The sequence below is a fragment of the Lemur catta genome, chromosome 4, assembly GCF_020740605.2.
Source record: "Lemur catta isolate mLemCat1 chromosome 4, mLemCat1.pri, whole genome shotgun sequence".
Lineage (NCBI taxonomy): Eukaryota > Metazoa > Chordata > Mammalia > Primates > Lemuridae > Lemur > Lemur catta.
This window is the reverse complement of record NC_059131.1, coordinates 49,540,435-49,682,092: the sequence shown is the minus strand read 5'-3', so window position 1 is coordinate 49,682,092 and position 141,658 is coordinate 49,540,435. Positions and strand designations below refer to the sequence as shown.

Here is a 141,658-nt window from a genome sequence, read left to right as displayed (position 1 = left end):
GTTATTCTAATTTGCAAATCCCTAATGACATATTTCCTTGAGCATCTTTTCATATGTTTATTTGCCATCTGTATGCCTTCAGTGAAGTGTCTGTTCAGATCTTTGCCCAGTTTTAATTGAACTGTTTGTTTTCTTATTGTTAAAGTGTTCTTTGTGTATTTTGGATACCAGTTCTTTGTCAGATATACATTTTGCAAATATTTTCTCCTAGTCTGTGGCTTGTATTTTCATTCACTTAACAATGTCTTTTGCAGAAATGTTTTAATTTTAATGAAGTCAAACTTATTAATATTTTTCTTTCATGGATTGTATTTTTGGTGTTATATTTAAAAAGTCATCACCAATCCAAGGTCACCTAGATTTTTCTCCTGTATCATCTTCTAGGATTTTTATAGTTTTGCATTTTACATTTAGGTCTATGATCCATTTTGAGTTTATTTTTGTGAAGACGTAAGGTCTGTGTCTAGATTCATTTGTGTGTGTGTGTGTGTGTGTGTGTGTGTGTGTGTGTGTGTCCATTTGTTCTAGCACCATTTGTTGAAAAGACTATCTTTTCTCTATGGGACTGTCTTTGCTCTTTTGTCAAAGATTAATTGAACTATATTTCTGTGGGCCTATTTCTGGGCTATCTACTCTGTTCCATTGATCTATTTGTTTATTCTTTTTTTAATACCATGTTATCTTAATCATAGTAGCTTTATAGTAAGTCCTGAAGTTGGGTAGCATCAGTCCTCTGACTTTGTTTTCTCCTTCAATTTTGTGTTAGCTATTCTTGGTCTTTTCTCTTTCCACGTAAACTTTAGAATCACTTTGCCAGTATCCACAAAATAGCTCGCTGGGATTTTGATTATGATTATATTGAATGTATAGATCAAGTTGAAAAGAACTGATATCTGAACAATATTGAGACTTGCTATCCACGAACATGGAATATCTCTCCATTTATTTAGATCTTCATTGATTTCTTTCACAAGCATTTTGTAGTTTTCCTCATGTAGATTTTGTACATGTTTCATTAGACTTATACCAGAGTATTTCTTATTTGGGGGTGCTAATGTAAATGGTGTTGTGTCTTTAATTTCAAATTCCAAAACATTCAACATTTTAACATTCCAAACATGAATCAGTTTACTTCCTGAACTTCTAAAGTTATTTTTCCCATTGATTGTAAACTCTCAGCTCCTTCCCTGACCAGGCCTCCCCTCCAACCTCATTTTCTCCTATGTGCTCCCTCACTCAGGACGCCGTCACTGCACTGGCCTTTCTGACCTGAGACCACCACTCCAAGCTCAATTACTAGTTTTATAGACCAAAAAAGGTTAAACGTCAGTGATGACGTGGGGCTCTACCTACTATGTCTCACTCCTTGTTACCCTCCAAGTCTCAGCTGAAACGTCACCTCCATAGAGAGGCCTTCTCTGACCACTCCATCCCAACCAGGCACATCACTCTGTTTCTTTCCTCCAGCATTTATCACCATCTAAACTCATCTCGTTTATGCATCTGCCTCCTTGTTTCTTACCTGTATTCCTTCCTCTACCATATGAACCTCCTGATACTAGGGACATGGTCTTGGTCGACAAGGCCCTCAGAGACCAGATGGGCTGGGGGGCCCAGACACTTTACCACCCCTCCACCCCAAACTTGACCACTGTCATATATCCAACCAGCTCTCCGCCAGGAATGGAGCCTGATTTACCTGACATAGAACAATAGGGAAGCATGATATTTCTGCCCCTAAGTATTGAGGACTAAATTCAAAACCTCCATGATCATGTGGTTGAATAGTACCAGGGATTGTTCAGAAAAAGATGCTGTTGGAGGCAGAGGGGACTGGGTGAGGACCAGCTCTGCCCCAGAAACACCCATTTGCTTCCTTGGCTACCACCTCCTCCAGCCTGCCCCCTGCTCAACAACAGAAGAGCTTTCCTACACCCACCGTGCTACTCCAGCTCCTACTCAGATCCATACCTCTGGTGGCTCCCTATTTGCCATAGGAAAGAGTCAACCCCTTTCCCATGCCTCCGGGGCCAGCACCTGCTCTGTCCTGCCACTCCAGCTCCTCCTGGAGTCCTTCCTCTCTCCTTAGTCCAGTGAACCCTGCCCATCCTCTGGAGCTCAGATTAAGCCCCACCTCCTCTGGGAATGTTCCCCGTCAGCCTACAATACAGGCTCCTGTGCACCTCCTGTCAGAGTCCTGGTTAGCTTGCTTGGCTCACAGGGTTTCTTTGAGGATTTTCAGGGCCTGTGTCAGAGCTCAGGCTCGGAAAGAATAGGGACTGAGTCCAGAGACTGAGCACCAGCTTGTGAGTGTGACTTGCTGGAAGGGAAAAGAGGGGAGACAAAGGGGCCTCCTAGCCAGAGAGGACCTTTGTGGACCGAGTCTCCTCCTTGGTGGGAGTTAGGCCCCCAGGGGCACACCGGCTCAGAGAAGGGGAGCGTGGTACCCTCGAGGGGGAATCCGTGCAGCACTTCCTCCTCCCCTCCCTCCCCTCCCCCCGGGGTGGAGACAGCCGGGTTGACTCAAGTGGCAGGAAAAATGTCCCCCCCTCCAAGCTGCTGCACATCTGTGCCCAGACAAAGCCAGCTATTAATCCTTGCCTTTGTATGAGTGTTTGGGTGTTGAATTCCACTTGGATCTGCTGGCTTTTGGAAGGGGAGATTGGAGGGGATTTAGTGGAAACAAAAGGAACCCACTGAGGGGAATGGCTTGTGGAGGGGGGGGTTGGGGGGCTGTGAAGGGGAGCTAAGAAACCCAAGTGCATTCACTCTTAGCCTGGCAAGGGCTCCTGGGAGCCCATCTTCAGCCGGAGCTGAACAGGGCTCCCGCATTCCCAGGGTCTGAGTCACAAAAAGGGGCCACTCCCCAGGAGAAAAACACCTACTCTGCAGGGCCTGGCAGGGTCCTGCCTTTGGCTCCAGATGCTGCCTGGGGCAAAGCCTGACAGGGCCTGGGCACTGCCCCTTTCAGCCAGGGAGAGCCCATTGCCCGGGGGAGTCCAAGGGTGGGAGACAGCAGGAAATAGGGACTAGGAAGAAGTCCCGTGCCCTGGGGACTGAGTCCAGACCAGAAAGAGAGCCTCAAAACCACCAGGAGTCCCCAGCTGAGTCCAACTTGGCAATAAGGCCAGAAGGCCTGAGGCAGGATACATGCTCAAGGACTGATTTTGGGCTCTCAGGAAGAGTTCTTGGGTACTTGGTCCCAGGCAAGAGCTCCATGTCCAGGGTATAATCACACAAGTTCTATCTCTGGCTCAAGCACCAGACACTTGGAATAGCCTAGGACAGGGTCACTGTGTGTGTGTGTGTGTGTGTGTGTGTGTGTGTGTGTGTGTGTCCCAAGCAAGCAACTCTGAGGAGAAGACCTGCCAGTTGGGCAGGTGTTATTTGATTAACGTACTTAGCAGAAGCTCTGGTCTAGTTACCAGATTGCTAGGAGAGCAGCCTGGGGTGTGAACTGAAACACCCTGATCTGCCCCTCCTACTTTGTTAATTTCATTTAAAAAATGAGACTCCCCATCTGTAGGGGCTGGACTCTAAGACTCACAGAGTTGTCAAGTCACACCAAGTACAAATGATTTTAACTCTATGTGGGTGTGGAGATACACACACACCCAAAGCTTCCTCCCCCTTTCCCCACGTTATCTGACATGTGTGGTTTTATCATTCATTCATTCACTAAATAGTTGGCTGAACTATTGCCCTGCAGGGCCCCGGTCTAGTTTAGCTGCTGGGCAGCAAAAGCAAAATGTGGTTGCCTACTGACACTTGTGTGTTCAACTAAGCTTCTGGGCTTATTTAACTGTTTTTTTTTTTTTCTTTTCCTTTTGTTTTTTGAGACAGAGTCTTGCTCTGTTGCCTGGGCTAGAGTGCTGCAGCGTCTGCCTAGCTCACAGCAACCTCAAACTACTGGGCTCAAGCGATCCTCCTGTCTCAGCCTCCCGAGTAGCTGGGACTGCAGGCATGTGCCACCACCACCAGCTAATTTTTTCCTATGTTTAGTTAATTTTTTTTCTATTTTCATTATAGTAGAGACGAGGGTCTTGCTCTTGCCCAGACTGGTCTCAAACTCCTGACCTCAAGCAATCCTCCCTCCTCAGCCTCCCAGAATGTTAGAATTATAGGCGTGAGCCACTGCCCCTGGCCAACTCTTTTCTAATCGGTGTTAGCACATCCAGGGATGTTTTATTCTCTCTCTACCTTAATTAACTCTAGAAATAAAGGAGTATACTAGAGGCCTTCATTCATTCACCCCCTCACTGATTCAGGCGAGGGGGAGGCAAGGCTGGCCCTAACGTTCTTCTTGGTCTTTCGGAGAAGGAATTTGGGAATCAAACTGCTGCTGTGAAGGAGGAAGCCTCCCAACGTTGCTTCTGAGGACCTGGCTCCAGAGAGCCCCACTCTGGAGGTGGGAGAGAATAGGCGGGTCAGTTCCTGCCCCTGGGACTATGGCCTCCTCTGAGTCAGGGCTACGCACACCTCCTCTGGCTCCCAGATGGGCTTTTCAGAAGACCATAAAGCCACTTCTGTTCCCAAGATTGTCAGGGGGCCTCTGCACTGTTGCTGAGACTCCTGCCTGGGCCTGAGTGACTCTGCACCTGGCGGAGACCTTGCTCAGCACTGAAGAGCCAGTGACCTCGGTGGGCAGCTTCCCCTCTGGGCTGACAGTGAAAGGCTTGGCGGCACGGAGGTGATCGCGGGCACTGAGAGGATCAGTGAGTGTAGTGGTTTAGAATCGCCAACTTTGCAAAGCGCAGGGGGCTACGAGCAGTGGCAAGTTCAGAGGAGTGGGCAGCTCTGACCCATCACCAGGTGGGCTGTGACAAATGGCATTACTGTGGGAGGAAGGGCCAGGAGGTGCAACAGGATGTTGATGGGATGGTGTGACTGGGCAAATGGGGAAGGGGTCGGGGTTAGAAGCCCTAGCCAAGTGGCCTCCCAGGTAACAGGTGCAGGCACAGAGTCCAGGAAGGCCCTTCTGGAATCCGTGGCTCTGGGGCTTGGCTGCTCTCTCCACCTTCCCTCCCAGCATGGCCCCTGGTGGGCTTGGTGAGGGTCCAAACCATCACTGCTCACGGGCTCTCCATGTCCATCTGCCCACCCCTTGGGCAGGGAAGGGTATGGCTTCCCACATCAAAAATGATCAGAGTAGCATTTATTGAGTGTTACGTGCTGGGCAATGTGCTAAGTCCTTTACATCGCACTGTCTCTGTAAAGCCTCATAACTATCCATGAGGTCAGTACTATTATTAGTCCCATTTTATAGCTGTGGACACAGAGGCTTAGAGAGGTTAAGAGCCTGACCCAAAGTCACATGGCTGGAGCCAGGACTTCAGAGGCCAGGCTCTTCTCTACTCAGACGGAGATCTCTCAGACCCCTGGATCGTCTTTTTTTTCCCCAGTTCCACTTCCCTCAGCCTTTCCCAGACTAATTATATAGAAAAGGCCTGAAAGAGGAGGAAGAATCCAGTTTGAGCCTGAATTTTGGCTACTTGGTCAAAGGTGAGACACAGAAATCCAGAGGGTGGATGGTCAGGGGATTATGTGGGAATTTCATTGCTCCAAGAAGAAAACAGATTAGCAAACTCTGCTCTGGAAAGTAAGTAAAATTTTTTAATTAAAAATATATTTTTTTTCTTTTTGACAAAACAAATACAGTATACCTTTGGTAGGGAAAAACTAGAAAATACAGAGAAGCAAAAGTAAAAATATAAAACACCTTTGTACTACACACAGGTAATTAAGCCAAAATCTTACATATATTTTTGCAAACTCTTTCCCAAACACACACACACGTACTTTTCATAGTCTTTATTCTTTTTAAAAGGAAAAATATTATTATTTGGAAACTGCTTTGTTTCACTCAATAATTTATCTGAGCAGCTTCTCATGTGAGGATATATTTATCCACTGTGTCATATTCAATGGCTGTGTGGCATCCTATTTTATGGCTGCATTGTAATTTATTGAACTATTCTCCTAATGCTAGATATTTAGGAATTTCCAATTTTTTGTTCCTGCTCTGATTAACAACTCTAGTTAAATCTCAGTACATCCTTATTTATTCAGAGAACCTTAATGTGAAATTGATGGGTCAAAAGGTGTGTGTGCGTGTTGCTAAACTGCCCTCGGGACAGACTAGCCATTTAGTCTCATAAACAGTGTTTGAGACTCTCGCCCCCAACCCCCAACACACACACAAACACTGTTGTTATTCCTGAGAATATTCTTTCATTGGAAAAAAAAGGTTGACAATTTGATACATGAAATGCTATCTCATTATTGTTTTATTTAGCATTTCTTTAATTATTAATTGGGGTCAACAGGTTTTCATGTGCCTATTAGCCATTTTTATTTTGTCTTTGTGAATTGCCCATTCATGTCCTTTGTCCATTTTTCTATTGGATATTCTTTTTAACACAGTTGTCTTATTTCAGGTGAGTAGTTCTTAGCCCTGGAATATTAGAATCACCTGAGAGACTTAAAAAAAAAAATCCTTAGAAAGAAAGAAGACAGGAAGAAAGATAGAAAGAAAGAAAAGAGAGAAAGAGTCCCATTCCAGGGTAAATAGTTGTTGGGGGCTGGGCATCAGTATTTTTTTAAGTGTTCTTGAGCTTCTAACTTGCAGACATGGTTGAGAACCACTGTTATAAATTAAATTTCTCCCACTGCCTGGCTCCAAATGCTTTCATTGCAGAATCTGTTCTCCTTTCTTTGACACCCAGTGTTTTCGTGTGAAACTCGGGCAGCAGGACTGTGAAGCAACACAACACCCTCCTCCCCAATTCTGTTAATCCTTTGGAGGAGGCCAGAGTTTCAGGAAAGAGGGTAAGACAGATGCTGCGGTCAGGCCCCCTGCCAGGTGGATTGGGAAAAAAATGAAAAGAGAGCTTGCTCAGGCAATGAGACCTTCCCCTTAGGTCGTGTGAGCTTTCAGTGGAGGGGAGAGAACTGGGGTCCCAGGGAACATTCGCCTCTCTGTTGCCCCCGCCTTCAGCTACACAGCATTCTTGCCCTCTCTGGGTCTTCCTGGCTGAAGATGAGCATTTTATCTGAGGCAGCTCATCTCCTTTCAGACGTCTGCGTGAGGAGGAGGAGTCTGGGCCCAAGGAAGTAAGTCCTTCAGCAGAGAACCTGCCAGGGTGTGGGAGGGATCCCTGGGTGGTGCTTCTAGTTCTCTGGAGGGGGTTCTGACATTCTCAAACTTGTTTGAATTCACTGCCATTAAAACGCAAAGGTCTGTTCTTCTGCCTTTACCCCTCTGTTCCACCCTAGGGCAGGGCGAGGGGTCCTCCTGGGGGACAGGCCAGGATGAATTCAGTCAGGAAGGTCCCTAGGATCCCGCAGGCTGGCTCAGTGTCCCTTCAGATCGGGGACTGCAGAGGTCTTGCAGAGGTCCACTGGCATGGAGGGATGTGGTCTGTGGCCCGAATCCTAGTCCACTTGGTGCCAGTGCATGAGCCTGAGCCTCAGTTTCTTTTCTGTAAAGTGGAGCGATTATGTGATGCTGATATTTAAAGTTGCTGAGAGGACTAAAAATGCAGTGAATGCCAGGGTGCCCTGTGGTGGCCCCTCCACGCCCTCTCCTTCTCCATCCTCTTCCTCCCCAGTCATGTCCCATTTATTCTGTAGCTGAGGGGTCAGGAGGCAGCCCTGCCTAACTGGTTTCCCAGCCTGCAGCCCCGAGTAGAGCCTGCACCAGAAGCTGTGCCCCTCTGCCCACACATAGCCTCCGCCACCCAGCCTCCCTGCCTCAACCCCCACCCTCTCCCCAGGAGCCCACGCTCCCACACCAGTTCCCTGCCCAGACTTAACTTCAGAAAGTCTATTGTAAATTTAGTTTTTTTGTTTTTTTTTTTTTGAGACAGTCTTGCTCTGTTGCCTGGGCTAGAGTGCCGTGGCGTCAGCCTAGCTCACAGCAACCTCAAACTCCTGGGCTCAAGCAATCCTTCTGCCTCAGCCTCCCGAGTAGCTAGGACGACACGCATGTGCCACCATGCCCAGCTAATTTTTTTTCTATATATTTTAAGTTGTCCAGCTAATTTCTTTCTGTTTTTTTAGTAGAGACGGGGTCTCGCTGTTGCTCAGGCTGGTCTCGAACTCCTGACCTCGAGTGATCCTCCTGCCTCGGCCTCGCAGAGTGCTAGGATTACAGGCGTGAGCCATTGCGCCTGGCCTGTACATTTACTTTTTATTGAGCATGTACTTTGTACCAGGGACCCCATGCTTTGTCTTCATTACCTCATTAGTTGCTCACAGAAACCTTTTGTTATCCCCTTTTAGAGAGGAGGAAAGTAGGACCAGTTCAGCCCAACTTGCCCAAAGCCACAGGGCCTTTGGGAGTAGAACTGGGACTCTGACCACACCCTGCTTTACTGCTGGAGTTTTGTATCATATACAAGGAGGCCCGTCCAGAAGGTGTCCAGCCCTGGATACATGGATACAATGGCTGGACACTTTCTGGACAGCCCTTGTACACTGACCCTCCCTAGGTGCCTGCCAACAAGAGGCACCTCCCCTGGGCCCCCACCGCCCTTGCTCCTCACCCTAGCCCCTCTTCCACCTGCCTCACACTGACTTTTCTGGGTTCCTCTTATTGCGTTTGACCTTGAGTCCCCCCAGGGCAGAAAATGCGTCTTCGTATCTTTTTATTTTTTATTTCTTTTGAGACAGAGCCTCACTCTGTTGCCTGGGCTAGTTGCCATGGCATCAGCCTAGCTCACAGCAAACTCCAACTCCTGGGCTCAAGAGATCCTCCTTCTTCACCCTCCCAAGTAGCTGGGACAACAGGCACGCGCCACCACACCTGGCTAATTTTTTCTATTTTTAGTTGCCCAGCTAATTTCTTTCTATTTTTAGTAGAGACAGGGTCTCACTCTTGCTCAGGCTGGTCTCGAACTCATGACCTCAAGTGATCCTCTCGCCTTGGCCTCCCAGAGTGCCAGGATTACAAGTGTGAGCCACCGCACCCAGCCTATCTTGATATCTTACTCATCTTTGAGTTAGGCACAATGCTTAGAACATTGTAGGTTCTTAAATTATTATTTTTTAATTCAAAAGAAACACATGCTCATTCTAGAAAAAAATGGAAAACAAACAAAAACAAAGCAGAAAACAAATATCACCTATGAACCCACCTCCTAAAGAAAATCACTGTTAGTATTTTGGCAAATTTCCTTCTAGTCCTTTTTAAAAAATATATTTTTCTTTAAATAATATGCGTTTTGCATAAAGTAGGCATCAGGCAATGTCATTTTCTATGCTGCTTTTCACCTCGTATCATGAGCAATTCTCCATGTCCTTAGAAATTCTTTGAAAATGGGATTTTTTGGTGGCTGCTGATTGTGCTCTCATGTGACTGGGCTCTTTTTAAACCATCCCATACTGTTGTTCATTTAAGGCTCTCTGATTATTCCCATAAGAGAAACTCTCAAAGTGGAACTGTTGGGACAAAGAGAAGGGGTATCTCCAAGGCTCTTGACACAGCACAACTGGCCCTGAAAAGACCCCTGCTCTATCAAACCCTCTCCCAGCCTCCCCACCCAGGGGCACCCACAGGCCAGCCAGAAAGCCCCACCCTCTGGGGCCTCCCTCTCATTCCCTTGGGTTAAGGGCAGGCAGTGTGGCTCAAAAGTGGTTGGCGGCAAAATGGACTTCCAATAGTTCTTAACCCACCAGGGCCACTAGGTTAGCTTTCTCTGTCACAAGGTTAACAGCAGAGACTTGGGCCTCAGGAGATGGGACACATTACAGAGTTGTGTATGTGTCAAATTTTGTTGTAAATTTATTATGTAAAACTACTAAGGAATATTCTGGGAAAAACACAAAAAGTCCTGGCCACATCTTTTTAATTTTTCCACATTTGTCTAGGTCAGAAAAGTAGTCTCTTCCTATGAAATAGCAATAACCTTTAATGCACTATAGGTCGGTATTTGCAAGCGTATCCCAAACCTTCCAGGACTGATTTTCACTCAGCCTATAAACGCCATCCATAAAGCAGTGGCCCTGGGTTCCCCAGCAGACACTGGATACCTGAGCCACACCGGGTGCTGTAAGCCCAGGCCCCTCGGAGGTCATCAACAATAGAGTCAGAGTGCTTTTCCAGTTCCACTGTAAACAACTTGGAGTTTAATCTAAACAGATGCTAAGTGGATCAATTCTTTGAGGAAATTTGTGTCAATTTCCAAGTCACTCTTGGTCATCATCCAGGAAAGAATTTCTATTAAAGAACCGCAGGGCTGCCTGTAGGAGCAATTCTGCCAGTCTTACCAATCAGTACTCAGCAGGACACCCCGCCATTTGTGGGAACAAAGGATCCCTGGCCCCAAGGAGCTCAGTGGACTCTCCCATCCAGGAGCTGGAGGCGGCCGTGGGGGGCTCCCTAGCAGAGGTTCTCCAGCTGCCCTGGGCTCGCCTGGAGGGGCTCAGAAACACGGCTTGTGGGTGCAGAGGTTCTGATCCAGTGCGTCTGGGTGGCTACAGAGTTTCCGTTTCTAACATTTCCCGGGAGATGTGGCTGCCGGTCCCAGGACCGCACTTTGAAGAGCGCTGGCCCAGGAGGTCGGAGGGAGTGACCGCCAGGGACAGCGCCCCCGGGAGCTGGCGCCGGGCCCAGACGGAGGGTGGCGGCGGGGGCGCGCGCCGCCGGGCGGAGGGGCGGTCTGCACGGCGGTGCCCGGGCGGGCGCGGGCCCTGGGGAGCGCGGCGGGGAAGCAGCCGCAGGCCCGAAGCTCGGGCGCCCGGGGCGGTTGGCGGCGCGGGGCTGGGGGGCAAGGCCGCCGCGCGCTCCGACGCCCGAGCCGGTCCGGGCTGCCCGGGGAGCGGCCGGGTGGACTTGGCAGAAGGAAGGGGCGGAAGCCCCCTCAGATCACACGGGCGCCAGCGGCACCGCCACCACCCCACATAGGCCCGCAGACCCAGCTGGTCATCCCCATCGGGTCCCCAGTCCTCGTGTGCCCCCCGCCCCCCCGGGACAGAGGGAGAGCCGGGAACCCACCCGCCGGGACAAAGGCGCGAGGAAGGGACCGTCAGCCGAGGCCTGCCACCCTCTTCCTTCCGGAGTGTCTGGGTTGACTAGGTCCCTGCCTCTCAAACCCTGCCTCCTCCCCAGCTTCCTGCCACTGGAACACAGGGCTCTTGTCCTTGTTCACAAAAGGCTTCAAGTGCACACACTACGCTGCTCCCCGCACACTCAGAGAGCACTGGCCACCGGTTCGATCCCCAGCGCGCCCCTCACAGCTGGTGGCCTTGAACAGCGCCCTGCGCCTCCCTGGCCTCCGGTTCTCCTTCTGTAAAGCAACTGGGTTGGATGGGGATGGCTCTGAGGCTCCTTCCAGCTCAATTGTCCACCTTGAAGGTGGAAGTGACAGAGAGCTGGGGTTAAAGACAGCCTGGGGTTATGAGGTGGGTGGGGGAGAGGAAGACAAGAGGCAGGAGGGGGGGGTCATTGAGGACCCCTTTGCCAGCCTAGCCTCCCAGTCCTGGCCCCCAAGAGCAAGCTGGCAGAGCCCAGAGCACTATACCGCGGAAGGCCCCCATGGGAATCCCCTCACTTTCTGGGTGTGTGGGTTGCAGAAATATGTTTGCCAGAGAACGAGGGAAGGAACAGGAAGGAACGTGCAGGCCTGACTGGAAAATCCAGCTGGGCAGGAGACAGCCCTGGCTGTACCTCACACTGGAGGCTGAAGCTTTGCTTGGCTCTGCACCCATGTCACGTGAGGCTGCTGGACCCCAGGAAGCCCGGTCCAGGGAAGTGACTGCCATTGGGCTGGGACCTCCTGAGCAGAAAGTCTAGTAGCTTTTAGCTTTGGGGCCTTACACATATGCTGCCAAGACTGTATGCCAATGACATTATTTGCAACTTAAAGCCACTTTCTTGTAGATTTAGTGCATTCAAAGATGCTGGTTCTTAATTAGCAAGCTTGGCGGCAGCTTCCAACACGTTAACCCAAAGGCCTTCGTGTCCTCTGCAGCCCACCCCTCCCCCCCTCAGCAGAAAGGGAAGCTCCACAAAATGTCCAGATGGTTCAGAGAAGTATTTAAGACTGTATATTGCAAGTGGCAGAAATGCCCCTCCAAGTAATTTAAAGACATGGGTGTGTGTGTGTGTGTGTGTGTGTGTGTGTGTAAGTAATAATTTTTTTTTTCCTTTTTGCTCAGAGAATCTAGGTAAATAACTAGCAGGAAGAACAGGAATGTGGTTGGGCCCTGAATACTGTAGGACTCTCCAGTAGCAACTACTAAGCTTAACAACATAAGGGCTCACGGCAAGTTTTCTACAGTTTTAGTTCAAGGCTGACCAATCCTGTAGTCAAGAAGTCGGGCGCTGTGATTGGAGGAGTCTGAGCCAGACGCCCACTTCTGAACCAATCATCGGGGCCCAGGGGCTGGTCCATGTTCCGTTTACCATGTGGCTTCCACACCTACTGGGTTCTGGGAAGTGGAGGTGGGCAGACAGTTCCAGGGGTCTCAACACGAATACAGGGTACCTCAGTGTGGAGGACGAACGTGCAAACCACACAGAACGTTGGAGAAAGGGCTGGCCCTGAAGGGCTGGCCACTTGGGAATTTGACCTGTTCAACAGAAGTGTCCGTCGCCGTGTGTATCGTGGTGCAGGCTGCACACCGTGGCTCTGGGGGTGCCACCTGACCTCCCTTGGAATCACCTGGTGTGGCTCCTGATGAGCAGGTCTCCACATGGCCTGAGTCCTGGCACCTGTGGAGATTCCCTCTGTCAATGAGAGGGAGGCCTCTCCTGCAGATCGGTAAGCAGGCGGCTGGTGAGTGAAAGTGGGACCCCTGTGAGTGATGCAGAATAAGGAATGAGAGTGGGTGTCAACCTTGAGACCTGGGATCCTTCTCCACTTCCGGGACAATAAGCCACCTGTCCTGGGCTGGGGATCTGGAAGGAGGATTGGCGGCTCCCTGGCCCCAGGAGCCCTCCCTCAGACACACACATCTGAGCTTCAGGGCTTCCCACATTCCCACCGTCCCCTGCTTGACTCCTCCTCTGTCACCCCTGCCTGGAGTGACCTCTCGCCTGTCTGGATACCTCTGACTCTTCTTTGGCTCTCAGCCCCCACAGCAGGTGGTATGTAAAGCATGGGGTGATCTTGGGCAAGTTGTGCAACCTCAGTGTTATCACCTGTAGAATGGAGATAGCAGTAGTAGATACTTATGGTGGTTGTGAAGCTCAGATGAGATAACAGAGCTTAAGAGGTCCTATAAGCATAGGGACCTGGAGCCAGATCTTCTGGGTTTAAATCTCATCTGCCATGTGCTTTTGGGCAAGTTACTTACCCTTTGTGCCTCAGTTTTATCATCTGTAAAGGGAGACGAGAATAATGAGGATAACCTAATTCATAGGATTGCTGGGAGATTATATGAGCTAATTCATGGAAAGCACCTTGAATAGTGCCTGGCACTTACTAAGTGCTAGGTTAAGAGCTAGCTATTATTATTGTTGTTGTTCTTATAGAGCTTAACATTATGCTGTGTGTACAGGAAGCCCTCAAGAAATAACTCGGCCAAGAGTGGTGGCTCTTGCCTGTAATCCTAGCACTTCGGGAGAATGAGGCAGGAGGATTGCCTGGGGCCAAGTGTTCGAGACCAGCCTGAACAAGAGCAAGACCCTGTCTGTACAAAAAAATAGAAAAATTAGCCAGGCCTGGTGATGCCTGCCTGTAGTCCCAGCTACTCAGGCAACTGCGGCAGGAGGATTGCCTGAGCCCAGGAGTTTAAGGTTGCAGTGAGCTATGATGATGCCACTGTACTCTAGCCAGGGTGACAGAGCGAGACCCTGTCTCCAAAAAAAAAGAAAGAATAACTCAACAAAACAAAACAAAACTCTGACCTGCCACCTCACATTGGCCTTGTCTCCTCAGTTAGCCTAAACTTCTGGGTGAGGTGGGGGCACAGCAAGAGTTTGACACTACTTTGTTGGTTCATATATCCCAAAAGCTGCCAGGTGTTCTCTCTGTATTTTTCTTACCCTCCTTTTTGGGTTGGAGGAAGGATGTCACAAACTCTCTTGGGAAACCAATGAAAGCTCCAGACCCTATCCCCAGAAAGGTGTTCAGAAGCAAATATTGATAATACATTACACACAGTTTCAGTGGGTTCCGGGACCCCCTGATGACCAGGGTGAGAAGCCCTGCTTTAGATGACGCCCTGTGCCACATCTCCCGTGGTGGTTTTACCCAAATAAAACACAAGCTAGCCCCCTCCTTCACTCATCAGCGGGTGGCACCCCAGCTTCCACCCTGGCTCCCAGAATTGCCCGCTTCCTCTCCTGGGCCCTTGGGCTCGGTGCCCACTCTAAGCTGCAGCCCTTGGCCAGAGTTGACTGCAGCACCTGTTTAGCATTTGAGGGCTAAACAAGAAAACAGCAAAAAAAAAAAAAAAAAAAAGAGTATACTCAACTTTGAAACAATCAGACAAAAGAAATCATCCTCCAAGCCAAGTGCCCTAATTCACAGGGCCATATCTGCTGGGTGGGACTAAATGGTATTTATGGCCAAGCAGCCCTGGGCTAACCCTGAGTTGACTGACCCAGGAGTTGCCCAGAGTCTGGTGGAAATGGCAGGGCCAGGCCTAAGGGCTGGAAGCTCAGACAACTTGCAGGAGGAGACTTTATTGTTGTTTGCAGATGATGGGGTTTTTTTCCCCACTTAATATTAAGTATAGTTTCAGTACGTGTTTCTGGGAAGATGATAACCTCAAACAGTATCTGTTTACCTGGGGTCAGTTATGGGCTTGGAATTGGGCTCTTTGCTGTGGGGCCCTTTCATTCATTCACTCACTCATTCAAGCTTTATTAGGTGCCTTCTTTATACAAGAAGCTGTTCTAGGCACAGCAGTGACCAAGGCACCAACAGTCCCTGTCCTCATGATGTTTACAGTCTTGGCAGGAGAGATCGCGCAGAACACAAAATAAACAATAAATGTATGTTGGATGGTAATATGTGCTAGGAAGCAAAATACGGCAGGCAGCAGTCTAGAGAGGGCTGAGGGGCACAATGTCAGCTAGTGGCCAGGAGAGGCTGCTTTTAGCAGAAGCCTGATGAGGGAGGGAGGGAGAGAGCTGAGCAGAGGTCTGGAGAAGGTCCCAGTGAGGAAGGAGGGCCATCTACCAGGGGCCAGTCCTGGTTGGGTTGGGACAGCCAGCAGGAGTGATGGCCCGCAGGGCTGGTCCCCTCTGCTGAGGATCTGGACGACAAGGTTGCTGTACACGGCCACACTTACAGGCTTTTATGCTATTAGAGGAAGTATGGGGAACAGACGGACAAGCTAGATGACGCCAGGAGGAGACAATCAGATACAGCCAGTGTGGGACATTCTACAAGACAACTGGCCTGATCTCTTCAAAAAAATCAATGTAATGAAAAATAAAAGGATGGAAGACTATTCTAGATTAAAACAAACACACAACCAAACAAATGGGCTGTGTACTCCTGGAGCAGACTCTGGGTTGAACAGGCAAGCTATAAAAGTCTTTTTAGGGACACTTGGAGGAATTCAGATGTACACTCCGTTTCAAATGGTATTTGGAAATTATTGTCAACTTTCTTAGGTGTGATAATGCTCCTGAGGTTAGATAGAAAAATAATCCTTTATTTTGGATATGATGTTGGTGTGTGTGGGTGATATGATGATGTCCATAATTTATTCTGAAAAATTTCAGCAAAATAAACAAGTAAATGAAACCTAAGCTATTTGAAGTTTGGGATGGCTCAAAGGAGGAGAATAAGATGCCAAAGGAACACAGCGCACTTTCCTGGGCTTGGCCAGACACCAAATGCTTGGCAAACCCCAGGGTGTGCACGTCCTGTGTATTCAGGAAGGGAACGTGCACCAGCACCTGGTGTGTGGTAGGTGCCTGATAGACGTTGAGAGGATGAATGGGTGGAGAGTTTTTGTTGAGATTCACTCCCCAGAATGGACTCTGGCTAAGCACCCCCTCTCTACATGTTTACATCCCACCCACCTTCAAGGCCATCACAAGAAAATTTAAAACAATGGGCCGAACATAAGACAATTAAAAATGTGTGCAGATTGTCAAGGGTCACCTTCTATGGAAGTGCCTGGGAAAGCTCTCTGAGGGCTCCCTGGTGAATCTTGGCAGCATGGCCACCTCCCCAACCTGAGCCCCTTCCACACCTCCTGGCAGGGCCCCCTCGTGGAGCCTGTCTATTTCTGCAGCCTCATCGTTCAGGTCAAGGGTAGGTTGCTCATAATCACTTAATCATGAACAGCTGGCTTGGTGGTCCCTAATTATTTCTTCATTTAATCAGGTGCTGCATCTTAACCTTATACGCTAAAAAGCTCTCAAGTCAGGCAAGACACATTGTAGGTACTCAATAAGAACGTGGTGTCCTAAATAAAGCCTAACATTTATCGACCACTTACTATTTGCAAGCATCATGCTAAGTGTTTAACATGAGTGGCATGGTCTGAATGTTTGTGTCCCCCCCAAATTTATACGTTGAAACCTAACCCCCAATGTGCTGGTGTTAAGAGTTGGAGCATCTGAAGGTGGTTAGGTCAGGAGGGTGGAGCCCTCATGAATGGGATTAGACCTGAGAGCACCTGTTTGCCTCTTCTTCCCCACGAGGATGCAGAAAGAAGGCTCTGTCTTCAAAGCAGAGAGTGCGTCTTCACCAGGCACTGAATCTGCTGGCACCCTGATCTCGGATTTTGCAGATTCCAGAACTGTGAGCAATATGTTTCTGTTGTTTATAAATTACCAGCTCTAATGTAATTTGGTTATAGCAGCCCAAATGGACTAAGACAATGAGTTATCTCTTTAACTCTCCTAAGAAAGCTGTTTTGGTATTTTTTTGCTTTAATTCCTATCCACATTTTACACCCTAGTCTGTGGTCTCACGACTAGGAAGTGGCAGTACCAGGATTCAAACTCTGGCTGCCTCTTTCTGTGTCTGTTCCAAGAGCAATGTGCAGCCCACCTCTTCTGTGGCCCTGGAAGGCTCAGGGTTCCTCTTGTCCTGGGGCTGGTGCGTGCTTGAGGACAGCAACCTAGGAAAGCGTTGAGCTGCCAGGGCCCGAGAGCTGCCTCACACACAAAACACACTCCGGGTATGTCTTCTATTCCCCACCAAGCCCCATGTTGAAATGATTATCTGAAATAATAGCTCATGCTCTTTCTTTCATAATCCTCTAAAAGCACACAAGACAATTAAAACTCAGGCAGATTGACAAGTGTCACCTTTTATGGAAGTGCCTGGGAGGTCAGCCTGGCAGAGGTACATACTGTGGTGGCAGACACTCCCCTTCAGCGGGAAACTGGTCATGACTTCCAGCACCCTTGGCTTTCCTGTCTGCCCAGCGGGTCCCGCAAGCATCTGCAGCTGGGCTGGATCACCTTTTCTCCTTTGCTCCGCTCTCCGTGCAGGGTTGCCCATCCATTTCCCTGTCGGTGGAGGCTGGTATTAGGTAAATACCAGCTGTCACTGGTGGGCTCTGGCCAGACTTTCTACCCCTGAGTACCTCCTTTGAACAGGTGTCTGGTGACACAGGGCCCATGTGGTCCTGTCTGCCTCACAGATGTTAGCTTCCAGCCACAAGACCAAAAAAAAAAAAAAAAAAAAAACCTGGGGTGGGAAAGAAGTGTCCAGATTTCACTGAAAACGAGGCTTTCTGAGGGCTGCTGACTAAGGAGTTTTCTTTCCAAACATCTGAAACAGCAAACAGATTGTAAATTAAGAGGGAGTTACAAGATAGTAGCTGAAGGGAAGCAGCTCGGCCCTGCCTTCTGGGTCGTAGCTGCTGCGCTGCCAGGACACTGGTAGCCAAGAAAGGTGATTAAATACGGTGGGGGAGAAGGACTCGGGGTGCTGAGACAAATAGGCTAATGGGAAGAGTTCGGGCCTCTCCTCTGAGCCAAGGGAGAACATTTTATTCTGACAAGAGGTCTGCACCGTTTTCTGGAGCCCGTGAATTAATGATTCCCACCCAGATCAAAGTTCAGGCTCCCGAGGCAACTCGGCAAAAATAAAGTGAAACCAGTTGCAGCCTCGCTCAAACGGACGCTTCCCAGCACCAGAGTGTGGAGCGAGGGGTTGCACACTCCTTAGGACACCCGCTTCTCTTCTCCCCGCAGTAAAAATTCTGCTTTCAGTAAAATGTCTCCATTCAGCTGAGGGACTCTTTTGTAGCTGCGGCTTGAATTTGTAATGAAAGGAGAGCCCGGAGTGGCTTGCTCTGGCAGTAAGCCTGCTGGATTTGGGGGTCTTCGGGCTGGAGGGGGGGCCTGGCCCCAGAGCCACAGAGTAGGAGCAACTCCCTGCCCTGCCAGCCCTGCCTCCAGCCCACGGCGAAGTCTTGCTCTGGGTAACAGGGAGAAAGAAAGGGTGAGGCAGACGGCATGCTGAAAGCTGAGGGTGACTGGCAGGTTTCCCAAGGGGCCTGCCTTCAGGTGCCCCTGTGGTGTCATTAGAGTGCAATGACTGTTATGATGTCTGGTGACAGCCCCTTTCAGGGGGGCTCAAGCTTTGTCTGAGGACCCAAGAATGTGGTCATCTGAGCCACACTCGGGCCTTGCTCAGGAACTCAGAGGCATCTTTACTGATTTCCTGTAATCACCCACTCAGGGCCCGTTGGAGGAGTGGTCAGGATGGATTCCAGGTTTGGGAGTCTGTCCCACAGGAGCCGTGCACGGACCAGGGCGCCCGGTGGAGTGGCTGCAGGGCTGTACTGCACCAGCCGGGTCACCCTGTATCCAGCTGGTTGCACAAGGCAGAATTGAAGCAAAAACCAACAAAAACAAATAGCATTTGGCAAAATGGAAACCCTGTGGGGTTGGTCTTTGGGGAGGTGGGGGGTTGCTTTAGAGCTCTAAGAGTTGAGTCAGTGATTGATAGAATATGATATTTTGGGGAAAAATTCAGATAAGGCTGAAGGTGAAGTGCACAATATTTGCTGGTACAGGCAAAGCACAGATTCTGGAAGGGTCCCTGTCCATTTCACTGAGGGGTTCATGCATAAACAATTTAGGAAGCAACCAAGATGAAAGTCTGCCTGTGTGTCAGGCACTGTCCCAGGGACCCCGGGAACAAACGTGAGCCAGACACAGTCCCTGCTGTCGGGAGCTCACAGTCTGGGGGAGGAAGACGAGCAAATCAGTTACTGGAAGCAAGGTGATGGGTGGCATAACAGCCCTCTCCTGCTGAGAGGTGGACACTCTGGGGGAGGAGTGTTCAGGCTCTGATCATCCGGACCTGGGATCAAGACTCTTCTGCTTCCCGGCTCCGTGACCTTGGGGAAGTTATGTAATGTCCCAGTTTTGGTTTCCTCATCAGTAAAGCAGGGATTAAGTATGGTTCACGTACCTCTTAGATTCATTTTGAGGATTAAGACAGAGAACGTATGTAAAGCCTAGTATCTGGCCCTCAGTAGCACACTTTATAGACATAAACTAGTTTTATTCTGAGTGTTAGGTGACTGGAGAGGTTTGCAAAGCACTCTGGGAGACTGGAGAGCCAGCTCTGTCGCGTGTGAGTGGCCCAGACAGGCTCCTAGAGGAAATGAGACTGGCTAGCTGATCAGAAAGGGTTTTCCTGGGAGAGAACCAACTGGGCCACCCCCCAGCGGGTGTTTGGCAGCCAGCAAGGAGTTGGCCAGCCAGGTGGGAGCCCCTGTGCAGACAGGAGGCAGATCTGGGTGTTGGGCAACATGCCAAGGAGTTAAGATTTTGTCCAGAGGGCAAAGGGGTGCCATAAAGGATTTTTTTTCTACCAGGAAAAGAGCATTCTGTTGGCATAGTGGAAGATTAGATTGGAAGGATGAAAGGAGCAGGAAGGTCAGTGTGGAGGCAGTTACGATGATTGTGTAAGAGACACTGAAGGCCTGGAGAGCGAGGCAGAGGATATTTAAGAGGTGTTATTGACAGGACTCCAGACCAGTAGGATTAGGTGCGAGGAGGGAGCAGTGAATAAGGAGTGTGTGCAAACAGAGAAGGGCCTGCCAAGGCCAGGGGGCACGGTGGCGTGGGGGATGGGAGGCCAGGGGGCACACGGATTTGTACCAAATAGTGCACGTGCTTAATTTCAGGAGTCTCAGGACATCTAGGTGGGGTTGGCCAGGGGGCCATCAGAAGTGTGGTGTGGAACTCAGGGGAGAAGCAAGGATGAGGTTTGGGATCAAGAACGTTTCTTAGCTGATTCTGCAGAGGAAATGCTGGGTTGAAGACAAGAGAGAGCAGCCCCTTTTCTGAGAAAGACATGGTGCAGATGACACGAGGTCTCCGCATTCACACGCCTTGACCCTTCTGATCTTTCTTGACCCTAGTAACTGACCCTCAGGAAAGAGACGGTCAGATGGGAGAGGGGCGTGAGCTCTGGTCAAAGGACCAGCTGGAGGGGGAGAGAAAAAAGAGCTCAAGTCACACTTCACAAGGTAATTCAGGGTTTAAATAGGGTGGCCATTATTTTGTTTCCTAAACCCTGGTTTTTGAAAACAGAAGCAAAGGAGTAGTTCTTTAAAGAGGTAAATTTAAGGCCAGGCGCGGTGGCTCACGCCTGTAATCCTAGCCCTCTGGGAGGCCGAGGTGGGTGGATCGCTCGAGGTCAGTGGTTCAAGATCAGCCTCAGCAAGAGTGAGACCCCGTCTCTACTAAAAAAATAGAAATTATCTGGCCAACAAAAAAATATATATAGAAAAAATTAGCCAGGCATGGTGGCGCATGCCTGTAGTCCCAGCTACTCGGGAGGCTGAGGCAGTAGGATCGCTTAAGCCCAGGAGTTTGAGGTTGCTGTGAGCTAGGCTGACGCCACGGCACTCACTCTAGCCTGGGCAACAGAGTGAGACTCTGTCTCAAAAAAAAAGAGGCAAATTTAAAATAAAATCATGTAAAGTGATATGGAATAGTATCCTCAGAGATAGTCCAGGCTGAAAAGATAACTGAAATGATGGATAATTGAAACAAAACAGATACCTTGAGGGCATCTTTAATATTCTGGAGGTCAGGCTAACTTTTTGACTTCCTGTGGGGAAGACAGCCATACTCTCCCATCATCAGCCTTTACCTGCCTCCTCAATGACAGGATATTGACCTGGATGAATGATGAGAAAAAATTGTTTACGATGTGCCAGTGATGATGTGGATTCTCCTCATTTAATCTCCCATCCTGAGAAGGTGTAATTTTATCTTCTACTTGCATCACCCTTATGCTTTTTTGGAGAACTAGTGACAGAAATTTTTCTTTTTCTTCTTTCTTCTTTCTCTCTCTCTCTTTTTCTTCTGAGATAGGGTCTCGCAGTGTTGCCCAGGCTGGTCTCGAATGCCTGGGCTCAAGTGATTGTCCTGCCTCGGCGTCCCGGTAGCTGGGATTATAGGCATACTGCTGTGCCCAGTAGTCACAGAAATTTTCAAACTGCATGAGGTTTTGGAGATCGTCTGTAGAAATGCTCAGATGGCCCAGGAGATGCCACAGGCGTAGTATGACTAGATTTGACAAGGCTTCACTTGCTCCTACGATCTGTGGGCAAGATGAAGAAATGTGGGCATCTTCGTGTTGAGAAGCCATATCCAGGGTCTTCCTGGGACCCTGGACAGGGAGTTGCAGAGATTTTTATTGGTCAACATTTATGTCAGTGATTTGGATTACGAAGGATATTTATTAACCTGTGCATGACAAAGCTGAGGAAGTCTCTGTGCTAAATGGTGCAATGAAGATTTGATGAGACAGACAGGCTGAAGCAATGGTCTAAAGTGGACAGAACAAAGTTGGAAAAGGATAAATGCGAAACTCTGCTTTTAGGTTCTAAATACTCAGTGACACCAGTAGATGATAAAAAAAAAAAATGGCAGTTTGGGGGATAGGGGAGGAAGGCTGTTCACACAATGAGCTATGGCAATGCTGTTGCCGTCAACAGTAATGCAATTTTAGGCCACGTTAAAAGAAGTGTCTGAAACAAACATTAGCCCCATGGCAGTGATGAGGTGACATCTGGTCCAGTCTGGGGAGCACATTTTAAGAGGAACTTTGGCAAATGGATGATGTCCAGAGAAAATGCAGTGTGTAAGAAAGGCCTGGAAACCATGTCATCACGGGAGGCTTGGTGGGAGGAGGAACATGATAGTGATCTTCAGATATTCATGGAAAAGAGACAGGAGTTACCCCATGTGCTTGAGAGGGGATAACTTGAAGCAGTAGGAGGTTTTGGGAAACCAGGTTTCCACTCAGAGTTTTAACAGTCTGTGCTGCCAACCAAGCACACGTATGTGCACGTTGTGGGCTGGGGGACACTGCCTTGTAGGGTCTTGAGCCTGCATGGTGTCCCTGCAAATGTTCAGGCACAGGCTGAAGGCCACCTCTTCAGAGCGGAGATGCAGGAGTGTGTGAACAAAAAGGCCAAGAGTCAGGGAAACTGCCCCTGGTTATAGATGTATAAGGTTGTGCAAGCCAATTTCCTTATTTTCAATTTCTTCAGCTGTGAGAATTGAATCATCTTTGGCTGCCAACTTTTGGTAGCAATGGAACCTTATCAAATAAAATCTTCTGCAATTGCCCTTCCTAAATATATAAGTCTAATGTGTTACTATGGGACATCCCTTGCTGCAGGGCTCCTGGGAGTAGTTTAGAAAGCACTGGAACAGCTTATCTTCCAGCCCAAAAAGTCTATGATTCTCTAAGTTTTCTTCTTACCTTAGGTTTTGATACTACAGATCCCAACCCTTCCATTTTGTGGATGAAATACCTGAGACTTAGAAAAGGGATTCATCCAAAATCTTATAGCTGGTTATTGGCAGAGCTGTGGTAACACACAACTCCTAGTCTAATTTGGTGCTGCTCTCTGCCTCTACCCATGATTTGTCTTAGCATTTGTTCCCCCAAGGTCCCAGTAAATCCTACACTGCTCTCTGTAGATTCTTTTCCCTCTTGGAAAAGCACCAGGAAGGCAACAGATCTAGTCTGAGGCACTGCAGCCTGAGACAATGATCCTGGAGTCATTTCTCTATGTATTACTTTATCTCAATGAAATATGTTTCTATGGGCTGAGAAGTGAAAAATAGGTGTGGCCCAGACTTCTGGTTGCTTTACATTATCTGTTCTTTCTCTCTTCCTTACAACTAGAAACCCTTACTTTTAGATGGCCACTCAGAATAAAGGTATTTCCCAGTCTCTTTTGCAGCTAGACAGGATGCTGCAGCTAAGTTCTGGCTAATAGACTGTAATTGGAAATACTGTACATGCCTTTTGGAAAGTGTCCTTAACGGGAGGGAGAATCCCTTCCTCACCTTTCTTACCACAATGGCTGGAATGTAGGCTTGATGGCCATAACCTAACAGCTACCTTGGACACCATGAGGTAGAAAACATGTGTTGAAAACTAGAATGACAAGACAGTTAAGAACGTCTGTCTCTGACCTTATGAAGCCCTCTTACTAGCCCTAGACTGGTTTCTACCAGTGTTTTACAGGAGAGAAATAAACTTCTATTGTTTAAGCCACCATGACCATTTTCATCAACTCTGTCATTGGTTGTAAGACAGCATTATTTAACACATTGCTAAGAAAAAGAAACCACTGCCAATTAAACAGACAACCCATCCAATTGTATGACACATTCCAATTTCAGTGAAGTTAAAATGTGACAAAAGAATGAGTCTTATTACATGAAATGCAGTATTTTGGGTTTTTGTTACTCACAGCCATGCCTAATCCTGATTCAAGAAACATGAAGGAATGAAAAGATGATGAATTCTAAATAAAGAACACAGAAGGAAGAACAAGTTTCTCTATAAAAAAATGACTCATAAAAATAGTAGTGATGTGACTCAACTTAGGAAAGTTTTCTCCTATACTTCCCAGTCTGGCTTGGATTAACTGGGGAGTTATGTATGGCTGCTGGGACTTAGCCACCATGTGGCATGACACTCTGGGGATGAGTGAGCTGGTTTTAAGGTGTAAAGGACACAAAGCTGATTGTTAAACCAGTGTATGATTTGGCCCATTGGGGCTCCTACTCCTTAGTTTCTTCCCCTCCCAACTCTGCAGGGTCTTCCTGGCTAACTGAGAAAGGCGGGTGGGAAGCTGCTGCCAGAGCAGTTGATAACCAAGACCAGCTTGCAGGTGACGGGCTTGCCTTTAGCTGAGATCCCAGGGAGATTCTCAGGGTTCTTCCCATCAGCCACAGCGATAGCTTTCCGGTAATAATTCGAGCATGGTCTGGTGCAAAGCTGACAATATTTGGTCCTCAATACTGGAGCACTGCCTTTAACCTATGACAATACAATATTACTGTACCTGTTGTGATTAAAACATCAAAGACCAATATGACAAACAAAAGGGAAGTCTGGTTTACCTAAAAGTGGTTGTAAGATGAAACATCCATTCTGAGTCATTAAAACAAGGCCACTCCCATGAAGAAGGCCCACTTGATCATTTTAAAATAAAAAATTTCTGCAATATTATTTAAAGTGATCCTTTCTTCTGTGACTGCTGCCTGAATCTGCTGGGCCCCCAGGAGCCTTCCGAGTGCTCACTGATGCTATGCTCTGACTGCCACTTACTGACCAGTCATGTGACAGTGTCTTACATCCAATATTATATCAACCCCCGGAGGTAGGATCATTCCCATTTTTATAGATAATTCAGGCTCAGAAGTTGATTAACTTTCTTATAATAACACAGCTAATAAGCAGGCTCTGAACTTGTGTTGGTACATTTAGTTGTAATGTTCTACAGAAGCAGCCCTTTAAGCAATTACTGAAACATGCAAAGTTCTGCTGAGGAATATTTTGAGTTATCTTCTTCCATTCAAAAGGGTCATTGGGCACTGGGAATTTGTGACTATTTTGAAGGAAAGACTCCTCTGAAAAAGACCAAAAAAGGAAAAAAAAAAAAAAAAAGTTAGGAAAATGGCAGGGCATGGACTGGATAAGCATCTGGTCACTCCAGGCCATATTTCTATTACACTCAGGCAAGCGTTCTAGTAGCCCACCTCTGTCAATGGAGGTGCAAAGGAGTTCCATGAACAGCCCCTAGTAGAGGAGGTAGACTATCGTCAGGCTGCCTGCCTATTCCTTAAGAAGTATGTTGTGATTTTTGTTGAAGCGGTATCTAATAATATGTAAAATTACTTTTTAGAAATTTTCTGCTCACCTTCATCTAATGCTTATATTTCCTTGGAAAGAAAGAAATTCCCTACAAATCCCTATTTAACCTTGCTGATATTCTGATGAAGATATATTATAATGAATCATGGGAATTTCTTTTATGATCTCATGTTCTATATAAAGACAGCTCAGCCACTAAAAGGTACTGATCCAGTTCTTCTGGATCAGATTCTAATTCTTCCTGGTTTCAACAAAATAATAGAAGCCCTACCAAATGATATCCTAATACTGAATAAAACTTCACATCCGAACTCATTACATTTTTCCTTAGATAAAAAGACACCAGGCTAAATTTCTTTTAAATTATTTTATTTTTGTGTAAGCTAAAAGGAAATTTACACACTGAAATCTCAAAAGACCTTAGGCATGCACATTAACCTTGTTAGAGGTTCTTCTACATATCTCTCTTTTTTCCATAGGAATTTCCCCAAACATTTAAAACCCATAGTTTTCACTGTATATACAGCCTAAACCATAGCAATCTATGATTATGTCATTTTACACTGTGCAAAATCCTCAAAAAATAGTGGTACGATAAAACAAAAAAATCAGTAACAAGTAAATTTCATTTGTAAGACATTCATATAATTTGGTCCTTCTCTAAATCAAACTGATTTAAAACAGACACAATCTCTTTAAACCCCTCCAATCAAGTTCTGACAATGATCCATACCCTATAACAAAAGAGCAATCGATGAAGTACCTTGCTAAAGGTCAAACAGCAATATGCCAGATTGAAAAGATTAAAAAAGAGCCCAAAAATGTTAACAAAAGCCAGATCTGAAACAAACCCATCACACACAAAATTTAAAAAATTAAACAAGGATGCTGGAACTTATTTATGATAGCAAAAGTAATTCAACATATGGTATGAAAAACTAAGAGGACATTCAATGCAATCTGAAAAGACTGAAGGGGATTTCACAGACAGTGGAGATTTGAGTTTTTTTCTTTTTTTATTTCAAAAGTTTTGTAAGAAGGACACCACCAGTGTATTTCACAAAGACATAAATGTATACACCCCAGCAACACAAAAAGAATAAATCTTCAAAAATGTTCACCCCCGATTATTTACATTTTTCTAATATAAATTTAGGACTTCAGTATGTAAATAAATATACATTACTATGTATACCTTTCTAGTGCGGCTTACCAACACATCAGCTGAATTTGATTTTTTTTTTTTAATTAGAGCAGGTATGCTTTTGATGGTAGGGAAGGGATGGAGGAAAGGAAAAGCAATTGAAACTGTCCAGTTCATATCAGTCATCAGTCTGCTTTTTCTTGGGAGCTTGTGGAAGGTGTTAACGTGGCTGGGAACATCAACACCTTGGCATGCATGAACGTTAAGTCAGGAAGGCTAGCGATCACCTTGATGGCTTCTTCACTCAAGTGCTCTTCTCTTTTCGGTTTCCTATTGACAAAAAAGAGGAGTGTGTTAATGTGACTTTGATGTGGATCAAATAGGAGAAAAGCCACTCTCGAGGTGGGCAGCAATCTGTGGGGATTTGAGTATTTTTTCCTCTGCTAGTTCTTGAATCTTGTAATACTTCTGTGTAGTATGCTCTCTATGCCAAATGCCAAATCTCTTACGAAGAGCAACACATGGCCTATTTATGTATGTTTATTAAAGCTAGGAGTGTAAAGACAGATATTCACAGGTACACCTGTGTAACTCATGCACTTCCCTAGCCTTAAGGCTAGAAGCATCTACCCAGGCATAATTTTAAAATGTTACCAAGCAGAAATATAATGCCAAAGCCCTAACAACACTCCACCCAACTGGATTTCCCCCCTTCCCCTTGTGAAACTACCAAAATTACCTCAACATAAAACAAAATATGTCTGGGGGGGAGGCTTTGTAAGTCATTTTAACCTCAGGCTTTCTTTATCCCCAACGGGGAATTCCAGGAGAGAAAGTGCAAAAACACCCGTCTTAGCCCCACTGGGATGCAGACAGCAGGTCCAAAAGCAGCAGCTCTAGGGCTGGTTGCTGGTGTTGAGCATGTACATGGGCAGGAAGGAACTCTGGAGAAGGAAATCTCTAAATTCTATGGGTCTTGCAGATGAAATGTATTTTAATACATTGGCTCCCAATATGAGCAGTAAGTAGTTTGGTGCCTACCACAGACAGGAAAAATTCCTGGTGACCCAGGTTTTCTCAGCAGGTGAGCTGTAGAAAATGCCAAATGAGCCTCAAATGTGGCTCAAATTGAGCACAGGACTACAATCCAAACTGAATTTTTTTCCAGGATGTTAAATATATTGAAGGAATAGTTATAGTCATATAGACTATTAATTTTAGACCAAAGATAATTTAAAATTGTTCACTATGAAAAGCCAATTCTCTTTTATAGTAAAGAATAGTTGGTACTCTGTTAGATGTCATACCAAGTTATTTCTTCCACCTTAAATGTTTCCTTTGCCCTTGGGATGAGGAGCAGGAACCTCAGCAGTAAGAAAGGAAGGATAGATGCAGGCTTTTATATTATACCTAGACTTCTCTGTTGTTACCACTTTTGAATCCAAGCTGAAATCAAAAGATTTTATGGAATGAATGAAAAATCCAACAGACTTTTAGAACCAAAGTTCTTCAACAGGGAAACAGCTTTAGACCTATCAGCAGATCAGCCAACACTGAATTCAATTCTAAGATTTATCAGAAGAATGAAATAGAAAGCCAAATTGTTTTCTGATTAAAACCTACATTTTTAATTGCACTTAAATGGTGGCAGAACTACTAGGTGGATGTTTGATGGGAAATTGGATATCTATATCATTCCAAAGTAAAACCAGATAAATGACTTTCCAGTCTTGAAGTGAAAAACTGGAACTGTATAATGGAAAAAGTTGGCCTCTCACCAATGGCCAGTCTTAGCTTCACTAACGGAATCAGCCGGATGTTATGGATCTTCTGATGCGATATTAACATCTATGATATATTTTAGCTAAAATGCTTACCCTGAATTCAGCAAGCCTTTAGATATAATTTCTAGTTTACAGGAAATTAGAGAAATAGAGAACATTGTAGATACTACTTGAAGGAGGCAAACAAATCCATAACGTTTTAGGACATTCTACAGGACAACTAGACTGGTCTTTTTTTAGAAAGTTAGTGTCATTAAACCCAGAAAACAAAAGGTTTGGTGGAGATATGTTAGGTTAAAAGGTACTTAGGAGCCTTAACAGCTACATATAATGTAGTCTTGGACTGAATATTGGTTTGTACAAAGCCAAGAGAAAGGACATTGTTGGAGAAATCTGAATACAGCCTGGGTAGTAGATGAAATGAAAACTTCCTGAAATTGACCGATGGAGATCACTGACTACAAGAGTAGGCTCAATTCAGTATGGACTATAAAATCTCATTTTTGGTTTAAAAAAAAAACCATACATGTATATTTGCATAGGAGAAGATCTAAAAGAATATGCGCTAAGGAATTATAGTGATCTGAATGGTAAGAATGTGATACTTCCATTTAAAATCTTGTATTTTCTAATTCTGTACAATATACCTTACTGCTTCTGCAATGATAAAAGTTTATTTAAAACAATAACAAAATTGCACCTAAATGGACTTCCTCTGCCTTGGAGTGCAGTTTAGGTATGGGAAAAGAGAGCAAGGAAGGAGTTTTTATCCAAAAAACAGTGAAGATTATTCTAGGGTTTTTACCAACTGCCTTATTTCAGAGGCACCTACCTAGGGTCAATATGAAGTTGTATTTTAAAATAAAAATGAGTTTACATAGTTTACAGTTTGTGCATTTATCTGTACTCATTGTGCTTTGATGTGAGCTAGTCTTCTTAGAATATAAAGAAGTAAGCACTTGAGAATTTAAAGTAAAAAGTTATATCATGATCTTTTCTCAAAGACAAAGGCAGTGACCTAATTTTGATCTACATTCTAAGAAAGATTTTCCCTTTTTGTCAATGCAATACAATGGAGAGTCCAGAAATTAACATTTGTTTGTTAATTTTTGTTTTTGACGAGCATGCCAAAACCTTTCAATGGGAGAAAGAATGGTCTTTTCAACAAACAGTGCTGGGACAACTGGATATCTACCTGCAAAAGAATGAGTGTAGACCCCTACCTCATACCATGTAGAAAATTAATTCAAAATGGATCAGAACCTTAATGTGTAAGAGTTTAAACTATCCAACTCTTAGAAGAAAATGTAGGTATAAATCTTTGTGACCCTGAAGGAGGCAATGGTCACCTAAATTACATGTAACAAAAGAAAAAATAGATCTATATAAATAAGATTTCATCAAAATTAAAAGCTTTTGTGCTTCAAAGAATACTATCAAGAAAGTGAAAAGACAACCTGCAGAATAGGAGAAAATACTTGCAAATTATATATTTGATAAAGGTCTAGTATCTAGAATAAAGAAATCTTACAACTCAGCAATAAAAGACAAATTATCCAATTAAAAAATAGGCAAAAGATATGAATAGACATTTCTCCAAAGAAGATATACAAATGGTCACTAAGCACATGAAAAGATGCTCAAGATTATTAGCTATCAGAAAAATTCACTGTCATTTTTTGTATTTCCCTACCCACTGGGATGGCTGTTAACCAAAAAGACAGTAACAAGTGTTGGTAAGAATAGGGAAAAATTGGAATGCTCATACATCATTGATGGGAATGTAAAATGGTGCCATCGCTTTGGAAAAGTTTGGCAGTTCCTCTAAAAGTTAAACATAGAGTTACCATACGACCCAGCAATTCCCCTCCCAAGAGAATTGAGAACATTTATCCACATAAAAACTTGTACACAAATGTTCATAGCAACATTAGTCAAAAGTCAAAATGACCCAAATTATACAATGATTAATGGATAAGCAAAATGTGTTATTTCCACAAAATGAAATATTATGTAGCCAAAAAAAGGAATTAAATACTGGTACATGCTACAACATGGACGAACTTGAAAACATAACACTCAGTGAAAGACGCCAGACACAAAAGGCTGCAGGATTGTAGGATTCCATTCATATGGAATAACCCAAATAGGCAAATCCATGGAGACAGAAAACAGATTAGTGGTTGCCAGGGAAAGGAAGGGATAGGAGGTTGACTACTAATGGGGTATAGGGTTTCTCTCTGTGGTGATAAAAATGTTCTGGAATTAGTGATGATGGTTGTACAATCTTGTAAATATACTAAAAACTAGTGAATTGTACTCCTGAAGGGTAAATTTTATGACACAGGAATCATCTCAATAGAAAGGCCAAAAAAAAAAGTCTATTCCTTTTGGCACTAGTTCTTTGGCCTTTAATAAACTTCAGTTAGAGGTCTGTCGCTACTAACCAGCTGCCCACCCACTGATTTAGATTGGGAAGTTAATTTTTCTTCATATTAGTAAAGGTAAGCAAGAAGATGAAACTATTTTAAAACTAAGAACTTGCATTTCTTTAAAAAACTCAAAGTGAGAAGTCACTTTCACAACCTGTGTCTTGGAAGAGAATCCTGTAAGTTCCCTTACATATTCAAAGGCACTTAGAAAACAGTACTGATTGTTGTTTGTTCCACCTCAAATTTCCTCCATCTTGACCACCGTTTCTTAACCCCTTCTTACCCTACAGTCCATCACAATGCTAGGCTATTTCACTCTATCTTTTGCATATTGTCAATAGCTGAGAACATTTTGCTGAGCTTTACTTTCTGCAGTTTGCTCAAAACAAAAAAATGAAACAAAACCTAAAAACAACCAAAACATTAGAAATGCTTTCTGAAGTTGTACATGGCACCCACTTGTCTCTTTTCTGTACAGTTGAGCATCACTCACTGGGACATTTCACAGTATTTTAAGACTTTAAATACTAATTGTAAGACTCATGGATATTTGCACTTTTTACCATTTTCAAATAACACTCATTTCCCAAAACAAAGTACAAAGTTGGCAACTTGTTCTCCTTTCCATTTATTTTGTTTTAAATATGATGATGGACAGATACAAGAGAGTAACTTAATATAGCTATGACATTGGCTCCAGGATATACATTATAGTTTTAGTTCATTCCCTAATAGTATAGAACAAGGGAAAAAATGAAAATAACTTCTTAAAGCAATAGAGGTTGGAAGAGTTCCCTAGTGCACAGCATGTTTCAAGGATGAGTTAAAAAATTAGGACAGCAGGCAAATTAACAATGTGGTTTAGAGCTCCTCCTAATGGCACAAAGTGAATTCTCATCATTGGGACTTTAAGCCTCTACTACAGTTCTTCGGTTAGGTCAGTGAAACTGTAGGGGAGAAAAGGTGAGGAAACAGTATGGTTGTCCCAGAAAGGATTGTCCTAAAAATAGCAGGGGAAAGCCCAAACAATAAAAGCATCAGTTTTCTTTTTTTTTAAAGTCAAATATGCATTAGCTTTTAGTTAACATATGTAGAAAAAAATAGATGACAAATATGTAGGAGAAGAGTTTCAATTTATTTGGAAAGAAAAAAATAGAAAGCAAGAAAAAATCCACAACAGCTACATTTACAAGTAGGTTCATTTAATAGGCAGCTTTGGTAGTGGCAGGTAGCATACTACAATCGCACAGGGCAATGAGAACAATGGACAGAATCTGTGGACCAATAAGGATGTGCACGCTACAAATCCATTCTAGGGAAAAGTTAACAATTATAAAATGAATAATAGATTTTCATAATTATAAATACTGATAATACCTGTTGAATGATATAAGCACACAAAGTTTAAAAGACAATGTGATTATTCAAGCTAAAGTTTTAAGACAGATAAAAATTCATTAACAGGCCGAGCATGATGGCTCATGCCTATAATCCTAGCACTCTGGGAGGGAGAAGCAGGAGGATTGCTTGAGCCCTGGAGTTGAGACTAGCCTGAGCAAAAGAGAAACCCATCTCTACCACAAACAAAGGAGAAAAAAAAAACAAACAAAAAAACCCAGCTGGGTGTTGCAGGATGCGCCTGTAGTCCCAGCTATCCAGGAAGCTGAGGCAGAAGGATCCCTTAGAGCCCAGGAGTTGGAGGTTGCAGTGAGCTACAGTGGTGCCACTACACTCTCCCCAGGGCAGCAGAGTGAGCCTCTGTCTCAACAAAAACGAACAAGGCAACTGAACACCCCTCTTCACAACCCCCTACCCCTTAAAATAATTTATTTAAAATAAATTATTTATAGGAGAAAAGTATTTTTTAAATGGATATTTTTCTATAGAAGAAGTGATTTTAAAGATCTGAAATTAACATGATTAACATGTTACTTATTGAGGAGAAAGAGCTATAATATTTCTCTCAAAGTGGGTAATAGGTAATATTTCCACTTTAAAATGCTGATGAATCATGGATTTGGGACAGCAGAGTTGGCATGCCAATCAGCCAGTATTTGCTCTTGCACTAGTGACTTCCTGGTTCATAATGATTACCTTTCTGTTAGGAACTAGTGAGTATTATGGTTAACATGTCAAAGCAATGGATTATACCGGTGCTTAATTATGTAAATCTAAATGTTTTCCTGCCCGAGTGGCTTCCTCCTCTCTAGTTCCAACACTGGGAGATAATAACTGCTTTTCTTTAAGCCATTCCTCTGAAAAGGCTCCTAGAAAGCTTGGTAAAGCAAGGCTTCACGTCCCAAATCAGAGGTCCACATCAGCAAAAATTCCCAAAGTAATGCCTATTTCCTACTCAGTTGTAGCCTGGAAGCACAAAGATTAGCCTGGGTAACTCCAGGAGTATGAAACTGGGTTCCCAAAGATGATCTCAGTAATTATGAAAAGAAAGGGGGAGAATTTCTGCAATGGCTTTATGATCACAGATCACAATATTTAATCAGAATTATTCTCTACAAAGTAGGGGGGGAAAAAAAGAAAACCACATCTGTCAGCCCTTTCCAGTCTCTTATGAAATAGCTCTGCTCTGATAAAGTTCATAATTAAACATAATTTGGCACTATTTTCTGGGCTTAGGCATCTACTGGCTTTTATAAATAAATACAAAGTGAATTTTAATACAATATATTGAAATACTGCCAACTTATGTGCTTTTTCCCTTTGGGCTGTTTTAACTTGGAATTCAAAATTACAGTGTAATTAACACTAGCTGTTTACCTGGTAGATGTGCTTGTCTTCTCTACTGTGGACATGAGTCTTGCAAATGCATCAGTCACTTTGAGGCTTGAGGTGGAGATTTCCAGCTTAGAAGTTGTTAACTCATACAACTCTGGATCCACACCTTATAGTATAAAACAATAGTCAGTGATGGCAAGCTACAAAAATGGGCTACCCAATTAGCCACAATCCAAGATGCAAAAGGCAATGTTCTATAAACATCTGAGTCTTTTTTTTTTTTTTAGACTAGTCAAGTGCAGTAGTGAGAAGCGGGGAAAGTAGTAGAACAAGGAGTTCAATCTGTAACTGACTGTGAACAATCAGCTGAGGTAACTCACTAGCTTTGGACCAGCCAACATCTGAGTCTTTTACAAGCACAATATAGCCTTAGAACACTGTAAATATTGCATTTATTTTTTAATTATAAGCTCTACTTCTTAGAGTTTTTATAAAACAGGAAAATACTTTTAAAATTCTACTTTGGAATAAACATATCCTTAATTAATCTACCATTTATGTAGCAGATGCTACCCAAATACTTCTAAAATTTATGTCTGCTATAGAAAACTCCAATTTTGGATTAATTTGTGATATAAAAGTTATCAATGTTTTACAATTAGAATGCACATGATTTACATATAATATCCCTAATTTTTAAACTGATTAACCTCATTTTTTTAACTTTCCCTCTTCCCCCACCTCCCTGACCATTTTTTCTCCATTATTTTCTTCCACAGCAAAAGATGTGGAAGCTAATATAAAGTCTCAAATGTGGTACATGATTTGGTTAGTTTAAACACATTATGACTATCTAAGGACATGAACTATTACTCAAAGCATCAAATTATTACTAATCATAAACATATATCATGTTGTTCTTTCTTCAGGTAAGAGGTGGGGAGGGTAAAATATTTTCAGAAAAAGTAAATAAAAACACTACATTTAGACAAAGTAAAAATTCTTGTCTCCAGGGTTAATTATATTTCTATAGTCCCGCATCTGAATAATCTGGTAGCCAATAGTTCAAATATCTTGTTAGAGTAAGATACTAAGATTTTTAAAAAGTTTCTAATCCTATACTCGCCTTGAGAAAATTACTAGAAAAAAGTTCATGAGCTTTAGGATATAATAGCAAAGGACTATAAGGAAGAATGTCTTATAGCTTCTTTACTTTTTATTTATTTCTTTTAAAAGAAAAGCTCTGCAAAATCAGCAGATAGTTTATATGGAAATGAGTATAATTACATTAACAAGTTTCCTCCTCTCAGGGTATTTCAAGGTTAATAAGAAAAATCAGAAACTGACTTCCATTGCCAATTTTGCATATGTAAACCATAGATCTCAGATGTTTACAGAAATCAAACAAGCAAAAGCGGCTTCCACAGTTACGAAGTCCAACAAGGGAGGAAGGCTATAGAAAATGTATGTTGACTCTCCCAAGTTCTTAATATTTCATTAAGGTACAGTTTTAAAATATACTTAAAAAGGACTTTTCTTTGTAGTTCTATAACAAAAATGTGAGTTACAATTAAAATGTAAAAAATTGTAGATGTTTGTAAAGGGACCAAACAAGCCCAAGGTACTTCCCTCCTCCACTGTTAAAGATTAGATTCCAAGCAACCACAACATTTAAGTTGATGTCTAATGTATAAGGCAGAATAAACAACTGTATTCTGACTGGCAACAGGAAAGTGCTAGTAAAAACTTAGTTGGGTTTATAAAATTCTGGCCACTTGGCTGTCAAACAGTAAAGTGGCAGATTAAAAACAACAACAACAACAAAAAAAAAAATCACATTCCCCTAGCCCCAAACAACTACCACTACACCAAAAAACCCCAAAACTATGGTTAAATTTTTCAAAAACAAGACAACTACTTACTATACACTAATAATTGGAGAGTAATTTTTTTAATGGAAGATTTGTTTTTTTTTTTACAGGACCTTAATGAGGCATAGTTCAGTTACATAATTAAAGCTAGCCAACCAAGTTCTATGCCAACCTCCTAAGTCTCACACACAAAATAATTAAATAACCGCAAGCTAAGACAAAATGACTTTCCCAGAAACAAGTCAGAAAAAGTGCAAGCAAGTGGTGAAATGGAATACTAAGGAAGGTGTTGATACCTGTAGCTTGATGGTAAGTTTTAACAAAACCCAATAGCAATAAAAAGAAGCCAAAGCAAATATATAGTAATCAAATTTATATAGCAGCTAGAGCATATTAATGAAAATATTGAACAAAAATATTTAAAAGGTTCCAAAGTAATGAGAACTGCATTTGATCATGCTGATTTCACTTCCATTACAGCTCTAAGCTTCTGAAACCGCTTGCTCTTCTTGCAGCTGTGTACACTGAGCCTGATTATCAGGTCATTTCTGTACTTCTTTATATAGCCAGGTTATTTGTGCTCCTATGGATGGTTTTTAAATGAGTTTGAAATGTAACCAAAAATTAAATTTAAACCATATTTTTAGGCATCCAAAAGAAAAACAGTGACCTCATTTAAATTATAATACAGTTTATGACAAAACAAAGCTGAGCACAAACTTAAAATGGGAGCTTGATAATTAATTCTCGGGAATACAGTAATAAGGAAAAGTGATATATATGTGTTTGGTTATCTGTCCCCATACCCAATTAAGTATTATAAAATGGCAGACAACTAATTAGCTCACCTAGGTCATTCCATAGAGCAAATGTATTTAGAAGTAGTTTAAGTATTAATAAATAGTAAAATATAATTTTGACATCAAAACCAGACACGGATTGGCCTTTCATAGGCTTGCAAAATCTTGAAAACAATGAAAATGATAACCAGGGGCTTAGATTTGAGCAATCTAGTCATTCTATACCAAATGACCTTGGAACTTCCCTGCAGCAGAATCAGATCTCAAGAAAGGCATCCTGGGTCCCAGGCTCACCCTTAGCTGACTCTGTTAGTCTCCCCCATCCATATCCCACCCCGGCTCCTAAATTGTTGGAAGTGGGTGGCAGGGTTATCTAGTAGAATAGAACAAAACCAGCAAATTCTAAGGAATCAGGCTGGTTGTGAAACTCGCCATTGATGGGGACAGAAAGGGATCCTCACTGTGCATTCTGGGCAATAGCATCTATATAGCACCTCAACAGCTGTCTGGTGACCAATGGGGATGATTACCAGATCACAAGTTGGGATGACAGGGAATCATTAAAATCATATTAAATAAAATGTAAACATAAAAATGCCATTATAATTTTAATCTTTTATTTAGTTAGAAAATGACAAAGCACATTAGTCCTTTGGTCAGTGAACTGAACTTTCGCAGGACTGAACATTAATTTAACAGGCACTCCAGTAACTTTTAATGTCTAGCTTTTAGTATCTCACAGCAATTATTTTCTACCATTAACTTTTGTAACATTTTTTTTCCATGGAAAACTAACAGTATACTTTTTATTTAAGAGCTACATAAAAACAGTAATAGTTCTAAGTGGGACTATATAACTAAGTGCTAGACTCCAACATTTTGGAACCTAATTATACCAACATTTTGGAACCTAATTATATATTTAGCAGCACTAATAAACAACTAATTGAATGCTAGAATTTGTAAAGGTTATATATCATTACAGGCACTATAATGTAAAGTCATCTTTGTGTACTAAAATATTCTTATATCTCTAAACTTTGTTTTCAAATGGCTTTATAGAGTATGCTTTAAAAAATAAGCATATAAAAATCACATTTTCCACTTAGAGGGAAAAAAACCAAACCCTGCCTTTGTCTAAGGGCATTAGGGATATTTTATTCCTAGAAACTACTTTCTGCTTTAAATATTACACTCTGAGAAAACTCTCCTTGAAATATATTTCACATAAGTCATTTTTTGTAGTTAGATACTAGAAAATAACAACAGATAGATGAAAGAAAAATATTAAAAAGACATTATAGAGAATACAATCTATTTGTTTCCTTGTTTATAGGAAAGTCAAGCAATGTGGTCATGCTTTTAGTAAATAAACTAGAATTGTGGTTTTAACACTCTGCTGACCTGGGATTGTGGTGCTGCTGCTAGAGCTACTGTCATCCACGGGCCCAAAGAAATCAAGGTTCAGAAGAGTGGAACCTCCACTAGCTTGAAATTCAGTGACCGTGTTGGTAGGCAGCCACACAGAAGGTAAGCCAAGGGAGGAGGGGTTATGTGTAAAAAGGGGTAAGACACACACTTGAACATGCAGGTTATAATTAGTAATCATTGCACATTTTAAAAATCAACATTAAAACAATGTGTACAGTATTAGTTTTTCATTACTAAGGACATTTCTAAAGTAACAATTTAGTTCAATGTACATTTCCTCATGTACAATGTAAAGAATGTAACACTTAGTAAGGTTTTAGTTAGGAGTTCAGTTTCTTCAATCAAAACTGGAAGCCATACCAGAAAGACCAAAAGGAAAGTGTACCCGTTAAAGGGAAACAATACTTTAATCTCAACCCAACATTAAATCACTGTACATGCCCAAACCAATTCTTCATGTTAGTAATGTTGGTTTCTCATTAATGATTTAAAAAAAAAAATGAAAGATGTCAGTTTGGGGACACGCACCAATATGTTAACTTAGTTTAAAATAAAATAACATAATAAAGAATGTCATAGCTGCCCTACCCTGATGTGCAACCTCAAAGCTGTACTGTTCCCCTTTAACTCTGAAACAGTAATCAGAAATAGTATACATTTTTAAAGAAGTTGTTTGTTAATAAAAAGCACGATGATTTGACTGAAGACACCAGACAACAGCAAAAGGTGCATCCAGGCTTTCCTTCAGCACTATGTTATTCAATTGGATGCTTTCCAGATATCCCAGGACCCCCACTATAAGGAAAAGCTAAGAGTGTTTTAGACAATAGCAATGACAATTGCCATTTAGATGATGACAGATGTTTTAGACAATGGCTCAAACAACTTAACCACGAGGAGTAAGAGCAATTATATCTCAGGATCCACTTAAAACTTGTGGTGTCAACATGAGAAACTAGCATTGTGTATTATTTATTTTAAAGACCCCACATTACTGAAATAAGCTATTCCTGTTTCAGGATTTTCTTTTAAAGCCTTAAGTTAAACCAGTTATTTCTGGAACTGCCTAACAGCATTTGGAGATAAGTTTTAGAAAAGGATCATGAAAGTCATTCATTTTCTGTTTGCATATAAGTGCTCTATAAAATATTATTAAATCTAAAAACTACTAGTCAATAAATATGAATCTATCTGCACATTGTTTTTGGTTAAATAGTTGTGCTTTGTGCTTCGAAGCAGCCTCTAATCACAAGACTTTGCATCCAAGAAAATCCCATAAATTAAAACTTCCAGAAAAAAATTGGTCCTAGCTAAATATCATTTAAACTACCTAGATATTTGTAAAAAATAAAGAAGTTTATTTTTGACTTCAGATAAAGAAACTAAAATTTTACCTAGCTATTACTACCTATATTTGGACATTATAGTAACAGCTGGTTTCTTGAGCAATTACTATTCAGAAAGAAAGCCTGAATTTCCAAAGATAAGAATAAGAAGTTATGTTCAAACAAAAAAAGGAAATCAGCAGAGAGAAGTTTGTCTGAACTTTGTAGCTTTCTTAACTCTAGCTCTGGTGCTAGAGGCTCTACGGAGAGACGTACCATCTAAAGGGTTAGTAAGGCCACTGCTACTCCAGTCAAACTGGACGGGTGGTAGAGACTCCTAGAGTTGAAAACCAAAAAATCAAAATTAATCAGTACAGGTTGTAGCAACTTAAAGAATCCTTAAAAAAAAAGAAAAGAAAAGAAAAACTATTATAGCAAGACCATTAGGCAACTAAGTACCTAAAGACAAAACTGGGATACTTTACAATTTCAGAAGGTTACATGCAAATATTAACACAAACTGAAATTGCAAAATTTACAAATAGTACAGCTTATTGACATTAGAAAAGTTGTACCTGAGAAATGGAATTATCTTTACATTTTCAAACAAATTTATGAACTGATTCCATGTCAAGATTTCAATCTATTCTCAAATCAAGATTTAAACTGTTGGCTTGATCACAATTCTTTTTCCACTGAAGTGACTAAATTTATTTTAAATCACTAGCCACTTAAAATTTCTTAACAGATAATAAATGTAACCGAGAAGGTACCATACCAAAAGTGGGGAGATCTGGGTTATTCAAGACAGAATAACCACTAAGTAACTAGTAGTATCACCTTTTACAGTTTAGTTAATTTAGTTGGACTCCTTACAAATAAAATGCAAAGGTTCAAATCCAAGGTTTCTGGTTCTTTATAATTTTTCAAATTTTGGAGGAAATATTGGGCCAATAAATGGGACCTACTTTTTTAAAGTGTTGATTGCAAATACTTTAATCAACTTCTCTAATTTAGAAATTACTTATCAGATATCAGAATTTAACTTTTACATGTCCATCTTATACAGGAGGCCCCATGCTAATCTTCTCTCTGTTGTGCCAATTTTAGTACACGTGCTGCCAAAGCAAGCGCAAGATCTACTTTGTAAAATAATACACAAAAAAGGATACTCAGAACTGATTAGACTATTCTAGATTTTTAAATTTCATAGTGCCAATCATATAAAGATAAAATAAACAAATATAAGATGGAAGGCACACAAAAACATTTTTAAAATGAGAATTCACACTTCATTTTAAGAATATTCCTACGAGAAAAAGTGTTGGGCTTTTCCCCTCTTGTTTTGGGGGTAGTATTGAAATAACTGTGTTTGATGAGACTTTTAATATCAACATGTTATTGTCCTTCTTTGGTATTGCTCACCACTATGCTTTATTGTAAGGTAGGCACTACTGAAACTTTTTTTTTTCTTGGTAGGTAGAGTAATTATTCCCTATAGGATAGGAGCATGGATTGGTTATTTTTGACAGTCTAGTCCCATGATTTTATAACACTCTGGATAACTGGGATACCAATGATAGGCAAATTAATGTAAGCATTTAGTCTCTAGAAATCAGGCCCAGCACAGAGGTTGTGACAGGGGAGGTATAAACCAAATGAAATGCTACTATTAGTTAGCAGGAGCCAGGGGTAAGGGATGGCTGGGAGGTGACTATTAAGGGTGTTCTTTGTGGTGATGGAAGAGTTCTGTATCTTGATTGTGGTGGTTACAAGAATCTACCCATGTGATAAAATGATATAGAACTGTATACACATATTATACCAATGTCATATTGCTGGTTTTTATATTGTACTCCAATACGTAAGATGTAACCATAGGGGAAACTGGTGATGGAACGTCTCTGTACTAGCTGTGCAATTTCCTCTGAATATATAATTATTGCAGAGGAAAGTTAAAAAAATGCTGGTGAAAACTTAGTTACAACCCACCTGCATGACTAATAAACATTTAGAAAAGATCTTCTTTAGCTGATCTCAAAAACAAACAAAAAGCTCTAAGCAGTCCAACAGATTGAACTTACTCTGCTTCTAGATCACTGACACCTGAATGGATGGACAAAATCTAGGTTTATGCAATAACAAAATTTCTGGATAAATGGAGCAAGTTTTTTCATTAACATGGCTATTTAAATGATGTCAAGTAGCTGGGTGCTTAGAAATGTTTCAGTGATGTGCTGAAATTTTGGCTTCTTGTATAGGTGCATGGTATTTTGAAGACATAGCCAAAATTATAATGAGGTGCTAAGCATGAATGAGTCAACATTTAGTGGAAATGAAGAAGAAGAAAAACAGCAAAAAAAGGCTAACTAATGACATTCACAAGTATGGTAACTCAAAGAGAAAGCACTAGAATGAAGCAACTTGAAGCAATGTGGTATGAATGATTACTGCAGAGACAAAAGCACTAAAGGGACAAGATCAAAACAAAAAGAACAAAAACATGGAGACTGGAGACAACAGATTCCAATTCTAGTCCTAGCTGTACCACTGATTTTGGGTAAGTCACTTAGCCCTTTCAAATATGTCGTCTTATAAAAAGGGAGCATGGTATTAAATAATCATTTTTTCTTCTAGCTCTAAAATTCTGATTCCCACCAAAATACTCACATCAAGAAAAGAAGTTGCTACTGGTGACTAGGTGGATAACTGCTAGTCAGAGAGTTGACTCTACTCAGCACTGAATAAAGTGTGGTTAAAGTACTGATCTTATTAAGGTGGGAGTCGGTAATAGCACCATGAATGGTGTGACTGAAATTGAATGGATAAAAGTAAAACAAGAAGAACACACAAATGGTACCATTACTATTCTTTTACCCTTAAGATGACTTTTCAGGTAAAAGTATCTTAGAAAAAAGATCATTAAGTTATTGAATTTCTAAATAAGAGATGCAATGGTTATAAGATTAATGAGTATAAACCAATTTGGAAGAAAAACAAAACAAACTCAATGGGTACCCAAACTGGGATAGAACAGATAGATCCAAAAGCATGCATTCATAATGGGAATTAAACAACTGTGCTAAGTTTGATAACTACTGTTTAATGATGTCAAAAACAAACCAAAGAAGAAGGTGGGGATATGTTTTTTGGAAAAAACAAGGTGTATTGAACAAGGTCTTTCCTGACACATTTTGCTAAGCTTCCAGCACTAAAGGATATGGCTGTTTCTTCTGTAAAATATGGCTAGTGAGAAGATATAACAGTATTACTGCATGGCCAACAAATAAGATTATACATAATCTTTGCCATACATGTGGCATGCAAAAAGAATAATGGTAAGAAAAATCATTTTATATAAGGAGAATCTTTACATTTCAGATGTTTGCTAAGTATTTTAACCTAAGTCAGAGGTATGGAGCCAAGTAAGGATCATACAATTCCGTGATGGAGGTCAGGCATCTCAGTACAAAATTCTAAATTAACACATGTTTTTTATTAGGTCATCTGGACTACTCTACTTTTAGTCAAGTCCATAATGAAATTAGAAAGATGATAAGCTATGCAATATGACTAGAATGAAATACATAATAGGACTGAATCAGCTAGGGACAAAAATGATAGGCAACAGCTAACTCTGATAAAATAAGCAATAGTTTATGGGGTTGTAACACGTGGAAGTGGTTGGATGGAGGAGGAAGCGAAGGAGGCAAGCCGAACTAGCAACAAATGTTAACAGTAAGAACAGCTCCATTTTCAGCAATGTACCAAGCAGTTACTCAAAGTACTTTCCTAATACCTAATACTGTAGGAATAAGAACGTAGACTGAGGCAGAAGTGAAAATGTGCATATAGATAGGGCAGGCCTGGGAAAGCAGCTGACTGCCAGAGGGCATATATCTGGGCAATGAAAGCAAGGTAACTAAGGACAGAGTCTACCTGCTGAGACATTTTGCCCAGGCCACTTTGCAGCCCAACCATCAAGGCCAGGCATTGTATACATCAGGCCTCTTTACCCACTAATTCAGTGCCAGTAACAAGCTGGCTTCAAAGTGATATTTAAGCTATGCTCAAGTATAAACCATAGTGGTACACAGCATTAATATTAGATGTTTCTTGAAACACACTTGAAAAGGGTAGAACCTATGCTTTACACATTAGTTTCTAAAGTATGTTCTTCAAAACTCTAGTTCTACGGGTGTTATAATTCCCCGGTCCTCTGGCCCCCGCAGAAAAAGGTCCTGTGGCCAGGTAAATTTGGAAATGAATTAAAATTAAATAGGGTTATTTACCTTAGGACTCTTCAGAGTCCTTAATGTGTGTTGTGAATCTCTAACAGTGGTTATGGGGATATGATATGAAGTCTTTCTCAAAATTTACCCTGGGACCTTTTAGCGTCCAATGGAATACATATTTTGGGAAAGGCTGTTCAAACATACATTTTTGTGTTAGATACAATTGAGAATGATATTTAAGGTTAAGAAATGACAAACATGGCAAGAATAAGTTTTAGAAATGGTAATGTTCACTTAAAAATACTAATCTTCTTAAAAAAACATTTAACTTGCGCTGAGTCAGTTTTTAACTTTATGTGGAAAGAGTAAGCAAACCAAAATGGCCCATTTGCTCCAGATAAAAGGTGAGAGGGAAGACTTTATATTAAGCATATTGGACTGAAAAACATTTGTACTTAAGTATGCCAAGGAGTTAAAGGATAAAAAAGGTAAGACAGCCTTTTTTTCCCTAATCCATAGGCTGTTTTGTTAAAGGTCACATCATTTTCAAATTAAGTAAGTTTTTTACTCAAACTCTCAAAAACAGCAGTTTTAAAGGTAATAAACACATCTAACTTTCATTGCTCTATAAAATTTCACAGGATTTCAGGAAAAACATACAATAGCAGACTTAAACAGTTGGTATAAATGTAGTGTTTCCCATCTTGTTGAAAACCCAGCACTTACCAGATTTATGTCAATAATTATGATCAAACAATGTTCAAACTGCAAAGGGGTTTAAATCTTCATTTTATAGGTCAGGAGAGTAAGGCCTGGACAGGTTTAAGAACTTACTTTTATAATCACTCAGTTCTCAAATTGTGCTTTCTCTTTTTGAAAATTAATTTGTTCATTATATTCCAAGGGATGTTCATTAACAACCAAAATCCTGTCCATCATCAAATCAAGTTTTAAAAATATTTTAAAAACTAAAAGTTATATACAAAGGAAAAAAATAGTATGCGTGGATGTATGTGTACAAACATATAATCACATCTGTATACAGATGGATATTTTTACCTGGAATTGATCAGATGTACATGGGTTCATCTCTTGTGATATGGTGGCTGTCTGACCGATGGAAGCAATTTTTTCTGCAGCAGATAGTGGTTTCAATGGTTCCTTCGTGGGCTCTAACATACCCTGAAAAAGGTATACTGGCCATTAATTGGGGCAGGGCGAGGGAAGGACAGAGATCAATCCATAAACTTTATAAGAAAGTTAGTCTAGCAGGAAGGAGAAAGAATAAACAAAACCCAGGTCATTTGAAAAGAAGAAAGACAAAAAGGAACTATTCTTAATTTTATTTACTTTAAAAAAAAAAAGAGAGAGACAAGGTCTCACTATGTTGCCCAGGCTAGCATTGAACTCCTGGGCTCGTGGGCTCCTCCCCACTCAGCCTCTTGAGTAGCTGGGACCCACCCGCCTATTCTTAAATTTTATTTACAGAAAATCTTATAGCACTATAATGGGAAACATTTCACAATAATACCTTTAGAATCAAAAGTTTTTGAAGCAAGAGCCTGTATTTTCAATCAGATGTTTTAAAGTACATAGTTATTACTGTCATGCGAAAGCATAAGCACAACTTGGGATGGGGGTCTGGGGGAACATGACAATTTATCACATCCAAGCCCTAAGATTTGAGGATTAAATTCTTACCAATAGTACACATGAAAGGCTTTCATCTAGCAGCGAGAAAAATGAAAGTAAGTTCAATACCGTATTATGTATTACTACTATACAGGCTCACTATGCAAGGAGACAAAACATTTGGTGAATGATTACTGTCTCAGCCAAGTTTTCTAATTTGAACTGTCACTTAAACTGATGGTTCTCAAATTGTGGTCCCCAAACAGCAGCTTCAGCATCACCTTGTCAGATGTGCAAATTCTCAAGCCCTACCCTAGACCTACTGAATAAGAAACTCTGGGGATGTTGCTTAGCAATCGGTGTTTTAACAAGTCTTCCAAGTGATTCCAACGTACATTAAAGTTTAAGAGCCAGGGACTTAAATGATCATTTCAGGTATTCCTCCAGATGAGATCAAAAGATTACTGAACATCTCATATGTATAAAGCACCACGGGAAAAATTCAGGTGTAATTACAATTTGATATTAAAAAGAATTAAGTTTTTAAATGAAAGACATCACAAAGATGGAGGGGAGTTAGTTACATTTATATTCACTAAATAAACTGTGATATTAAAGCTTATAGAAATAGTAAAATTATTACTAAAGAAATGTTCTGGATTATACTGTATTTACCTATAACAGAAAAGAGTATAGGGATCATCTAGGTGTTTTTAAAGTGTCAGATAACCATTTATAAAAGGAGTAGAAACTGATTTTTAAAGAAAGCATAGAAAATTCCACAAAACAAAATGTTCCAATTCAAAATCAATAATTAGTGCTTATTTATGGAAAAAGTTTGTAGATTTAAAAAAAGATCAAGTTCCACAGCAAATTCACTTTCACATGCATATAACGGGCTGTAAAATTTAAATTCTATACTAAGGATTCTTTTGTTATTTTTTTCTTTCATTTGTAAACATAGTATTTTTCCTTATTTTCAAGTTATTGGTTATAATACATTTTTAGTTTGATAGGACATTTTTATTCACCAATAACTCAAAGACACACCAAAAAACACAAACATCAAACTTTAAAATGTGACTGAGTCTCGATAAGGAACAGACTGAAAATGCCTCAGTTTTCCGGGACTACCTGGCATATCTGAAAAAACAAAATTCAACAAATTTAAAACATTAATGGAAGAACTACGGACCAATATGAGTCCTAGCTCATTTTCATTTACTATAATTTGGTATTTCCAAGCTTTTATATACATCCATAGCCTCAATATTCTATTACTTATAATTTATTTTAATCCAGTTATTTATTTTATCTAAAAGTTTAGAAAAGACAATCCTCCAAAGGTGCATTTTACAAAAAGTTATACACACATTACTAAGATAAAAATAGTTTTAATCTAAAATAAAACAGTATCTGTAATTAATAGAATATAAAAAATTCCTGAAATCAAGACTTGAAGGGATTTATGAGCTCAAAAAAGGTATTATATTTATACCCTTAGGATTCCAACACTAAATGCCTCTTAAAAAAATACTTCTATGTCATGCTATGTAAGATGATTTTACAGAATAAATTCAGTAATGATAAATACATGCAGAGACATTTTTGTACTTACCAATCCTGCTGCATACATGGGCACTATAACAGGCTGCTTCTTATTGCCCGTAAAGAGCTACACACATGTTGGAGAGAAAGAACATATATTTAGAAAATGATCTGTCATACAATGAAACAGTCTCCAAAATATATCTGCATTATTTTATTACATATATCATAAATGGTAAAGAAATTATTTAATTGCCCATATTGGATTATATTTTTAATCTCCCAGTCCATTTCCTTCATTTTATAGTTAAGAAAAAACACTAAAACAAGAAATATCAATTGGAGAAAAATTTAGGTAGATTGATGTTTAAAAGTCAGCATATTCAAAATAAATATTTAAACCAATTAACATTTATTTTTCTGAGGAACTAGCCTATCACAGCTTGAACAGAACTGTAACAGAACTTAAAAACACCCATAGGTTGAATAAAGGATTTTTCAAAGTACTAACAAACTCACAATGTTTCTGGTGTCTATTCCCAAAGAGCACAAAAGCTTCTTGTTGCTATGGGAGCCACCCCACTGATATCTCAAGCCATGTGCATCATGGATATCCTGTAGCTCAGTCCACACATCCAGCAGTTCCCTGTAAAGGCCATGATGAAGCCACCAACAGTAGTTACTTAACAGCTTTTACCATGAATTCTATTTATAATATGACATACATTCCAATTAATCTTATGTCTGACATGAGTATATAATTATTATCTGAATGAAATCCAGATCACTTACGGTCATTAGAAAAGGAACTAAGTTAAATTCATATGAAACAATATGTTAGTAATCAAGCGGAAATTTAGCCTGTGTGTTATTCTCATCCTACAAATCAAAAAAATTCAAAAGAAGAAATCACTCAGCTACCATCTTAATAAAGCTATTTAATATTTGTTTTCTCCTTGAGTCTTGATCAACAAACACAGTTACAGCATATATATTATTTTGTATTCTTTTTTCAGATTTTAAGCATCTCCTAGTTAACATATGTATCTTTTTCAATGGTTGTGTAATGTTCTGTTAGGTCCACGCACCATCATTTATTTAGCCACAAATCCCACAGTTCTAAATAAATTGTTATTGTTTGGCTCCTATTATTAGTAAGGCAATGAACGTCTTCCTGTATTTAATGGTGTGCGTTGTTATATAGTTGTATTATTTCCTTAGAACACATCTTTTGGAGACAGATTACTGGATCCAAGAGTATGAACTATCTGTATAACTAGCATATTTTTAAAGAAACCACATCTAAACAGTTTTAAGGTGGCAAACCATAAACCTTTTTGTTCCCTTCTCATCTCAGAAATCGCCCAAAACAAAAATCAAGAACCAAAACCAGAATCTCCATCTTCAATGAAATTAAGGGATACTTAAAATCTTGTTCCACAAATATTGAGGTCACAAAGAGGGACGAAGGAGTAGTAGCTGACTTATTAGCTAAATGCAAGAAGAGACCTGGACAAGGAGAGAAGGCTTTCAGAGGTGGAGAGTAACAAAACGCAAAAGAACAGCCACAGATTATAAGTAACTTTGAAATTAAAATCAGAAAATCAATCTATACCCTCCAAAATCCAATAATTAATAGGAGTTCCAGAAAGAGAAAACTGAGAGACAATGGAGGGAAGGTAACTATCAAGGTAATAATACAAAAGAAATTCCCAATACTGAAGAACAGACGCCTCCAGATTGAATGGTCCTACCTAGTGGTCAGTCCAATGAATGAAAAAAGATTTTTCCAATAAATGGAAAAAGATATTTCATTGGGAAGTTTCAGAATATCAGCAAAAAGGAGATCTTAAACTATAAATTTAATGTGAAAGTAGAATAAAAAAAAATTTACCTCCCATGTATCTTTTTTTCTCAGTAGGCTATTGAGGATATGCTCTAACAAAATGGGATCCAAGTGAAGGGAAGTCCCAAAACAACATAAGCGTAAGAGGCCTAGACTGAAACCATTCTAGATGAGAATAGGACTAAGGTCGGGGGAGGTTTTCAGGAAATAAATGGGAAGCACAGTCTTGATAGGCTTGACCACAAGGAAAATTGTAGTAGCAGGCTGTTGAAAGGTAGGGAAAGACTCAGTAAATGAAAAAGAAGGTCAATTATTAAGTCCAGGGAAAAGTTACTAGAAAGAAAAGAGTGGCTTAGAAGTGAACAATATATGATTACAAAAATGAAAAATACCAAATAACAAAATAACCAAAAACTGATATAAGTATATTGGGAAGATGAAGGGTGGAGAATAGCAGAAGTTGATTTATCATTCTAGGAAGTCAAAAATATATATATAACATTGATTAGAATATTGATTTAGAAATATCAAAAGATAGTTAGTTCAAAAGGGAGTTTAAGTCCTTTAGCACAATATGATTAAACTTTTAACAAAATAATGTTTTTGAATTTTAATATTTTAAGATAAACTTATAAATAGAACAGGTAAAACTAATAAAAAAACATTGCTATCTGAAAACTGTCTAGTACTTACCCATTTTCAGGTAAGGCCTCTCTTGTTTTTATTGGCAAGGTGCTTGTTTCCAGCAAGTGCTTCAGGGAAGTAACTTCCTCTTCAGCATCAGGGACAAATATGGAAGGAAAACATGCTTCGAAAATTCGCTCCAGGCGGTTTAGTAAAGCTGTCTGTATCAAAACATCCCCCAAAAGTTTATTTTCATTGAATTTTAATAATCTCATAGTTTTATCACTAACACAAACACACATACCCTGTCCACTACTGTAAAAGAGGGAGAGAAACCACTACTCAGGTACAAAAAACACTAAATGAAAGGAACGTAACTCGTCAAACAGAAAAATAGTTCTAAATGATTACTTTAAATAATTATGGTGATGATACAGTAGGTGACAAGTAACTACACACTAAATACCATACCTGGTACTTTACATGCATTATCTTACTTAATCCATTACAAAATTCTACAAAGAAAATATTACTGCCCAATTGTATAGTGAGAAAGCAATCTCAACGTCAATCTGCCCAAAGCAAGAACAAAATCCAGCAAAAAATTAGACAGCATTCATATTTTTTCCATCACACTGGAATGTTTCTTACCACCACTCATGTACTCTAGATTTAGTAACAATGAGATTGGATGCCTGTGAAAAGTATTATGTTATTGTAGCTGAACAGAATCCTCCTCTTGGACATAAACACTTGAATTTTGAAAGCATTTGTGAAATATTTTTGCTGCTAATGGTACAAATCAAAGTAGGAATGAAAATCTCAATTTTTACTGATAAGAAATTTGACAGCTCATTTATCATTTTGCTGATCTATTATCTTCTAGAAATTCCATTTCCCTACTTTTCTTTGTAGCGTGTATGTGTGTATCTTTGAATAGAACACCACCTTCTCTCCAAGTAAAGCCTGCATATTCCCTAGAGTATTTTCACCAAGAACAAACAGATACATTTCTTGGTACTTTTATTAATTAAAACTTGTTGGATTTAGATTACCTTACATTTTTTCTGGGTACCACTAGGTTTATCATACATGTGCAACCTACAATAACATTTATTTCCATTTTCCTAGCTGCATTTCAGATACGTGTTTTCAACTCAGCCCAATTTACTATTTAAACATCAAGTAGGGATACAAATTGTTAATAAGTTAAAGCCTATTGGAAGATTAAATATACCAATAAATCAATACCGAGTGTATAAGAAAAACCATGGCAATACTTCCTGCCAAGTAAAAAAACCAAGTTAACCCTTGATTTCTGTTGTACAGTATAGTCAGCAACCAGAAAAATGAAAAACAAGAGGAAAATTTTCACAAACATATTTTCCAAACCAAAATCTCTTTTGGAAGCTGTACCAGAACAAAAAACTTAACACTGCATAATTAGTCTCAGGGTACTCTTCTGCTACCTCTACAACAGTTACTCTAACACCATCATTATATTCATCTATGTGATATGGGAAAAGGTTCTCACTGTCAATTATGAACCCCAAAGTAAAGGGTAAACTCAAGATCCCAAGGCTTGTGAAACCTGAGTGCACCAAGGGGACCCGGCACTTACTCACTTCAACGGAGAGAATGGACAGACATTACTTTTAAAGGGATCAGATAACCACCTAATTGGAAACATGACCAGCGCTGGCTCCTCCTGGGTAGGGAAGGTAAACATCAACTCACATATGACCAAATTTTATTTCTCTGTAAATTAAATCTTTCTCATATCCTCTTTGTTATCCTTTTAATGGGATTTAAAAAAAATGTTTATCACAGGAAGAGATGACCCTAAGACACATTGAATCATTTGGGCTATATTACACTATATTAACCACCAGGTCTTAGATACAAATGAATGGAATGTACTCGACGAAAAGAAAGATTATATTAACCTAATCACCTCAATTTTTACTTCTTCCTCAACCTTTTCCCATGAAGGATATAAATTGAATGGAAATTTCTAAAGAAAGTTTCATATATCTTTAGGATTGGATATTAAATTTGATTGCTTCAAATCTTTTGTTGAATGAGGTACAGCAGGGATCAGCCATCTTTTCCATAGAGAGCCAGACAGTAAATATTTCAGGCTTTGCAGGCCATCTGTAAACAAGTAAGTGTGAGTGTGTTCCAGTGAAACTTTATTTACAAAAATGGGCAGCAGGACAGATTTGTCTCATGGGCCATGGTTGGTTTGCTGACCCATGAGGTAGAGCAATAAATAAAGAAAAAAAAAAAAGAACTGCTAACAGCATTGCCCACCACAAGGAGGGAACTCCTCAACAATTCAGCAAGAAAGCAACTAATAGAATGAATAAAGATTTTGATTAAAATTAATGTTGCTCTGACATTTTACTTTTACAAGTATATCAATTTCCAGCTATCCACAAGACCAGTTTGATGGTAACGGCATCCTGTAAAAAGAGTTTCTCACTACTATCTTGTTCATGGTAATAAATAATGCCAATTTCATTTACTACAATTCCAGTAAGTAAATGGCTGATATGATACTTCAATAGAGGGCTGTAGATCCAGGGGCTAAGACTCAGTCTCCGCATTTATAAACTGGAGATATCAAGTCTACCTCACAGGGTGGATAACGAATTATAGGATTAAATACTTGGCATCCAGTGTGTGTTTCAGAGGTGGCAGCTTTTACCATTACTACTGTTATTATACAGATGATATATAAAGACACAGTAGGCCGGGCGCGGTGGCTCATGCCTGTAATCCTAGCACTCTGGGAAGCCAAGGCAGGTGGATCATTTGAATTCAGGAGTTCGAGACCAGCCTGAGCAAGAGCGGGATCCCATCTCTGCTAAAAAAAATAGAAAGAAATTAGCTGGACAACTAAAACTATATACAGAAAAAATTAGCCAGACATGGTGGCGCCTGCCTGTAGTCCCAGCTACTCGGGAGGCTGAGGCAGTAGGATTGCTTGAGCTCAGGAGATTGAGGTTGCTGTGAGCTAGGCTGACGCCACGGCACTCACTCTAGCCTGGGCAACAGAGTGAGACTCTGTCTCAAAAAAAAAATAAAATAAAATAAAGAATATAACTAATATAATGCTGAGAAGAGGAGAAGTCAAACAGCCTACCACAAGAACAGTTTCTCTTGTGACCAGACAGGTTTCTTTCAAGAAACAGATTTTCCAAGCAGATTGTAATGAGACACTTGTCTTTTTTTTAATCATTATTATTTTGAGTATAAAATTTGAGCACTTCAGATAAAAGGTGCATCAAAACTGTTATTGGCAAAGGTTTCAGGTTTCTTTGTTTTTCAGGGTTTCTTTTTTTGGGTAAATACATTTAAATAATTTTAAAGGTTAAAATTATTAAAATTAACCTTTAAAATTATTTAATTTTGACTTCAATACTAGTTTAATATATGCAAATAAACTAAGACCATAGGAAAATTTACCATCACATCAAAACTAGCCAGGTGTGGTGGCTCAGACCTGTAATCCTCGCACTTTGGTAGGCTGAGGTGGGAGGATCACTTGAGGCCAGGGGTTCAAGACCAACCTGGGCAACACAGCGAGACTCCATCTCTTAAAAGAAAATTAGCCTGGTGTGGTGGCACATGCCTGTAGTCCCAGCTACTCGGGAGGCTGAGGCTGAAGGATCATTTGCACCCACCCAAGAGTTCCAATTTGCAGTGAGCTATGATGATGCCACTGCACTCTTCACCAGGCAACAGAGCAAGACAAAACAAAAACTAGAGTCAATAAAGTAAAATATTAAACTTGGATTTATCCTAGTGTTTGTGAGTCAAAAGGTCCTTTCTTTACATTATCCTGCTTAAATAAACTTCTGTTTATACATAGAATATATCTAGCCACAATAGGAAGTCTACTCCTGGTTTTAATTAAATGGGGACACCCAATTTTTAAAACTCCTTATAGCTGATTAACTCAGAAAAAAACTGTGTTAAAACAGTGACATTTATTAACATATTATAGTACATGTGGACTTGCATTGAATGTAAAATGCCAAAAAAATTATACTTTATTATTTGGAATTAGTGGTAAAATTAGACTGGTTGAGCTCTAGTTTCCTTAGGCACACAGGGCAGCATATGTAAAGCAAACAATACAGTATAATCCAGTTCAGGAAAGTGGGAGCCTAAAATGCAGAAAAAAAAAAATCAAAAGATTTTTTCTGAAACGTATTCATAGTGCAAAAGCCTGATATGGTGCATTACAGTTTTTGTTTAATGCTTACACAGTGCTTATCATGTATCAGGCATTATTTTAAATTTTTACAAATACTAGTTCATTTGTTTCGTAAGAACCACATGAGAGAAGTAACATTTTCTCCATTTCCTGGCTGAGAAACATGGAGCATAGAGAGGTCATTTTGCCCATGGTCACATGAATATTAAGTGGAGAGGCAGAATTCTTACCCACGAAGTACAGCATCAGAGTAGGTGCTCCTAACTATAATATTATGTTGTCATCAAAGCAGTGCTAAGTTTAATTTCTAAAAATTACAGAGCTTTGAGGGTAGGGGCTATGTTTTATTCTTGATCTCTAGTATCTAGGTTCCTACACATAGTTGGTACCTGAATGCTAACTAAATTAATGCTCACTGTATTAAAAAAAAAAGTACTTCACTTTTATTTAAGACTGCAGGGGGCATAATTGTTCTACTTATGAAAGTATATCCTATTGTAAGCCATGTAAATCATTTTTTTTTTTTTTTTTTTTTGAGACAGAGTCTCGCTCTGTTGCCTGGGCTAGAGTGCCGTGGCGTCAGCCTAGCTCACAGCAACCTCAAACTCCTGGGCTCAAGCCATCCTCCTGCCTCAGCCTCCCTAGTAGCTGGGACTACAGGCATGCGCCACCATGCCCGGCTAATTTTTTCTGTATATATTTTTAGCTGTCCAAATAATTTCTTTCTATTTTTAGTAGCGACGGGGTCTTGCTCTTGCTCAGGCTGGTCTCGAACTCCTGACCTCCAGCGATCCTCCCGCCTTGGCCTCTCAGAGTGCTAGGATTACAGGCATGAGCCACCGTGCCCGGCCCATGTACATGATTTTTATACATGGGCTGGCCATATTTATATAACATAAAAAACAACAACAGCTTAATGCCTTCTATGTACCATACTATGCTTGATGTTCTACATGTATTACCTGATGAATCTTCTAAAAGAAACTCTGCAAGATAAGTATTATTGCCTCTGCATTACAGATGAAGAAACTAAAGCTCAGGGAGATTCAGATAATTAAACAGTCTGATTGCTGGTATAATGCACAGCAAGGATTTGATCCAAAGTCTGACTCCAAAGCCTATATTCACCAAATCACAGTTTTACCCACTTTTTGTGGTCTTTCAAACATTTCTAGCCATTAGATAAGGTATTCACCTGTTAACTTCTGAGGTGATGACTACACTTAAAAAAGCAAATCATTTCATCTAATACTACAATTCATAGTTTTCAACAAAGTTGTAAATTCTTACTAAAGAGTCAGTACCACATTCAAAATGAATATGAGCGAAACAAACAAGTACATACACACTTCGTATACTAAATATTTAGCTGAGGTTACAATACTAAATGGCAAACTAAATAACGTAATATTTATGCCAATTACTTGAACCTTAAATGCCGTCAATCCCCTACAAAAAGGAAAAATATTCCTCAGTTCTTCCTTGAATATGGAATAAGGAAACTGGTGGCTGGTTATATTAGCAGAATACTAGTTTATATAACTCAGTGATGTCCTTCCATTCATACACGTGCCAAATTCTGAGCCTGGCAAATAGCAGCACATCTGGTCATTAAACATTTTAAGAACTAGGGCTTAGATAAATGTAGGGTTGAAAATCAAATGCTGCTCAAGGCAGGTACCAGACTCTCTTTTTTTCTCTACTAGTGTCCAATACTATGAAGCCAAGTAAAGGAGGTCTGCTATTTGCACAGAAGTGTACTCGTGCTCAGAAGAGCTCCTACCTATCAAAGCCATTCTGAGAATGAGAACTAGCCCAAAGTAGGGACTTTTGCTCTCAAAATAGCTTGATAGGTTGAGTATACTGCCAAGAGCCAGAACTAGTGGTACTCTTACACAAATTTTGATTTGCCTCCCTATTACTTTCCACTGTTAACTGAAAAATACAGTTGGCAACACTATTTCCTGCACTACTTGAAGACCATTTTCCAAGAAGTTTGTTTCTGAGGTTTTTCAGTAACAGCTGACATTTACTGAGCACTTACTATGTGGCAAGGCAATGTGCTAAACACCTTCACATGCACAATTTCATTTACCCTCATAATGAGCGTTCTGAAGTAAGTACTATTATTACTCTCTAAATCTGAGGCTCAAGGAAGTTGCTAATGCAGGTCAGTTCAGAAACCTGGATCTAATCTAGAATTATGGCCTCGCTTTTAATCACTATACTGTATACCCAGGGCTGACTTACACAATAGAGACATGGCCTAAGACCATGATACTTTTAGGGGTCCATGAAAATGTTTTAATATGTAATGATAATATATTCATTTTTATGAGTCATAAAATAGAATTTGAAGCATCTCTTATGGAGAAAGGGCTCATGAAAGTCATAATGTGTCCTTCGCTATACCACATCTCCAAAGATACATAGGCTTTTATAGCTTTTCTCTATCTTTCCCAATTTTCTCATTTCTCATATTTATTTCCTATCAGAGTCCTTCATTACCTTGAAGGTCTCTACAATTGTTTTTATTATTTTGACACAGTCTTGCTCTGTTGTCCAGGCTGGAGTGCAGTGGCCTCATCACAGCTCACTGCAACCTCAAACTTCTGGGATCAAGTGATCCTCCTGCCTCAGCCTCCTGAGTGGCTGGGACTACAGGCACACACCACCACACCCAGCTAATTTTCCTATTTTTTGTCGAGATAGGGTCTCACTCTTGCTCAGGCTGGTCTTGAACTCCTGGCCTCAAGCGATCCTCTTGCCTCAGCCTCCCAAAGTGCTAAGATTATAGGCATGAGCCACTTGTTGTCTGCCCTCTATAATTATTTTTATTTTTTTTCTCATCAAGTTAGATTCCTGGGAAAGCAAAAATTATTACCCCATGGTTTCATTCATCAATGGGGGCAAAACATCATGTATGAATTCACAACTTCTAATTCCCAATTTTGCCATATCTTTATAGCTGGGAGTAGAGGAATAAAATCCTAGGGTACATAAGCAGCCATTTCATTTTACCTATTTGTGCAAACAAGCCATGTTATCTAATGTAGAGATTCCCAACTGGCATGTCTTAGTCATAAACAGGTTACACGTCTTCCAAAAATCTTGAAAACTCTATGTGACATATGGTGTTCCCTCTTGTGATGGTTAATTTTATGGGTCAACTTCACTGGGCAACAGGGTGCCCAGGCATTTGGTCAAACATTATTCTGGTAGTGCTTGTAGGGGTGTTTCTGGATGAGATTAACATTTGAATTGGTAGACTGACTAAAGCAGACTGTCCTCTCTAACATGGGTGGGCCTTATCCGATCAATTAAAGACCTGAATAGAACAAAAAAGTTGAGTAAGAGGGAAATTCTGCCTGACTTTGGGTTGGCGCATCAGTCTCTTCCTACTTTTGGACTCCGAAAAATCAGCTCTGCTTGGGTCTCAAGCCTGTTGGCTTTTGGACTGGAATTATACCATTGGCTCCCCTGGTTCTCAGGCCTTTGCACCCACTCTGGAACTACATCAGCTGTCTTGAGTTTCCAGATTACTAATAGATTTTGGAACTTTTCAATCTCCAATAAATCTCTCTGTCTCTCCCTCTATCTACATACATACCCCATGGATTCTGTTTCTCTGGAGAACCCTAACTAACATACCTCTATTTAATAAATGACTACATTGGGGTATAAAAAGATTAAGTGTATTGCAAATCTTGTTCAGTTTACCAGAGGGGTGTGCATGACTAGCACCTAGGATCCCAGACACTGGTTCTTATGCCACTCAAATGCATATTTCCTTTAAAATACAGCAGGCCCTCGAATAACATTGTTTTGTTGTAATGTTGATGAGGGAAAAAAACAATTCCTGGCAGAAGCCGCTGTCTATGTGAAGTTTACATATTCTCCCCATATCTGGATAGGTTTTCTCCAGATACTCCAGTTTCCTCTCACATCCCAAAGATGTACACATTAGGTTCACTGGTGTGTCTAAATTGTCCCAGTCTGAGTGAGTGTGCCTTGCAATGGGATAGTGTCCTATCCAGGGTTGGTTCTGGTCTTGTACCCTGAGCTGCCGGGACAGGATCTGGCCACTTGCGACCTTAAACTGGATTAAGTGGGTTGCAAAAGGAATGAATGAATATAAATTATTATAAAATAAAACTTTGTAAGGTCTCTGATAATCATACAAATGCATGATAACAAACAATGTGGTAGGAAAGCACTCAGCGAGCCTGCCAGATTTGTGACTGTTTTTGAACTACATGGTGGTAGGAGGTGCTTCTTACAATTCTCATCTTGCAAACAATTATTCCTTCGTCTAACCCACCACCACTACAACTGCCATCATTCACCGATTACCACAAATTGGGTAATTATTTTATTTTACTTTTTAAAAATTAATCTTTCTTAAATGTATGTACGCTCACATTTATTTCAATGGCTAATATGAGAAATGTTTTGTGTCTTTATTTAGAAGTTTGGTGATGTTTTAGTGACCAGAAATAAGCTGTAGGAACTTAACTCTTATGTATATCAATTAGCCTATGGTAAAATAAGTTTTGTTATATGTTGTTTTGCTTAAAGTTGCAGTTTCCAAGATCCTATCGAGAGCATTAGGTGAGGACTTACTGTATCTTGTATTAAGGTAACTCTTAAAAATTCCTTCAACATATTTCCAGTTAGTTTTCCTTTCTTGCTTAGAAGCAGAAGTTGATTAATGTCAATGGTTTTAATATGGACAGCATTAAGTCTCACACTTAAGTGGAAGTTTAGAAGAAACATAAAATCCACTGGGTAATATAAGCTTCCATTTAAGATGATACCTTATGCCTCACCACCATTAAATATTAAGTAAGATATCAAGTACAATCTACAACTGTATACTTATCAATCCCCAATTGTAAGCTGTATAAAAAGAGTAATCAATTGTAATATTCATCATGCTCTAAAAAGATGATTTGCCCTTTTTGCACAATTTCTGGATAAATTTAATAAAGTATTTCTATTTTGAAATTAAACATTAGAATGTCAAATTTTCTGAAAGAAAAATAGCAATAAATAAATAAATAAAGCTACCTAAATAAAGTAAGTAAGGATCTATAAGGCCAAAATCTTAAATCTTAATTCCCTTATTTTATAGCTTACAGAAGTAACAGTTGTAAGTTCAAATGTTCACCCACAGAAGTGAAAACCTGCACAAATTGTAGACAGATGATTTAATAAACGAAGGTGAAAAGGTAGGATTGGTTATATTCAGTTTGGGAATGCTGACTTTCTGATGAAAACACCAGTACCAACCTCAAAATAACACAAGTCAAAGGATTAGTGGTTCTCTTCATTTTCCTTTTTGTGATACTCTTAATTTTTAAAGCTTTCAAAACAAATCTTCAGCTAATAATATTTTCCCAGTAGTATTATAAATTAGATGGCTACTATGAAAAAAAAGATTCATAATCTCCTTTTCTATAGCCAATTAATATAAATAGATTAACTTACCAACTTCCTAAATTCTCAAATAACATGCAGAACAATATTTTAAAATTTTACAAAAGCTCAGGGTTAAATGTAATTGTTTACAACATTCCTTCATTATCTCTTTTTACCATACATCTAAGAAAAAAGGCATCCTGGCTATTTCAATCAAGATTCCTTTCTGAAACATTAAAAGGTTAAGTAAGTAAAGAATTATTAAAATACATAATGATCTTTTGAAAAAAATCGACTGCTTTGAAAGTAATAAGGGTTTTAGAATTGTTGTCATTTTGTTTTGTTTTAAATCTTAGCCCAAAAAGTGAAGGACAATTTTAACCTCTTTCCTATTCGTACAATGGAGATACCACTACTTGCCTTTTCTGTAATTTATAAGAATGTTAACAAGAGAATAAAATATACTAAACTCTGGGCTCTCAGAAAAAAACTATTCATTAAAGGAAGAAATCTATTTCTCAACAATGTTCATGTCTAGCTTTTAAATCAAAGCTTGAACCCTCTGAAGCTTGCTGAACCCAGAGCTGAGAATTAATTTAAGAACATTTTATAAGTCTGAAAGATTTCTTCTTGGCTGACTTTTCCCTACAAGTAACAAATTATTGAAATAAACCCAAGGAAGACATATTTATTAAAATTTTAAGATATCTTTTTGGTAGGCTAAAAAAAGGAAAGTGCAAAAAAAAAAAAAAAATATGGACCTGGACAATGTCACACACCAAATATAGTTGTGAAGTGGAAGAAATCTGAAATGACAACTACACCATCTGTTTGACCCCACAAAACAAACGATTGTCCCTTATGTTCAACTGAATTAACTTGAGTTCTGAATTCTAAGTCTCTCACAACATTCTGTCAAAGCACAATTTGGACAAAACCACTAGATAACATTCTGTGCAGGACACTAGTTGTATCAAGGTAAGATTCAACAAGAGTAAATCATTTCAAGTTTTACTGTTAAAAAAGTTAATGTTTACTGTTGTTAATATGTGAAGAGTTTTGTGCTGTCCTGAACATTGCAACAACTAGAAGAAACATTTTAAAAAGAAAAATATTAATAAATCTAATCCTCTCCAAAAGAACTATGTTAATGTACTTTTCCAGCAGAATCTGAAGGACAAGAAAGTGCTGGCCACAAGTCTTTAGGAACAGCAGGATAAGAATGAAAGTCATTGTTCAATCTTTATCCACTTCTAACTGAGTCACTTACTCAGCAGGGGCTTACCCATTTCCCTACCTCAACTTTCTTCCCAAATTTCTCCTTCTAGACCCTTCAGGCAGTTTCTCTTCCCCAGCATCCACCTCCACATTCTGCACATTTTGCATAGCCCATTCAGCAAAAATTAAAGTCTGAGGCCTGAGCCAAACAAATCCCAGGAAGTCTTAATGTACATTTCCACAGTTTCTGTTTTAGTTTTACAAAAATAAAATCATACTACAAAATTTTTATTTTTCATTTTAAAATTTACTTTCATTTTATCTTCACAAGAAGTATTTGAAATAGGTATTACCTTATTTTTGTATACAATTGAGTTCAGAAGTAACCTATCCAAAATTACGTAACTTTTACATGGCTGGGTCTCAAATTCAGATCTGTCAGACACCACAAAGCCCATGGGCTTTATTACCTCCTACATCCAGTTATTAAATTATACATAAATAACCTCAATCAACTTGTATGATGCAGGAAATTCCTATTTAAAGTGGTCATACTTTTAAAAATTCATTATCTGATGATGTTAAAAGTTCTAAGACTACAAATTAAAGATCATCCAATACCAGTGTCACCTTATCTCTAGTGAGATGAAACTTAATAGGAAAAGGGACAGTTAGGTCAAAACTAACAGTCCTCATTTAGCATCATAATTAGTTCACTTCTTGTTTAAAATTACAAGTTTCTGCCTCAATAATAAATCACTCAATAGAATAATACACATTAGCCAAACCATGTAATAACTGAATTAGCATATTAAACTACTCAGACACCCAAAGCCAACTGAAAAGTGATTAACTGTGCACACCAAATGGAAATACCATAATTTCTCTAATATCTTAATGCATCAAAGGTATTAAAGGAATGATATGTAATCATTTCAACTAACAAAGACTCTGAAAATATTTTTAATTGAAAATGATGTGTGTAGATGTCGATTTTATTCACAGTATCTTTAAAATAAGCCAGTGAACCAGGTGTTATATAAATCAATTGTAAGTAAAAAGCAGTGATTTTCAAGGGAGTGCCCTCTCCCACACCCCTGGAGTTGAAGAAAGGTAAAATCTAGCAGAGGGTACAACTCTGGCCTGGGGAGCAACCTGGATATTAAGCTATAACTCTAGGGGCTAATTTAGGTCAAAATAAATCTTAATGAATCTTCCCTGAAAGAGTCTGAACCAGAAAGGATAATGTATAAGAGCTAAAGAGTAAAAATATTCTGCCTGATACACCTACTCCCTAGGAATAAACCTATGCGTATATTTGCAAGAAATTGTAAGAAAATAAATACAACCACAATAAGCAACCTATAGCCATTACTTATCTTAGATCTAAACCTTAATTCATCTCATACTCTCACCCCAAGTCTTTTAGTAGCTGTTAAATTATGAGGTTCAAATCTGCTTCTTTTTCCTAATTCTTTTTCTATTTCTCAATTCACTATAGCCTTCACCACCAGATGAGGTTTCAAATTCTGCTTGCTTTCTCCTGTACTTCAATCTCTGAGGTCTTTGATGGACAAAATTAACAGATTTTTTTTTTCCCTGAAGCTTAAAAACCTTCTAAATTTCAGCTTAAGCTTTTTTAAAATCACTGTAAAGGTAAAAGCTGAAGAATTACTGGAATAATTAGTTAATAAATCATTTTTTGCAAAAGTGCTATTTATAATCACCAAAAATCCAAGTTGATGAATTTCTATAAATATTAAAGAAATTCACTGAGATAAAGAAAAATCTTACCAAGCTTTACTAAAGAACTCTCTCTTTGTAGTTTCCCAAAGGGTTGTGAAAAAATGTAACTAATCTACAAATCAGGCAAGCATTATATCATAATGAGATAAACAGGTACTCAGTTGAAAAAATATTTTTTGAAAAGCTGAATTAGAAGCCTCCACAGCAATTAATATCCCATATATAATAGAGAAAATTAGCGAATACCTGAACTGAAGTGGCTGATTCCTGTACATGGCCACTAGCAACCGCTCCTTTGGAAGTTGTTAAAGGGACACTGCGCATTTTGGGGGTTCCTGGAGTATCAATATTTTCATCTGTCCTATGTGACTGCCAGGCTTCCTTTCGATGATGAGATTCAGTAGCCTGCTGATCTCCAAAAGCAGCCCAAGAACAACTATCTTTTTGTTCATCCTCAAAAGCATGCCAATCTACAACTTGGCTAGGACCAGCCGAACTGAAGTCTGCAAAATCATCAGAGTCTTGAAAAGCACTGCAGTCATCTTGAATATTTGGCACAGAATCAAAATCTCCAAACTCACCTTCTTGCCCATTTTTCAGTTTTGAAACAGGTTCAGTGCCTGTTCCACTAGACTTTCTTGCCAACTGACATCCCTCTGATAAACTATCAGAAGTCTGTTTTAGGTCTGACTCGGTCAATATCATTTCCTCTTGGCAGGAAATAGCATTCATATTCCCAAATTCTCCAAAGTCATCACCTGCTTCACTAAAATGTGGAAAGTGCTCTGAGGACTCTTCAAAAGTGGCATCGCTCATTGAATCTTGAGTACTAGTAACAAAAGGTGGAGTTGTGCCACTGGCTGTGCCAAAGTCACCAAAATCATCCTCATTGGTATCATTGCAAGTCACAAAGTCGTTACTACTATCACCATTTTTCACACTTACAGAATCATCCAAAACATTTTCTTCTGTGAGATCAATGTTTGGGCTTTGGAAATCAGTAAACTTTCTACTTTCTTCTTTGGAAGAACCAACTTCATCATCAGCATCAGAAGTTTTAATAGAATCCATGCATAGGTCAGCACATTTAGAAGTAAATAAATCAAGTTTTTCTTCAGTTTTACATTGTTCTCTCTTAATGGCTTCTGAATCATCAGCTGAGTCTATCAAACTCCTAGCCTTGGATTGAACACTTGAATTTAAAAATTCATCCTGTTGCAGTGTTGGAAGGCCTTGTTTTTCAACACTGAAACCTCTGTTAGTCATTACACTGATTTCTGAAACACAAACTTGATCCTTTCCATCAGTGTCTCCTTTATTGTCAAAGCTTCTACCCAAAGACACTTCTTTTATAGAATTCAGTTCATTGACTCTGTTAATTTTATTGTTTTCCTGAATAGTTAGTGCTTCTCTATCATTTAAAACTGCATGTCCTATCTCTTCTAGTTGTATCCTTTCCTTTTTGGAAAATGTGGCAAAATCTGCAAATTCCTCAGCAGGGCTAGGTACAGAGTCTAAATTATACTCAGTGCTATGAGTGCTAAGAGGCTTCCGTCCCTTTGAATCAGCTACATTGTCCAGATCATCTGTTCCCTGAGGATTTACAGTTTCCAACACTGCAAACCCATTTGTTAGAATCTCCAGACAAGGAGGCTTTTCACCATTGCAGCTCTCTAACTGCTTGTTTTGATGAACAACATTCATATCAGTTCTAAAATCTCCTGGAGAGAAACTTTCAGGTGTTCCAACATTCTGTCTCTGCTCCACTACTTTATTTAAATTTTCTGGACTTTCCATGCCATCAATGGAAGTATCTAAAGTTTTGGATGAAATTATTTCTTTGCTGGTGGTAGAAAGTAAAACATCAGACTGTCCTTTCACAGGAGTTGAAAGTTCAGCAGCGATGTCCTTATCATTACCATTTTTAATGGACTTAAAGCTTGTAAGGCTATCTGCATTTTCTGAGAAATCATGAATTGGCATAAAGTGGTTTGAAGGAACAAACTCTTCCTTGGGACGAGTATAATCTGGTGTATCAAAATCAACAAACCCTACACCAGAAGGGCTAACTTCTGAAAACCCACCAAATTCCCCAAATTCATCATCATCATCATCCTCTGCTCCATTGTCCAGTGGTGGTGGGGATGAAGAATACATTCGAATGATGTCTGGCTCCATTGTTCAGCTGCTTTCAAATCATTAATTTACACCTGTAAAGAAGAAAAGATTTTTTTTTGGAGGGGACAGATTACATAGAACAAGATCTTTCAAAATTCTCTCAAAGCTACTTTAAAACAATGCAAATTTACACTGCTCTGTTTGTATCTTTTAAACTATTTTTCTTTTAGGTGAAATTACTTTACACAGCTATAATAACACTGGAAAAAAAAATCTCTATTCTCGTGTATGGTACCAAGGGCACTGGTAGTACATTAATGAAATCTGGAGGTTCTAGAAAATTTAATACTTACGAAAGTACACCTATAAAATTCTCTCTAGGACACTGGCTTGTTCTGTTCTCTTTCAAATTCAATGAGGACTCAGTGCTTGCCTTATGGATTTTTATGAGTTTTTAATAAATAAAAGACATGAAAATTAATAATAAATTAATAATTGCTATATTTTCTTCATTTTGCTTTTCAATGCCTATTTGACCCAAATTAGTTTTTAATAACTTTTAATTTTGAAATAGTTTAAGACTCAAAAGAAGTTACAAAAATAGAAGAGATCTCATGTATGTTCCACCTAGCTTCTCCCAATGGTAATGTAGTAAGTAACCATAGTATATGGTTAAACCAGGAAACTGACATCAGTACAATACTATTAAGTCGGGTACAGACCTTGTTTGGATTTCACTGTGTGTGTGTGTGTGTGTGTGTGTGTGTAGTTTTATAAAATTTTATCACATGTATTGATTAGAGTAATCATCACTACAACTAAGATAACAATTGTTCTATCAATACAGAGAACAGTTGTGTTCTCATGTTACCCCTTAATAGTTATCCTTACCTAAACCCTAAATGGAATCTGTCTGGGTTATTCTGTTCCTCTGTGCTAAGGAGTCAAAAGTGCCACAAGTCAGACTTAACATTTAAAGCAAAGGGAGGACTAGCAACCAAAGTCCTAGAATAAAACCAGCCTATAAATAATGAATCGATACTTCTACAACTCACGGTTGCCTAGTTAGATATGTGAGGAAAACATTTACAAGAAAACCCAACCAGTTTTGCAAGCTAGAAAAAGTCACTTTCTTCCAATTCTCAGAATAAAATTTAAGATCTTCCAGTTTTAGATGAAGGTACCTTAGAAACCACATAATTTAATTTAGAGATGAGGAAAATGAAGTCCATTGATGAGTAACTTTCCCAAAGCATGTTCATACAGATGCTTAGTAAAAAATGGCTTTAAAATTTTGAAAAGGATCTTTGAGGTCAATGACTGGTTAGTCACTGAGAGTCATCTGAAGGAAATGAGCAAGTCACAAAAAAAGTAAAAGAATCCATGGTAAAGAATCCATATATCGGCCGGGCGCGGTAGCTCACGCCTGTAATCCTAGCACTCTGGGAGGCTGAGGCGGGTGGATCGCTCGAGGTCAGGAGTTCGAGACCAGCCTGAGCAAGAGCGAGACCCCGTCTCTACTGAAAAAAAAAAAAAAAAAAATAGAAAGAAATTATCTGGCCAACTAAAATATATGTACAGAAAAAAATTAGCTGGGCATGGTGGCGCATGCCTGTAGTCCCAGCTACTGGGGAGGCTGAGGCAGTAGGATCGCTTAAGCCCAGGAGTTTGAGGTTGCTGTGAGCTACGCTGACGCCACGGCACTCACTCTAGCCTGGGCAACACAGCGAGACTCTGTCTCAAAAAAAAAAAAAAAAAAAAAAAAAGAATCCATATATAGCTCTGAGATACTCTTCTGCTGATTTAAAAGGCAAATATATACCCTATTTTCTTCTCATCTAGTGTCCTGATGATCCCTTCTAAGGTTTACTGTACAAGGTAATTTGACCTCTAACAGTTTCCCTCTAATTATGAAGTTCCTATTATTCAAAAATACTCTGCAATTGTTAATGAGAGTGTGGGGAAAGGGACCCTTGCCCACACATGCTGCTGGTAGGAGTGTAAATTGTTACAAAGCTTCCAGAAGGTAATCTGTCCATACTATGCAAACTCCTTTTTAAAGAAATCTAAAATAAAATGCTCCAAAGGGATTATTTAAGCAAATTATACTATATTCCTACAATAGCATATTATGCAGCCATTAATTGCATGATTTCTTTTTCTAAAATTTAAAAGCATTCAGAATGATGAGGACATGTCAAAAGGACACTAAAGCCAGCTTGAAGGTGCTGCTAGTAGCCAAATCAGGAACAATTTGAGCATCAAAATAAAGGTAATAATGGATTATAACCCACTGAATAAAATAATAAACTGAATCCTCACATATATAAACATGTAAGTAGACAAAATGAAAGCTAGATGAGGAAGAGGATTATTTCCATAGTTTCAAAGTACCTCCCCATAATATACTTAATTACAAAGGGTAAAAGTGTAACTTTATAGTGTGAAGCCTGACACTACCTTAATCAAGTGATCAATGTGAATATCATCAGAACGTTGAAATCATGCACCACCTGATGAGATGCAATCAGAATACAAGATCAGTTCTCAAATATTCCTGTCAAAAATATGTAACTTGAATTCATGAGAAAACTTCAGACAAAATCAAATTGAGAGAAAGTCTACAAAATAATTGACTTGTAATCTTGAGAAGAATCAAGGTCATGAAAGTAAAGACTGAAGAACTGTTTCAGACTGAAAAATAAAGAGACATGACAAGTTAATGCAATACTTGATCTCTACTGGATCCCCTTTCTATAAAAGTCATTATTGGGATGATTGTGACACTTGAATAGAGTACAAAGAATTAGACAGCAGCAATGTATATACTGATGTTAATTTCTTGATTTTGGTGGTAATATTGTACTTCTGTAAGAATGTCCTTGATTATAGGAAACACACACTGAAATACTTCCTGATAGGGCATCAGGTTGGCAACATAGTCTCAAATTGTTTTAGAAAAAAGATTATTATAGAACCTGCAACTTTTTTTAAGTTTGTGATTATGTCAAAAAGAAAAAATTAAAAGCAAAGAGATTTATATGTTTACATTTAAATATGCACATTTTAGAATAAATGTATTACTTATACAATAACACCTTTTAAAAAACTGGTAAAATATACACAACAAAATTTACCATTTTAAGACTATAGTTCAGTGGCATTAACTACATTCACATTGTTTAGTAACTATCACATCTATCTCAAGAAGTTTATCTTATCTTCTAAATATCAAAATATCTTCCGTACCCATTAAACAATATTACCCATTCCCCTCTCCCTCCAGCTCCTGCAACCATCATTCTACTTTTTGTCTCTATGAATTTGACAACTCTAGGTACCTCATGTACGTGGAATCACATTTGTCCTTTTTAGACTGGCTTATTTCACTTAAGTCTTCAAAATTCATCCATGTTATAGCACACATCAGAATTTCATTCATTTTTAAGGCTGAATAATATTCTATTGTATGTATATACACAATTTGTTTATCCGTTCACCTGCTGATGGACACTTGGGTTGTTTCCATCTTTTGACTATTGTGAATAATGCTGCCATGAACATGGGAGTATAATATACCTTATTTTAAAAACTTACTTTGAAATAACAGACTATAAGAAAGCTGCAAAAATAATATAGATTCCTGTGCATCCTTTAAATCCTTTAAACCAGCTTCCACTAATGGTGACCTTTTATATAGCTCTAATAGCAAAATCAGAAATTGACAGTATTGGTACATTACTATTAACAGACCTTATTCAGTTTTTAGCATTAAAAAAAAAACTTGTATTTATTTGTGTGTATAGTTCTGTTCAACTTTATCCCCTATACAGATTTGTGGAACTATCGCCACTATCAAGATATAGAACTACTCCCACCTCCATCCCTGTCCCCTGGCAATAACTAATCTCTTCTCCACAGTTTTGTCAATTTAAAAGTATTATGTGAATGAAATCATGAAGTATATAACCCTTGGAGGTTAACTATTTTTCACTCAGTATAATGCTCCTGAGGTCCATTCTGGTTGCTGCATGTATCAATAGGTCAGTCCTTTTTATTGCCGAGTAGTATTCCATTGTACAGACATATACAAGGTTGTTTATCCATTTACACACTTAAGGACATTTTGGTTATTTCTAGCATTTTCTATTTTAAATAGTGTGTATATATGTGTGTGTGTGTATTTGTGTATATATATCTAGTGTATGTGTGTATATATAATAGTGATAAGCATATATATAATATATACTAATCATATACATATATAATAAGAATGCTATGAACATTCATGTACAGGTTTTTGTGTGAACATAATTTTTCATTTCTCTGGGATAAATGCCCAAGAGTGCGACTGCTGGGTACCATGGTAAGTGCATGTTTAGTTTTGCAAAACACTGCCGAACTATTTTCCAGAGTGGCTGTACCATTTTACATTCTCATAATACCTTTTTTTTTTTTTTTTAAAGCCATGTGTGATTTTTTTTTTTTTCCTAGCAGAATCTGTTCATGGTTAGCCTATTGCTTTTTCCAAAACCTCTCATGGATTGAAAAATGAAATAATTTATTGGTTCAAGGGCTATTTCAAACTCAGATGTTAATGCAAAGATCTGAGTTAGGAACTTTGTCACCAAAGCAACAACTCAGAAAGTAGTTTTTCTTCCTGTTAAACCTTGGCAGAGTACTTTACTTTCCCTTACTGGTGAGACAGGTTTATCAGCCTTCCAGACTAAAGACGAAGTATTTCTCAGAACTGAGTCACCTATTGATGAGAAGTACTTGAGCTACTGCATGTTCCTCTTCAGCAGGTCTTGGCTCTGGCTCAGCTCACCCTTCAGAAACCTAAGAGAGTACCACTGCTTCTAAGTTTCAGCCAACCAGCCACTGTGGAGGATGCTCAAAACTTTACAGAAAATTCCTCTATGCCCAATCCAACTTAATTTAAAAGAAGCCTTATATTAATTGAAGTATTACTTATATAATGAATTTACAAATTAAGTTTAACTTAGATAATCCACTTTTTAATTTTTTAACACAGAAAATACAGGGTTTAAACAGCTGCTCTTACTTAACAGGGGAAAAAAAAGGATGGATAAGCTACTTTAATACTATGCTGGCACATAGCAAACTCAATAAATATTTCTTCACCCTTCTTAATAGACTACTTACTCTCTCCATACCACAAAGAGTCCCAAACAGTTGCCTAATTTCTTTATAACCTGAACAAATATGTGTGTAGAGGGTTGTATTCAACTTTCCACATTTATTTATTTATTTTTGAGACAGAGTCTCGCTCTGTTGCCCGGGCTAGAGTGAGTGCCGTGGCGTCAGCCTAGCTCACAGCAACCTCAAACTCCTGGGCTTAAGTGATCCTACTGCCTCAGCCTCCCGAGTAGCTGGGACTACTGGCATGCGCCACCACGCTTGGCTAATTTTTTCTATATATATTTTTAGTTGGCCAGATAATTTCTTTCTATTTTTTTTTAGTAGACACGGGGTCTCACTCTTGCTCAGGCTGGTCTTGAACTCCTGACCTCGAGCGATCCACCCGCCTTGGCCTCCCAGAGTGCTAGGATTACAGGCATGAGCCACCGCACCCGGCCAACTTTCCACTTTTATGTCTGCTTATTCTAAGACCTTTTGGAGGGGAGTAAACAATGGGGCTAACCTATTGGCAGCCAGGGAACATTCAAGCGATAGTATACACAAATAGTTGACACGAGGTTCTCATGATCAGGTAGTAAACAGGGTATCCCAGAAGTAGTCAGAGCACAGAGACAGAATTTGTACAGGCCTCCTGTACTTCGGAGATTTCACATTCTTGAGAAATCACATTCTTATAAGGAAAGGAGAATGTAGGTGAATAGCAGTAATTAAAAGTTTAAGCCAAAGCAGAACTTCAGGGCTATAAACCAGGAAAATCAAAGGGGTTTGGCTTTGGGAATTCTGGTAGAGGAGGTCTGATACAAAGGGATCAGGGGAAAATCCTGAAGTCCAACAGCAATAAGCAGTGGAATCTGAGCACTGTGCCAGGGTGCCAGGGCATAGCAGTCAGGGTGACACTGAAGGTGATTCAGGATTAATCTTTCACCAAAAGAGAAGCTGCACTTGCTTAATGACTTCTAGCCACAAATCTAAAATGGTCATGGAAAAGAGGAGATGGTGAGTCTGTAGGTTGTGAGCTCTGGGGTTGAAAGGCAAGATGGACTTGGGAAGGCAGAGGAAAGAAAGAAGGAATGAGGCCAACAATTATCTAAGACTATTTGGTCCTCTAAGAAAATCCTCTAAGAGGATTTTCAAATGACCAATAAACATGTGAAAAGTCACCAGGGAAAAATGCACATTAAAATGACAACAAGATACCACTATATACCCACTAGGATGGCTAAAATTAAAACAAAATGATTCTCTCCACAGCCACTTTTGGCAAGGATATGGAGCAACTAGGGTTCTCATACTTTACTGGTGTGCATGTAAACTGGTATATGTACTTGGAAAACTGTTTGACAATATCTACTAAAACCATACCAGACCTTCAGCACCTGGCACAGTCTGTGCACTGAATAAATTATCAACTATCATCACATTTTAACTTTCACCAAGTCTGCGGCTCAAATCATAATCTACCCATGAGAAAATGTAAGTCAATGTTTGCTTAGTTAGCACAAACATTCATATGATTCTCTATACTTTAAAAGGTCACTGAAAGAATAAGTCACTTAAGAAAAATATTTGTAATCACATTAAAGATATATGAAGTTGTCTTTATTGCTTATTTTTATAACCAACCCCTAGAAAATATAAAACTTAACTTATATAACTATATAAATTCATAGGCTTGGCAGGGGGGTGGGGTCTGATAACAAACCAAATCTGAAGCCCAAGGTTGAAGGACTGAGACCACAGCCTCTAAACCAACTCAAGGGATCCACTATTAGTCTGTTAAAAGATAGAAATTTTGAAATGAAATAGGAAAATGCAATCCAGAAGTTCTCACCAGTATCTTAAAGTAAACTGGCTGTAGTTCCTATCCAGTTAAAGGAATGACCAAAAGAATAAAAGTTTATGGGAAGGTGCCTGATCGGAATAGAAAGGATTCTTCCCATGTGGGAAATATATAGGGTATTCCCTACATATTCCTCTAAGAGATAGTTAATCCCTGCCACCCATCCTACCCTCCATGATCCACACACAGTCTAAAGGTCTTTGGGTTCACATTTGGTGGCGGTGGCGGTGGCAGTGTCTGTGTCTCTAAGTAAGAGATCCTCTAGGAATCTCCCCAGAATCAAACATTGAGAGTTCCTTCTGACAAGTTAAAAGCTTACAGCCCACACTGCTCTCCAGGGAGAAACTCCCATTCTTTACAGAGCACCAGCCCAGCTGTATCAATGTACATCACTTTTCGAGGCCAGATAAATAGACCCCCAGATTATACAATCCAGCTTTACCCAGGACTTTTCCCTCCAAGTTTACTTTTACAGGGACTAGGATACGAGGTGGAGGAGAACACAAGCAGGAAGGATGGTGATAAGAAAAGGGAAAAGAAAGAGAAACAACTGTATCTGAAGTTATGCTATTGACTTCAAAAGTACAAACTACAGTAGCAAGGTATATTTAATGGATCACAAAAAATAATCACTACCTTTTTACCACAATATGTCTGAGGTTTATAATTAGTCACTCATTAAATAAATCACTTGCGTGAGTGAAGAAAACAAAGAAAATCTCTATTTTTCTCTTTAGAAAAATGTATGACAATGTTACATAAACAATCAACAACATCAATTTACATCACAAATGTTGCCTGGTATTGCAGTAGTTCAAATTTTTCAAAATCTTTACTGTAATATCCTTATGAGAATTCTAACATAATGTCAAAATGTACTGTCAACGAATCTGCCCAGCCTACAATTCTGCTTAAGAGTTATAAAGAAATAGAAGAGCCCTTCCTCTGAGCCACATGAAGATTTGGATTTTAATTAACTTTCAGTTTCATTTTTCTTTTCTTTTTTTTTTTTTTTTGAGACAGAGTCTTGCTCTATCTCCTGGGCTAGAGTGTAGTGGGGTCATCATAGCTCCCTGCAACCACCTTAAATTCCTGGGCTGAAGTGATCCTCCTGGCTCAGCCTCCAAAGTAGCTGGGACTACAGGCGCACTCAGCCATGCCCAGCTAATTTTTCTATTTTTTGTAGAGATGGGGTGTCTTGCTCTTACACAAGCTGGTCTTGAACTCCTGACCTTAAGCAACCCTCCTGCCTCAGCCTTCCAAAGTGCTAGGATTACAGGCCTGAGCCACCATACCATACCTGGCCAAAGGTAAGTACGCTTTCATTTTCAATATATCTAGATCTCATAGAAGTTTTCACAGCTCTAAAAAAAAACCTACAAAAATGATCATTTTTATTTTTTCTTTTTGGGTGGTTTGTCCTCACATATTAGCCCAATAGAAGCTAACAAATACAGGGAGAGCCCCTAAATGTAGATACTTTTAGTAAAGAATTGAGAGAAGGTTTTTGTTGTTTCTTTGTTTTTTGGGACTATCATTCTCCTTTCAACAGAGGCTGCAAACTTTAAGGCTGTTTAAACTTCTGCAATCCCAGAGCTGAAATATTTTTAAAAGATCTCATGATTAACTTGCCAACTTGAAAACAAGATATCGGACAAGCCAATTGTATGTCAATATATCATCAACTGCATAATATGATGAAGTATTATTTAAGACATTTGTTAAATAAATAGTATCATCCATGTGTTTTCACTCCCTGGTTACACCAATGTCAATATTACAGTAATACTTATTGAGTGCCTACTATGTGCCCATATTATGTGAAGAGCATTCATAAATTATCTCATTTAGTCCTAATACTCTCATATGAGGTAGAAATTATCTTCATTTTACAGATAAAGAAATAAAAGCTTAAAGAGTTTAATCTCTCAAGTTAGTGTAACTAGCGTGTCAAGTTAGTGTAACTGGTAAAATTTAAAAGATTTCTGAGTTATTCAGAAAAAGGTTTCTGAAACTTCCACAGTAATTTAGAAAGAGAAAGAAGACTTTTTACAAGTTGAGAAAGTACTATATATCCAACAAAAATGCCAAGAAGCAAATCCCTAGTTTCAAATATTAACGTACATAGTACCAAATGTGAGCAAAATATCTTTATTCCTAAGTTGATCACCCTTAAAAAGCCAGACTGCCAAGTGACAACAAAATTTTTTGCCTTCCTGGTTTGATGTCATTAAGATTGATTCACAAAAGTACAAATATCATATATATAATGTTAATTACATGAGCAGCAACATACCTTCACCCTTCAAGCGCTAATCATCTTGTTAACCAGCAATAAGAGTTACTTAATAGAAGGTGGTTTTCAAAAATTCCCATAAAAAGATTTTCTTTTACTGAACATTTCACCCTTCTACACAAATCCATATCATTTTATTTGTGTTTGGATAACTTCATGTAAAAATTAAATAAGATAAATTTAAAAATTAGATTGTTTTACTTTTAACTTATCATATCAACTGACAATATTTGAGAGTTTACTAGCTATTTTTCCCAAAAGGTACTTCCACTCAAAAAAGAATAAATAACATTGGTTAACTATTGATAACAAGGGCAACGAAACTGAAGCAGCGAAGACAGATGCATTAGCCCTTGGAAAATAGTATTTTCCCCCGAGTACTTTCTGCTCCTATTGTATAGTGGCAAAATAAATTAGCCACTCTAATTTTCTATCCTCATATCCCTGAAACTTTACAATGAAAATAGAATCTAAAAGGCAGAAACTACATCGATTTCATGTCCTTTAACTAATATCTTGCTCATATCCACAATCTTGTCTACAGATAATCCCTGGACCTTCTGTTCTCCTTGTCAATTGCTTGCTCAGGGGCTTTTTGAATTTCTCCATCACTACTGATGCTTTCTCTTCAGCCCATAAATGCTCAAGACTCTTCCATCCTCAAAACAAATCAGAACAGAACAAAACAAAAACCCTCTCTTCTGTGCCCTTCCAGCTCTCCTCCTCCTTATCACCAAGCTTCTCAAAAGGGACACATCTATTCACTATCTCCGCTTCATAGCCTCCCACGCACTCCTCAAACCAACACAATCTGGTTTCCAGCCTACCAATCCACTGAAACTGTTCCTGCAAGAGTTTCTTTACTTCAGCTGAAAAGACTGTAAATGTTGTGCAAGCACAGGCCTCTGTTGTTTACCACTCCATCTTCAGGGCCTGGCTCAGGGAAGGAGTGAATGAAATACATTCTCGTTGGGGCATTTATTCTACTAACCACTCTTGAATTGTACCCCATGCCACCCTCTCTTCAATTAGATTTCTATAACTCTACTTCTGGTCTCTTAGTGCTCCATCAAATAAGTTAGGAAATATCTAAGTTTGATCAAGGTAAATAAGTGGAATCTGAGGGAGACTGGCCCAAAATGTGATGAATGTGAAAGAAAACAAATCCAATCGTTTGTGCTACAACATGTCTGAGAAAAAATATGTTGACAGGACAGTACTTTATATGCAAGCTGGGGAAAAAATACCCTCAGCTAAACAACAAAAATTTGTAGTGAGTTTTTAAAAGATCTGCTAACATGAATTTTTTTCTTTTTTCTTGAGACAGAGTCTTACTCTTTTGCCCTGGGTAGAGTGCAGTTGCAACCTCAAGCTCCTGGGCTCAAGGAATTCTCCTGCCTCAGCCTCCACAGTAGCTGGGACTACAGGCACGTGCCACCACACCCAACTAATTTTTCTATGTTTAGTAGAGATGGGGTCTCATTCTTGCTCAGGCTGGTCTTGAACTCCTGAGCTTAAGCAATCCTCCCGCCTCAGCCTTCCACAGTGCCAGGATTACAGGCGTGAGCCACCATGCCTGGCTAACATGAATATTTGCTTTGAGACAATTTCTGAGCATAATTGGAGGTGTCAGCTAGTGTCACCAGAGCATGATGCTACTCTGAATAGTCCAACAAAATTTCTCTTGCTCTCATTCTCTGCTCCCCAGCAACTTTATTCAGTACTTCATGAAAATTTTCCCACAGATGATTTTGCAATCAGCTGACAGTAACAGCTGACATACTTTAAAATAAATTTCTTGCTGTAAAGTTTTAAATTAGCATTTTGGTCAAGACTGATAAGTTAAACTTCAAGAGTCCACGATATTCTAAGGAAAAAACCCTCCAAAACCCAAAATAATAAACTACTGTGTGGACTTTCAAAACCAAAGACATCTCTCTAGTCTGTAACTAAAAATGTACACTTTTGTAGTTGCTCTTCCTGTCAGCACTGCTCTCTGTATTATAACCAGCTACTATGAGAGCCAACTCACCTTTTAGAGAAAGAAGTATCTTTCTCTAAAAAGGTTATAAAACTGCAACCAAATGCAGTTAGAATTATCTGAGCTAATAAGTAAGCAATGTCTTGCATAATTTAAAACTCACAAATTTGGATATAAAATATGACCTACATAATAGCAGATTCACATCACAAATTAAGTCTTTGCCAAGTGCTATTAGTTTTACTTTAATTTGTTCTCTGATCACCCAGCAATTAAGAGAAAAAGATGACCTAGAGGCATGTGAAGTGACAGAAGGAAACCAGACAATGAACCAGGCTTAAGAATAGTCATAAATGATCCACAGGTAATAACACACAATGATATTCTGGGGAAAATTATCATAAAACAAAAGCTTTGTGTATCTGAAAAATCAAATATGAACACATTCCAAAACAGTAATCATGAATGTACATGTGTGAGGTGTATACAGGTAATGCCACAAGTGGGTCTACTTCTATCAACCCCATGAAAACTATGGAAAGAATTCTGTGGCAAACAGATTTCTGGTTGACTTTTTAATGGTGTTTTTTGCTTGGTTTAAAGTTTTACTTTTTCCTGAGAGGTAGAAAGGCTAAAGGGTAAAAGGGGAAAAAAAAAATTAATAGATAACATTTATTATTTGCAACATACCAGATACCTTTAGTTAGAAATGATTTGAGAATTAGCTTGCCATATAAAGTAGAATTTTTCATACTTTTCCTGTGACCAACAGAAGAAATACATTTTAAATGACAACATTAAAAAAAAAAGTTTCAGCAAACAGGATTTACCCTTGTTGTGTATTCTAATTTTTAGTTATATTTCATTTTTTCTTAAAAGCTGGTCATAACCCCCTAAATTGATTTTACAAACCAGAAATAGGTTCTAATCCAAAGCATAAAAAACTATTCTCATTCCTTCTGATCCAATTCCTTTAAATCCAATTATTCCTTCCAGTATACAAGAGGAAGGAACAGGGCTTCTTTTAAAACAAAGAACTCTTTCTTGATCTGGCACTTATAAGGACAAAACACATTCTGAAATTATGCTATTTCAATGAACCAATTTGACAAAATGAAATGCTCTTTTTTGCTAACATTTTTTTGTGGAGTGTCCACAATGTAAAAGTTCTCTAAAAGATCCTATTGGTAGTAGTACATATGAACTCACATACCCTATGGCAATTTAGTAATATATCAAATATTTTAATGCACATTTTTTCAATTAAGCAATTTCATCTGCAAGGATGTATCCTACAGATGCATCATGCAAGTATGCAAAGATATTTCCACAAAAACGTTAATTCCAGTATTGTATGTTCCATTTAAAAAACACTGAAACAATTTAAATATCTATCAATAAGGAAGTGGGTAAATAAAAAGTACAGCCATTAAAAATAAAGCTATCCATATATAACTCATAGGGGAAAATGTCTAAAATACATTTTTAAGCAAAAAACCATTTGGAAAGGCATTCTCTTTTGATTCTCCTCCTACTTACTGTATCCAATCCTTTCTCCTTCAATGGATTGGCTTCCTCTGCTTGCCTCATAACTGTCAGTGTTCTGCAGGCCTTGGCTTTTCTACATTCTTATCACTAAGAAATTTCAGTTTTGTTTTTGTATGTTTATAATCCCAAACCTTATCTATCTGCGGGCTGCAAGATCTCCAGATCTGTCTGCCCAAATGCCTTTTAAAAACATCTCTACCTGGATGTCCCAGAGACATCTTATATTCTCTAATTCCACAACTGAAGTCTACCTTTACTCAAAAAGCAAACAGAAACTACTTGTTCCTATACAATATTCTGAATTCTAAGTCCAAAGATATGATTCTTACTGCTGACTGCTCCCCCTTTACCACCCCGGTCCCACAAATTAAATCAATCATAAGGTTCTAACCCTTTAACATCTCTTACTGTACTTGTTTTAACACCTCATGACCAATACCTTATTTCAGGGCCTCTTTTTGGCCAGGATTACTGCAGCCAACATGGCTAAGATACTCCCACTTTGCTCCAGCCAGACAAAACCACCTCTGGTTCCTCCACCGGCACCATGTTACCTCCAAGTTGTCATACATGTCATTTCTTTTAATTTATTGTTCTTATATCTCCAGAGAATCCATTTACTAATCATTCAAAACCCTATTCAATTTTCTGTGAAGGCTGAGTAAGTGAAATCACCTATATTTATTGAATTATTATGTGATAGGTACTGTGCATGGTGCTTATTCATACACTATCCAGTTTAATCTCAAAAATCCATTGTAAGCTGGGTGCAGTTGATTACTCCTGTAATCCTAGCACTTTGGGAGGCCACGGCAGGAGGATTGTTTGAGGTCAGGAGTTCAAGACCAGCCTGAGCAAGAACAAAAGAGCAAGATCCCATCACTACAAAAAACAGAAAAATCAGCTGGGAGCGGTGGTTCATGCCTGCAGTACCAGCTACTCAGGAGGCTGAGGCAGGAGAATCCCTTGAGCCCAGCAGTTTGAGGTTGTAGTGGGCTATGATGATGCCACTGCTCTCTAGCCAGGGTGATAGAGTGAAACCCTGTCTCAAAAAAAACAAAAAAAAAACAAAACAAAACCAAAAACCCATTTTACAGATGAAGAGATAGGTGTTCATGGTCCCAGAAAAAGCATGGAAAGTGGGGTTCTACCATCAAAGCCAGTGTTCTTTTCATTATGTCATGCTGTCTGAATTAACTTTCCTTCTTTAGATGCACCTCCTATTACATTTAATAAAGTGAATCACATTTGTTTTCATGTTTTTCTCCTATATGAGGCTATAAACCAATGGTTCTCAACTTTAGCTTTGTGGTTTTTTTAATAGAATGGGTTGACCCAAACATCTGTAGTTTTAAAAAAGTTTCAAAGGTGATACCAATGGATTAACCCAGACTGAGAACCACTGTGTCAAGCTCCCAGAGAATATCATTGGACTTTATAACTGCATAATAACATAATAGCTCCATATTCTGAGTTCTGAACTGCTGAACTCATTGATATAGGTAAATCACTGCAATAGTACTTTTTCTTATAGAAAGTTTTCTCTTACTTACAATGAATTCATTGTGTAAATATTAAAGTTGTGTTGTACACATTTATCTGAGAATATCAGTAAGAAATTTAACATTCTTAAGATTTCAAAAACAGAGTTCACAACATTAAATCTTTAATATTTTTCTAAAAAATGAAACTTGAGGCCACGTATGGTGGCTCATGCCCATAATCCCAGCACTTTAGGAGGCCAAGGGAGAAGGATTAAGACCAGCCTGGGCAATATGGTGAGACCCCATCTATACCAAAAAAATGTTTTTAAAAATTAGCTCGGTGTGGTGGCATGTGCTTGTAGTCCTAGCTACTAGGGAGGCTGAGGCAAGAGGATCGCTTGAGGCCAGGAATTCAACGGTGCAATGAACTATGATCGTGTAACTGCATTCCAGCCTGGGCAACAGAGAAAGATCTTGTCTCAAAAAACAAACCCCCCCCAAAAAACATTTACTGCAACAATCCTTGAAACATTAAATAGGTATTTCAGACAGCTCTAGATGTGGGAAATTCCATTTTAGAAATATCTAATTACTACTTCCTACTAACCAGGAAGCTTCCAAAAAAATTTGTTTATTCCTTTTTGAAGCTTTACTTATAATTATGTATAAATTTAAATGTTATACAATTTTTAGAAATATAAAACCATGCTTAAAAAATTAATCATAGCCAGGCACAGTCCATGCCTGTAGTTCCAGCTACTTGGGAGGCTGAGCTGGGATTGCTTGAGCCCAGGGGTTTGAGGCTACAGTGAGCTATGATCAAGCCAGCAACCTGGGCAACAAGACACCCTGACTCCAGAAAAAAAAAATCATAGTTTCACTCGGCAGATGAAAATGAATATGCAAACAGAGGCAGCAACAACAACAAACTTTCCTCTACTTCCAGAAAGAAATGTCACTGGTAATCTGAACTTTTTATTTAGGTTTAACACTTGCACTGTGCTTCAATTAAACTTCTGAAACCCAATGAGACAGAAAGCCATCATCTGCTGGCCCATTATGATATAGGAGAATAAATCTGAAATATGGAAAGGAGTAAGAGAAAATGGAGACTTAACTATAAGTAAAAAGTAATGAATGGTCAAGTATTCTGTTTGGGCTTCAGGCAGGAGAAAATATGAATTTTTGATAGCTGAAACTCTTGGATTTTTTTTTTTAGGCATGAAGATACTATTAAATATAGTAAAAAGTATAAGAAGAGTCCCATGTAAAAAGAGTTAAATTATCTCTTAGTAAATAAAACTTTTTATAAATAGCTACTAAAAACAAAAGCCTTAAGAAAAAAATCAATGCTTCAGGTTTTGAGTGTCATTGCAGCAGAAGTATTTTATCTGCCAGTACTCCAGGTCAACATTTTTGCATCCACACATGATAAACAATTAAGATGAAAGATGATCATAGCAAAGCAGAAAATACTATAAAACATAAGCAGTGACTCAGAAGAAAACACAAAAAAACCCACTTGGGAGGGTGGCTGAGGCAGAAATACTATTCATTTCACTCATTAAAAAAAGCGGTGGCCTCATTAAAAAGTATACAAGTATTAAAAATCCTACTCCTAGGAGTTTTGCTTTGGAAAGTATCACATATCACTTAGAATGATTTAAAGAATAGCAAGTGATAAATAATTCATTAATCACTTAGGAATGATGTCCTGTATACCGAAACACACATTTATTTTATTTAATATAAAAACTGAACCTATTAGCAATATAGACTTTTTACATTTATTGTTAAGTTAGGTATTTTATCTTTATTCTGTTCATGTAAATAGGGGCCTTCATTTCCATCCTATCTAACTGGCAAGTACTGTTTACATAAATGAAAGCTTTTGGTATTTATATTGTATAACATCATGTCACAAGGGAATTGGGGTAGACTGACCTTTTTCTTTCCAATTCTCATGTCTCTGTTTTTCTGTATTGATTTTATTATCTAATGCTTCCAATACCAAGTCTCATAGTAGTGGTGATAGTAGGCATCTAATATTTCCCCTTAATTAAGTTACTGACTTTTGGGTTGAGATATATATGTTTTATCATATTAAAAAATTATCCAGTATTTTTATTTTCAGTTGCTTTGTTAAAAACAATCAGAGGGCCGGGGCGCGGTGGCTCACACCTGTAATCCTAGCACTCTGGGAGGCCGAGGCAGGTAGATTGTTTGAGCTCAGGAGTTTGAGATCAGCCTGAGCAAGAGCGAGACCCTGTCTCTACTAAAAATAGAAAGAAATTAGCTGGACAACTAAAAATATATAGAAAAAATTAGCTGGGCATGGTGGTGCATGCCTGTAGTCCCAGCTACATGGGAGGCTGAGGCAGAAGGATCACTTGAGCCCAGAAGTTTGAGGTTGCTGTGAGCTAGGCTGACGCCACACGGCACTCTAGCCCAGGGAACAGAGTGAGACTCTCTCTCTCAAAACAAACAAACAAACAAACATCAGAAATGGGTTTTAAAATGCCTTTTCAATATTTATGGAGATAATTGCATAATTTTTCTTTTGATCTATTAATATAGCAACAATACCAATACCTATTCATAATTGTCTCCAGCCTGTTTGACAGTTAGGAAGCCTGGTTTATTTTCCACTGAAGCAAAAAAGTAAACGTTTCCAAAGAATCAAATAAGTAATGTGTGAGATTATCTACTTGATTATACATATGTCAAACAGTGAGTATTTAACCTACTTAATCTTACTCCTTACTTTCACTTTTACACAAACAGGCTTTAAAACATACTGAAATTTTCTCATAAGTATTAAATACACTTAAATTAGTAGTATCCAGGTTTCATCCTTATTCAACTTTCCCTAACAATCTCATCCACCTAAGGCTTATAATTACCACATTCTAGGACTCCTAGATTTATCTCTACAGCCCAGCAAAGCCAACTCTACTAGATAGACCTCTCCACCTGAATTCCTCGAAGACCTCAAACTGGGCTTACCAAGAACAGAGCTCAAGCTCTTCTTCCTTAAACCTGGTCATTTTCCAGGGCTCTCTAACTCAGTGAATGGCTCCACCATCCACCTAGTCACTAAGCCAGAAACTTAAGGAGCTTTGACAAAGTTCCTTACCCTCCACTATCTCTAAAGGATGATTTTACTTCACAAACCCCTCAATTCTGGAATATCTGTACCTCTTTTCAGCTCCTCTGACTCCATGCTGGTCTAAACTGCCATTATCATCTAAACTAGTCTCCCTAACTAGTATTCAGTGATGTCCAACACAAGCAATCTTTTAAAAAGTCAAATCTGATCGTATCAATCCCCTGCTAGTGATAAAGATTTAAATTAAAAAAACTTTAACAAAGCCCATAAGCTATTCCTATCTCTCTAGCCATACTTCTCCCTTCCCCCATTGTTTCCAGTGCTCTAAGCTAGGCCTTCTTTCTGTTTTTGAAAGGCAGACAATAACATTCCCTTGCACCACAGCGTCTTTGCATTTGCAGTCCCATTGCCTCACACATCCTTCAATTTTTAGGTGAGAGATCAATTCCTCAGGTAAGTTTCCTAATTTAACACCCTCCTCAAAATCCTCCTACAAATATTTCTTTCATAGAATAAAAAGTGTAGTAAGTTTGTAATCAAATGCTTATAAGTAAAAAACTGTGTAAGCTGGGTATACTATGAAAAACACTGACAGATTTAAATGTAATATGTAATTTTTAAAAATCTATTTACTACTTTCTAAAACAGTGAAGTTAATTTTGTATTTCTTCTCCATAAAAAAAGAAGTCAGTGTCATGTTCTAGGGCAGTACTGTCCAACTGAAATGAAGCCATATATGCAATTTAAAATTTTCTAGGAGCCACATTAAAAAAGAAACAGATGAAATTTAATTTATTTTACTTAACCCAAAGCATCCAAAATATGTGATCAATGTAAATGTAAAATATTGATATATTTCACATTAGTTTTTGAAATCTGCTGTGTATTTTATACTTAAAGCACATCTTAATTTGGACCAGCTTCATTTCATGTGTGGCTACTGGCTATTGTATCAGACAACATGGTTGTAGAAGATAAAATTGTATTTCTTGTACTTTAATAGCTTGCTAACAGAATCAGTTACTTTAAAAAGAACATGGCATTAAGCAAGTTTAACCTCTTATCAAACAAGGACACATCTCAGGTTTCAATCCTTCAAAACTTTAAATTATATTAATACAAACATTCCACATTGCTGAAAAGCCTAAATCCAAAATAAAAATTCAGGTAATTTTAAAAACTGCATATTTACTGATCACCTGAGGAAATTACAGGGAGATGGGTACTCAAGCACTGCTGATAGGAATGATTTTATTATAATCTCTTGGAAAGCAATTGGCTTTCCCTTTGATTTAGTAACTCCACGTCTAAGACTTGATCCTATGGAAATAACCAAAAACAAGGTCAAAGATTTATGTACAAACTTGTTCACCAAGATGCTCTTCTATGGTAGTAAAAACTGGAAAAACCCAATCAGTGGGTAACAGTCACCAGAGACAACTTGAACCTCACATGATGGCATTATATACAGCCATTAAAAATCATGTTTTAAGGAATAGTTAATAACATGAGCAAATACTCACAATAGTTAAGTAAAAGAAAAATCTGTGCAATAAGATTCATATGTATATGTATGATGTACTCACATACTCATATATTCATATTTTTTAAAAAAACAAAACTGAAGGGCAATCAAAATGTTAAGTTTTCTATTTGTATAGCATGATGACCAGTGATTTTTTTCCTGTTATTCCTTTTAACACATATTTATTTAGTGCTACTTCATGCCAGGCATTAAAATAGATGAGTCCCTGCCATCATGGGACATGCCACTTTTCCTCTCACTTTTCCACATTTTTCTCAATTTTCTATATAAGCATTTACCTTTTCATAATTTTAATAACCAGAAAAACAGAATATGGAGTGAATACTGATTTGGGTAAATCAGCTGCAAGGGGAAATTTCTGGGTGAATTGGGGAAGAATTTGAATGTGGTCTTGAGTATTAGTGTAGATGACTAAACTAGCAGACTTAACAAAATAAAAAATCTAGAAAACAGTATGTGAACTTACTTCACTCTGGTAAAAAGTACACACACATATATATAAATGTGTGGGGAAATATGATTATATAAACTGTTAACAGTGAGAGATCTCTTGTTTTGTTTAAAAAATGGGGTTTTTTGCTTGTCCACATTCTGTGATGCTCCTGTAATATAACACTTTTTTTTTTTTTTTTGAGACAGTCTCACTCTGTTGCCCAGGCTAGAGTGCCATGGCGTCAGCCTAGCTCACAGCAACCTCAAATTCCTGGGCTCAAGCAATCCTCCTGCCTCAGCCTCCCGAGGAGCTGGGACTACAGGCATGCACCACCATGCCCGGCTAATTTTTTCTATATATATTTTTAGTTGTCCAGCTAATTTCTTTCTAATTTTAGTAGAGACGGGGTCTCGCTCTTGGCTCAGGCTGGTCTCGAACTCCTGAGCTCAAACAATCCACCAGCTTCAGCCTCCCAGAGTGCTAAGATTACAGGGGTGAGCCACTGTGCCCGGCCAAGACTATTTTTAAAATTAAAATATATATACATCCACTATTTCCAAGCAGCTACTACATACAAAATTGTGCTCACCTTTGTAAGGGGTAGAACTAAGTAAAAGGAGTCACAGCGTTAAAGAAACTTACAATTACTTAGGAGGAATAATATAAGAGTAAAAGTAATATAAGACAAAATATAAACAACATATGAAATAAAATATGGCTACCAGGATTCTAAGAAAAAGATCACACTTGATTGGAAAGACAAAAAATGGTGAAAATGAGAAAAAGATTCATGAAGGTGGAAATTTGAAACAAGAAGGATTTAATTGACAGACGAATTGGTAGGCACTGAAGATAAAGCATGGGGCCACTGTCAAGGAACAGTAAGACACATAATGGAGTTTGGTTAGAATGTAGGATATATGAAGGGAGTAGGCAATAAGCTGGAAACATAGTTTGTGAGGGCCTTGAATTTTCAGAAGGGAGTGCCATTGTTAAGTTTTTTGAGTTTAGCAATGGGGGAATTAGTGGAGGTTCCAATTCAAGAAACTATTCTATCACCTCTTATCAACTGCTGCTAACCAACTTGGTTCGAGCCACTACCATGTCTTTTTAGCTGTATCACTGTAACCACCTCCTGTGTCTTTCTGCCTCCAGTCTTGTAATCCTATAGTCTATTTTTTATACAGCAGCCAGACAGACCATTTTAAAACATAAGTTTATCTCACACTTTTACTCAAAAACTCTGTGATGGCTTCCCATCTCACACAGTAAAAAGCCTAAGTCACTAGAATTTCTATAAAAACCCTACAAAACTGCCCTCTCACCCTCTAACTCTGATCACATCTCCTACTGCTCTTCTACTTGATCACTCTATTCTAGCCACACTGGACTTCTCTGCTATAATTCCTTGAACATTCCAGGCACACTTCTGCCTCTACCACTCATCCCTGTATTTGCCTCCCCTCCAAGTTCAAACCTTCTCTGACCCCACCCTACATAAACAGCAAGCCCTACCAACATCCCTACTCCTGGCTCAAAGTACAAAGGTCAGCACTCTCCTATGCCCCAAAACTAACTCTATTGTTCTGATGATGATACTTAACATCATCTCCTGACTTACTGTTGTTTTGCTTGTCTGTCCCAAACACAAAAACAAAGAAACTGAAGCTCTAAGCAGGCAGATTTTTTTTCTTATCCCCAGCACCTAGCTAGAACAGGGCCTTACATAGAGCAGGTGCTCAATCAATATTTGTAGTATTAATGAAGGTGCTGGTAGATATTTAGTTGAAATGGTTTATGGCATACTGTAAATATTTACATAAATAGAACCTACGGTGAATTTAATCTCATTTACTATGTAATTTCCCCCTGGTAACTACTAATATAGTGCTTATAAATTAACCTTTAATTTATGAGGAATCTATCTTTGCAAGGTTTACCTTTAAGTTAGTTAGTTATTTGGAATAAGGGTGGTAGGGACATGATAGGAAGGAATCGTAAATCTCTATTTTCCTCCTCTTTTCACTTCTCCCAAACCAATGAACAATGATTCCCCACCTCCTCCCTTCCTCCCCACTGACTGGAATAGTTCCTGACCTTTTCCCTTTCGCAGGGAATAGATTTAATCCACAGACCTATGAGCTGCTACCCTAGGGTAAGGTCAGAAATAGAAACTATGAGTGTGATACAGGGCTGTTGAGATGGTTGGCAGCAATGGAGAAGAGCCCAGGCCAGGGAAGTTAATTCGGAGGAACCTGGAGAAGGCAACAATTCCTTTTTTTTTTTTGAGACAGAGTCTCACTCTGTTGCCTGGGCTAGAGTACCGTGGCGTCAGCCTAGCTCACAGCAACCTCAAACTCCCAGGCTCAAGCAATCCTTCTGCCTCAGCCTCCTGAGTAGCTGGGACTACAGGTATGTGCCACTATGCCTGGCAAATTTTTTCTATATATATTTTTAGTTGTCCAGCTAATTTCTTTCTATTTTTAATAGAGACGGGGGTCTCGCCTTGCTCAGGCTGGTCTCGAACTCCTAACCTTGAGCGATCCTCCCGCTTCGGCCTCCCAGAGTGCTAGGATTACAGGCGTGAGCCACCGCGCCCCGCCCAACAATTCTTAATTCAATTATTTTTAACTTAGAAACTCCTTGTATTTTAAAAGGAAGTCAACACAAAGTAACACTAAATCCTTTCCTGTCTTCTTTTTAAATATACAGTGCTGAAAGACAACGATACGATGTGTTTTAAATACCTAAACTTTTTATTATGAAGAATTTCAAGCATACAACAAAGCTTAGAAAAAAGCCCTAAAGAATGAGCAAGTACCCACCATCTAGCTGTGTTAAATCTTAATCTCTTAGCAAATCTGCTTCATGTTTTAAAGATAGTAAAATATTTATAAACCCACAGTTCCCTCTAGATCTTTTATTCCTCTCCAGTTCTCCAGAGGTAACTTTTATTCTGACTTGGTATTTATCATTCCCATGCATGTTGTACTTTTGCTACATATTCCATAAATCACAGAAAATATACAATGTAGTTTTGCAAGTTTTAAAACTATATAAATGTTATATTCTGGTTCTCTCACTTACCAGATGTTTGACCTTAGGCAAGTTACTCAATATGCCTCAGTTTCCTCTCTGAAAAATGGGGGATTATACTTCCTACTACCCTATAGGGTTTTTGTGAGGATTAAATGAGTTAATATACTGTATATAAAGCATTTAGAAAAGTAATCTGGCTCATAGGAAGCAGTATATATATTAGTGTTAGCAATTATCATATAATGCTGTTAAAGGACCCATGATTGTGTGTCTGTCTGTCTATCTATCTATCTATCTATCTATCTATATACACATAGATTCGGAAAGATTAATTACCAAAATGAGATGTAAATTTCATATAATGCCAGATATTTTCAAAATTGCAGAAAAACTAAAAACGAAGTTCAGGCTGGAAAGTTTCACTAGCCTACTTAAAGAGGAATTGAAAGTGCTAAGAATAGAGAGAACAAATCTTTATTTTTAAATTTACAAATTATAGGTAACATTAAATTAGAATATAAACATTTTATTTAAATAACTTTTGATGATTTAAAAATATCTAAATACTTAGCTCCCTCCTTTCATGAGATCTGGGGGAAGAGCTGGGAGAGAAGGGGCAATCCCTCAAGGAGGTACTAGTCAAAGACTTCTTTGCCTGTTGAGGAACGCACTTTAGATTTCACACAAAACATCATTTGGTACTCAAATTTCACTATTTTACTGAACTAGTTTGTCACTAACTGCAAGCACAACAAACTAAAATTTAAAATGATGTCTTATAATAGGATTCACCTAGGTTATACGATTTTCATAAAGACAACTGGATTCTGCAAAATTTATCAATGCGGTTATGGACACATTATCTTTGTTTTGGTAAAGAATTATTTTTATAACAGTCTCTAAGTCAAAAGATCAAAAAAAAATCAAAACTTAAAAAGCCCTACATATTATGTGACTTCCAGTGAATTTCTTTCAGGAGTTTTTTTAAAGATTTAAAAATACATATGTACTTTGAAGATCAATTAATATATCTAGTTTGATACATACATAAAGGAACTAGATCTAATGAGCATGGTGCCATTTACTGGGCTAGATGTTTTACATAGGATCTTTTAATCCATGTGAAAATATCTTTATGGACAAAACTTAGACGACTACCACAGATACTCTGAACAAATATACTTCTGCAAAGTATTAAAAATGACTACAAAAGCCAACATTTATACCGGTAAAGCATATAAAATGCAGGTAACTGTGCTAATTATATTAACACAAGAGTGTTGAAACATTTGTTGCCCCTAGAGTTTAGCATATATGTTTATGTCTAAGAGTTTAACCGAAAGCAACAATCAAACGTAACACCAACGATAAACGCTGTGTAGTTCCCTTTCCCTCCCCCTCCCCCAAAAAATCCTCAGAGGCGAACGTAGCCAGTAGAAGCAAGATTTATACCTTAAGAAAAGCTCACAAAGTTCTACTTTACTTCTCCTAAAGTGAGAACTTTGAAACAGAACCATTGCTTTTGTTCACCACCCCCCCCGAAAATATTTACACGTATGAGTTAGTCAGTCCTTCCCTCAGTCCCAATAGAAGACTCAGTATAACTTGCATAAACCAAAAAGAAAAAAAAAACTAGCGATTCCCACTACTTTCCTAATAGAGCAAGGACCCTACCAACGCTCACCCCATACTCTGTCCCTACCCCAAGCAAGACGCTGCACCTGCCAAACCAGGCGCTTAAATAATGGTCCAACTTTTCCAACGCAATCCGGAGAGACGCAGATAATTTCTTGAAGAGTGCAAGAAGACAGCAGAAAAGACACTCTCAGTGCATATAAGCTTTGGGGCCGTCTCCTCTGCCTGCTGGAGGATTCAAAATCCGCTTGCTTCAGAGACCCTTGGAAGCAGCACACTCCGGTCGCGGCCGGCCTCGGGCCTCAGCGAAGCAGGCAGTGTTTACACCTGTCACGAGGGAGGGGGAGGGAGAAAGAGGAAGCCCGAGCAAAGCCCCAAACTTCTCAACAGCTCCCGGGAGAAAGCGGCCGGCGTGGAGCTTTGGGCAGGTGGAAAAGAAGGGACAGGACGAACCGGCGATGGCCGCCGAGGGAACGGCTCACACTTGCCCGGCCGGTGCCCGGGATGGCAATGAGGTGGCCGTGCGCTTCGGCCGCCGCCAGCTGTATTCCCGCAGGCGCCGCAGAAGCTAGGAGAGCCCGAGCCTAGAGCCCGCAGGCCCGGCTCCTTCCTCGCAGCCCCCGGCTCCGCGGCGGGCAGGTGCTCCCGGCCCGGGGGAGAGTCTGGCTGGTGGGCCGGGCCGGGTCCCCGTACCCTCTTTCCCCCGAGCGGCTGGGGAGCGGAGCGGCGGCGCTTACCTGGCTCGTTCGGGGCGGCCGCGATGGGCATGGCTCAGGGGCCCGGGGAGGAACTGGCTCCCCGGGGAAGAACCGTCTGTTCCGACGCGGAACTGGTGAGAGCGGAAGGCCAGCTGCTCACAGCCCTGTCAGCGCAGCAGCGCCATGGACGCCCACCCGGAGTTTCGGCGCTGCCGCGGGACCCCCATCCCACTACCCTCCGCCCTCTTCCGCCGCCGCCGCCGCCTCCACCTCCTCCGCGGAGACCCCCCGCCCACTCCACACACTCTCCCATCATGCAGCGGGGGAACCGCTGCCGCCGACACGTCACTTCCGGGCGCAGGTGGCTAGGTCGGGACCGGGCGCTGGTGGGTGCTGGAGGGTGGGGGAGGACACTCCAGGGAAATTAGTGTCACAGAACGCTTACCCCTGCGCAGGCGCCATCGCGCAGAGCTCCGGCCGCCATTTTGGGTGCGGGCAAGCTGCCCTATCCTTTTACTTCCCAGAGTCTTCGAGCTGTGGGCGGATGGCTGACTTCCCGCACTCCGCCGCCCGCTGAGGCGGTGCTCCCGACGACTGACAGGTGCTCCCATCAGCTGGTTAACGTTAACGTTCAGCTCAGGACCTAGTTAAGTCTCTCGCTCTCAAAATAAAATTGCAAAGGTTTGGAAGTACAGAACCATATCTTCACCAAAAACCTACAGGAGAGCATTCATCAGCTTGCCCTTTTCTCCCCGATAAACGACTTCTTCATTCACAAAGTTCCTTCCTCTTTTTTGTTTAAGCCGATAGAGGAAGAAGCTGATATTTAACGAATAACAAAGAAGAAATTGTGACAAATCGAATTTAAGGTGGGAAAGCAACCGCCGAACTGACAGGTCGAGACCAACAACAAAATAAGCCGGAATTTGGCTCAAATGGAGACTGGTCGTTTTTCATAGATCCTTCGGGAGAATATCCAACGAAGATAAAGAAATAAAATCCATTTCTGCATTCAAACGCATTTCTGTAACAGAGGTCATAACAGATTTTGTTTCCATTATCAGTCCTGAGCTGTTGGTCATTTGTGTTTTTATAACCTTTCTTCCTCCTTTATCGTGAATATCTGTTAGAACACTGGCCACTGTAAAAATCAGACTTCAAGGCTACAGGATTATATTACTGTCTGGGATGATGAGCCGGGGGTCCTACCCTGCAAATGAGCTCTGCCAGTCCCTCATTCTGTCCATATTGCCAAACCTGGATCGGTAATTTGAATAATTTAAAATCGGTCCACAACAGCAAAGCTCCGCAGCTACGCAAAGAAAGAAGAATGGAAAACACCCTCTCAAGCCACAGAAAAGTGTCCACCCATTTGAGTGGAGGAATTATACAAATCAGAGGAAAGATAAGGACAATAGCAGTTCATCATGGTTTATCCCGCCTCTGCAATGTTCTAGACAAATTAACTGGAAGTGCTAAAATAAACCTGCATTCTTCTCTTTACAACTCAATCGCTATAAGATATATGGAGACGGCATCACTTTAAATTGGAGTACCAACTGCTTTGTGGTGATGCTGGATTTTTTTGTTATTGCTCTGTCACTAAAGTAAGAAAAATCTATATGGCTTGTCAAATTTATTCCTATTGTATTTCGCCCCCTGCTGGTTTAGCTCTTGTGCAAGCTTGAGTATGTGTGTCTGCAGCGAAAAACTGGAAATGAATTGATTTTAGACGACCACATGCTTGTTTTCATTTGATAACTCTACTAAACAGAAAAATCAAAATAAGAAGATATGGCAAGATCATAAAGCAGACCCTACACTAGGAAAATGTTTACACTAAAATAATGAATTTAAACATCAAAACATTAGAAAGAAAACCGTGCTTTTGGGAAAATATCTTTCTGATTTCATACAAAACATAAAATTAAAAAATGATTATTTTTGTCTAGTAAATGCATAAGCCAATCCTATTCACTAAGGACAATTTAAAAATCAGCTTCCAACTTTGTAATATGGAATTTGAGAAGCTATTTGGCCAACTGCTTTTTGAGTGCAATCAACCAACCTGTAATTGGTAATCTCACATGTACTTCTGAAGACAGCATTCTTGTGCTTACAAAATTGTATTGCAAAAGGAAAGTCTTTGAATATTTTTAAGATGATAAATCTATGGGAAATATATAATTCGTTGCATTTGGAGCCAATGATAGTATTATTTTTGTTTACCTTTAAAAAATTATGACCATAACTGCATTACCTAAGATTTGACATCAAGAAAAAAAACAACTACCAGTTATCATGTTTTATATTTACTTCTAGTTTTTTTCTCCTGTGCAGATTTTGTTTACAAAGTTGTGATCATAAAGTAAATAGATTTTGTAACCCTTTTTTCACCTAATGTTATGTTGTAAGCATTTCCTACTATCATTTAACATCTCATAAAACCTTAATTGTATTGCCTACATAGTAGTCTGTGGAATGGACATACTCTGATTTATCTGTTACCCTAATGGTGAACATTTTCCACTATTACAAATACTACTTTGAGAAACATTTTGCGCATGTAGCTTCGTTAAATTTTTGGAAATTTTTCTCAATATGAAAATTACTGAGGCAAAAGTCTATGAATGTTTAATTGGCACTTCATCATCTCATATTATTTTCCAAAAGACTATACCAATTTAGAATACCACCAGTAATAGAGGAGTGTACTAATTTTACCACCTCCTCACCAGCAGTGGATAATAATTAAAAGGAGAAAAAAAAGGTTGGACTAAAAAGTGAAAGGAACTTAATTCATATCTTACCGTATAAGAAATCAACAAACATGCAAGTGCAAAACCCCAGCAATGTGCTGTTTTGGAAAGGCAATATACATAGATCAGGGTCTATGAACAGGCTATATTATCACTATGATTTTGTGTAAATTATTTAACCTCTCTTGACCTTAGTCTCCTTATATGTCAAATGAGAGAGTACAACTAGATCACAGGTTCTCAAGATAAATAACTATTTGGCACATGTATCTCTTTGAAAACATGATCAAAGCTTTGGCCCTTTCTATAGAAAACACTTATATCCATAGACACTCAAATTTCTCAGACATTCTAACACTCATAGAAAAGGGTCTATGAACCACAGCTTAAGAAATCTGCACCAGATGATCTCTAAGGTCCTTTCTGTATCTAAACATTTACTTAAGACTTTATTTTTTAACTTAGTGAACATATTCTGGCTACACAAGTACTTTTTAGTGAATAAATTGTGATATATTCATAGATTGAATACTAATGCATATATACTATTGAGTACTTAAACCAGAGCTATAGGTAATGTGGTTAGATTATAAAAGCAATGAAAAATGAACAGTGTCAAAATGAGTAAAATCTGCTGTGAATTTTACAATGTATGTGAATCTTAAAAATAAACCAATACTTTATTTGTGGACATACACTTTTATAGTAAAGTATAAAAATATAGATGGAAAGGATACATACCAAATTCATTATAGGCTGATATGGGTGAAGAAGCACTAAAGAGGACTTCATCTATAACTGCAATGTTTTATATCTTTAAAAAAATATAAAGCAGCTAGATGCTGTGGCTTGTGCCTGTACTCCTAGCTACTTGGGAGACTGAGGAAGGAGGATCACTTGAGGCAAGGAGTTTGAGTCCAGCCTGGGCAATATAGCAAGACTCTATCTCTTTAAAAAAGTGAAGCAAATGTAACAAATGATTTACATTTAATTTTAGGGGGAGGGTGTTTGTTATATAATTCTCTGACATGTTCTGTATTCTTTTCTTAAAAATGATTAAAAAATAACTTTTCCACAATAGTTAGTTTAAAACCATGAAATTGTGAACAGCATTCTAGTGATAATTCCTGATGTACTATAATGCTAATATCTCAGATTTACACAACTTTTCAAAGTGCTTTTAAGCATATTATCTCTTCTGATTTTCACACAGACCCCTTAGAGCTGATTGATACTATTTTACAGAACATGATCACAGATTTTGGGATCTGTACAAGATTAAAAAGTTAGAGATGGAATGAGGATTACAGCCATGGTCTCCTGATTCACATAGTTTCCTGATTCTTTCCCTCTATCCCATTTGGCCTTCCTACCTTATAGAATTGTAACATTATAACCCCTCTGTTTCCTCATAACTAAAGACAATTTATCTCATTTTGTCATATAATGCACTTTTTCCATTTTCTTCATGTTTGAATTATTTTCTAATGGAGTTTTTTTCCATGCTCACAATGAGCATGACTAATAAACTGAGTTAACTTTCACTGTATTCTAAAATATTATTCATATAAAATTTGAGCCAATGAATAATTTGCTGAAAAAGTTTTGGCACCTTTAGAAATCATCTAGTCCAAGAGCAATCTCTTCCCCACCTCCCCCTCCAATTTAACAGATAAATTAATAATGCCCTAAAAACTTAAATGACAATGATATCCTTAGCCATCCAATTTATAGAGAAGTAGATACTAGAAACCAAGTTTCATGTTCCTAATCTAGAGTAACTTCTGTTTTCACCCTACATTATTTCATGTTTGTTACAATCTTTTTCACCAAAGCACATAAAAACCCAAAACTATTTGGGACCCAAATAAACTTGTTTTCTATATGGCCAGCTGGATGTGTCCATAATGTAAGATGCACTGAAGATAAACATTCATATCAGATACAAATTAGATTGATCATTCACCAGTTTCACAAAGCGTGATGAGCAACAGAAATTTTGTTTCTTAATCATTCCCACTAGTCTTTTTGGACTTGTTTATCAAGTTTATTGCATAAATAATGAAAATTATAATTTGATATTGTAGTACTTTCTTGACTACTGGATATCTAGAACTTTCTGGATAAATATTCAATATATCAGGGCAAATATTGAATATTTAAGTATTCAATATGTCCTAATCTCTTAGGACATGATTAATTTTATTGGTAAAATTGGAGGGAGGGGTAGGAAAGAGACTGCTATTTGACTAGATGATTTCTAAAGGGGCTAGAACTTTTCCAGCAAAGTTTTCAAAGGCTCAAATTCTATACACAAAGGTCTATCAAATTTTATAGACCTTTCAAAGGCTGAAAATTTGGAGGATGGGTTCGGGTGGTAGGAATTGGCATGAATACACAGCATTTAAATCAAGGACCCCAAAGACATTTTCCAGGTATATTTAGATACATTCTTCTTTCATGTGAGGACGTAGTATTCCACCCTTATGGGGATGCAGTAACAGGGTGCCATCTTGGAAGCAGAGAGCAGCCCTCACCAAACAACTGAACCTGCCAGCACCTTGGTCTTGAACTTCCCAGGCTCCAGAACTGGATATGTACCTACCCATGGGCTTACTACAGTTGGAGAGATGTAGATGGAGTGTCCTCTTAAAGAGCTCTGCAGCCCAATCTTCTTCGTCATTCTAGTCTTCAAGCCTCTTTTCTAGCTCTGTGCAAAGCCTGGAAGGGTTCCTGATGTGCTGTCCTGATTGCAGAAATGGTTCCTCTATCAACCTGCTACATTGTGAAATTCAGCCTGATCAAATGGGGAAAATATAACCTTCTGAGCAACTTGTCTCCCTGGAGAAAAATCTCCTTATCATGGAGGAGACTGTCGGGCCTCAGGGCACTCTGGGACAGTCAAGGGATGAGTCTATTTCTACTTTTGTCCTGTATTTCAAGGAGAATAAAGGTGGAAACCTTGCTGTGAGTCATGAAAAAAATATATATGTTAAATTAAATATATTATTAAAGTTAATTTCACCTGTTTCTTTTTTCTTTTAAAACATATAGCTACTGACAAATTTTAAATTGCATATGTGGCTCACATTGTATTTCCATTGTACAATGCTGAACTAGAGCATTACCTTTGTGAAAAACCTACATCTATCCTTAACTTTGTAGTAGGATCCAGGGAAATACAATAGAGGTAGTTTTCATGTAATTTTTACAGTTGCATGAGGGCAGAGATATCTGTCTGTTTTATTCATTTCTATATTCCCAACTTCAAGAACATAACCTGACACATGGTTGATGGCAATAGATATTTATTCAACAAATGAAATTCCCTTGACTCAGTGGAATGAGTAGTCTCAGAAACAAAATTTTTTAATGTAATTTTTAATAGCTTTCTTGAAGCTTTGCTGTTTATCATGTCCTTCAATAGTTTTATAGTTATCTATGTATAACATCAATTTATGGTCTATCTTTTTAAAATCAATTAACCGTTTACTGAATGCCTTTATGCACTCAGCACTGTGCTGGGGGATTATAAAGAAACAGGCCTTAGTTCTTGCCAAGGAGTTGACAGTCTAGTTAGGAGACAAGACCAGTATGCCCGAGACAATCGCCACCTTGAAACTTCTGATTCTGTCAAATGGAGAACAATTAGTTGCTGAAGCTGCACAGGACTGACAATAACAGTAATCAGCTTAGAGAAGAGGAAGATCTGCTGGAATAGTTTGGAAAGCCTTCACTTCAGGTATCTTTTTGCCCCAGTGTATCCGGTTGGTTCTGCTGAGGGCTACCTCTCCAGGCTCCTCAAGGGCCCCAGCATAGGCCCTGCCCTGCTTCCCCCCTAAGTACCAGCCCTTCCTCACTGGAGGTATTCAGAGGGAGCTTCTCTCAACCCTATGTTGTTCCAGTGAAGTATGTTTGTCTAGGCATTGTTCTCATTTTGCAACTCTTGAATTATCTTGGGCTTCTTTGAAGCCTAGGATCTTGTACATTACTTAAGGAATTTAGAGATAATCTTCCCATTGTTATTTCTCAGAGGCCCACCACTTTTTCTTCAATGTCTTTAACATGTTCCATGTTCCCCCACCCCAAAGCTACTCTCATGGCTGTCTCTTCTTCAAGAACTCATTCAGGCAATGTAGCAGTGGCCCCATGAAGGGCACCAGTGGAACTTCCTGCTGCCCCCTGGAAACTCCAACCAGATCAATGCTGTGGATCAGGAAGCTGTTCCTGGCCCTGAGCTGATGGTCCTTCAAGGTTGTCCCTCACTCTCTTGTGCTGCAGCCAGGCCTGGGATGCTGACATTCTGGTGGCTGCACCCTGTTGTCAGAAAGAGAGGAGGCAGCTTAATATATGAACAGAGGATTAGCTTTAAAGTGGGATAAACCACCTGGTATGAACCTCAGCAATGTCATAGAACCTTGCCAAGAACTATCCTCAACTGCAAAAATCAAGATAGTGCTCCTACCTCACAGAGCGGCTATCCAGATGAGATGAGCATTAGTGTGTAAAAGACTCCAACATAGAGGCAGATATTAGTCTCTTAATGGAAAACCCTATTGTTACTCAATTGACCTTTCCCCTAGACAAGTGATTCTCAACAGGGGGCAATTTTGATACAACCCCCTCCCTGCCAACCTGGCAACATTTGGCAATGTCTGGAGACACTTTTGGTTGTCACAACTAGGGTGGTGGTACAACTGGCATCTAGTAGGTAGAGGCTAAAGATGCCTCTAAACATCTTACAATGCACAGGCAGCACCCACAACAGAGAATTATCCAGCCCAAAATGTCCGTAGTGCTTTCCAGAGATTGTCAGTGTCACACCCCCTGCTGCCATTTTCAGCCTCTACTGGTATGTTAGAGCTGACACAGACAGTAATGCTGGTGCTCTGGCCTCTGAGCCCACATCGAGTACACTAGACCCTAAGTTCTTATAGCTCTATAGGTCCCATGAAATAAATGTTGCTGTACTGTACTGTTTTTCCTTTTAGGAACCTAGAACTGGGCAAGAGAGGCCTGTGCAGGGGCTATGCTGGGTGTTTCCTCCTCTCTGGGGTAGAGGGGAGTCTTGTTCTCAGACCCTGGCCAGAATCAGAGTGGGTGGCTGCCCTCCATTAATACCGTCAAGATGAGTGTCTCCTCTCTTGGGTGAGGGATGCAGCCCAATGCTATGGGCTCAGAGGCAGACAGCAGCCCCAGGGGGCTGGTTATCACTTCTCTTCACACCTTTAGTCCCTTTGAGACCCTAAGACTATTTTGCCTCATCCAGCCTGGTAGATATTATTTTTGCTTAACCCCCATCCACCCCAACTAAAAGACAAAGACAATTGATCACAATGAGCCTGCTGATGTGATGCAATGCGAAGTACACAGATCACAGACGTACACAATATTCTTGCCAAATATATTGTAGCTGAATCTCAATAAGCCTTTAAATTTAGCTTTCAGTTTACAGGAAATACTGGAGGAAAAAAGTTAAATGGCACTATGAGGAAGCAATCATACAAACCTAGTATCTGAATTACTTTACAAAACAGATAACTTGGACTCTTCAAAAGTGATATTCTAGATTAAAAGAGACTAAGAGAAACAGCAATCAAGTGCAATGCATAGTTCTTGATAGGATTCTCATTTGAATAAACCATTTGTTTATTTTTTTTTAATTTTTTTAAGGGGTGGAGGGTTGTGAGGAGGGGTATTCAGTTGCCTTGTTTTGTTTTGTTTTGTTTTTGCATTGAGACAGAGTCTCACTCTGTTGCCCTGGGTAGAGTGCAGCGGTATCATTGTAGCTCACTGAAACCTCCAATTCCTGGGCACTAAGCAATCCTTCTGCCTCAGCCTCCCGGGTGGCTAGAACTACAGGCAGCGCTGCAACTCCCAGCTGGGTTTTTTTTTTTTTTTCTTTTTTTTCTTTCTTTTTGGTAGAGACGAGGTCTCACTCTTGCACAAGCTAGTCTCAAACTCCTGAGCTCAAGCAATCCTCCCACTTCGGCCTCCCAGAGTGCTAGGATTACAGGCATGAGCCACTGCACTTGGCCTGAATAAACCATTTATAAAATACATTTTGGGTATATTGTAGAAATCTGAATATGGACTGGCATTAAATACTCTTGAGGAATTAGTTAATTTTTAGATATAATAATGAAATTACGGATATGTATGATAATGTCCTTAGTTTTTGTAGATGGCTAAAATGTCATGAAGTCTGTAACATTTTAAAATAGTTCATGAATAAAAAACCCATATACATAAAGAAAATATGGCAAAATGCCAGCGATTATTAGATCAAATCTAGATGATGGATATACTGGTGTTTATTGTACTATTCTTTCCACTTTTCTGCTACCTTGAATGTTTTCATAATGAAAAATAAAAGACTATTCAATATTTTAAAATGCGTGAGTGTATAGATGAGGTCTGGATTTATCTATTTTCAAATTGCTGCATTCCCTAGGCAGTCATTGTCAAATACACATTTCTGATCCTGGAGCAGATCTCATAAACAATGATCTTAAAAATGGTTTTAAAGATGTAGAAAGGAGAAAACAAGCAAGTACTACAACTTCCAAATCAATTGTAATTAGTTTAAACCCTCTAATGTGCACAAATACAGTAGAACTACAACTCTGTTCAACAAGAAGCAGTTCTAATGCAGTGTTAGCAAGAGAACAGCAGGAATTATATTATCATGAGTAGTGTACTACTTAAGCGGCAGTATTGGCTGAAGCCCTCTTGTGACTTTCCAATACTGTTCCCTCTACTTGGAATGCTCTTCTTCCTGCTTCTTACAGTGGACATTTTTGTATGTGTGTGACAGCTCAGTATCTAAATGTCTTTCCTATGTTTCAGAAAATCGTCAACTTATGAGTACTTTACTATACTGCAGAAGCCTTCCTCTAAGTATAGAAGCTAAAAATGCCAGTGTGGGGAATTAAAGACAGTTGCAATTTTTTTTGCCATTTCTTGCATTGCAAGATAGAGCTTATCTTTCTTCTTGAGTGTGTGCTAGTGTTTGGCTTGGTTTGACCAATAGAATGGGTGGAAGTGGTGCTGTGTAACTTCCTAGGCTGAGCATTAAGAGATCTGAAGCTTTGACTTTGTTGCTTGGAATGTTCCCTCTTGAAAGGGAGACACTGTGTAAAGTGTACAACTACCCTCAGAGCACCATGCTGTGGAAGCCCAATCTGTATGAAGAGGCCCCGTGGAGGAGAACTGACCTGCTCTGGCTGAACTCCCAGCCAACAGCCAGCCATGTGAGTGAGCCATCTTGGACAGCCCAGGTAGATGAGCCTTCAGGTGGATTTTAGACCCAGTAGATACCACTTGGAGCAGAAGAACTGTCCAGTTGAGCCCAGTCAACATACAGAATACTGGGATATAATAATGGTTGTTGATGTTTTAAGCCACTAAGGTGGTTTGTTATGTAGCAATAGATCATGACAACAGTTAGATACCTACTTTCCTAGTTTCCTTTGTAGCTAGATGTAGGCATGTGACCTAGCCTAGGCCAATCAGATGGATAGCTGCAATTTTTTTTTGCCATTCTTTGCATTGTGAGATGGGGAACCTAGAATTTGCTTTAGGAGCTAATGACATGTAGAAGCAAGAACCACAGAGAACTTTTCTCTGATGGTGATGTTAGCGTCTCAGCAAAACTGAACTTCTGAGACAGCAGGAACTGGTTGCTGTTTAATGTTCAGGGCCAGTGGTAAGGGCATACCACCTTCAGCAATATCCTCACTAGACCAGATATGTGGTATGATTTGGCAGATTTTCTAACTGTGTGGACTCTGAGACTGGTCCTTGCATGATCCAGGAAATTCTGTGAGCTACCTAACATTTTAATAATTTCTTTTCTGCTTAATCAGCCAACATTGATTTCTGTTGCTTGTGGCTAAGACCTCTGACAGGTGCTCCTCTTAAACTAGCTGCCTCCTATGTTTTCCTTAAGGTAAAATTCAAAGCTCAAGAGGTACTCTTCCTGGAGGTCTTCACAAACATCTCCCCACTCGCCACCCCCAAAGTTTTTGCTCCTCTTCTAAGCCTCTGCAGTGCCTTGTGTGTATCTTTGATATTGCTCTTGTCATATCCATTGTAACTTCTAATTTCCTAAACTGCCTACCTTACTGAACTGATAACTTTCAAGGAAAGAACTGTACTTTTCATCTCCGTATATCTACTGCCTCATATAGTGCTTATTTAATGTTTGTTGGAAGAATGAATAATTGAATAAATGAAATTAATGATATGAAATTTATTTATTTATTTATTTAGAGACAGGGTCTTGCTTTGTTGCCCAGGCTGGAGTGCAGTGGTGTGATCACAACTCACTCTAACCTCAAAGTCCTGGTCTCAAGCAATCTTCCCACCTCAGCCTCCCTAGTAGCTAGAACTATAGGCATGCACTACCATGCCTGGCTAATTTTTTTTGTAGAAATGGGCTCTTACCATTTTTCCTAGGCTGGTCTTGAACTCCTGGTCTCAAGCAAATGATTCTCCCATCTCAGACTCCCGAAGTGCTGGAATTACAGGCGTGAGCCACCACTCCAGGCCGTTAATATGCTTATAACAGCTACATAGGCATCATTTTAAAGGGTGTTTTTTTTTTCCGTTTATATTCTTGTCATAATACAACAACAGTAAGGTCCTACTGACAATAAAAATAGAGCAAAATTTTAGAATACTACATTTATAAGATACCATTGTAAATTCTTTGGATTTTACTGATATCCATAATCTTAATGAATTTCTTCTCAGCCTAGTAACTGTTCCCCTTTTATGCACTGCCAGAAAATTTTTCACTGTTATTCCAATGATTACTTTTATTCTTTTTGATGTAAAAATGTTGAAAGTGTGGGTTTTAAAAATCCATTAAGGTGATATTCTCTAGAGTACTTTAGTCTAACTCTTTGGAAGGAGGAGTTAAGAAAATTCATTTTAGGCTGGGCGAAGCGGCTCACGCCTGTAATCCTAGCACTCTGGGAGGCCAAGGCAGGGGGATCGCTCAAGGTCAGGAGTTCGAGACCAGCCTGAGCAAGAGCAAGACCTCGTCTCTACTAAAAATAGAAAGAAATTATCTGGCCAACTAAAAATATATATAGAAAAAATTAGCCGGGCATGGTAGCACATGCCTGTAGTCCCAGCTACCTGGGAGGCTGAGGCAGTAGGATCGCTTAAGCCCAGGAGTTTGAGGTTGCTGTGAGCTAGGCTGATGCCATGGCACGCACTCTAGCCTGGGCAACAAAGCAAGACTCTGTCTCACAAAAAAAAAAAAAAAACATTTTAGAGGTAAGGTGACGATAGATACACATAATGGTGCTTTAAGCCTATGATTTAGTGAAGTCATGGAAAATATATTCTCATTTGAGAAGAGCATGGGGTTAAAGGTGAGTGAAAATATTTGTCTGATCAAAAATCCAGTTACAGAATCAGGATTCACTCACTGCATTAGAATCTCCAGAATTGAAGCATTGGCAGCTTTGTCATGCAGAGTTCCACAGGTGATGGTGACATGTACCAAAAGTTGAGAACTATTAATACAAGGGGCCATTTATTTTCTTTTGGCTGTTAACTTGCAATTTTACCACTTAACAAACATTAACTGGTATGTCAAGGTTCGGTCCAAGGTGCTGTGGGGTATAAAGATGAGTAAGATACTCCCTGGCCTCCAAGAGTTTGCCACCTAGTGTCAGGCACATGCAAAGGTACACACGTGTGTTTTATGTACTTTTCTATATGTTCTATATATGCTTCAATAAAACAATTATTTTAAAAAATTGTCTGCACTTCATGGATCTATATGAGGTATAGGTTAGCTACTGTAAATAAAGTGTTGAACACAGGGCTTGGGACTTAATAAGTACCAGCAAATGTTAGCTGTTGCTGCTGTGGTGGTGGTTATTGCATGGTGTTGAATCCTCACTGAACGATAGATAGACCCATTCTTTTGGCTAGATCAGCTGCATGGAATTTGTGATAGGAAAATCTTGAAAAGAAAGGATGACATACCTCCAATACTGTGTCCATCTTAGGACTCCTAAGCACAGGTTCAAGTGGATCAGTGTTCCAGGTGCTGCAAGGCCCTTCCTCTCTGTAGTTCACAAAGCAGTTCCTGGAGTGGGTGAGGTAGGGTTGAAACTTGGCTCGTGCTTGGGTGTAAAAGGGAACCTGTAAAATCCATACACTAAAGAACTGAGGTTCGTGTTTCCTAGCCCCTGGGAGCTTTTATGAGACTGTCGTGGTGCTTTTATCTTTCTATCAGTATTATACACATATGATGCTCAAATGCTTATTGAATGAATGAGCATGTATGTCTCGAAAGCATCAGCAGTGTTAAGTCTGTGTTACCGTCCACATAAATGTGTACATCCTACACAATTTGAATAGTTCCAAATATTAAGGGGGTATAGATGTTTTTGTTACATGGATACCTTGTACAATGCTTGTGTTGGAGCTTTTAGTGTGTCTGTCATCATAATAGTGTTCATTATATACCTGATAAGTAAGTTTTATCCCTAACCCTCCTCCCACCCTCCCCTCTTCTTTGTTTCCAATGTCCTTTACATCTTCTTGTATAATCCGTGTGTGTCCATCATTTAGCTCCCAATTATTAGTGAGAACATGTGGTGCTCATTTTTCCATTCCTGAGATGCTTTGCTTAGGATAATGGTCTCCAGTTACGTCCAAGTTGCTGCATTATTTCATTCCTTTTTATGGCTGAGTAGTATTCCATGGTGTGTGTGTGTGTGTGTGTGTGTGTGTGTGTGTGTGTGTGTGTGTGTGTATCACATTTTCTTTATCTACTCATGAATTGATGGGTACTTAGGTTGATTCCACATCTTTGCAATTGTGAATTGTCCTGCGATAAATATTCGAGTGCAGGTATCTTTTTGATAAAATGACCTCTATTTCTTTGCGTAGATACCAAGTAGTGGGATTGCTGGATTGAACGATAGGTCTACTTTTAACTCTTTGAGGAATCTCCGTACTGTTTTCCATAGAGGTTGTACTAGTTTGCAGTCCCATCAACAGTGTATACATGTTCCTTTTTCTCTGCATCCACGTCAGCATCTACTGCTTTTTGACTTTTTAATAATAGCCATTCTAACAGCAGTAAGGTGGTATCTCACTGTGGTTTTAATTTGCATTCTCCTGATGATTAGTGATGTTGAGCATTTTTCACATGTTTTTTGGCCATTTGTCTATCTTCTTTTGAAAAAATTCTGTTCATGTCTTTTGCCCACTTTTTAATGGGATTGTCTGTTTTTTTCTTGCTGATTTGTTTGAGTTCTTTGTAGATCCTGGGTATTAGCCCTTTATCAGACACATAGTTTGTGAATATTTTCTCTCATTCTGTAGATTTATTCTGTTGATTATTTCCTTTGCTGTGGCAGAAACTTTCAGTTTAATTAAGTCCCATTTATTTATTTAAGTTACTGTAATTGCCCTTGGGGTCTTTATCATAAATTCTTGTGGGTGTTTTTACACTGGTGGGTATCTATTTTCCTGTTCTATGTATAACACACTTTTGGGCATTTCCTGTAGGGCAGGTCTGGTGGTGACAAATTATTAGTGTTTGCTTGTCTGAAAAAGTCTTTATATCTCCATCATTTATGAAACTTAGTTTTTCAGGATGCAAAATTCTTGGCTGGCAGTTGTTCTGTTTAAGGAGACTAAAAATGAGGCCCCAACCCCTCTGGCTTGTAAGGTCTCCTCTGAGAAGTCTGCTGCTAGCCTGATGAGTTTTCCTCTGTAGGTTAGTTGTTGCTTTCATCTTGCAGATTGCAGCTTGCAGCATTTTCTCCTTCATTTTGACTTTGGCCAAGTGGATGACTATGTGTCTTGGAGATGTCATCCTATTTTCTATGAATCTTCCTGATCTTGGATGACCATTCTTATCTGGATATCTGAATCTCTGGTGATACCAGGGAAGTTTTCCTCAATAATTCCTGAAAATAGATTTTCCATGCTTTTTGCTTTTTCTACTTCTGCCTCAGGGATACCTATAATTCATATATAGGCTTGCTTCATACAGTCCATATTTCTCTGAGAGATTATTCATTCTTCTTTATTGTGTTTTTCTGCATCTTTGACTGGATTAGTTTGAAAGCCTTGTTGTCAAGCTCTGAGATTCTTTCCTCTGCTTGTTCTATCCTGTTGTTGAAAAACTTTCTGCTGCATTTTGAAATTCTGTAAATGATTCATTTCTTTAAATTCTGTTATATCTTTTCTTATGTTGTCTATCTCTTTAGTGACTTTTTCATTTTTTTGTTGATGTTCTGAAATATCTTTTTGGCTTCTTTGTGTTGGTTTTCAACTTTCTCTTCAATCCCATTCATCTTATTTGCCATCCACATTCTGAATTCCATTTCTGACATATTAGCAATTTCCTGCTGGTTGGGGTTTGCTGCTGTAGATCTACTATAATCCTTTTGGAGGTGTCAAACTAGTTTGTTTTCATATTGCCAAAGTTCTTTTGCTGGTTTCTTCTCATCTGAAACCTCTTTTCTCAGCTCAAGGCAGATAGCCTTGTAGCACAACTGTTCTCCTTTTCTGGGAATTCTCCTACTTAGTGAGAAGGAGAGGTCTCAAGATGGTGCTTTTGTGACCTACTCTGAGAGATTGACCTGGGAGGAGAGGGGCAATGCACTGAGAGCCTGTAATGAAGCTGTTTTGTGTTGTCCTGCTTCCTCGATTATCACAGTCCAAGCTGGTGCTGGATGATCTTCATGAGGAATGGTGGGTTGTTCCCTAGGCTGCTGTTGGAAGCTTGGATGGCGGGGCTGGGTGAGGCTGGAATTCCACAGAGGCTGGAATTATGGGAGATTGCTCTGCCAGGATCTCCCCAGGGTGTTGGCCATGGCACTGAGCAAGTCTATCTAGGCAGTGGTCATGGGTGCCAGGTCTGTGGGTGTTTGCTCCACCCAGGTCCAGGTACAATGGTGGCTTGCTGCTAGTGGGTCCCTGGTGGAGCGTTTGGACTATGGGGGTGGTTCCCTCCAGATTGTGGGTGGAAGCTGTGTGGGTGGGGCCATGAAGATAATATATTATAATGGAAAACAATACAGAAAAAGAGAAAGTCTCCTACCCCAACTGCACAATTCCCCCTCCTCAGCAACTACCAATATTAGTAACATGTGTGTATTTATAGATATTTTTGCCTATACAAATACACACAGTGTTAATAATAAAAGTAGGATAAAAGTATAAATATTTAATGATGCTTTTTTTTCCTATTGGAAAGATGTTAGGTACCTTTCTCCATGTAAGTATATAAAAATACCTATTCTAGCCACTGTAGTGGCTGTTTTATATTCCATTGAATAGAAATAACTAATTAGTTTAACCAGTCTCCTCTGTTTAGGTATATTTATGTTTTAATATTTAAAATTATTATTATTTAATTTTTGTAGAGACAAATTCTTGCTATGTTGCCCAGGCTGGTCTCAAACTTCTGGCCTCAAGTGATCCTCCTGCCTTGGCTTTCCAAAGTGCTAGAATTACAGGCATGAGCCACCTGCCCTATGTTTTAATATTTGATATTACAAATAGCACTGCAGCATTTCTACTCATGCACCTTTGTGGACTTGTGCCACCTTTTCCTAAAGTTGGAATTGCAAGATCAAAGGGTGTGAACATTGTAGATGATCTGTACTTCAAGTTCTTAAAATTCGGTGATATAAATTGCCTTCTGAGTGTCAAACTATAAAGTCAAAACACTATAGATTAAAGCAGAAATACATGAAGCTATCCTCAGAAGAGTCAGAATAGGTTGTAAAGATACAAATATACCACACTGAGTGATATGTCACTCAGGATTGAGCAAATGAAAAAGACTAGGAGAAGCAAACAGTATTCCTTGTCTATGGGGGAGAAAATGTGGTCTTAACCATGTGATTGAACTGGCCTTTTTTTTTTTATACTGGAGAAGGAAGCATCAAACTTTCCCAGCTTAATGACACTTCAGCTAACCCTTCCCACACAGCAAGATACCTTCTGATGACAATTTGATTTTCACAGAAAGGTTTGTCTATAGACAGAATGTGCTGACCAGAAAACACCAGTATCTGGTCTACTTGATATTTATCCTTCTTGTTATAAAGTAACTAACTGATACTCTAGTCAGTCTTTTGTAAGCATGGTCAGCATGGTCAGATTACTGGAGCTTGGTCATCCCCAGGTGTCCATAGGAAAAGGAATAAGAATGTTGAGCCCTTCTTGGAGGAAGAAGAATATGAAATTAGGGTATCACAAAAACCTACATCAAATGTTAAATGTATTGGTAACATTTTAGAAGCATTCACTTTAAAATCAGGAATAAGACAAAGATGTCTGCTATCACTGATTCATTTTGCATGATGTTGGGGATCTTATAAAGCATTGTAAGGTAATAAATAAAAAACACATATAAAGATTGGAAAGAAAGAAAATATAGTCAAAAGCAATGTGAATGGCCAATTAGAAACTCAAAATATAGACAAATGATTGGAGCCCAACAAGTTTTCCAGATATAGGATTAATATACAAGAGTTTTTGCATTATTATACATAAGCAACAGTGAGAAGATTATAATTTAAATATATATGTCATTTAAAATAATAGCAAAAATATAAAGGTTTGTAGAAATAAATCTAACAAACGATGGTGAGATCCCATGGAAGAAAATTATAAATCTCTCTCTTTTTTTTTTTTTTTTTGAGACAGTTTCTTGCTCTGTCTCCCAGGCTGGAGTGCAGTGGTGTCATCATAGTTTGCTGCAACCTCAAACTCCTGGGCTCCAGTGATTCTCCCACCTCAGCCTCCCAAGTAACTGGGACTACAGGCACGTGCCACTTTGCCCAGCTGATTTTCTATTTTTACGAGATAAGCCTTGCTCTTGCTCAGGTTGGTCTTGAACTCCTGGCCACAGAAATTCTCCTGCCTTGGCCTCCCAGAGTGCTAGGATTACAGGTGTGAGCCACCACACCCAGCCAAAGGAAATTATAAATCTTTATTGAAATGTATTAAAGCCAATCTCAATAAATGAAAGAAAGGAAGGAAGGAAAACTCAGTAGGGTAAAGATTTCAATTTTCCATGAATAAATCTACAAATTTCATGGATTTCCAATAAAAATTCAAACAGATTTTTTGACATTAAATTTAACTAGCTGATTTTAAAATTTCTTTGGAAGAGCAATGGGCCATGAAAAAGTATAAATTTGAAAACCAAGATGAGGTAATGCACCCTGTAAGATATCAAGCCTTAATATAAAGCTATAATTTTAAAAACAATATGTATTAGCTTAGGCATACACAAGTGAACCAGTGGAATAGAATAGAGAGCCCAGAAACAGATCTGCACAAATACAGGAATTTGATGTATAACAGAATTGTCATTGCAGACCAGTGGTGAAAGAATGAACAGTGGGATAAATGGTGCTGGCAAAAATGATTATTTGAATTTTCCATTCGGATATAAAATTAGAACCATATTTCATAATAGATGAGAGATAAATTGCAGATTGATTAAAAGCCTGTAAGTGAAAAGCAAAAATTTTAAACTTTTAGGAAAAATATAGACTATTTTGTCACCTCATGACAAGGAAGTATTTCTTAAATAAAATATAAAAAGCAGAAACCACAAGAGAAATGATTGATAAATTTGACTACATTAAAATTTAAAGCTTAAAACCTCCATAATTTAAAAGACACCATATTTTAAAATTATAAATACATACCAAAAACCACAAGAAGACATTTGCAATGCATAAAATAGTATTAATATCCAGAATATATAAAGAATTCCTACAAATAAATAGGAAAAAGGTAAATATCCCAATATAGCATGAATGAAAAATATTAACAGGTAATTCACAGAAGACTCAAATGGCCAATAAACATAAAAGAATTTCTAACTTTACTGGTAATCAGGAAAAAAATATGAAAAGCATAGTAAGACACAATTTTAACACCTCTTAGTTTGGCAAATTAAAGATATAATAAAACACAACAAATCTATAGCACTGATGTTGGTAAAATGTGGACGAAGAGGAATTCTCATTTTCCTGCTGGTGGGAATGTAAATTGGCACATCCATTCTGGAGAGCAATTTGGCAGTATCCAATAAATCAAATAGCACATAACCCACGAACTAGCTGCAGCTCTACCTTAGAAGCACGTTCCAGAGAAACCCTTGTGTGTGAGCATAATGAGACAAGAATATGAACATTGATGCAACATTGTAATAGCAAAAATTTGGAAACAACTTATGTCATTGTCCAGGGGAATAGATAAATTATAGTATAGCTATACAGTATGGAACAGTTAAAATGAATGAATTATATAGGGTTCGATGTATAAACAGGTATACATCTCTTAAATGTAAAGTGAAAAAGTTGCCAAAGGATACATATATATATATATATATATATATACACACATATATATATATATATGTCTTAAAACCTATAATATCATTTATCATTTAGGGATACTTACATACGTAATAAAAGCATGAAGACATACCTGGAAAGGATAAAAAAATTCAGGAAGATGGTTTCCATTGGCTGTGGATCAAACAGGGGAGTGAAATCCTGGAAAGGTTACGCAGGAGGCTTCAGCTGCGCTTACAGTTTTGTATGTCCAGACTTGGTGGTGGGTCCATGGGTGTTCGTTATATTACTCTCTGTGCCTTTGCGCATTTTTGAAATTTTTCTCAAAGAAAACAACGTTAAGAAGGTTTAGCAGGCAGGAGCCTGGGACTGGAAGCGGCTGTCGGAAGGGGCGTGGTGGAGCGGGTGCAGGGTCAGACCCGGAGGACGATGGAGCGGCTTGATCGCACCTGAAGAGCCTCAGGAGCTTTCCAGGAGTTTTAACAGGTGCGGACACTGCGTGGAGGCGGGGCGACCAGTCACATGGATGCTGCAGGATTCCAGTGGGAGGCGACAGTGAGTGGGCTAAACGAGGAGTGCAGAAGAAGGGACAGAGTGAAACTGTCAGCTGGTGGAGCCTCGATGGTCTCTCACTTACTTCTCAGGCTCCTCTGCCAAGTGGCTTCTGGATAACTCAGGTGAATGGAGGCACTGGGGAGAGGTGGGGGGCGGAAGGGAGAAGCCTGGGTATTTCTCCCCCACCCCCGTTTCTCTGCTTCACGTGGCCTCTCCAACAGGGACTGTGCCTCCTCCACATCCCCTCAGTTGAGAAAGACCCTCTGTCTGTGGAGCCACCTCTCCCCAGGCAGCCCTGGCTTCTGGGCCCTGGTAGTAGTTCTGTCCCTCCAGACGAGGGGAGGTGATGGCTTGCAACAGCCACTGACCCCTGTGCTGCATCACTGACCCCTGCTTGGCCTCTCCGCTCTTCCAACATCGTGGGAACTGGTTCTCTGTGTAAATCTCTCCTGTTGGTCTCTTGCGGGGTCCTGACTGAAACAGCCTTTTTGGATATTTTACCTTCTGTCTTCTGTGGAAACAGAGGCATGGTGACGAAATGACCCTGGCTGTGGCCTCAGTTAGAAGTGCAGGAGCTAGAGGCAGCTAGAGGCCACCAAAGCTCTGATTGGACTACTTTCTCCAACAAGTGGTGGAAACTACTGAGAAGACATGGCCTCTTCCAGGGATGTCAACCACTGTCATCGGTCCCTCCAGGCAGCCCCAGTCACCAACAGAGACCTACCATTAAAACCAGCTTCCTTGCTTGAGGAGACTCCTGATTCTTCTTTGGGAGGACACAGCAGCGGGAAATCAGGATATGGACTGATGCTTTTAAAAAAGCAGTTTCTTTTTGTTGTTCTCTATTATTTTCTAAAATAATTTTTGTGGTTATAAAGTAAAATACACTGATTATAAACATTTTGGAAAATACGGAAAGGACTGTATTTCAATTAGAAACAATGACAACAAAAGACTCCAGAATTATATTTTCCCTTAAGAAGGGAATCAGTTTATATTAAATAGAATCTATGAATCAAATCACTTGGATCTAAAATATGTTGTTTATTCAACGTTATGTTGTAAGCACTCTGCTTTTTGCTGATGAGGAAGCCGAAGCGAGAACTTAATGAACTAAACCAAAAAGTTTTGTTAGTTGACTATTGGGATGGTGGTAAAGGTCTCAAATTAGAATAAATTTGTCTGTACACTAATACCCATCAAGGTAGAGATTTCTCTTTTGTCATTAATTATAAAGGGATAAGGGTACCACTGTTGTCAAATGGTTTTTCTACAGGGCCTTATCCATGTGAAATGTAAACCTGCTACATCTGTCTAGACATAAAGGCTTGTGATAAAGGCTTGGACAGTCATGCAAGGTAATAAGACAAATGTAACACATGGTAACAGTTCACAAACTACCTGTTATTAGTCACGTGGAGATTTATACACATTAAATTCAAAGCATTTTTTCTTTGCCCTTACCATCTTTCCCTGGGTTTTCTTCTTTAAGACCATACATTATGATCTCTGGTGTTTGAGATCTTCCTTTAGCAGTGACTTAAAAATAAATAAATAAAAGTTCTTTTGACACTTTGTAAACCTACAATTCAATAAGAAGTTTTGTTTCTTCCACAGGGTACTACAAAAAATATATATATTCCAAGTGGAGAAACTGGCTGTAGAAATCATGATCACATCACAACACTGCAATGACTTTCAGGGTAGCCGGTAGGACATCCCCCAAGGAGTTCCTCTCCCTGTGGCATCTGCTCTCTTTGTCTCTCTCGCTGTTTCTTTTCTCCTCCTCCTTCCTTCTCCTAAGCCTGCCTCCTTCCAGCCTCCCTGCACCAGAACTGGCTCTGGTTCTTCTCCACCTCCACCTCTAGATCTGCTCAGGATGTATATTCAACCCAATCCAGCAAGGCAAGAGTCTTGGACCTTAGCCAAGCCAGACCACCCGTTGTTCCTCAGGCATACCTTAGAGGGTGGGTGTGGCTCAAAACATCTGTGTAATTTTTGTTTTGCTTTATTTATTTTACAAAAATGGAATCATCTCACTGCAGACATAGTTTTGGGCAAATTACCTTAAAAAAAAAACAAAAACAAAACTAACACACAGTGCTTTTCACTTTCTTTTAATAGCTGCAAAGCATTCCTTAATGTGGTCAATCGACCATAATTTTGTTTTTAACCAATTACTCATATTGGTTAATGGTAAGGTATCTCTACTGTGTTTTGCTATAACAAATAATGCCATGATTTCTTCATGAATTTGTCTGGAGCGGGAGTAGAAAGTGGAAGGAAAGGAGGGTAGTAAGTTTGGAGCATGTCAAAGAGTAACCAAGCCTGATTTAGGCTGTGATGATAACTATAGCCAGTCAGGGGGCACCTTCAGAGAGCAGCTGCATTACTTGGAAATGAGGTGGGAGTGAAGGAGGCAGGAAGTAGAGAGGGTAGCTGAGGAGATGGGACAGTGCCTGGATGGACAGGCATGCTTTGTACTTCCTGCCACTCCACTCCTTACTAGGCAACCAGTAATATCTCTCAATTACCAAGGTGGGGTTAGAGAGGCCCAATGTTAACTCATCTTTTCCAAACCTAATGCTTTAACTACTGGCTCTCCTATGCCTTAGTTTGGAAGGCAGGCTGACCAATTTGTGGAAGGTCTTTAGTTCCATACCAAGGAATAGGGAGGCTGTTAGTGGGCTGTGCTTAAGACTTCAGTTTTCAGCTCAAAAGTTTGCTTTGCAACTACTCAAGTGTTCTTAGGAGATAAACAGCACAATTAAAGACAAGCCAGCCTTTAGGAAGAACATAACATATCACCTGTCTGGTTGTGCTTCAACCTAATTGCTTACCTTTATCCCCCAGGGTAGCTCCATTCTATTCATTGAGCCCTATATCCTTTGTACTCAACTTTCTATAACTGTGTCTCCATAGCTTCCCCATCCTCACAGCCTTGCCGGTTCCTTCCCCTCCTAGTTACTATTGGTGGATTCATAATGCACACTTGTGGCATCCAGCGTAACTTCCAAAGATGAATATGACTTGGCCCCCAAGCCTAACTTTTTCTAAAGCATTTAGTGTTATGGTTACTTTCTTTTCGTCACAGAATCCTTCATCACTTCTTTGGAGATGGTCGTTTCCTACAAAGCACATTTTGCAAACAGCAATATGTAATATGTAATCTGATGTGTATGTATTAAACTACACATCTGTCTACAATCTAACATCAGCCCCCAAATAACAAAATGCTACAAATTCTAAATTTTTGTGGAGTATATTTGAGTCTCTCAATTTTATGAATTTTATCTTCTATGCAGGGATGACCGAGAAGAAAGGCTTTTATTCCCTTTCTTCTATTGCTGCTCACCTTTCAGTCAAAGCGTGGCTCTGCTTCCCAAACTTTCTCCAACCTTCACTCTGTTCTAGGGTTCCTCTTCTAACAATCCTCCATGGGGCCTCTGTTTGACCTGGGGCTTCCCGGGATGCATTACTTAGTCTTTGTTCTCACAACCAAGTGAGGGCAACTCTCCTTACTGCTTTGCAGCCCTTTAGGAGCTAGAAGAAGGTGCCAGCAACATTGGTACCTTGCTTCTGACATCAGTCCCTTACATCTCTCCCTCTGACAACTTTTCCCTACCCCTCTCTAGAGAACTATCTCCTTTCTTGTCAGGGCTTTCAGCTTTCATTTCCCCTGGAAATGATTTTCTCCGTCTCTCCACAAAAACCCAGGAGGAAAGAAACTGGCATTTCATTCATAATTGGCCACAGTGTGGTATGAAAAGTGGGATTATGAGTAAATGTTCTACATAGTTGATATAAATGCATCTTCCAACCAAAACCAGCTGCTGTTATCACTGGAATGGGCAGAAAGCTTCCTCTGTTGAGTACAATCAATGATGGGATTACCAGAAAGTCAAAGCATCAAGGAGTGACTTGATAAGAAGTATCTTACTGTCTGGGGAAATGAAGAATCAATTTATTTTACTCATGGTCTGTATGGATGGGTACTTGTATGTACGTATGATTTCCTTCCTTTATAAAGAGCTTGTTTTTGCAACGGAGAGGGCCAGGCTCCAAGGGGATAATTAGGATTTTAACAGCTTGCTGTGAGTGGAAAATTTCATTTAAGTATTAAAAAGTGCATGCTAATAGTTATCCCAGCCATTAGTTAGTCTTCCAGAGATTTCTATCAGACTTAGATATTCAGATAGATGTTCCCACAAACATTACAGTAAGCAGAGACCTGTAAAGAGTTCCGGAGCAAATCAGTCTGCACCCGATGCATTATCTAGGCATACTTGCTTTTCAGATTCATAAAGTTTTTTTGTTGTTGTCAGAGCAGCACTTTTATTCCTCTTGACTTTCTATTGAATTCTTCAAAGTGGCTGCTCGAAACCATTTTCATTCTTCTCGAAGAAGTTCTGATCTAGTCTAGGCCTCACGGATCACTCCATACCTAATTTACTGAGCAGGTCAAGGCCTCAGCTCTCCTCTCCACTGTCTCAATTTTATCTGGATCATCCTCCATCCTTGCTTTTTCCTTCCTTTTTTCTCTCTATTTCCAGAGGAGTCACATCCTGTCTTGCTTCCCAAAGCTAACCTTATTTGGGGTTCTTAACTTTACCAACAAATCTCCACTTCCACCTCCATCTACCATTAATTACCTTCTTCTTTCTGGCATGTTCAGGGTATTGTTCTCTAGCTCCTTGAAAACACATCTTAGCATCTTGACTGCAAAAGCCTGTGCCATGCAAGACCCTGCTTCCCTATCAGATTGCTAACCTGTCTTTCTCCTTCCCTTTACAAAACATATTTCTGGAAAGTATAGGCTACTATCAATTTCTCCACTTTCCTTATCTACTTTGTACTTCTCAACCCCTTGCAATCTGGAACCATCATACTTTTTATTAAAACTGGTTTCCCAATCCAGGCACAAAGGTGTGCACCTGTAGTCCCAGCTGCTCAGGAGGCTGAGGTGGGAGGATCACTTGAGCCCAGGAGTTTGAGGCCGTGAGCAATGTTCATGCCTGTGAACAGCCACTGTGCTCCATCCTAGGCAACATAGCAGGACCTCATCTCTTAAAAAAAAAATTAAAAACAAGCCGGGAGCGGTGGCTCACGCCTGTAATCTTAGCACTCTGGGAGGCCGAGGCGGGTGGATCGCTCGAGGTCAGGAGTTCGAGACCAGCCTCAGCAAGAGCGAGACCCTGTCTCTACTAAAAATAGAAAGAAATTATCTGGCCAACTAAAATATATATAGAAAAAAATTAGCCGGGCATGGTGGCGCATACCTGTAGTCCCAGCTACTCAGGAGGCTGAGGCAGTAGGATCACTTAAGCCCAGGAGTTTGAGGTTGCTGTGAGCTAGGCTGATGCCACAGCACTCACTCTAGCCTGGGCAACAAAGCGAGACTGTTTCAAAAAAAAAAAAAAAAAAATTAAAAACAAAAACAACAAAAATTGATAGCCTCTCAAAAGTTATCAATGAACTGCTTAAACACTGAATCCAAAGACCTCATCCTGCTGATCTCTGGCCATGCTTGGAAAAGAGGGACAGTGAGATGAGTGAATGAGAGGAGGTAAAAGGACTCCAGAAGGGAAGAGAAGTTTTTGCAAGCAGCCACTGAAGAGGTAAAATTAAGTCAAACACTCCAGGGCCTTGGGCTCTGTTCCTTTTTGTGGAACGGAACAAAAGGGATGGAGTTGGCTCTCGAGCTCTGCAGCCAGAACCAGGCCAGCGGGTCCTACACATTCTGGTGGGTTTGCGGGTGGCTACTGCCTGGACAGACAAATAGCCATGTGGTTTTTGTTTTGAGAAAAGGAGTTAGACACATACCCAGACCCCACAGGGAGGTTTCTCCTACTTTATGGACTTAGACATATTGATAATGCTAACCCCAAATTTTTCTAATCTAAAGAAATCAAGTTATTCCAGATCCAAGACTATACCCAGGAGTAGAAGGTAATGTTGGATGCTCTCTCTTCAGATTCTTACCATGGTTTTCATGACACCACACTGTTCCTCCCTCTCCGGCCTTTTTCTCTCACTGGCTTGTGTACTGCATGTGCTGTAAAAGTCAAAACATCCCCAGGTTCCCATTCAGACTGATTCCTCTTCTCTCAGTCAATCTACCCTTGATTTCATGCTGTCTGAAAGCTTGGTGAAGCTGCCTGCTTGTTTAGCGTGACCAAGAGTCTACTAGGGCCTAGGAGATGCAGTTTATTTGGGGTAATTTTGAAAGGTGTGCAAGCCTGCATCAGACTGCTCCACCCTAGTCCACCAAGTCAGAAGGCTGTAAGTGGTGATAATGGCGACATTCATGCATGTTAGAAATGACATCATTAGTTCCTATAGAAACGATAGTGCTCATTCCATAGGTCCCTTGATGTTGCTACATTCTTTCATTGTTCAGCCTCTATGACCTTTAATTTAAGGGCAAGTCTCCTAGTCCTGTACCAGAGAGCCTATTCTTTTGAGGGCTCAGGATACATTAATATGTAATGCTAACTAATGAGGACAAGTAGAAGGGATGATGGCATTAGAAAATTACCATTTGGCCACCACCTCAGCAATAATTGCTTCAGGCAAGAATCATCAATAAAAGCTAAAATTGATGGAGAAAAGTATGATGAGAAACAGAATATTTATACAATCTCAAAGTATCTCCCAATAAGTTACTTATTAAAAAGGTAAAAATAGTAATTTTCAGTGGAGAAATCTGGCAGATATCACCTTAACCAAGTGATCAAAAGGAACATTAGCATTAAGGGGACAAAGAGGCATCATGAGCCTCTTGACATGAAGCACTGCCTACATTGATTCTGGAATATTCTTTTTTTTTTTTTTTTTTTAACTCTGTTGTCCTGGGTAGAGTGCCATGGCGTCAGCTTCGTTCACAGCTACCTCAAACTCCTGAGCTCAAGCAATCCTCCTGCCTCAGCCTCCCAAGTAGCTGGGACTACAGGTGCACACCATAACGCCTGGCTGATTTTTATATTTTTAGTAGAGACAGGGTCTCTCTCTTGCTCAGGCTGGTCTCAAACTCCTGAGCTCAAGCAATCCTCCCGCCTTGGCCTCCCAGAGTGCTAAGATCACAGGTGTGAGCCACTGCACCCGGCCTGCTTCTGGAATATTCTTGACAAAAATGTATAACTTGAATGAGGAAACATTAGACAAACCCAAACCGAGGAACATTCTATAGATCAACTAGCTTGTACTCTCATACATGCAAATGTCGAGGTCATAGAAGACAAAAAAAAGAACTGTTTCAAATTAAAGCAGACTAAAGAAATATGACAACTAAATGTGACATATTATTCTGAATGGGATCCTGGACCACAGAAAGACATTAATGGGCAATTAGCAAAATTTGAATAAGGTTTATAGATTAGATGATACTATTGTTTCAGTCAGTTTCTTGATTTTGGCAATTGTACTATGGTTATATAAGAGAATGTCCGTGTTTTTAGAAAATGCACACTGAAATATTTAGAGGTAAAGGGGTGTTGGGTCTGTAATTTATTCTCAAATGATATCTTAGAAAAATATAGTATGTATAAAAAGAGAGAGAGAATAATAAAGCACGTGTGATAAAGTATTCACATTTGGGGAATTTGGTAAGAGTATATGGGAATTCTTTGCACTATTTTTGCAACTTGTCAGTATGGTATTTCATAACATAAAGTTTAAAAACATAAAACTCTAATATTTATTAAAGATGATGGATACTTATCAAGGATTTACTAAGAACTCTACAAAGTACTTTTTATGTATAATCTCTTTTAATCTTCACATTAATCCTATGTGGTAGGTGTTCTTATTATCTTCAAATTAAAGATCAGGAAACAAGTTTAGAGAGGTTAAAAATCTTGGCCCACCTCATACTGTTAGCAGTGGTAGAGCCATAATTTAAATAGAGGCTGTCTGACTCCAGAGCTCACTCATTTAAGCTCTGTGTCATGTATATAATTACTGACGATTGCTTAGGTAAATCAGCCACTTGCCTGAGAAGCTGCTCTCTGGAAAATTTCTCCGTGATATCGTATCATACAGATATAACCAGGTGGCTCTTGCTGAGACTAGCTACATAGTTTTGAAACACAGTTTTAAACAGGTATAGGGAAGAGACTGATACTTCTTACCTGTATCCTGGTGTTCTTCTCTGGGCACGTGGGAAGATTACACTTCCCAGCTCTCTTGCAGTTACGCAAGGCCATGTGATAGCTGTAGCCAATAAAATGTAAACAGGAGTGATGTATATCACTTCCAAGGGGAAATATTTATTCACAGGCCAGTGTGACCCCTCCATGTTCTCACTTCTTCTAAGGTGACTCTGAAGTCCACAAGTTGAAATGTCAGAGCCACAGTATAGAGTCACTGCATGGACAGACGCCTGGAAGAACTGCCCCACCCCTGTCGGAGTTCGTGTGAACAAGAACTAGCTCTGCTGTTAAATTACGCCACTGAGCTGCTGGGGTTTACTTCTGCCCATAGCCTAGCCTAGTCTAGCCTATGAAGGCTACAGGGCTTAACTGCCTGCAGGGGCTCGAGCAGCAGCTGAAATAAATGATGTAGCTGGGCGTGAGTCTAAGAGAAAATCCTAGGGATTAAATTGTTAAATTGTGTTAAATTGGAGATGCACGCCCCATTAGGGGAGAAGAGCTGCTTCTCAGATCTAGTTCATTATTTTATGAAATAATTTGTAGTCAGCATTGTCAGATCTTAACTGAATATTTTTTTTAAGAAGAGCTGGAAATCTAGCTTTTGGTGTGAAATTCCCAATTTTTAAATGTTGGCAGGTAATATTGACTAGCAAAACAAAATAAAAATAAAAACCAGCCTTCCCTGCTGTTTCCCAAACACCGTGGGTATGTTTCTGCTCTTGCTGTGCCTTCTGCCTGGAATGCTCTTCCCCTAGACGCCGAAAGGCTCCCTCCTTCTCTTCAGGTATTTCCCAAGTGTCACCCTCTCAGCCAGTCCTTTCCAGACCACCCTCTTTAAAATTGCAACACCTCCTCCCTCCCACCTTGTACTCTCTCCTCCTTCCCTGTTCTCCTTTTTCTCCATATCATTTATCATCTTCTAGAATAATAGATTAAAAAGACTTATTGATGGACCTGCCCATTTCCTACCATTATACTCAAAGTATATGAGGGTGAGCATTCCTCCTCCCCGGTTTTGTTCACTGGTATATGCCAAGTGCCTAGAGTAGTACCTGGCACATAGTAAGTGCTCAACAAATATTTGTTAAGTAAGTGAATTTTAAAAACATCCCACCCTGAGGGGCAGACACATCTGGAGATTTGATTCAATTCAGGGACTGTCAGTTTACAACTAGACCCTTATTGAGCAGTCCTTGGAGAAAAGTGCCATTTAGAGTTGCAAACAGTTGCCTGCCTCCCGCAAAGTCAATGTTTGACTTACTTTGTTTTGGGAAAGGGACCACAATGGACTTTAAGAAAAGTCTTGTAAATGCCAGGGAGCCTCATGCCTGCCTGTGTCCTCACAGAATACTGTGACAGCAGTCTACTTTTCATCTTGCCTCTGCCGTAAGTCCTGGGTTTGTTCACACCCAAATTTTTGTCTCCGTCTTAGCTCGTGGACCAGTCTTGGTCTTTACAGCTATATGAGCCAAAGTACATCCCCTTTTGCTTATTACGTTGGTCTGAGTTGAGTTTCTGTCACTGTGAATGAAGGAGTCCTGACCAACAGAATGTGACTCTGGGCAAGCTGTTTTGTGTTTCTGAGTCTCAGTTTCCTCACTTAGGGGAGGGGATCAGATTAATTGAGCACTAATGTATTTTCTGGGATTATAACACTTTGAGATTCTAACACATTTACCCTGGTCTATGGAGTCTAAACATTTTTGACTGTAGATGAACTTGATTCCTTGAAGCCACACGGCACTCTCTGTCCCAACCCCACCAACTCCCCTGATCTATGGTGTCTACTGCTCCCACCTCCTTATGGGGTGGTTGTTCTTGCCACATACTCAGAACCTGCCCCTGTTGGCAAAGCCATGTCTATTTCACTTCTAGTAACTCCAAATATATCCTCCAACATACTCCTTGCTGATGCATTTTTCTTCTCTTTGACCCCAACTCATTTTTGCTCCCCCGTTTGTCTTCCCCCCTCTTTTTCCATGCCTCACTAAAGTCATATCAATCTGCAGCATCAAGACATTTTCAGGTCTTTCAATCTAGGACCCGATCATGTCTTCCCTTCTCTGCCTCCTTCCATTTTTCTTGGGCATGGGTGGGAATCTTACTGTATCAACCCAACTCAGAAAGGTGCTTTACTTTATTTTCTTTAAATTATAATAAGAGTGTGACTCTGAGTGCCCAGTTCACAGGACTGAAATTAATCTCAGTCACTATTACAGAGTCTTTCCCTCACCCCAGAGTCAAACAAGAGTCCTGGGGATTCTGTTCAGAGCCAACATTTGGAGGGGTCCCCCCAGGGTAGGGCTCGCTGGTTACTGTGGACACACCCAGTTTTCTCGTCTATGTGATAGCTCTTGGGCCACACTTGGGTATGAAAATAACAATAACAATTAATATTTATGGAATGTTACTAAAGTCTCAGGGACTTAGTAGTGCTTTACATAATAGTTTTGTAAGAGGCAACTGCTCTTTGATCTAGAACATTCTTTTCCCAGATAAGTCATGGTTCTTCCTCACCTCCTGCAAGTTTCTGCTCAAACATTAGCTTCCCAATGGGATCTGCCCTGACCTCCTGTGGCCATGCCTCATCCCCACAACCCCCGTTTTCCTGCCCCATTTGTGTTCCTATGGCTCTTATCATCTTCCAATATACTATGCCATGTGATTTACTTACTAATAATAGTGCTTTCCCTCTGCCTCCCCCTACTGGCATGTGAACTCTTTCAGGGTAGAATTTTTATTTTGTTTACGTCTGTCTCCTAACCCTTAGAACAGTACCTGGTATATAGTTCTATGAATATTTGTAGAATAAATAAATAATCCTCATTTTACAGATTAGGAAACTGAGGCAATAAAGGGAAGTAAGTGTCCCATGTCACACAGCCAGCAAGTAGCAGAGTTTGGGTGCAAACCCAGGCCATCTGATTTCTTTTCACCACTTCACTATCTTGGTGTGAACTGGGTATCCCCTCGCTTAGATCTGGCTCCCACAGGCACACACCATGGCCACTCCTCCCAGAGGCCCTGCAGCACCCGTGGGGCACTGGGAGAGCACAGTGTGTGTGTGTGTGTGTGTGTGTGTGTGTGTGTGTGTGTCCTTATCCTCAGTGAAGTCATGAATCTTCCTCCTCCTTCAGCTCAACCCCCATCCTTTCCCCAAACACCCTCTACTTCTGGGATATCTAATATAATATCTGAATGAGATTAAACTTTCATTTAGACCAGGAAAAGCATTTATCTCCTGGAGATACTATTAATAGCTTTCCACCCCTCTTGAGGCCAAGAAGTAGAAGGGCTGGTCACTTTCTTGGAAGGAGGAGGTGGGATATCCAGAAAACAAAACAGAAGTAGCTCTGAGTGTGTGTGTGTGTGTGTGTGTCTGTGTGTGTGTGCATGAGATGGGCAATCCTTTTGTACCCGAGCTCCCCTTCTCAAACCAGCTGCAAGATCCTCTCCTCTTAATCCCAGTCCCCAAATGCAGCCATGCTACCGATACCTGCTGAAACACCTCTGAATGGAACAGGATGGCCCAAATCCACCTCTCCAGAGGGCAAGTGTGAGAGGATCGTCCTTCTGTTATGATGTGTTCCCACCAGTGTGTCCTCAATACATCCAGCTGCAGCATTTGATCAAAGCCTCCCGGAAATAGGGCTCCTCCACATTTGGTGAGAGTGTATAGTTTTTCCTTTGTGCTCCCCAGCCCCACACACTGGTAAGGGACAGAAGGGTGTGTGTAGTGATATTTTGAAACAAAGGAGCAAAGACCATGACAAGTGGAGAGGTGCAGAAGGGCCCTCTGTGGCCGAGTCAGCCCTAATCTCTAGTGTGGGGTACCGAGGACAGGGCTGCCACTGTGAGTCCATCATTTTTCTTTTTGAGAGAAAGCTGCATCTTTAAAATGAAATCTCCCTTTTGGGACCTAATTCCCCCGATCATGGTCACAAAAATAATAATATTAATAAAGATGCTATTCTTTTCTCCTTTTTTCCTCCTCCCACCTCCTTTCTAAAAAAGTCAGCACTTGTAAATATTGTGGAGAGGGGAGACAGAACATTGCTTTAATTCCAGCCTGCTAAAAAGACCCTGACACTTATCTGAAAAGACATCTGGGCCATATGACCGGGCTGAGGGGGATGTGCTTCCATCCTCGAACGTTCCCTGTCTTTCTAGTGACTCCCTATCATTCTGTGATTGACAAGCATTTTTTGATGCTTGAGACTGATTTTAAAAAACCAAACCCTGTTGTGCTCCTTTCACAGCTGGGCCCTTCATGTTCCATGTCTGAGTGATCAAGGAGGAGAGCGCTGAATGCAACATCACCCCCGAGGAGAGGAAGACCAGGGACGGCGACAGCCTGCGTCATGGGCCCAGAGCTTCGCAGTGACCCAGCCACAGGCCTGGGAGAGGCAGACCCACACCAGAGGGCGTGCAGATCCCTGAAGACCAGAGCGGGCAGGTCTGAGGAACCCTGAGGTCCCTGGTACTGGCTTCCCTCTCTTCTGCTGCAAATCAGGAGGCTTGGGGAAAAATCCATGACAGATTTGCCCTGGGCAAACCATGTATTCTTGCACCTCAGTGTTCTCATTTGTAAAGGAAGGGGTATATAGCAGGTACCTCTGAGATGCTGTGGCTTTGTGGCTGATGTGAGGCATGAGAAGCCAAGTCTCACCAAGCCGAGCTGTCCAGTAGGGCTCCCAGAGGTAGCCACCCCGCCCTCTCTGGACCAGGGGCTCTCAGACTTAAGGGTTTGCTAAAGCACCGGCTGCTGGGCCCCACTCAGAGTTTTCGACTCTGAGAATCTGCTACTCTCACAAGTTCCTAGGTGATGCTGCCTACTAGTCTGGGGAGCCCATGCTGAGAACCACATGAAAGAGGGCAGCCTCGCTTATGCTTGCCTCCCAAAGGCAGCGACGGTGCCTCATTCGCCTCAGTGTTCCCAGTGCCAGCAAAGTGCCTGGCTCAGAGTCAGTCATGTTCTGCAAGCAAACAAGTCAAGAACCTGAGCATCTGTGCAAGAGCTAGCGAAAGAGAAGGGCAGAAAGTGATGGAGCGACGGAATGAGTGTACGCATGGTCAGTCTGACAGGCACATGACCATTGTTTCTGAAAGCAAGAGTATCTTCTGAAGCTGAGCAACACTTGCTGTTAAAAACGTTCTCCCCTATGAAATGACAAGACTTCACAAAGGCTAAAGCATCAGACGGGCCGCGGGCTGGAGGAGCAAAAGCCGGCCAGCAGGGGGAGCCTCTACCTTTGCACCCTGGGCTCTTAGCCCCAAGGAAGTCATGCCCAGCCCTTCCCCTCTTATCAAAAAAAGAAAAAAATCCTTTTATACTGCAAGATGCCTTAAACCTTTTAAAAAATTAGGGTGAGAATAAATAGACAAGGCACAAAACATTCCCAAGCTAAATGAAGCCTTCTATTTGAGAAGCAATCAGAGACAGATGGAGTAGCCTGCTTCAAAAGATAACTGTCCCATCCAGGAAGCTGCCCGGCTACTAGGCTTGCCCGGGGTGGAGAAGCAAGGCAGGCATTCTAGGGGTATGGAAGGAGCAGCAGAGGCTGTGAGATAGACAGAAGGTGTTTGGGAGGGAGGGAGGGAAGAGAGATTAGGCTGATTGGAAAGGAGAATTTCTCTCCTGGCTTCACCCCTCAAGCTGTGAAGCCAGATTTGGACACAGGTACTCAAGGCAGAGGCTGAGGACAATCCCCCTAGCAGCCGTATACTCAGTGTTCCACTACCAACAGATTTCTGTCCAACCTCCGAATATTTGGAAGTGTAAGTGGCACCACACAGGTCCCACTATGGGTAGGAGAGGTCTTCTGGCTAGGTCTCTAAGGGTGGCCCCGGGCTTGTACTGTTCTGTTCCCACACTTGATCAAAGTTCCTTTAGTGACCATAGTGATCATGCCAGGATGCACGGTCAGGACATAAGACAACTTCCAGTGATGCAGCTGGAGATCAGCCCACAGTGAACCACAGGAGAAACCCTCAAGAGTGACATCTTCCATTGCCTACACTGGTAACTTGACACATAATTGCAATGTTAGTGGCATTATAGGGCACTCTTCACTAAACAGTTCCTCAGGCTTCTTATCACCCCTTCTCCAAAACTAGTCCCCTTCCTATATTGTCAATCTGCTTTAGTAGAGTCATCATTCACAAAATCATCTGAACGAGTACCTTTCTAGTTATTTTTCACTCTGTCTCTAACATCCACATTCACCCAGCTAAGAAATCCTGATCACTCTACCTCTTACATAATCTCTACCCTCTCTCCTCTCTGGCGTCTTGTCAGGACTCATCCAGATGTTGCCAGCCTCTGTCTTCTCCAATTCCATCCTCAACACTGATTCCAGGTGGTCTAAAGATTATATTTGATCATGGAGTTCCCCTGCTTAAAAACCATTGATAGCTTCCCAGTGCTTGCAGAGTACAAGGCTGCACTGCTTTCTGGGACAAAGCCAGGTATGAATAAATGAATGGATATGAATAAATGAATGAGTGAATACATAGAAACAAACAGATGGGGAAGAGGGACTGAGGGTAAGAGAGTATTTTTGAATTCTAGTCATCTGGACAACACCACTGTGATCCTGTAGGTCCTACTGTGCCCTGGAATTGAATTCCAATCAACACAAGGGAATATAAATTGTATTTTAACCTTTTATTCCACTATCTACTTTGAACACTTCATGCTGCCCAGCCAGGGATCCATCTCATTTCCTTCCCCATTCTCCTTCTACGCTCCAAAGCGCTTTGCACTGCTTCCTGGACTAAGATTTACATCCGTGAGGTGCCACGTGGTCAGCCTTGTGGGACACAGCAGACTGTCCCCCAGGGGTCCTTTCTGGAGTCAGTGGGGTGGGTACTTCCAACACATTTTCTCTTTTAGCCCTACCCGGCCTCTAGCTGGTGAAAAGAATGTGGTCTCAGAAGTGGGGGATGTTTCCTGTTATTATACAGACCCTTGTCTTAGCTTAGAAAAATATCTTTTTCTGGGTGCACATACTAGTTAGCTTCTTATACAAACTGCCAGGACTATGAGTTTGTCCTCAATATATCTGCGTTTTAGAGATGGTAGGCTCTTGCCTCTGCACTTGACAGGAGCCGACAAGTAGCCACTTGTGGTGTCCCCGATGCTGTGACTGGATTGTCTCGGGATGTGGCGACGAGGAGCTGGTTTTGTGTTTATGCACCAAGGCAACCTTCGTGTTTACTGTCTCCTTGGTCAGCTTCCAAACCAGCAGCACCGCACCCGTTAACACGGGCCCCACAGCTGGTTGTGGACGGGCTGGCCTGCTAGTTGCGAGGAATTGTTACTTTTAGCTTGAGCAATTGGTGGTTTCATTTGAGGAGCAGCTTTACGATCGCACATCAGAGTTTCGCTTGACAAAAAGCCTTCATGCTCAATGAGGCAGTGAAGTCGAAAGGTGTGGCATGTACCGATCACACTGTCTGCTCTTCTTGAGAGACTGATAATCATCGTTTACTCAATCCACTTGAATATGTTGAGATCCTACTGTGTGTTTGACATGGATCTAGGCTCCAGGAACCCAAATGGTATGGTGAGCCAGAGGTGAAGAATGTGAGTGGGTAAATGAACTACAGAGCCACAGGGCCAGGAAGCCAGCAGGCATGGGGAACGTGCTATGGGGGGACAGAGGAGGTGGAGTGCAATTGGGGAAGGTTTGTGGGATGGTTGGTATTTGAGCTGGGTGTAAAAAGAAGAACGTTTTAAGAACAGCCTGTACCAGATACTGTGCTTGGTGCTTTAGTGCTTTGATTCATTCAATGTTCACAACAGCCCTGTGAGACGGAAACTATTACCTCCCGTTTTACAGATGAGGAAGCAGAGGCTTGTGGAAGTTAAGTCACTTCCCTCAGGTCACACAGCTAATAAGTGAAGAAGCTTCATCTTGAGATATCTCTAGGTACATAGTAAACACTCAATAAACGTTAGCTGTTATTATGATGGTGATCACTGAATCCAGGGCTACAGCCTCTAAAGCCCATGCCCTTGACTGCTGTGTTATCATGGCTCCAACAGCAGGTGAAAGAAACACATGTCTGGGTCTTACCTGGGGTCACTAGGGGCACGAATCCTTTTTAGGGGTATTCTTATAGTTCTGAGCACAGAGAAGGAAAATATTTAAGAAACTGTCAATAATGAGGACTTACTATATGTCGAACACTTTGCAGACCACTTTCCATATTTGATCTCATATAATTTTTCCCCAAAACCTTACAAGGCTGGTTTTATTAGTTCTAGTCTACAGATAAGATTCTCCCTCTTCTGCACTCCTCTTCTTTCAGGCTGTTCTTCCTGCTCTTTCCCCACATTTGAAAAATTCATTTCTTAGTAAAAAATCATACAAGTCAGAATCATAGAACTTGGAATATGAAAAAAAAATACACGGAAATCATTTAGTTCTGCTCCTTGATTTTACAGATGTAAAAGTGGCTGAATTAATCAAGATCCTTTTTGCTGCAAGTGACAAAACCCAATTTAAACTATCTCAAGTGAAAAAGGGAAATATATTAACTTTGGGGGATGGAAGTAGCCTCTGGGATTCAAGTAAATGTTGCTAGTTTATTTGTGCTCTCTCTTTAATCTCAAATCTTTTGTCTCTGTTCCAGAATGTGACGGTCTGGAATGTTCCTGGAATAGTTGGAATCCCTTTGTATCGCTGGTAGAAGATACGGCTACAGGAAACCCCAGGCTCACATCATTTCATGTTAGTGATTTCAGGTGAAAGAGAGACCTTCTTTCTCTCTCCTTGTTTTATTTTATTTTTTTTTTTTATTATTATTTTTTTTTTTTGAGATTCTGTCTCACTCTATTGCCCGGGCTAGAGTGTTGTGGCATCAGCCTAGCTCACAGCAACCTCAAACTCCTAGGCTCCAGCAATCCTCCTACCTCAGTCTCCCTAGTAGCTGGGACTACAGGCATGCACCACCATGCCCGGCTAATTTTTTCTATATGTATTTTTAGTTGTCCGTATAATTTCTTTCTATTTTTAGTAGAGACGAGGTCTTGCTCTTGCTCAGGCTGGTCTCAAACTCCTGAGCTCAAACGATCCACCCGCCTCGGCCTCCCAGAATGCTAGGATTACAGGCGTGAGCCACCGCGCCCGGACTCTCCTTGTTTTAGTATGTTCAAATCCCAGGGAAAGGCTCTGACTGGCCAAGCTTGGGTCATACGGCTACCAATATCAGCACCTCCTGTTAGCAGGTCTTCCTGTATTCTCCCTGGGAGTGTGGGATGGGCTTAATGACTCACTTCTAATGAATAGAATATGGGGAAAGTGGTGGGATATCACTTCAGAGATTATTTTATAAAAGTCTGCAATCTCTCTTTCTCTCTCCACCCCCACCTCATGCTCTCTCTCCCTCTCACTCTCTCCCTGCCCCCCTCCCGACTCTATTGCACCCAGCTGCCATGTTGTAAGTCACCTTGTGGAAAGACCCATATGGCAAGGACCTGGGGGTTCTCTGAGGCTCTCAATCCAACAACCCGCAAGGGACAGAGTCCTGCCAGCCACCACTGTGTGAGCTTGGAAGTGGATCCTTCCCCCTCCGAGCCTTGAGATGAGACCAGCTCTGGCCGACACTTTGACTGCAGTCTTGTGCAAGACCCTGAGCTGCATGAGTCCTAACCAACAGAAACTGTGAGATGATAAATGTGTGTTGCTTTAAGTTGCTAAACTTTGGTAATTTGTTATACAGCAGCAGAAAACTAATACAGGGAGAAAGGAAATTGAGCAGACAGAAAAAGCACACAGATATCCACTGTGGAACCTACCAGAACACAAAATACCATCATTGTTCTGGTTTCCTGAATGTCCTAAGCTTTCCTTCTCAGACGGTTCCTTCCAGCTTTGTTTTCTCCTTGCCTGGATGACCCTTTTTTCCTTCATACCTTTTATTTCGTCCCATTCTCCATCTTTCACTAGAGCCAACAGGAAAGGAAAAGGTACAGGGAAGGCAAGTATGTTAAGAAACTGTCAAGAGTGAGGGCCTACTATGTGTCAAGCATTTGGCAGATCACTTTTCATGTTTGATCTCATATAATTATTCCCCCAAACCCTATGAGGCTGGTTTTATTAGTCTATTCTACAGATAAGAAGACTGAGGCTTGGGCAGTTGACGCAACTTGCTCAGGATGACTCACCTGGGAAGTGGCAGCACTGGGTCGCAAGCAGAGTGTGTTCATGCCACTGCGGCACGCTGCCTCCTGGCAGGCAGGTCACCGTTTTTGTCTGATAATAGGCCCCCTTGTTCTTGCTGGTGGGGTGTGATGACTCCAACACCAGGCCCTCACTCAGCAAGGGCTGATCTATTTGATTGTACAGCTGTCACCGAATTACTCTGTCCTTTTCTTTCTGTGCCAACAGGTAAATTTCTAACCAGACTGCTGCCAGCTAAACAAGTCCCCTGGGAAGGAATCCCTTCTTCACTCTCCAAGTCAAATTGCTTCTGTGCTAACCAAAGGCTGAGCATGCCAGGGAGGGCGCAGTGCCACCTGCTTACACGGCAGCTGCGACAGCCCTTGTTTATTGAGGACAGTTGCCCATCCCATTGGAGGAGACTAAGCAGAAATTTTAGGGCTCAGAGAGAGTGTCCTGGGCCTCCATACCAAGAAGCGGGAAACCCCAGCCTTGGTGGCTTCTGCTACACCATAGGGAAACACATGAGCGAGTAGAGAGGCTTGATTTGCAGATATAACTCTGATTCCTCCACCAAGATGGTCGAACAGGAGAGCAAGGCACAGTTCTCATCAGCTGAACAAGAGAAACCATGGCAGAGACTAGACAATGTATAGGCCTTGTTTCAGAGATGGAGAAAAGTAATTTCCCTGAAATGCTACTCTGTGCCATGTGGGTCATAGCCGAATCGCCGAGGGAAGCACTTTTAGAACATCACAGACGGAAAAGCCATAGGTCTAAACCTTTAAAGACTACATTTTTTAAAGGTCAACTACTTTTTCCCTGGAGGAGGTCCTTCTCATGGGGACTGCAGAGACAGATAATTAATAATTATGATGTTGAGAAAGTGGCCTGAAAAAGGAAAAAAAACTTGGAACCAGTTTCTCATCCAAGAGTTGCCTTTCTCCCTCCCTGCTTTGCTCTGTTCTAGGCACATGGGGATTGTCTGAGTTTCCAGAGCCCAGCTGTCACCATGCTGACCGACTTGCAGTTTCATTCAGCATCCATCCAATTTATAGAGCCGGGAACCAGGTTGTATGCAGGGCCCGCTAACATGGACACATATCACAAATTCTTTTTCCTCCGTTTGTATTTCAATATTCTTTATCAATTGCAACCATCTTTTCCTCATGACAAACGTGTCATGTGTTGTGCACCCAATGTCAGGCATATACCTGATATGTAGTAGTAGCCCAATAACATTTGGGGGGGAAGAAATTGAATGTATGAAGTTTGAAGGCAGAATGTCTGCCTTCTCGTTTCTGAGACAAGTTATCCAATTTTAATTTCCATCTTCACTTTAAGGATTTCTCTCAGGCTATCCTTCAGTCTCCACTGCCTCTGAAGTCCAAAGTTTTCTGTTCCTGCTCCTGGGGATGTTCCGCTGCCTCCTATTAGATTCTCCCAGTCTGCTAGGACTGTGAATGACCTGCCAAGGCCACATCTTACCGATATCGTAATTTGGACCCAAAATGAATTAGGTACTTTTGCTGAACTCTTGCAGCTGGGTGTGTCCTTGTAAGGCTCACCCTACTCTAAGAGTTGTTAATAATGATACCTGACCTCACTGAGCACGAGTATATGCTAGGCATGTGCTCAGGCCTTTGGGTGCAGCATCTTGATTAATCCTCACATGAAGCTTTACAGACGAGGACACTGAGGAATAGAGAGGTTCAATAACATCCACAGAGTTGTAAAGCTAGCAGTGGTGCTGGAATTTGAACCCACTCAACCTGGCTTCAGAGCCTGTGTTCTTATCCACGATGGCATTGGCTGGTTCTAGAATTGAGCTCATTTCCTGTAGAGTCCTTTAAGTCATAGTTAATTGGCTCAAGTACAGCTTTACTGTGAGATAAGATAGTGGTTCAATAAATTCTATTCACGAATCATGTGTCAAACATCTACTGGGTGCAAGGCATTGTGCTAACTTATAAACCTGGAGTGTGGGTTTTGGTGTGGAGATGAAACGTGCTAACCACTCATTGAATGATTGGGAAAGGAATCCTTTTGTTTGGGAGAACAGTAGATCTGACCTGCAGCAGAACTGTGATGTCTCTGTGTCCTTCACAGGGACAATCAATTGTGATTGGCCCTTCTTGAACCCTGTCTCTCTTCACTTAGGAAGCTTCTACTTCTCCACCCAGGCGCTTCTCTTTGTGCATCAATAGCCAGCACTGCCCTCGGCGACAGGTCGTGTGCCCCCCAGTGCAACTCTGAACACGAGCTTTCCTTTCAGATCAGCCAGGTGTGTGCACTTCAACGTTTATTTGGTTGCCTGCTTCTGGAGAGGCCGTGACAGGGCATGGGACACCCAACCCCACGGATCATATACCTTGGAAGGTGATAAGACATGAATTCTTATAATAGAGTAAAATGAAACAGGAACTCTAAAGGGGAATAAATAAAGTGAGGTTAAGACTCCAAGTTGACTGACAAAAGGCATTGGTTTTTTCTTGGGTGGTGAAAATGTTACACATCTTGGTTGGAGTACTGCTTGCATAGGTCATACATTTGTCAAAGTTCATCACATTGTGCTAGGGAATAGCCATGCATTTCTCTGTGTGTAAATTCTACCAAAATAAAAACTTTTTGTCTGAATAACAAAAATGCCATGATTCTAAAGGAACACCAGTAAGCAGACATAGAGGCATTCCCAAGTGCCTACAGGTAAATCATCTGAGAGCCATTCATTCAACAGTTATTTATTGAGCACTTGGGAAGTACCAGGGACTGTTCTAGGGTCCATCAGTGAGGAAGGTCCCTGCCTTCACAAAGCTTACATTCTAGCAGGACCCTTCAAAGTGGGGGGCAGAACAGTGGGTGGTATCTCTGCTCGCTGATCTCAGAACTGCAGGCTCTGGTCTCGGATGGGCTCAGCGATTCATGGAAAAGGGAGATTAGTGAAAAAGGCTTGGAAAGCCGAAAGAAAAAAGTTCCTACATGCTTGGGAACTTGAACTGCTCTTTCAGGTGGGGCCCAGAACAAGAGCCTGCAAATCTCCCAGCCCCAGCCCCAGCCTCTCACAATCTCAAACTCCGTGGACCCAGAACAAAGTGCCTCGTCCGGCTCCCTTCAGGCACCTCTGCCAGCAGGGTGAGGGCCCTGGCTAAAGCCAGCAAACCTCCAGGTTGGAAACTTATTTTCTGAGCACTGGGAGGGGTGGGGAGGCGTCGGGTTCTCTTTGAAACCAAACCTGTGTGCTTCAAAACACCACAAAAGGGCTTGGCAGAGCCGCTGGGAGTTGGACAGTGTTGCTGTGAATAACAGGAACCCGGGCGAGAAGAGGCCCTCCGAGAGGGGATGTAGGTTCTTTAGAACTCTCAAAATCTTTATCTAAAAAAGAATCCAGGAAGCCTTGATCATACAGCAAAGTTTATAACATTATATGTAAAATACAGGACAGTGAAGCAACATATAGTCATTGTTAATTTAAAAGGATTTAAGTTACATATACTCCCTGAATTTACAAAGATAGCACAATTTATGAAATAAATTGTATTTTTCAGTTAGTTATTTTTTAGTAACAAGCTATTAGAGGGGTAGAGTTAGGGTTGTAGGTTGTGAGACTTGTGTAACATTTCTCATCTCTTCCCCAGCTTTGCTCTTCCTCTGTTTTTTTATTCTTTAGTTGACCATACTAACATTGTTTGCTTTCTGTTCCATTGGTTGCAAACATATGTAACACTTCCAGGTGAATGTGAGACCATCATTTGGAGGTTGAATAAGAGAAAAGAATTAAATTCAGAAAGAGTACTCTTAGACTTTAAAACATGAAAAATTTCAGCAATGTTAAAAAATGACCAAAATACCCCAATGAACCCCAGGAATAATTGAGCATGCAAGTTCTTCCGTAGCACAGGGGAACCCTTCCTAGAGGCCATCTCACCTGGTGGTTTACCCAGTGCAGCAGGTGACTCACAAGGGAGAAAAACAGGAGAGCAAAAGACACAGTCAAGAGAGATCGTGCACTTTTGGAATTTGGAGAGCTGATGCATTTTTGCAGGAGTTGGCAAATTTTTTCTGTAAAGATCCAGAGGGTGAATAGTTTAGGCTTTGCAGGCTACATGGTCTCTGTCAAAACTATTCAACCAAGCCATTATATTATAGCATGAAAGCAGCCATTGGCAGTAAGTAAACAAATAGGTGTGGCTGAGTTGCAATCAAAACTTTTTTTTTTTTTTTTTTTTTTACAAAAACAGGCCATGGGCTAGATTTGGCCATTGCTTGTCAATGCCTGTATTATTGGCTAAGTGACAGCAGGCCAGAGACAACTAAAAAAAAAGAGTGGAGGAACTAGGGCTGGAAAATGGAGCCAAGGACTTTTCCATGTTCACTACAGCCTCTTCCCTTCTCCTTCTGGACATGTGGATGGACAATATGTTTCCAGCCTCTCTCACAGTTAGGTGGGGCCATGTGACTAAGCTCTGAATAATGGAACTGGGCAGAAATGAGATATGCCACTTTCAGGCCTGGTCCCATAGAAACTTCCCCGGAGATCTCTGTGTTCTCACTTGTTCTTCCTTTATCTGCAGGTTGTGTGCAGAGGAGCCAGTGAAGACTCTGAGGTCTTGGCAGAAGAAGCCTGGGTTGAGCAGAGCTTCCCTGCCAACACCTGCCAGCACCTTTGGACTTTGACATGAGCTAGACACAAACTTTTCTTTCCCCAAGTCACTGAGAACAGGGGGTTGGTTTGTTATAGCAGTCAGCATTACTCATCGTAATCAATACAAAATCCAAGTATCAAGTTACTTTGTGCCACAGATCCCCAGAAAGCCCAGGAATTGGATGTAATATGTACTTTTGAATGTGGGGTGAGGGTGGAGTTGAAATTAACAGAATTGTTTGAATTTCGGGATAAAAAAACCAGTCAGACCCTGAGATACTACTCTAACTGTAAAGTCAGGGGACTTCCTTTTTAAAGGTGTTTTCAAATGTCTCCTATAAAATAGAGTCATTGGATTCTCACAGAAGCTTTGTGAGCAAGAGTATTAGAACTATTTAGTTATGGAAACAGAGACCATTTAAGTTGGCTTGAGCAAAACTGGGGAATATGTGATTAGAATATAGGGGCATTCTCCCAGACGTGCAGATAGGAATGCAGCCCAGGCCCCTGTGAGGCCTGGCTCCAGGAGGTGGAAATCCATCAAGACTGTTTCTGCCACCCTCGGTAAGCTGCTTTATTCTTCTGTAATCCAGACTCCTCTACCAAAGCAAGCCCAGCAACTGAGGTTTTTCATTTCTTAGCTTCAAAAAACCAGCTCAGACTAAAACCTGAGTCTCCTGGTGCCCATTCTAAGACCCCAGGAGAGAAAGTAACCGGTTGGCCCTGCAGGAGGCTGGTGTCCACAACTGCTCCATCAGCCGTGGCCAAGGAGTCAGGGCCATGCAATACAACACGGCTGCCGAGGCCCAGCTTGGGGCAAGGTGGGCTCTTAAGAGGATCAGTGTGAGCTGCGCAGACTCCCCGTGCAGGTAGGCAGGACAGATGTATTTTTCCTTATTGCACACAAGTGGCGACATAGGCAGGACAGACATTACCGTTCTCATTTTTCACCCAAGAGCTTAGTGAACTTCTGAAAGCCACCCAAACTTGTCAGCAGGGCGTGTGCAATAGCCACCCTTGACAATTCAGCCAACTGCTCCATCCACTCCTGACCGGTATCCTTCCGCTCCCAGCATAAATCCGTAATTGCCTTTTGATATTTAACAAAAGCATAGCCCTCTCTAAAAGTGGGTCAGGCTTTCCCTGCTGCGCTGCCAAAGACTTTGCTTGATTTGCCATGGCAAGCAGCCCTGGGGTGTGGGAGAAAGAGCCAGGCGATCCAGGGATTTTTTTCAGCACCACTAAGGGGGTTTGTGAACTAGAACTACTGGAAAGTCTCTGATGTAAATCACCCCCTGGACTCTAGACTAACAAATACTTAAATATTCCAATAGAAAAAATAATTTTAAAAAATTATACAAGCAGCGATAGACAGAAAAGTTCTGGTGAACAGGAATTTTATCTCTTAGTACCTACTTAGCACAGGGCTGGATACCTAGTAGTTACTCAATGTTTCTTGAAAAATTCAATGAATTCATGTTTCCTACAGAAAACTTAGGAACTACTGAGCAACAAAAGGAAGACAATAAGATTCACATACAATCCCACCACTACCTTTAGAAATACATCTTTCGTATAGTTTTATAAAAATAGGATTTTTTTTGTACATACTGTTTTGTTTGTTTTTTCTTTTGCTTTTTCTTTCCCTCCCTCCCTCCCTCCCTTCCTCCCTTCCTTCCTTCCTTTCTCCTTACAATATTTTGGGAACGTAGTTTGGTATGGCAGCCTGGGATTCCAGCTTATGATCACATTTATTTGTTGAAGCTGCTCTCCCCTTTTAGGTAGTTCCCAGTTTTCTCTTCATGCTAAACAAGGCTGTAATGAATTCCCTGGCATCTCAATCTTCGGGCATATTTTAGACTACTTCCTTAGGGTAAGTTCCTAGAAATGCACTTCCTGGTTCAAATGGCATATGCATTTTTAATGCCTTTGATGCACTTTGCCAAATGGCCTGCCAGCACGGCTGCACCCATGCACGTCTCCACCGGCACTGTCTGAGAGTGTCTATTTTCAAAGATGTGATTTTTAAAAAACGTTCTCTTCTGCTTTGTCAAATGCTTTTAGGAAGCTTGTCAGTTCTACTTGTGCAGGTGAGAATCCTGCAGGAATGATGGGCCTGGGCATCTTAGTGCTCAGGAGACGGTGCACTGGCGGGGACACGGGAAGCCTGTTAGGAGGGCACAGGCTGTGTGATCCGGAACAGCCTCTTGGAATCCCGAGCTGCCCTTTGCAGTTCCGACAAGGAGCAGAAGAAAGGAAGTCTCAGGGTTCACACCCTCTGAAGCTCTCAAAGTGTTGTTGACAAGCAGAAAGATTTTTTTTTTTAATTTTACAAGGTTTTCCCCCAAAACTGAGCCCTTCTGAGATCTGGGGCCAAAGGATATAATGATTGCAGAAACACACATCAACCACGCGAAGTGGGGTGTGAGTCCAAGGACCACACAAGGCTGCTGCCTGGCTCCTTCCCACCTGGGAGTGGAGATGGGCCTGAGTCCTGCTTGGGCCAAAGCCCTGAATGATCATGGTCACTATCAATATCCTTAGAACCGTCAGCGGATTAGGGACCAAAATGTATTAGGCCTAGTAACAAAGGCAACGTTTTAAAAGCGCATTCACAATGACCCAAATCAAGGCTGCTGATTTTATGGATAAGGCCGCAGAAGCTGTTCACAACACTTATGAATTGCCCTAGGTCACACAGCTCATAATTGGCAATTTTAAAATTGGGAATCAGTTTCCTGAATCTTTATGATTTGGCCTTTTTCTGCCCTGTGATGAATATTCTCACCCTTTCCATCCTTGATTATCTTTGCCAGAACCATCCCATGCAACAAAACTGACTCCATCATAAAAACACTAGGCTCAGTTAGTTATTCAGTGCTTACTGCCAGGGTGACTGGTGCAAATGACCCATCAGCCTGGATCCTCGGACAAGGATGATGTGGAGCCCGTCACCCTCCACCAACCTGAGATGGATGTGAAGCAACAGGCGAGGAGTAAGCCTTTGTTGTCTTAGGGCACTGAGATGAGGGTTGTTTATGAGAGCAGAGTACTATCCAGAGTGAGGGGGTTGAGGCGGCCGGTGGAGTGTGATAGAGAGAAAGTTACAGTGGCAGAGCTGGGCCATTCCTGCATCTTTTCCCTCAAGACCCAAGCTGCACTTGGCCTTTGTATCCTCTACCACCTGGAACTCCCACATTAAATCATTGGTCAGTTAATAGAAGGAGGAGTGAAAGCTCATCTTCTTGGGAGTGTGGGTGGGGAGGGGAAGCCCAGACACTGGAGGATCTGGCTGTGAGGGCTAATGCCAGGTACCTGACAGAGCCACGGCCGCCCCAGCAGCAGGTCTGTGGGACTGCAGAATTGAGAGCCCTCCCCAGTTCTCAGCCCCAGCGACACATGCAGATGCAACAGGCCCGACTCTGCAGTGGGCCCTGCTATTCAGCCTGCTGGATTGGGCCTCCTGCCCACCAGGGAGCTGAACGCATGCACTGTCCCTCCCCCACAGGCACTGCTTAGGGCCCTGGTTCAGGGTGTGGGGCCCCACAAGACTTAGGGAAGCTTGAGGTCCAGCATCTCCAGCCTCCTCATTATCCCCCTCTTGGGGCCCATAGTCCCATTTGTTGACCTACCTTGGAAGGCCCCTTAGCATCCCTTTCTCTTCCCCATTTCATAAGGATGAACAGACCTTCACAGAGTGGAGATCCCAGGATCCACGGGTGAGCCACCCCTTCAAGCCAGTGCCTGCAGCGTAGGCAGTGGGCACGCCTGGCAATGCTGGCCCTTGGCCGCTGCCTCAGCATAATTATGTCATTCTCTGGTAGCACAGGTGATAAATCTGTCTCTGTTCTCTTCCCGCAGACTTTCTGCTGGAAGCATCTCTAGAGATCTGAACCGTCTCCAGTGCTCCCAGCAGGCTACTGCATTTGCCTGCAGCTTCCAAGTTCAGCTGAGAGTGCTTAATCTCAGCCCTCTCTTTTGTAGGGCATCTAACTAAATTGAATAGGGCCCTTCTCTCTTTCGGATGTTTTCCTTAGTCTTGAAGCAAAATTCAGTTCCTTGGCCCGATGGAGGCGGGAGGTGGGGGGTCACCTTCACTGCCCTCTAAGCTGGGATTATCCTTGGAAAACATGTGACAGATTTGGAATGCCAGCTCCTTTCCCTTCAGTGCCTCTTTAGCAGCCTTGGAAACTCCCATCTCACTTATACTTCTCATGCTGCCCCCTCCTTCTCCTGGCTTTTCTCCTGCAAAGAGTCCTGGCCTAGCAAGCAGGAGATTGGGATTCCATCTCCACATCTACCTTTGGTAAACTGTTTGATTTCAAGCCCTGGGCCTCAGTTTTCTCACCTATAAAATGGCAATATTAGGTCACCTCAAGAGTGAGCTCCATGCCTCTTGTCAGACCCCTCTCTCCCTGTAGCCCTGGTTCCATGTCCCAGGCCCATATGCTGTCCTCCCAGATGGTTTCTTTGCACCTTTCACAGGTGCCTTCCAGAGGCAGGGCCTCATCTCCAGAGAGTGACCCTCCTGGTGGGAACACAATGCCCTCCAGCAGGCAGGTGAGTGACATTCTGGAGCATGATTTTGTGGTGTCCACCACCCGCTGCAAACAATCAGCCACCCAGAACGTGCTTATCTATTTGGTACTCTCCTGCATCCAGACACCCCACCTGTAGCAAATTTAGTGCATAAGTGGGAGTTTTCCCTCTTTTAGGCCATGGATTGAGTGGGGTAAGGTGTACGTTGAACTTAACTGTAGTGTGAACACAGTTCACTTTCCATTTTACTTTTATGGTAGGGGCAGCAGGTGGTGTCTCATATACTGAGTTTTCCATAAAAGCCTGTGGCAGGGCACTACATCCCACCCTCCTGATCTAAAAAGGATCTAATGCTTTGTTCATTGCTTACCTAGGAAGTTACTTTTTGTGGAAAAGGGAAAATATGACCCCTTTCTCCTCTAGAGCCATGGGTAGGTTGTAATAGGTTCTAGAATGCATTAAAAAAAGAAGTGTGCACTTCAGGTTAAAGATGGAATCCAGTCAGGTAAAGTGAGCAGAATTTGAAACCAGGAAAATAAAAACATAGTCTCATAACCTTGCATTTGCAAGTGATTTAAAAGCTGTCTAGAAAGTAGGATGTGACAGTATGGATGACTGAAACAAGCTAATCAAAGCAAGGGCCTGCTCAGTGAGGACAACCTTTAACAAACAAATGAACAAAAAACAAACCAAAATAAATCAAACCAAACAAAAACAACAACAACAACAACAACAAAAATGGAAGTAATTAGCAAGGCTCTCAGGACTCCCCAGAATTACAGATGAACGAGTTCATTAAGGCCTAAGTGGTTGTTTTCCATCTGGCTGTAGCTACTGGGTGCACTTGGGTGGCTCATTGGAATAAGGATGCCCTGTCACTGCTGTTTTACCAACTACCAATTAATCCCTCTAACCATCGCTGGGAGCTGGGTCAGGCCCATGAGCCTCTCCTAAAAAATCAACCAAGAGAGTAACCAGAGTCCCAGCTCACCACCCAATGGCCTTGGGGGCCCAAACAGGACACTGCCGTCTCAGGCCACACATCATCCTTCCTGAGCTGGTTCCTACATGCCCACGGTCCCAACAAACAACAACAAAGACACACAGTGGACAAGTCACCTAAGTTCTCCAGACTTGTTTTTCTCATCTGCAACATGAGAACTTCTCAAGCTCTACATTTCAGGTAGACCATGAACTGCAAATGTGAGGCCCAGAATTTAAAATACCAGGTGAGGACGTCAACACCCTGATGTAGCCCTAATGGTTATGGACCATCTCTTGCTTGATCCATACAATAATCTTGTAAAGAAGATTTTTGCAACCCCGTATTACAGATGAGAAAAATGAGACTGGTCAAAACTTATTCAAGGTGGTCACATAGCTGGTAAGTGGCAAAATTTGAATCCCATTCTGTCTGTCCTCATGCCCTTTTCTTTCGCACAGTGTCTGTAAGTAGAGAGACACTGATTTCCCTCAAAAACATTGCCAAATACAAAGAAGGCACTGCAATTGCACAGCGAGTGAGCTGAGTCCCAGATGATTTTATTACTGAGGAGGGAGAGAAGACAGACTGGTTTTCTCTTTGGCTGTGTAAGACCCTGGTTGTCCTGCTGTAGGCTACAGAAGAAATTCCACTTTGGAAGGTCGTCTCACCTACAAGGAGGTCCAATGGTAGCAAAAGTATGCTTTAGCGTGTCGTTTTCTTTCAGCTTCTGCGTCCATTGAATTATGAGCCTCTCTTAACCCCTCTTGGCATGTTTGCCGCCCCCTCCTGTCCTCCCCCATGGATAAGCAGAGAATGTTTGTGGAAAGGAGAATGAAAAACTTTCTAAGTAAATTGGAAGAAACCAAAAGGCCAAGTAACTCTCTCAAAAGACCACACCACAAGAAGCAGCCAGCACCCAACCAGACGTGTGGCTATTATTCCATCTGTTCTTTAACTCATGGCAAAGGTTGCAAAATGGCAGCTTGCAGGCCAGATCCAGGGCCATACTGATCTACATCATTAAAATTATTTTGACTGACTTGTAACGTTTAATAAAATATTGACTTTTCTTTTAAAAGAAAATTCAGAAACTTTGGCAATCAATGGCTCACTGTGGCAACAATGGCTAGGTCTGGGTGGCAGCTGTCCCATTTTACCAATTTATGTCATGTGCTTGCCCCTTGTGGGCATTTGAGTTTCTGCCCTTTGATTTGTGCTAGGCATGGATTTTGCTTCCTCAGTCTATCTTCCCATCCAATTCCATTAAAACAAAACATCAAACTTAAAGACAGATAAGAAAAACACATTTTCTCAAGAGTAGATAGATTTTTCTTTAACTTGAAAAAAATTAAATTGAATACTTTATTCAAATACAGTTATGTTTATTTGAGGTTCCCGGTAAGAACCAATTTTCTACCCTTTGCCTACAATTTTGGGAAGACTTTTTCATAGTATTTCATAAAATGAAAATTTGCTATATGAGATCCATTAGGAATTTCTGGGTTCTTCGTGCTCTGTCTGTTATAGTTTGCTCTGAGCATTTGGATGTACAAGACCCAGAGGAAGGACATTCTGTAGGAAACACAAATTTCCCAGGCAATGGGGGGGGGGGGCGGATAATACCAGGGAAACATAGTAGCCATAAACACCATTGGTTTGGCTCCACTGTTCAATGTCACTTACCTTCCAGGAACTCTAGAACCACTCAAATAATTCTCAGATTTTGCAAGGCGTGTATCAAGAATTAGCCGTCTGTGGTTGCCAGCTTCTAAGATGGCTGCCAGTGATCCCCCCTCCTGGTATTCATATCCTTGTGTGGTTGCCTCACACACTGGCTAGGGCTAACCTAGGTAAGACATGGGGTATTGGGGAAGTATGACTTTTCAGGATAGAACATAAAAGATGTTGCAGCTTCTGCCTTGCTCACTCTTGGATCAATCTCTCTGGGGGAACCCAGCCGCCATGTTGTGAAGACACTCGAGCAGTCCTATGGAGAAGTTCCTGTGGCCAACAGCCACAGGAATGAGCCACCTTCCAAGTGAAGCCACCAGCCCCAATTCAGCCTTCAGATGACTGCAGCCATGGTGGACAGCAGCCCTGGTGGACATCATGAGAGACTGTGATAGAACCACCTGGCTAAGCTGTTCCTAAATTCCTGACTGACAGAAACTGTGTGAGATAATAACTGTTTATTGTTGTATTAAATCTCCAAATTTTGGGATAATTTGTTGCATAGAAATAGATGACTAATACATCTTGGCTACTGTTCATTCATTTAGTCATTCAACAAACATGTATCTATTATTTATCATGTGTCAAACACTATGCTAGATGCTTGGGATGCAGCAGTGATGAAGACTATTACAGTATGGTACTGCCTAAATTATTACCTAATGGGAGAGATGGACAGTAAGCAAACAAACAGGAGAGAGAACACTGAGAGAGAAGGGGCCACTTCTTTAGGATAAAGTTGCTGGGGAAGTTGAAAAGGAGACATGAAAACCTGAATCCTGAGAATAGAGAGCATCAGGAGGTGCCTGACATTTTCCTCCCACCTGTCTTGGTGTTTTCACTTTTTGCTGCCTTGAGTTCTTTTGGGCATGAGACAGGGTGTTAAAGAAATTAACAAATAAAATGATAGAGAAATCTTACTTTTCTTAGGGGAAGAATCTCAAGGAGAAAATGGCCCTTGCTGGATGAATGATTTAAAAGGCACCAGGGAGAGCTTATCCAGGCCAAATAGCTCTGCATAAGGAAGGGAATCAGGGGATCTTTAGAAGTTGCTTGGGAGAGGGCCCGGAGAGGATCTAGAAGCTACAGAGGAACTTGGGGTGAAAAAAAATGTCTAATAGGGATTTTTATGCCCTTGTTTCCTGAGTTGTGTGTGATGAAATGCACTTCTTCTTACAAAATGGTCGGTAAAATTTCTTGGTCCTTAATGCTTTCTGGAGTAGATTTGCTTTCTGAGGATATGGCAAAGCACTGCATCCTTCAAGGTTGGCTTCAGGTGAACCAAGGCTGTTCATAGGAGACCAGCTGCTTACGGTTTACACATAAAAAATAAAGGTAAATAAATGCTCCTGATCCCCACTGCAAGTCCTAACTGGACAACTGTACTCCCGATGATCACCAGGGGCATCAATGTTACTGCTGACAGTGGTACAGAGGTTGCTGGAGTTGGGCCCAAGTGGGCACTGCTGCAGCTGCCCACACCGCTGCTGGCACCTGGCAGCATTCGGGGCACTGAGGCGCTGCTCGGGAATCGAGCAGGATTGAATGGGAATGCTGCTTATCTGCCACCACCTTCCAGAGAAGCTATGGGGTTCGCAGAGAAGCAAGGGGTTTATGGCAGCCCCTTGTTCTAGCACTCAGGTGTGGCTCCATTGAGCTGGGCTGGGCACTGCAGAGTTGCCTCTTCCTTCTCAAGCTTGCCTGTCTTCCCAGAACAAACTGCCTGATGAACGAACTTTTTTCCCCTAGAGTGACTTCTTTACCAGGAGCACCTGGTTGCCCTATATAACTAGGCCTCCACTAGCCTACAGAAAGCACCTAGAATTTCCTGGATTTGAGGGTGAACACGACTTGGGTTTAGATAAGGAACTTCTGCTGCCCCTGATATTCTCTGAGGATTCAGACCAAACAGAAGCCCAGCAGAGCCTGACGCTCTACACCTGCACTGCCCAGTGTGGTAGCCGCTAGCCACATGTGGCCAATTAAAGTTAAATTAATTAAAATGAAATAAAATGGAAAATTCAGTACCTCAGTCACTCTAGCCACATTTTAATGCTAACTAAATGTGGCTAGTGGCTACTATATTGGACGGTGCAGATTATAGAACATTTCCAGCACCTCGGGAGGTTTTACTGGACAATGCTGTGTTTAGAGCCAGAGCTCACAGAGTGAAATCTGCTATCGAGGAACTGGCTATTAAGAATAAACAAGAAAATTATCCACTCAGGATAAACAGTGGAGGTCTGTCTCATCCAGGGGTTGGGTACAAAAGTCACCATATATAAGGCAAATATAAGTCAAAGTCAGCATATATAAAGCAAAAATAGCTTAAGGTCAAAATTTCCCTTGGAAAAATCCCTTAGGAAGGGGTCACTTTGGAGATTAGCCCTTAGTAAACCAAATACTGTAGTTTTTCACCTAGTACTGGAGCAGATCTTTCTTTGGTTGAGGACCAGAAGAAGGATTTGGTTTGTATTTAGGGCCCATGCATAAGAAATACCAATGGTATCTTTAAGCACTGATACGACATTGCAGGGAGCTAGAGGGCTCAACTGTGAGAGACCAGGGAAACAGAACCAAGTGAAGGCACATTGGCGTCACATCTGCATTCTCAGGCTCTTGTTCAATGGGATGACAGGTGGAATTGCCCATAGTATTTAAGTGGTTCTTTTTATACATACAGTGTTTTTTGTTTTGTTTTGTGTTTTGGTGCCAAATGTGTGGAGCTGAAGTTTGAATACATTAAATGCATTTACAGTGTGACTCCTTATAGATAGTCCACGAAGCAACCCTTTATTTCCTCAGGGCTTCGTTAAAGAAAGGTCTCTTTTCCACTAGAGACTCGTGTGTTTTATAATTAAAGAACATAAAGTTCCTCCCTGAACTCTTTCATTGGGAGGCCAGAATTTCAGCTACATCACTGAGCTTTAGGAAATCCAACTCTGGCCCCACAGATCAAACTGGAATTTAGTATATACTGGTGAGTTTTGTGCGCACAAAGGTACAAAGGGCATTCAGGCCCATGGAAGCTCAGGAGAAGTCTTTTCAACACAGATGTTGCCCCCAATTCCCCCACCCGCACTGTCACCCCAGCAAGTGGCAAGCTCTGTCTTCTCGAGACTCCTATAGTATACACTGTTCGGCCCACTCAGTCTGGCTGTAATTATTTATTGCCATTCATCTTTACATGTATTTTATATGTACACAATCATGAATTCTTCAAGGGCAAAAGATATATATGTTTATCTCTTTATAACCCACAGTGTCTAATATGGTGCGTTCATATAAAATGCTCCATTCATGTCTAGCCTCATTAGCATCAGTTGTGAGTGATTCTCTTACAGGAGAGAGGAACTATGTGTGTGAATTAACTATACAGGTATGCTTTAAAAGCACAAGCTGTGTAAAAAGGCCAGTACATTGGCCTTGGCTGAATTTCAACTTGCCTGAATTTTTAAAATCATTTACTTAATTTTGAAGTTATTGAGGATTTGTCTAAGGAGATTCACAGATTAAGAATTTATATCATTTACAAAAGCAAGGAGAATGCTAATTGCCTTAAAACCAACCAATCAACCTGTGAGGTAACCCCAATATCTGACTGTAATTAGAGCCTTAGAGAGTAGGTCTATTTCCAGCCTCCTCAAATAAAAGACTCTGGTCTTGTGCTCCATAGTGTGTACAATAATTTGAGAATTTAAAAAATGTGTGATAAGTGAATGGCTAATTAGAATCTTAAGAGTAACAGACCACACTACTCCATGATGATTGTCATTT

At 40.5% G+C, this 141,658-nt stretch overlaps 1 protein-coding gene across 3 annotated transcripts; it reads right to left on the bottom strand.

The window, feature by feature from the left end:
• Positions 1–25,428: 25,428 nt before the first annotated feature.
• On the bottom strand, positions 25,429–88,325 carry AFTPH (aftiphilin). 3 transcript variants are annotated; one of them, XM_045549732.1, is made up of 10 exons: positions 88,021–88,325; positions 61,338–63,301; positions 48,551–48,702; positions 46,531–46,657; positions 46,082–46,138; positions 43,891–44,013; positions 38,873–38,933; positions 37,245–37,328; positions 33,212–33,335; positions 25,429–26,550 (listed from the first exon to the last, which is right to left on the bottom strand). In XM_045549732.1, exons 2-10 carry the CDS (start codon positions 63,267–63,269, stop codon positions 26,406–26,408), a joined length of 2,805 nt encoding a protein of 934 aa, XP_045405688.1. In that variant the 5' UTR covers positions 63,270–63,301; positions 88,021–88,325; the 3' UTR covers positions 25,429–26,405. The 3 variants fall into 3 exon arrangements, with proteins under 3 accessions (XP_045405688.1, XP_045405689.1, XP_045405690.1); XM_045549733.1 differs by lacking the exon at positions 37,245–37,328 and having other exon boundaries at positions 88,021–88,246; XM_045549734.1 differs by lacking the exons at positions 25,429–26,550; positions 37,245–37,328; positions 38,873–38,933 and having other exon boundaries at positions 88,021–88,246.
• Between the last annotated feature and the right edge of the window lie 53,333 nt (positions 88,326–141,658).

Excerpts from the sequence above, each read along its gene's own strand:
- AFTPH (XM_045549732.1), bottom strand. The coding sequence starts at position 63,269 with ATGGAGCCAGACATCATTCGAATGTATTCTTCATCCCCACCACCACTG. Across the intron at positions 37,329-38,872 it reads CCTTACTAACCCTTTAGATG|CTAGTGGAGGTTCCACTCTT; the intron begins GTACGTCTCTCC and ends CTGAATTTCAAG. Across the intron at positions 26,551-33,211 it reads AAGACAAGCACATCTACCAG|GAAACCGAAAAGAGAAGAGC; the intron begins GTAAACAGCTAG and ends TTTTGTCAATAG.